The 135883-nt window shown below is 43.2% G+C and overlaps 4 protein-coding genes and 1 long non-coding RNA gene across 7 annotated transcripts in view; 3 read left to right on the top strand and 2 right to left on the bottom strand.

Moving 5' to 3' along the window:
* Positions 1 to 110, top strand: part of LOC134871524 (trichohyalin-like) — a 3671-nt gene extending 3561 nt beyond the window's left edge. The window contains exon 2 of the mRNA XM_063894241.1: positions 104 to 110. Coding sequence (XP_063750311.1) covers positions 104 to 110 — 7 coding nt within the window. The remainder of the gene's footprint in view (positions 1 to 103) is intronic.
* Positions 111 to 13534: 13424 nt separating this feature from the next.
* On the top strand, positions 13535 to 14800 carry LOC134871798 (uncharacterized). Its single transcript, XR_010166737.1, has 2 exons — positions 13535 to 13847; positions 14005 to 14800. It is a non-coding gene; the product is annotated as an uncharacterized LOC134871798 (long non-coding RNA).
* Positions 14801 to 27527: 12727 nt separating this feature from the next.
* alcama (activated leukocyte cell adhesion molecule a) lies at positions 27528 to 65462 on the top strand. The gene is given in 17 exon segments (XM_063895173.1): positions 27528 to 27747; positions 53466 to 53572; positions 54974 to 55193; positions 56266 to 56330; positions 57347 to 57434; positions 57686 to 57856; positions 58910 to 59001; positions 59003 to 59035; positions 59292 to 59424; positions 60107 to 60219; positions 60487 to 60610; positions 60859 to 60980; positions 61161 to 61290; positions 61679 to 61705; positions 62391 to 62505; positions 62712 to 62820; positions 63674 to 65462. Coding segments are annotated over 16 exon segments (1683 nt in total). The 5' UTR covers positions 27528 to 27689; the 3' UTR covers positions 62797 to 62820; positions 63674 to 65462.
* Positions 65463 to 66896: 1434 nt separating this feature from the next.
* cblb (Cbl proto-oncogene B, E3 ubiquitin protein ligase) lies at positions 66897 to 104494 on the bottom strand. Of its 2 annotated transcripts, XM_063895172.1 has the most exons (19): positions 104155 to 104490; positions 103130 to 103307; positions 102240 to 102490; positions 96578 to 96724; positions 92426 to 92582; positions 84839 to 84960; positions 82171 to 82308; positions 80693 to 80780; positions 80283 to 80414; positions 78191 to 78391; positions 77118 to 77309; positions 76280 to 76639; positions 74374 to 74465; positions 72969 to 73103; positions 72823 to 72887; positions 71352 to 71465; positions 70256 to 70432; positions 69967 to 70083; positions 66897 to 69421 (listed from the first exon to the last, which is right to left on the bottom strand). In XM_063895172.1, exons 2-19 carry the CDS (start codon positions 103295 to 103297, stop codon positions 69168 to 69170), a joined length of 2910 nt encoding a protein of 969 aa, XP_063751242.1. In that variant the 5' UTR covers positions 103298 to 103307; positions 104155 to 104490; the 3' UTR covers positions 66897 to 69167. The 2 variants fall into 2 exon arrangements, 1 of the variants encoding a protein (XP_063751242.1); XR_010166779.1 differs by lacking the exons at positions 66897 to 69421; positions 69967 to 70083 and having other exon boundaries at positions 70296 to 70432; positions 71136 to 71465; positions 104155 to 104494.
* Positions 104495 to 113937: 9443 nt separating this feature from the next.
* LOC134872520 (uncharacterized) lies at positions 113938 to 117257 on the bottom strand. Of its 2 annotated transcripts, XM_063895869.1 has the most exons (8): positions 116650 to 117257; positions 116359 to 116473; positions 115865 to 116167; positions 115589 to 115752; positions 115289 to 115432; positions 114956 to 115190; positions 114537 to 114835; positions 113938 to 114415 (listed from the first exon to the last, which is right to left on the bottom strand). In XM_063895869.1, the coding sequence occupies exons 1-8, from the start codon at positions 117220 to 117222 to the stop codon at positions 114059 to 114061; spliced, it is 2190 nt and encodes a 729-aa protein (XP_063751939.1). In that variant the 5' UTR covers positions 117223 to 117257; the 3' UTR covers positions 113938 to 114058. The 2 variants fall into 2 exon arrangements, with proteins under 2 accessions (XP_063751939.1, XP_063751940.1); XM_063895870.1 differs by lacking the exon at positions 114956 to 115190 and having other exon boundaries at positions 115309 to 115432.
* Positions 117258 to 135883: the final 18626 nt, after the last annotated feature.

Here is a 135883-nt window from a genome sequence, read left to right as displayed (position 1 = left end):
TTTGAAGGAATTTGATCCTTTTCTGCAAAAACATAACCCCCCATCAAATGCTCAGTATACCTCAGCAACCTCCCAGAATGAGATGATTGACTGTTGTGCCCAGGAAGTGACAAGTGTCATTGTATCTGAAATGACAAAGTCCAAAATCTATGCCATCATGGCAGATGAAGCAAGAGATGTCAAATCAGAGCAGTTAGCTGTTTGCGTCAGGTATGTGTCAGACGGGGCAGTGAAGGAACGTTTCCTAGCGCTTGCGGAGATTAAGTCATTTGATGCCCAGTCCATTGCAAAGGAGCTGCAGCAGCAGATTAAAAAAAATGGTCTTGCAGAGCTTAAGTGTGTAGCACAAACTTATGATGGTGCAGCTGTCATGAGTGGGACCACTGGAGGTGTACAAGCACATTTTAGAAGGCTCCACCCTGAAGCTATCTACAGTGGTATGCAAAAGTTTGGGCACCCCTTAGGAAAACCACTGCATCAGTTTGTCACTTGCTGAGCTTTTGAAGCAGCAACTTCATTTTAACATATGTTATACCTTATGGTAACAGAAACATCTCAGTAGTGAAATAACTTTTATTGGTCAAACAGAAACATGTTTATGTGCATTCAAACAAAAATAGGCATGTGCATAAATTTGGGCACCCCTAAGAAATAATTCCATTAATATTTAGTATTGCCTCCTTTTGCTGCAATAACGGCCTGTAGACGCCTCCTGTAGCCACAGACAAGTCCCTTAAGCCTGGCAGGTGGTATTTTGGCCCATTCTTCCACACAAAACGTCTCCAGTTCAGTCAGGTTTCTTGGCCTCCGTGCATGGACAGCCTTCTTCAAATAAATCCATACATTTTCAATGATGTTAAGGTCTGGGGACTGGGATGGCCATTCCAGAACATTGTACCTGTGCTTCTGCATGAATTCCTTGGTGGATTTTGATCGGTGCTTAGGATCATTGTCCTGCTGAAAAATCCAACCCCGGCGTAGCTTCAACTTTGTGACTGACTCTAGAACATTCTTGTCAAGAATCTCCTGGTACTGTAAGGAATTCATGTGGCCCTCAACTTTAACAAGTTTTCCAGTACCTGTGCTAGCCACACAGCCCCATAACATGATAGATCCTCCACCAAATTTTACAGTGGGCAACAAGTTCTTTTCATTGAATGCAGTGTGTTTTTTTCGCCATGCATACCTGTTCATGTTATGACCAAATAACTCAATCTTGGTCTCATCTGACCACAGTATTTTGTTCCAAAATGCTTCTGGCTTGTCCAGATGTGCTTTTGCATACCTCATGCGACTCTTCTTGTGATTAACACTCAGGAAAGGCTTTTTGCACATCACCCTTCCAATGAGCTCTTCCTGGTGCAAAGTACGCTGGATTGTGGAACGGTGAACAACTACACCATCAGCAGCCAGATGTTGTTGTAGTTCTCTGGAGGTGGTCTGTGGCTTCTCTGTGACCATTTTCACCATCCTTCGCCTGTGCCTTTCCCCTATTTTTGTCGGCCTACCACATCTTTCCTTCACACGGACTGTTCCTGTGGCCTTCCATTTCACAACTACGTTTCTGACTGTGGAGACAGACAGTTTAAACCTGTCAGATAATTTTTTGTACCCTTCTCCTAATTTATAATGTTGGATTATCTTAGCTTTCAGGTCAGTGGAGAGTTGTTTTGAGGTCCCCATCTTGCCACTCCCTAAGAAAGAACCTAGGCCAGGCACAGCCAGCTATTACCTATGTTAAATAGCCTTTTTCATGATTGGTTCCACCTGTCTTTGTAATTGAAGGTCTAATGAGCTAATCAAAGCAATTTTGTGCAGCAACCTGTCAGCTATAAATCCGTACAGGTGTTGAAATGAATGCTATTTATAAGGGTGCCCAAACTTTTGCACATCCCATTTTTTGCATTTTATTTTATTATAATAAAACTATGTAATGCTACCCTAAGAATTTTGGTCTGGAAAACACTAAAACGTCTACATCTTTGTAGGAAAACAAATGTTGTTGCTGTGATCTTCTATTATAAAGGAAAAGCAAATTGTCATGAAATCTCAGAGGGGTGCCCAAACTTTTGCATACCACTGTATGTGCATTGTTACGCTCACGAACTCAACCTGGTGTTGTGCCATACTTGCAAGGCCATCCCACAGGCTGTGGAGCTTTTCAGCTTGTTGGAGTGTGTTTACTCCTTTTTCAGCACCTCCCTAGTGAATCATCATAAGTTCATGGAGACTCAGACGAGGCTTGGATTGAGAAAAGTTGAGCTTGTCCAACTTTCAAACACTCGCTGGGCTTGTCAGTTGCGGTCAATCAGTGCAGCTCTTGACACGTTGTCTGCCATTTTGGAGTGCCTTTCTGCTATTAGATCCCCCATGGCTGTTGGTCTCAGAGCAAAGCTCTATAAGTTCTCAGCAGTCTATGCACTACTGATGTTTCAGGCCCTTCTGTCTGTAACTGAAGGACTCCACAAGCTCCTTCAGAAAGAGACTTTAGACCTGGCAGAAGCTTTGATCTGCAAACAAGCAGTGTGTGACACACTTAAGGGAAAACGCACAGATGCATTTGCCTCAGAGCTTTATGACAGAACCAAAGCCCTGTGCCACACACTCAGTATCCCTAAAGAAGGTGCCAGCAAGGCAAAAACAGAGGAAAATGGGTGATTTTGTGCTGGAGACAACTGCAGGTGCACGCAATGAATTGAAGAGCTCAGACACATTGAAAAGAGAGTTACTTTTCCCGTGTGTGGATAGGATGGTTGGCGAGCTTGAGCAAAGATTTTGCAGTGTAGATGCAGGGCTACTAAAAGGCATCCAGGCATGCAGTCCGAAATCTGAGAACTTCTTGAGTGAATCACACTTGAATGAACTTGCAAAACACTACAGCATTGACCTGAAAACAAAGGAGGTTCTAGTGGCCAGAAACTTTCTTGCCCGGAAAACAGAGGCTGGATGTTAACCAAAGATATGTTGACTGTGCACAACCTCCTTGATTCAGACATGTTTCCCTCCCTGAAGGCAACCATCCAAGTTGCTTTAACAGTGCCTGTAAGCAGCTGCTCGTGTGAAAGGTCCTTTAGTGTACTGCGCCGGCTGCACTCCTGGCTACGCCAAACAATGGGTCAGAAAAGACTGCACAGTCTTGCAGTCATGTCAATTGAAAAAGACGCACTTCAGCACCTAAATCACAACAGAGTGATAGACGCCTTTGCCACCCTTAAAAACAGACGACATTCTTTGATGCTTCCACCCACCAAGTAACTGCCAATTGTAGCCATGTTATTTTAAAATGTACTTAGTGAGAACACAGTGCTCTTTTTTTTGCATAGTTTTGGATAATACATGTGGGCTGTTAATGAATAAGAAGCATTGGTTAAATAGGGCACTGTAACTATGTGATGGTTCTTTTTTTGTTGTTGTTAATGCTGTGAACATACAGTACTTCCTGTGTTTGTTGTTGTACTGTATTAAAGATGTAATGGTGGCCCGAAACATTTACACAGTAAAGGATCTGTTAAATCTGTCCAAAAAGTGTAAGGCAATTTCTCAGTTTTTGTTAGCTGTTTGTGAAATTAAACGTTCGCTCACATCCTGTGCATCTCCTGGGGGCTTAGCCCCCCCTGTCCTTAAAACCTAGTGACGCCCCTGACATCAACAAAGTTTCAATACAATGCAACAAAGAAAAATTGCAGCAATATTAAATGACCGTGGAGCTGACATCAACATCATCATAACACAACGGTTATGGAGATTACAACGACAGTACATTGAATTAAATTTGAATGAAGTTACAAACGATCCACAACATTAAAGAGCATGGGCTCAGAAACAGATAAAAAATAAATAAAAACGAGGATTAATCTGAAACTTTTCAAGTGCTACAATAAAATTACACACGATCCACAACATAAGTAACAAAGAGCATAGGCTCAGAAACATAAAATAGGCCTAAATTAAAAGAGGATAAAAGAGGATCCATCTGGAACTTTTCAAGCGCAGCGCAAAAGTCGCTCAGCCTGCAGCGAGAGAGAGATGGGGGTGGGAGACGGGGAGGATGATGTGTGAGTAGCTATTCTCAGTAGGCCTATATTTGTAGCAATAATATCAATCCCGACAAATACTTACCCATATTAATGCGACGGGTGGGCTTGCATATTGGCACAAAGCTCTCCGAAGTTTGGCACAATGGAAGACAGTTTAAGCCTCAAATCCTTCTCAACAGCATCCAGTCTTTGCCGATGTTTAGTTTTAACTGGTGCCATAGCAGAGAAACCAGCCTCGCAGAGATAAGTTGTGGCGAAGGGCATCAAAACTCTCAGGCTTGCTTTGCCAGGACTGTGTATGATGTCAGTGACTCGGTCCAAAACTCCACAAGTGACTTTCGTTTGAACTGTAACTGCAGCACTCCATCAGATGACAGCTCGATCAGCTGCTCCTGCTCGTGAAATGTCAGCTTTGGGACGGGCAGGGAAACTTCAAATGGATCGCCAATCCAAGCGTGAGATGTGTCCATAGGTGGTGTTCTGCCCTCACTAAAGAGTTCCCCTTCTTCAATTAGACAGACAGATGACTCCCATCACACACCGGTCAGATTTGGTAGATTTATTCAAACTGACAGCATGTAAAAGGTGTAAAACTAAAATGAAGAAAGAAAGAAAATACACAATCAGCATAAAATATGTAATAACTAAGATATCAGATACACATCCCCAAAGATAAGGCCTACAACAAGCCTAGAAAGTTACTACAGTGACTAGCTGGATATATGAAATCGCATGTCAAACATTAATTGCTCTTACTTCGCTGAAATTACAAAAATATGCAGAAATAAACACATCAAGTAATTACACTAACAATATCCTGCAAAGATACTCACAGACGATGCTCCTATAAAGTGAATTCAAAAGAGGATGGAATAAGATGTAGCTGCTGCTCACACTACCATGCCAAAACTGGTCTGATAAACAAAGCATTCCAGGTGACTTCCTGTAAGTGTCACATGACTATCATGAATTTCAATATGACTGCCCAAATGTTAAACCCAACCCCAAAGCAAAGACACCACCTAGTGGCAGGAGTAGGAAATGCACATTAATTACTTGTAAAATAAACCCAGTCCAGCACACTCCCCGCCTGGTATCTAAAAAGATGCCACCTTTAACAAGGGGAGCTAAGAACGGTAACTCTAATCAGTCTCTGGGGAGAGGAGTAGGACGACCTCTGAGACAGGTCGCAGAAAGGTCTTGCTTGACCCATCCCTCGCAGTCTTGATCTCCACCTTTCTTACCCTCCCGTCGGTGCCGGGGAAGGTCTTGACGATGACGCCCATGGGCCAGTCGTTTCTCTGCAACTGGTCGTTTTTCAGGAGGATGACGTCACCTTCTTTCAGATTGCGTTTCTCTTTTTCCCACTTCCTGCGTTTCTGCAGGGTGGGGAGGTACTCTGTCCTCCATCGATGCCAAAAGGTGTTGGCGAGGCTTTGGACCTGCCTCCACTGCTTGCCGTAGAGGTCCTTCTCGTCAAACTCACCCTTGGGAGGAGGAAGGGCACTGACCTTCTGTGTGAGAAGTGTCGCTGGTGTCAGGATGAATGGGGAGTCAGGGTCTGTGGACACAGGAACCAGTGGACGGGCGTTCAGGATCGCTGAGACCTCTGCCATGAATGTTGTCAGGACCTCATGCGTGAGCTTTGCTGGGCCGGCCTTCAACAGCATCGAGTCCAGGATACGCCTTGCCAGTCCAATTAGCCGCTCCCAACTGCCCCCCATGTGGGAAGAGTGTGGTGGGTTGAAGATCCACTTACACCCATTGTCACTGAGATATCCTTGCACCTCCTTGTCACTAGTCACAGAGTCCATCTGCAACTCCTTACAGGCCCCAACGAAGTTGGTGCCACAATCGCTTCTGATCTGTTTCGCTGGCCCCCTGACTGAGAAGAACCGCCGTAGAGCGTTGATGAAGCTTGAAGAGTCCATTGACTCCAGTACTTCTATATGTATGGCCCTGGTGCTCATACATGTAAAAAGCACAGCCCATCTTTTGCTGCTAGCAAGTCCTCCTCTGGTCCGCCGTGCCGTGACCATCCATGGTCCGAAGACGTCCACACCCACGAATGAGAAGGGAGGATCTGCGCTGAGGCGGTCCGCAGGTAAGTCAGCCATCTTTTGAGTCTCCATCTTCCTGCGTAGTCTTCTGCATGTGACGCAGTGATGAAGGATGCTGCTGATACGCCGTTTCCCACTGATAATCCACAGGCCTGCCGCTCTCACAGCACCCTCGGTGAGGTGCCGCCCTTGGTGCTGGACCTGCTCATGATAATGTCGGATGAGCAAGGTTGTGACGTGGCTCTGCCCAGGTAAGATTACAGGACTAACCTCTTTTCCATCCAGGTTTGCCTTGGACAGGCGTCCTCCAATCCTGAGAATGCCAGCACTGTCAAGGTAAGGACACAGGCTGAGGAGTGGGCTTTGCTTAGGAATGGCTATTCCTCCCCGGATGCAATCCAAAGTCTCCGCGAAGGCATCTTGTTGGACGGCCCGTATTATGATGTTTCTTGCTTCCTCCAAGTCTTCTGTGGGACAGAGCTCTTCATGGATGTGCCAACCCTTGCATCTGCTCCCCTGGTTGAAGGAGTGGGCAACATGCACAAGCCTAGCAACTGCTCGATTGAGTGACCGCCATCTGGAGAACCTCTCAAAACGCATAGGGTCAAGTTTGCCACTGGTAACCCTGTTGAGATGACAAGTGATCTGTGGGCGGACATCAGAGTCAGAGCTGGGGTCAACCAAGTTGAAGGAATTAGGTGCAGGTTCAGCTTCAGCTGATGTCAACAGGAATGGTGGTCCGCACAGCCATGAGGTGTGAGTTAGGCTGCCTGCTGGGACTGATCGTGAGCCGTGGTCTGCAGGGTTTTGGCTGGAGGGCACGTGCTTCCATTGTTTAGGGCTTGTTGACCTCCTGATGCGCTGCACCCTGTTGCTCACGTAGACGTAGAATCGTCTTGACTCATTGTGAATGTAGCCTAGGACCACCTTGCTGTCTGAGTAGAAGGTCACAACGTCAAAGATGGTGTCCATCTCATCCACAATCACGTCTGCAATCTCTACAGCCAGGACCGCAGCGCACAGCTCGAGCCTTGGAATTGTCGTTTCTGGACGTGGAGCAAGCTTTGCCTTGCCAAACATGAAGCCAACCTCAACATTACTGCTTGCATCGGTTGTTCTCACGTAGGCGACAGCAGCTATAGCAATGGTGGAAGCGTCACAGAATACACACAGCTCCTTACTGCATGCTTGACGGAGAGAGATGGAGGTGTATTGGCGCGGAATCTTGAGCTGTTCAAGCTCCTTCAGAGAGTCCCTCCACAGCTTCCATTCTCTGTACTTTTCCTCAGGGAGAGGGGCGTCCCAGTCGCATGACTCTGTGGTGAGCTCCCTCAGTATGGACCTTCCTTGAACGCTTACAGGGGCAGCGAAACCTAGTGGGTCGAACAGACTGTTAACAGTTGACAGGACCCCACGTCTTGTGTAAGGCTTCTCTGCATCAGCAACTTGGAAGGTGAATACGTCTTCCGAAACATCCCAGCTCACCCCTAAACTTCTCTGCATGGGAATGGGGTCTGTGCTGAGATCCAGATCTTTCATCCCCTTAGCCAGATCTTCAGGAGGGAAGGCTCTCATCACAGCCACCCTGTTCGACAAGATCTTGTGAAGCCGGAGGTTGGAGAGGGCCAGCATACCTTGAGTGTTGTGAAGAAGAGTGATGGCTTCCTGTTCTGAAGGGACAGACAGAAGGCCATCGTCAACATAGAAGTTTCTCTCAACGAACAGCCTCGCCTCTACGCCGTACTCCCTCTCTCCCTCTGCAGCAGCTCTTCGGAGCCCGTATGTGGCTACGGACGGTGACGGGCTATTTCCGAAGACATGTACGCACATCCTGTACTCAATGATGTCGTCATCCAGGTCATTATTGCGATGCCAGAGGAAGCGCAGAAAGTTCCGATGGTCCTCACGTACGACAAAGCAATGGAACATCTGCTGGATGTCAGTCGTCACGGCCACTGGCTCCCTTCTGAAGCGCAGCAGTACCCCGAGCAAACTGTTGTTCATGTTTGGGCCTGTGAGGAGGACATCATTGAGGGACACCCCTTGGTGTTGTGCACTGGAGTCGAATACCACCCTCACCTGTCCAGGCTTCTGAGGGTGGTATACCCCAAAGAACGGTAGATACCAGCTCTCCTCATCTGGTGGTAAGGGTGGTGCCACTTCAGCATGTCCATTCTCGAAGAGCTTGCTCATGAACTCAGTGAAATGCTCTCTCCTCTCAGGGTGTTTCCTGAGTGTCTTGGTGACCATAGCGAGACGGGTCCTAGCCTGCTCACGGTTGTTTGGCAGACGCTGGCGTGGGCTTCGGAAGGGGAGTGGAGCCTGCCAGCTGTTGTCTTCACCCTGTTTCAGTTCCTTGTCCATAATCCTCAGGAAGGCAAGATCCTCCATAGAAGGTGCTGTCTTGTCGTCGTCCTTTGTGTGGCAGAAGATGGACTCCCCCATGAGTCGCGTTTTGTCACTTGGTAAGGACTGCCGCTCTGAGGCTGAAGGACTTTGGAACTGACAAGTGTGGTTGAGCTTTTCTTTGATTTCAATTTTGTTGAGGCAGGGACACAGAACGCTGGGACGCCCATTCTCATGAATGTAGGTTCTGTATGTGTTCACAGGTGAGGGTACGTGTGCACCGTTAATACACACATCCCCTACGATCACCCAGCCGAGGGCTAGCCGCTGGGCGAAAGGAGCGTGTGGGGGGCCATTGCGCTGTTCAAGGACCTTGTGGACCTGAATAATGTCTCTCCCTAAAAGAAGTAAGATCTCGGCCCTCGGGTCAAGGGGAGGTATCTTGGAGGTTAGGGATTTCAGGTGTGGATGGTACTTCACAGCAGCTGGCGTAGGAATCTCTGCCCTGTTATCAGGCAGTTGATCACACTCGATGAGTGTAGGCAGAGCTAGACTGGTCTTTTCATCAGCTGACTCCACTATGAACCCCCTTGCCCTGCGGCCTGCAGCCTCTGACACACCCGCACAGGTTTTGAGTGTGTAGGGAGAAGTGTTGTCAGCTATGCTGAACAGCTCAAAGAATGATGACCTGGCTAGTGACCTATTGCTCTGGTCATCTAGGATGGCGTATGCTCTTGTCTTCCTCTCGGGTTGGTTTTTAGGATACACATAGACGAGACAGATTTTGGCACAGGATTTGGTTGCCGCGCTGTCGCCACAGACCTCAGTGCAGATTGAGGTAGTGACTGAAGCCGGAGTAGATTCCTCTCCCTCCCCGCCATGCTCTTCAGAGGGGCCGCTAGCTGGCTTTGTTGTCCATGGTGCAGGGCCGGCATGAAGGGCTGCAATGTGCCTATCGCTGTTGCACTCAGAGCACTGGATGATAGCCTTGCAGTCCTTAGCTTGGTGGGAGGTTGAGGAACAACAACGGAAGCATATGCCATTCTCCTTAAGCAAGGCCTTACGTTCGTCCAGCAGTTTGGCTCGAAAGGCTCTACACTTAGGTAGGGGGTGGGGCTTTTTGTGTATGGGACACTCTTTCTTCGGGTTGTCTGAACCCTTGGTCTCATCACCCTTGGCAGGATTGTCAACCTCTGTTTTATGCACAGCTATAGGGGTTTTAGCTGATTTTGTTGGGAATTTCTCCCACTTAGGTGGCGTGTTGCTGGGCGTGTTGCTGGGCACTGCAGCAGCGAAGCTTGGATCATTTCTCATCTTTGCTTCTGCACGAATGAAGTCGGCGAACACTGAGAAGGGTGGGAAGATGGTGTGGTGTCTTTCTTTATACCTTGTACCTTGCACCATCCACTTCTCCTGCAGGTTGAATGGCAATTTCTCCAGGATCGGATGAATGCCTCGCGCCGTGTCCAGATAAGCCAAACCAGGCAGGAACCCATCCTCCTTGCCTGCCTGTATCTCCAGGAGAAGATCACCTAGTTCACGTAGCCGCTTGGGTTCTTTATTGGAGAACTTGGGGAACCGTTCGAGCTTGTTAAAGAGTGCTGTCTCCATGGCCTCTGGCGATCCATAAACCTCCTCTAGTCTTCTCCAGACCATGCTGAGGGCCTCACCAGGGTAGTTGATTCGAACCGACCTCACTCTCCTTGCATGCTCTGCAGATTCCGGTCCAAGCCACTTAATCAGCAGGTCAAGTTCCTCACTAGGCTTCAGACCCAGATCTTCAGTAGCGTTAGAGAAGGCGGACCTCCAGGCCCAGTAGTTTTCGGGTTTGTCATTGAACTTCGTGAGTCCAGCTGTGAGTAGCTCACGGCGAGCTAAGAACCTTGCTAGCACTGATACATTAGAAGTGGATTCTCCTCCCCGTGGATAGCTGTAATCTGCTGTATCGTGTCTGGGTGTCCATTGGTTCTTTGGTTCAGATGCTGGTTGTGGTGCAATAAATTCACTTTCTCTTTTTGGTGTGAATTGCACTGGCGGCCGTTTTGAATGAGCAGCTGTTGCAGTTGGCATTGTGGCTGTCACAGATAAACGTTGCCTCTCACTTTGCCTAGGTAGCTCATGATGTCTCTGAGAATCATCATTAGAGTTGAGGTTAACAGCTGCTGAGGGAGTAAAATCAACCTTTTTATCCTGCTCTGGATCGTCTGTGCGCTCATTAGATTTCACATAGGCATACTGTTCTTGAACATATTTCTCTGTTCTCTCAACTGAATGATAGGATGAGCCTTGGTATTCATCATGAACAGTGAGCTCCCCTAAAGCTGCCAGATCCACTGCCGATTCCAATACATTAGCTTCAGCAAAAGCGGCGTCGGCATCCTTCTCTTGCTGTATGGCTTCCAATGTGGCATCAAGACGTGTCTCCTCCACTTTCAGCTGAGCCTTTTTTACTTTAACATCAATCTCCCTTTGTGCATGTAACGTTCTCGCCCGTGCACCTTCTGCCTTTGCGCGTGCTTCCAATGCAGCCTGCAAGCTAGCTGAAGATCTCACAGAGCGCTTTGATAATTTTGATGTGCGTGAGCACTCTGACCTTGTTTCATAGTTCTTTTCTTCTCTTAATGACATCTTGATACTGGTAGATGCAGAACAGGCTGGATATCTTACTCACTGCGGTAGAAATCACTGTTGAGTCCGTCTTTTTACTGTTCTGCCCTCACTAAAGAGTTCCCCTTCTTCAATTAGACAGACAGATGACTCCCATCACACACCGGTCAGATTTGGTAGATTTATTCAAACTGACAGCATGTAAAAGGTGTAAAACTAAAATGAAGAAAGAAAGAAAATACACAATCAGCATAAAATATGTAATAACTAAGATATCAGATACACATCCCCAAAGATAAGGCCTACAACAAGCCTAGAAAGTTACTACAGTGACTAGCTGGATATATGAAATCGCATGTCAAACATTAATTGCTCTTACTTCGCTGAAATTACAAAAATATGCAGAAATAAACACATCAAGTAATTACACTAACAATATCCTGCAAAGATACTCACAGACGATGCTCCTATAAAGTGAATTCAAAAGAGGATGGAATAAGATGTAGCTGCTGCTCACACTACCATGCCAAAACTGGTCTGATAAACAAAGCATTCCAGGTGACTTCCTGTAAGTGTCACATGACTATCATGAATTTCAATATGACTGCCCAAATGTTAAACCCAACCCCAAAGCAAAGACACCACCTAGTGGCAGGAGTAGGAAATGCACATTAATTACTTGTAAAATAAACCCAGTCCAGCACAGGTGGGAAGTGTTTCTGTAGCTGCTCGGCGAGTTGGTTGAGGTGTTCAATTATGAGACTTTTCACATGCTCACCCAGGTCCACGTCATTTTTCCCCAAGAACTCGTGAAGCGTAGGGAAACACAGGTGTATGTTCCCACTCACACAACTCGCCCAGAACCGTAGCTTCTTTATCATGGCCTCAATCCTGTCTTGTGTGTTGAACACAGTTACACTGACTCCCTGCAGACTTAGATTTAGTTCATTCAGAGCTGAGAAGATGTCCGCTAGATAGGCGAGCCTCTTTAGAAAATCTTCGTCATGCAGACTGGCGGACAAATGAAACGGATTCTCCTCAAAAAACTGCTGCAGTTCGTGCCGGAGTTCAATGAGCGTTGTCAGCATTTTGCCGCGGGACAGCCAACTCACCTCTGTGTGCAGCAGCAGTGATTTGTGTTCGCTGCCCATCTCATTACATAACACTGTGAATATTCTTGAATTTAGCGGGCGAGCTTTGATGAAGTTCACCAGTTTGACTGCGTCGTTCAGCACTGCAAGTAGATCAGCTGGCATGTTTTTGGCTGAGAGGGCCTCTCTGTAAACACTGCAGTGTAACCAGCTGATGGCTGGACAGACTCTCCTAATATGAGCTGTAAACCCTGTGTGTTTCCCCGTCATTGATTTTGCCCCGTCTGTGTAAATTCCCACACAGCGCTCCCAGTCGATCCCATTGGTCCTCATAAAAACGTCAATTAAATTGAAGATTTCCTTTCCTGTTGTTCTGGTAGCAAGAGGCTGACAGAACAAAAAATCTTCTTGTACCGTTCCTTCAAAAAGGTAACGGACATACACAAGAAGATTGGCCAGATTTGCAACATCTGTAGACTCGTCTACTGAAAGAGAGTAAAACTCACTTTTCTTCACACGGCTGACTAGTGTAGATGTCTTCAGACATGGCATCAATGCGGCTCGCAGAGTGTTATTGGACACAGGAATCAAGTCCACCTTTTTTGCCTCTTTCTCTCCAATCATACACTCCATCTCTTTGGCCACTAGCAAACACACATCTTCGGCAATTGTGTGCGGCAGCCCCTTTCTCCCTACTCTGTAACTGAGCAGATATGAAGCCCGTAATGCGTCTTTCGTAGACCCAACGCATGAATGAAACTGCATTTGTTTTTGGCTTTTCTGCAACCATTACATTTTTTATCTCTCGCACTCCCTGGTGGCAGCTCGCGCACCACTGGGGGTGCGTGTGTAGCAGGTATATAAATATACAGGAATGCATTCCACCAATAATCCCTCACGTTTTATTTTATTGTTCCAATATTATTTATTGTCACTTTTATTTTGGTATGTTTACTACAAAAGACCGTTTTGGGAGCTAATGCTTTTATTTTGAAGTCTTCACTTTCGGCAGTGACGTCATCTACCTGCGTTGCACCCTCTCTCACTCAGTTGTTTGATGGCAGACTGAGGTGAGGAGAGTTTGTCATGTGCTCTTTGTAGATTTCTGTTCTAGGTGATGTTTACAGTGTTTATATAATCTGAAACTGTGAAACAAGGTTATAATATCATTCCATGGTGCTAATGTGTTGCTGTGTAGTTGTTTTGCAGAAGTTTGAGTGTTTTAGCAAACTTTTAGTTAAGTGTACTGTTTGGCGGCACTTGTGAGGACTCACACACAGCACCGGCAGCATGTTTAATGGCGTCTTTTCCCCACCACAGACTGGTGTGTTGCAGACGTCCATCTTTATTAATGCTGCTGCATTATTGTCTTTATTTCATGCAGGTATGTTTGTTGCTCCCATGTTTTTGGTCTATTGTGTTTTGTACTATGTGTTTATTTTATTGTTTTATAAGTACTAGTCTCTCAGTTGTTTGATGGCAGACTGAGACTGGTGTGTTGCAGACGTCCATCTGTATTAATGCTGCTGCATTATTGTGTTTATTTCATGCAGAGGAATAAATACGCCACAGTTTCGATTAAAGACAACAATTGAATCTCCTTGTCCATCAAACACGCACAACACAACGCAGAGTCGTAGCAAGGGTCTGCTGAGAAGTAGGCCCAGACCGGCTACACGTGCACCACACTTTGGGAATCCCTGAAAGTATTAATAATCTTTTTTTAATCTTTATTTCACACCATCCGTTTTATCAACAGTTAAGTCTTGTTTGATCATGATCATATTATTTCCACAATAGAATAAATAACCTCATTTGGTGATCAGTCAAAACAACATTGCATTATAATGTCTTTATGTAAAGGAGGCCATCCTAGTCGGCACACCACATCAGCTCCGCTCTTCCACAATCACCAGTACCACTCTCTCTGGCCAAAACATCTCCCTTTCCACATCTGTCACCAACCTGGGTGTTAAAATGGACCCTCAACTCACCTTTGACACCCACATCAAACACCTCTGTAAGACATCATTCTACCACCTCAGGAACATCGCCAAACTCCGTCCAACACTCACCCTGGCAGATGCAGAGAAGCTCGTCCACGCCTTTGTCTCCTCCAGGCTGGACTCCTGTAATGCACTCCACATTGAGATCTCTGGCTAGAGCATCCAGAGACTAGGCTACATCCAGTGCTGCCAGGATCCTGATGAGGGTGTGCAAACATGATCACATCCCCCCATCCTGAAATCTCTTCTCTGGCTCCCTGTCCCACTCAGAATTGAGTTCAAGGTCTCCCTCCTCACCCACCAGTGCATCCACGGACATGCCCTCCATTACCTGCAGGGACTCCTCACCCCGCCGCCCTCCTCACGTACCCTCCGTTGTACAACCACAAACACCCTCCAAGCCCCCAGAACCAAGCTCCACACCATGGGGGATGGGGCCTTTTCCTGTGCTGCCCCGATGCTGTGGAACGCCCTCCCTGACCACCTGAGGGCCCCACAGACTACCTAAAAACCTAAAAACACATCTTTTTAATAAAAGCATTTTGCTAAATGTCTTTTATAGGTTCTGCCTTTAACAAGTTTTTTTCCTGCTCTGTAGCACTTTGAGATTGCTGAAAGGAAAAGTGAAATACAAATAAAATGTATTAATATTATTATTATGTAATATAATTTATTTGAGGTTAAACTTTAGTGGCACCTACTGTATTACAAATATTTATAACAGCAGTTTAAATTAAGTGCCAATATTTAAATCTTCCGCCCCTTATAAGAAAATCCATGTATTATAACATGGTATTTAGCTAACACTTTTATTCAAAGAAAAGCGCATACACTATACTGTAAACATACCTACGGGAGCAATTTGGAGGTATAAGTATCTTGCCCAATGCAATTGAAGTGCAGAGGGGATCTAACTGCCGACCCCCTGCTTTGCAGATTTGTGCGCACCAGCCCCCTGAGCTACAGTTTACAGGGTCCTGCTATCCTCAGTCAAATCCCCTCTCACTTTCATTTCTTTGATATTCTTAATATCTATCATTTTTTAGGTTATTTACACAAACTTCAAAACACATGATTTATGTATGATATTATTAGTAGTCTCTCCCTATTTATAACCCAATGTCTGTTTCTACCACTCATATATACAAATATACAGTACATTTGTCAAATCTCCTTCATACCAAATCCAAACAGGCCATTAACTTAATAAGATATAATAATACTACCACTACCACTATTACTACTACTACTACTGCTACTAGTACTACTACTATTAACACTAATACTACTACTATTACTACACTGCTACTCATACTAATACAACTACTACTACTTCTATTACTACACTACTACTATAACTATGACTACGACTACTACTACTACTACTACACCTACCACGACTACTACTCATACTAATACTACTACTACTACTATTACTATTAGGCATACTTCACTACCACTAATACTACTTCTTATAATAATACAAAAATAATCATAATCATAATCATATTGATCATAATACATTGTATACAGTATGAACAGGTAAAGGGCTCCTCTAAAGAGTATGAAGGTTTTAGTCTGGCATCAGTGGGTAGAAGGGGGGGGGGGAGGACTGAGCATTCTAGTTCACTGTTGCTTTATGAGGACGCCGGGTCGAAGGTGAAGCGAACAAGGAGGGAATTATGCTGCCTTTGTGTTCCCTCGTTTGCTGGTGATCAACTGTTATACGAGAGGAAACTAAAAAAAACAGTTGATGATTGTTGTCTGCAGTTACCAGTGATCGTTATGTCAACTTTAAAATGTAATATGTTACAGGTTACTACCTGTTTAAATGTTAATGTAGCTATTGTTAGAAATAACCAATATATTGAAACGGAACATTAAAAGACCCGCCCCCAACGACGTCAGCCTATAGAAGAGTCCGGAGAACCCCATGTGACGACAAGCGGCCAGCAGGATCCAGCCCCCCGCTACCAACCAATGAGAGCACGAGACCGGAGCATGTCTTATTCTGAAGTGGTTTATCTTATGGCCGGCATGGGGTGGTTCTATAAAACATGTTTGTATTGTGAAATCGCTCTCTTTTGTTCCGGACCGCCAGACAGTAACTACTGATGAGCTCCACTCATTCAGCGGCCTGTGGACGCGTGTACCGGGCTATTGAGCCACAGCTGTGAAACTTGTAAAACCTACCGCTGCATCCTTTTATTAAACACTCCTTTTAAACTTTCATGAGGAGCTTCACTTCGTTTTCTTTTAAATCGACTCCTGGGCTTCGAAGAAAAGAACATTTCCTACACTATTTTAATAAGGCTTCTTCTCTTCATCAAAACAATGTTACTTTTTAGTTACACTTGAAACCGCATATCTCTCAAAACAATAGCTTAAATAAGTGTACTGTTTACAACCGTAGGCTATTTAACATTGATCAGGCTTATCACTTGTATTTTAAGTTATCCTGCAATAAATATAAAATGCATTTATAGCATCCCTATTCTAATCACAAACAGTTCGATTAGTTACTGAAATAAAATGACCTACTTTTTTTCTCAGTAACTGTAACTTATTACGAACAGCCAGTGGCGTAGGTAGCTAGGCCTATTTTAGGTTGAAAAAAAAAGAAAAAATGGTATTCACGTCTCATGCCCCTTTTTTGAAGAATAAAGTTTTAAAAATGAAAATATTTCATTTAATTGTCATTAGTTATGGTATCCTTTCCGAGAACCAGCACCTTATCGTGGTGGAGAGGTTTGTGTGCCCCGATGAACCTGGGGGCTGTGTTGTCTGGAACCTTGTGTTCCTGGTAGGGTCTCCCATGGCAAATTGGTCTCAGGTAAGGGGCCAGACTAAGATTGGTTCAAAAAGACTTCATGAATGAACATCATTGGAAGCGAGGATACCCGGCCCGGAGGAAGCCCGGGGTCCCCTTCTGGAGCCAGGCCCAGAAGGAGGACTCGTCAGCGAGCGTCTGGTGGCCGGGCTTGCCACGGAGCCCGGCCGGGCACAGCCCGAAAAAGCAACGTGGGCAACACCTCCGCTTCTCCGTCCCGCGGGCCCACCACCTACGAGAAACAACGATGGGGTCGGGTGCGCTGCCAGAAGGGTGGCAGTGAAAGCAGAGGGCCTCGATGAACCAGACTCAGGCGACAGAAGTTGGCTTTGGGGACGTGGAATGTCACCTCTCTGGGGGGGAAGGAGCCGGAGCTTGTGCGGGAGGTGGAGCGTTACCAGTTGGATCTGGTGGGGCTCACTTCTACGCACAGCGTCGGCTCTGGAACCTTACTTCTGGATAAGGGTTGGACTCTATTCTTCTCCGGAGTTGCCCAAGGTGTGAGGCGCCGAGCGGGTGTGGGGATACTCACAAGCCCCCGGTTGAGTGCCGCTTTGTTGGAGTTTACCCCAGTGGACGAGAGGGTCGCCTCCCTACGCCTGCGGGTCATGGGGGGGAAAACTCTGACTGTGGTGTGTGCTTATGCACCAAACAGCAGTTCAGAGTATTCGGCCTTCTTGGAGACCCTGAAAGAAGTCCTGTATGGGGCTCCTGAAGGGGACTCCTTAGTCTTGCTGGGAGACTTCAACGCACACGTGGGCAATGATGGAGACACTTGGAGGGGCGTGATTGGGAGGAACGGCCCCCCTGATCTGAACCGGAGTGGTGGTTTGTTACTGGACTTCTGTGCTAGTCATGGATTGGCCATAACAAACACCATGTTTGAACATAAGGATGCTCATAAGTGTACGTGGTACCAGAGCACCCTAGGCAGAAGGTCCATGATCGATTTTGTAATCGTATCATCGGATCTGAGGCCGCATGTTTTGGACACTCGGGTGAAGAGAGGGGCGGAGTTGTCAACTGATCACCATCTGGTGGTGAGTTGGGTCGAGTGGCGGGGGAAGCCTCTGGACAGACCTGGTAAGCCCAAACGTGTAGTGCGGGTGAACTGGGAACGTCTGGAAGAGTCCCATGTCCAGGAAGCCTTTAACTCACACCTCCGGCAGAGCTTTTCAGGCATCCCTGTGGAGGCTGGGGACATTGAACCAGAGTGGGCGGTGTTCAAAGCTTCTATTGCCGAAGCTGCGGCGGGGAGCTGTGGTCTCAAGGTCTTAGGTGCCTCAAGGGGCGGTAACCCTCGAACCTCGTGGTGGACACCGGTGGTTAGGGAAGCCGTCCGACTGAAGAAGGAGGCCTTCCGGGATATGTTATCCCTGGGTACTCCTGACGCAGTTGCAAGGTATCGACAGGCCCGAAGGGCAGCAGCCTCAGCCGTGGCCGACGCAAAGCAGCGGGTGTGGGAGAAGTTCGGAGAAGCCATGGAGAAGGACTTTCGGTCGGCACCAAAGTTGTTCTGGAAAACCGTCCGGCACCTCAGGAGGGGGAAGCAGGGTACCATCCAAGCTGTGTACAGTAAGGATGGGGCGTTGTTGACCTCAACTGATAGTGTGTTAGGGCGGTGGAAGGAACACTTTGAGGAACTCCTGAATCCGACAACTCCGCACTCTATGTTAGAGGCGGAGCTGGAGTATGAAGGGGGATCAATTCCAATCTCACGGGGGGAAGTCACTGAGGTAGTTAAACAGCTCCACAGTGGCAAAGCCCCGGGGGTGGATGAGATCCGCCCAGAAATGCTGAAGGCTCTGGGTGTTGAGGGACTGTCATGGTTGACACGTCTCGTCAACATTGCGTGGAAGTCGGAAACAGTACCGAAGGAGTGGCAGACCGGGGTGGTGGTTCCTCTCTTTAAAAAGGGGGATCAGAGGGTGTGTGCCAATTACAGAGGCATCACATTATTCAGCCTCCCCGGGAAAGTTTACTCTAAGGTGCTGGAAAGGAGGGTCCGGCCGAACCTCAGATTGAAGAGGAACAATGCGGTTTTCGTCCTGGTCGTGGAACGACGGACCAGCTTTTCACTCTCGCAAGGATCCTGGAGGGGGCCTGGGAGTACGCTCATCCGGTCTACATGTGCTTTGTGGATTTGGAGAAGGCGTATGACCGGGTTCCCAGGGAGATACTGTGGGAGGTGCTGCGGGAGTATGGGGTGAGGGGGTCTTTGCTCAGGGCCATCCAATCTCTGTACTCCCAAAGCGAGAGCTGTGTCCGGGTCCTCGGCAGCACGTCGGACCGTTTTCCGGTGAGGGTTGGCCTCCGCCAGGGCTGCGCTTTGTCACCAATCCTGTTTGTGATATTCATGGACAGGATTTCGAGGCGTAGTCGTGGGGGAGGGGGTTTGCAGTTCGGTGGGCTAAGGATTGCACCACTGCTTTTTGCAGATGATGTGGTCCTAATGGCTTCATCGGTCTGTGACCTTCAGCACTCACTGGATCGGTTCGCGGCCGAGTGTGAAGCGGCTGGGATGAGGATCAGCACCTCCAAATCTGAGGCCATGGTTCTCAGCAGGAAACCGATGGATTGTCCAATCCGGGTAGGGAATGAAGCCTTACCCCAAGTGAAGGAGTTCAAGTATCTCGGGGTCTTGTTCTCGAGTGAGGGAACAATGGAGCGTGAGATGGGCCGGAGAATCGGAGCAGCGGGAGCGGTACTGCAATCACTTTACCGCACCGTTGTGACGAAAAGAGAGCTGAGCCAGAAGGCAAAGCTCTCTGTCTACCGGGCCATCTTCGTTCCAACCCTCACCTATGGTCATGAAGGATGGGTCATGACCGAAAGAACGAGATCGCGGATACAAGCGTCCGAAATGGGATTTCTCCGCAGGGTGGCTGGCATCTCCCTTAGGGATAGGGTGAGAAGTTCAGTCATCCGGGAGGGACTCGGAGTAGAACCGCTGCTCCTTCGCGTTGAAAGGAGCCAGTTGAGGTGGTTCGGGCACCTAGTGAGGATGCCACCTGGGCGCCTCCCTAGGGAGGTGTTCCAGGCACGTCCAGCTGGGAAGAGACCAAGGGGTAGACCTAGGACCAGGTGGAGGGATTATATCTCTTCACTGGCCTGGGAGCGCCTTGGAATCCCCCAGTCAGAGCTGGTTGATGTGGCCAGGGAAAGGAAAGTTTGGGGCTCTCTGCTGGAGCTGTTACCTCCGCGACCCTGACGGAAAAGCGGGAGAAGATGGATGGATAGTTATGGTTTTTTTTATACTTGATTGATTGATATATTTTTCATATTAGTGTTGAGAGTTGTGCCCCTTCCCCTTTACCAAGACCACACAGTTCTATTAGATCTAGCATCTTAATTTCACTCTCAAAATGAACCAGACACATGCAATTATTCACTTTAAAATGTTAAAAAAATTCTGCCCAGGGAGCATGCCCCCGGACCTCCCTAGAGGATATGAAGGCTAGGTAACATGGACCTGGTTAACTTGAAGAATATATTGAGGACCAACCAGCACAATACACTCTGGGTGTGTAGTGGCTTTGCTCAGTGCAAAACTCCCAGACTTACTTATCCACCATCATGCCATCTGAGTTCCTGGTTATTGCACTACCATGCATGTGCCCCCCCCCACACACACCTTAAAAAAAGAGGCCCCAAAAATGTTTTAGTACATCTCACCTCTGGGCTAAGCCCACCCAAATTTGCAAACCTAGCTACGCACCTGCGAACAGCCTTCCTTTATTTTAAAGGCACGTATTATACTGCAGGGGCGTCACTAGGTTTTAAGGACAAGGGGGGCTAAGCCCCCAGGAGATGCACAGGATGTGAGCGAACGTTTAATTTCACAAACAGCTAACAAAAACTGAGAAATTGCCTTACACTTTTTGGACAGATTTAACAGATCCTTTACTGTGTAAATGTTTCGGGCCACCATTACATCTTTAATACAGTACAACAACAAACACAGGAAGTACTGTATGTTCACAGCATTAACAACAACAAAAAAAGAACCATCACATAGTTACAGTGCCCTATTTAACCAATGCTTCTTATTCATTAACAGCCCACATGTATTATCCAAAACTATGCAAAAAAAAGAGCACTGTGTTCTCACTAAGTACATTTTAAAATAACATGGCTACAATTGGCAGTTACTTGGTGGGTGGAAGCATCAAAGAATGTCGTCTGTTTTTAAGGGTGGCAAAGGCGTCTATCACTCTATTGTGATTTAGGTGCTGAAGTGCGTCTTTTTCAATTGACATGACTGCAAGACTGTGAAGTCTTTTCTGACCCATTGTTTGGCGTAGCCAGGAGTGCAGCCGGCGCAGTACACTAAAGGACCTTTCACACGAGCAGCTGCTTACAGGCACTGTTAAAGCAACTTGGATGGTTGCCTTCAGGGAGGGAAACGTCTGAATCAAGGAGGTTGTGCACAGTCAACATATCTTTGGGTGAACATCCAGCCTCTGTTTTCCGGGCAAGAAAGTTTCTGGCCACCAGAACCTCCTCTGTTTTTAGGTCAATGCTGTAGTGTTTTGCAAGTTCATTCAAGTGTGATTCACTCAAGAAGTTCTCAGATTTCGGACTGCATGCCTGGATGCCTTTGAGTAGCCCTGCATCTACACTGCAAAATCTTTGCTCAAACTCGCCAACCATCCTATCCACACACGGGAAAAGTTACTCTCTTTTCAATGTGTCTGAGCTGTTCAATTCATTGCGTGCACCTGCAGTTGTCTCCAGCACAAAATCACCCATTTTCCTCTGTTTTTGCCTTGCTGGCACCTTCTTCAGGGATACTGAGTGTGTGGCACAGGGCTTTGGTTCTGTCATAAAGCTCTGTGGCAAATGCATCTGTGCGTTTTCCCTTAAGTGTGTCACACACTGCTTGTTTGCAGATCAAAGCTTCTGCCAGGTCTAAAGTGTCTTTCTGAAGGAGCTTGTGGAGTCCTTCAGTTACAGACAGAAGGGCCTGAAACATCAGTAGTGCATAGACTGCTGAGAACTTATAGAGCTTTGCTCTGAGACCAACAGCCATGGGGGATCTAATAGCAGAAAGGCACTCCAAAATGGCAGACAACGTGTCAAGAGCTGCACTGATTGACCACAACTGACAAGCCCAGCGAGTGTTTGAAAGTTGGACAAGCTCAACTGTTCTCAATCCAAGCCTTGTCTGAGTCTCCATGAACTTATGATGATTCACTAGGGAGGTGCTGAAAAAGGAGTAAACACACTCCAACAAGCTGAAAAGCTCCACAGCCTCTGAGATGGCCTTGCAAGTATGGCACAACACCAGGTTGAGTTCGTGAGCGTAACAATGCACATAGATAGCTTCAGGGTGGAGCCTTCTAAAATGTGCTTGTACACCTCCAGTGGTCCCACTCATGACAGCTGCACCATCATAAGTTTGTGCTACACACTTAAGCTCTGCAAGACCATTTTTTTGAATCTGCTGCTGCAGCTCCTTTGCAATGGACTGGGCATCAAATGACTTAATCTCAGCAAGCGCTAGGAAACGTTCCTTCACTGCCCCGTCTGACACATCCCTGACGCAAACAGCTAACTGCTCTGATTTGACATCTCTTGCTTCATCTGCCATGATGGCATAGATTTTGGACTTTGTCATTTCAGAAACAATGACACTTGTCACTTCCTGGGCACAACAGTCAATCATCTCATTCTGGGAGGTTGCTGAGGTATACTGAGCATTTGATGGGGGGTTATGTTTTTGCAGAAAAGGATCAAATTCCTTCAAAAGCTCCATGCACGCAAGAAAGTTCCCTCTGTTTGCGCTGTCTTTTCCTTCATCATGGCCACGAAAAGGGAGTCCCTGTCTCCCTAACATAGAAGTGACGGCAACAATTCGCCTGAGATATTCTCTTCTCTCTTCTATCTCACTCACATTTGCTGAAGCTATCATCTGTGCAACATTTCCCTGTTTTCTAGTTGCCTGATAGCTCTTCCATGCAACAACACTGTCTTTATGTGTTTGTGCAATCTCATGTTTGTCAAAGATGACTAAAGCTTTCTTCCAGTTCTTGCAACCACTACTGACCAAACTATCATGTTTGATGTTTTTGCCAAACACTCTACATGGGAAGCAGAAAGCTGTATTGTGGTCGACTGAATATTCAAACCAGTTGTGCTTTTCAAACCAGCTGTGGTGAAATGCTCGCTTCTGCGTACCAAAACTATCTTGTGGGTAGCTCTTCAGCTTTACCTGTCTGGGCCCTGTGTCTTTGTCACCTAAATCAAATCCTGTAGTGGAGTGAGATGCTGCAGCTGCTTCATCAATTTCCCTCTCTTGATCTGTTTGCTCTCTTTCTCTCTCTGTAATATCTTGATCTTCCTCTGGCTCTTGATTCATCTCTGGATCCCCTTGCTCTCCCTGCCTTGGCCTTGCCTGTTGATCTTTTTCTCCCACTGCATCTCCTTCTGCCTGACCCTTCAAGATAAATTAAAACAATTTATCTCCCTCTTCGATGGAATACTCTTTTCTGATTGACTAATGGGGTGTACATTAATTCTGTATAACCTGGACACCTTAAAGTCCCACTAGAAAAGTTAAATCACCGTTCCATATCAATGCTTTTATGAATGGTTACCATTAACAACCAGTATCGATAGTCTAACGGTTGATCAGCGTCTAGCTAATCGTTTTATTATCATGTTTCGTATTGATCGTATATATTTGTTTTTAACAAATTAAAAACGTACGTACAAAAGCAATGCCAAGGGCCGCGAATACAGTGTCACCAGCTACGTGTCTTTGCGGGCCGGTATAAACAAACAAGGTAATCATGACAACTAAATTAACTACGAACTACTTTCTATAACGACAGCACTACGCTACAAACAGTGTTGGGAAGGATACTTTCAAAACGTATTCCGTTACAGAATACAGAATACATGCCCAAAAATTTAATTTGTAACGTATTCCGTTACATTAGTCAATCTGAGTAACGTATTCTGAATACTTGGGTTACTTCCACATTGAATTGCATTTTATACAGGAATATGCCCATCAAATCCTGCTTACTAAACAGCCCTATTCTGGTGTGTTCTTCAAGGTTTCATTTCAAGGTTTCAAGGTTTCAAGGTTTTATTTGTCATATGCACAGCAGATACAGCGTATATGTTGGCAATGAAAATCTTATGTGGCGTGCTCCTCCAACAACTCAACATACATGGTGCAAAAGATAAATAAAATAGTGAAAAAGAGAGAAGAATATTTACAATATCAACAATACAGATTTGAGGATGTGAAATATATACATATGTGGAATACATTGAAAGTATTTAAATACTTTACTCTGTGGAATGAGGAGGTATGGACAGATGCATATATTATGTATAACAGATGTATATGGCAGATATGTATAATATATAGATATGTGTACTATAAACAGATATGTATGGCAGATGTGTATAATATATATATATATATATATGTATGTGTGTACTATAAACAGATGTGAGTAGACATTCACACAGCTCAGGAGTTCAGTAGTCTTATAGCCTGTGGTATAAAACTGTCTCTGAGTCTGGTGGTCTTGGTCCGGATGCTGCGGTACCGTCTGCCAGACGGCAGCAGACAGAACAGATTGTTGCTGGGGTGATGGGGGTCCTTTAATATCCTACCGGCCTTCTTCCTACACCGCTGGGTGTAGAGGTCCTCCATGGATGGCAACTCCGTCCTGGTGATGTGCTGAGCAGTTTTCACCACCCTCTGTAGAGTCCTACGGTTGAGGGCGGTGCAACTGCCATACCAGGCGGTGATGCAGCCAGTCAGGATACTCTCGATGGTGCACCTGTAGAAGTTGCAGAGTATCCTGGAGTCCATGTTGAACTTCCGCAGCCTGCGGAGGAAGAAGAGCCGCTGTCGAGCCGTCTTGGATATGACCCTGGTGTGATGTGTCCATGTCAGGTCCTCACTGATGTTAACCCCGAGGAACCTGAAGCTGCTAACTCTCTCCACAGGAGTCCCGTCGATGGTGATGGGTGTGTGTGCTTCTCTCTGCCTCTTCCTGTAGTCCACAATCAGCTCCTTTGTTTTGCTGACGTTGAGATGGAGGTTGTTGTCCTGGCACCAAGATGTCAGGGCTCTGACCTCCTCTCTGTACGCCGTCTCGTCGCCGTCTGTGATCAGGCCGATGACGGTCGTGTCGTCAGCAAACTTGATGATGGTGTTGGAGCTGTGTGTGGCCACGCAGTCGTGCGTGAACAGGGAGTAGAGGAGAGGGCTGAGCACACAACCCTGAGGGGCTCGGTGTTGAGGGTCAAGTTGGAGGATGTGATGTTCCCCATCCGCATTCTTCTGTTCCAATTGGCTGAATGTAGGTCCAAGTCACCCTGAAAGTGCAATAGGCCTATATTATAATTTTCTGTAGAGGAACAAAGAAATGTCCAGAAAATGTGCCCTGAACAAAGACTAAGGGTATGTTAACACAAAATATGTTTTGCTTGGTTAAAAAAAAAAGAAGAATTGACCAATTTTCCCATTCAGTTTCTTTATTTACTCAGCTGTTAAAAGTGGGAAAATAGAAAAACATAAAATACTCGGTTTCTGTTCAGAATTTGCATTTCTGCTGTTTTCAAGACACTGGAATGCTTCCTCTAAAATAAAGAAAGACATCAAGAGCACAAATAAATAACACTGAAATTGTTTTATGCTGGGAAGAATGAAGAGGATTAATGTAGGCCTATACATGTGTGTAAAACCATGTGGAAGCATTTAAACATATAAAAAGCTTCCACAGTAGCATTACTAACAAGTACCTGAACTAGCAGACAGATTTTTTTGTGTTTGTAGTCCCGAACTGCATACTACAAAAATCTAACCTCTGTCTAAGCTAACACAAGCTAATTTTAGCTAACGTTAGCTAGCATGTCAAACAGGGCTAGTCAGACTCTTTCAATGGCTCCGGGGCTAGTAAATCAGCACATTAAGTACTATATAGAATGAAAAGTTGCACATAACTGATACAACTATTAAATAGCAAGATGACCAGTAAAACTACAGCAGACGACAACCCCCGGATAATTAAAAAAAACGAACTTACTTGAAGATGCTTCTTCAAGTTGGAGGTGGAGTCTTTGGACGCTGAAAGGAGGTTGGTTGCTGGCAAGCAGAGGTTGCACTGCACAGTTATATTTGGTTCTCCCTTCTCTTTCTTTAATGTGAAATGCTGTTTGAATTTCCATGTAAGAAACGCATTCCTGCCCTGGCTCTGTTGTGCCGGCTCCGGCTCAAGCTCTACCTCTAGCTCCTGCTGTTCCTCTTCGGACTTCATGGTGACTAATCACGCAAACAATCGTTCGTTTTCATGTTGGGGTTGGGGCTTCTGGGAAATGCATTAATTTATTTAGAGAGTGAATAAACTCGTGAAACAGAGAAGTATCGTCATGTAATCCATTGATTTCAACAATGTAACTGTATTCTGAATACCATCTATTTAAATTGTAACTGTAACGGAATACAGTTACTCATAATTTATATTCTGAATACGTAACGCCGGTACATGTATTCCGTTAGCCTACTCCCCAACACTGGCTACAAATCAATAAATCATCAGGTTGTTACGCATGGACTTAGCGGAGGCGTCGTGGAGTTCTTTGCCCCGCTGCGTCCATTAACTTTGTGTAGGCTAATGTACACCTCGACGGCCATTATCCCTTACGAATTGAATTAATAACACAATGAATTGAATTAATAACTGATCAACAAAGAGGCTAATGCCATGACTTTTGCTCACAACACAATAATTGTTTACTCCCAAATATTTTGAAGACGCACAGATTACATTTGGGCACATATGTGACTAAAATGTTTGTAATTTCATGTCCTGAATAATATTACTTGATTACTTAACTTACAGTCATATTATGGTAGCCTACTCTTGAAAATATTTGGGCCAGGCTAATTTGGCTTATCTCTCTCTCTTGGCTATCTCCACTTTCCAATCATTACTCTCCTAAATAAAAGCTCAAGTTAAATAAGTCTTATATGGTGCACCTGGACTGAAATGTTTCGTATTTCATATTCATATCGAGTTCCATAAAATTCCAAGACTGTCTGCATCACAAATGACTATCCTGTGAAATCCTTTAGACTAATTTCCAGTAGAGGATTCTCCCCACTCACTCTCTTTGCTCCTCTGCCCTGACTCCTACAGGTCAATAGGGGTGGTGGAGTGATTATTATTACCATCATTTATCATTATTATTACTATTATTATCCACTGAAGCCCCCCTAAAATAGGCCTAATGACGCCACTGTTATACTGTATTTTATAATTATTATATTTCATCATATAATCACGTTATGTAACTGTTACATAGTTAATGGCAGTTATTTGAGGTCATATTCACGAGATATGTGTTAATGGACAGTGGATTTACAGCACTGATGTTTCAGTGTTCATTGAATGTCTCAAAGCTCTGTGCTTCCGCACCTTAACAGATCCTCAACTGTGGCATGGCAGTGTTTGCTGAGCTCCACGTGAATTTAGGAGTGTCCACATTTCCGATAACACCTAAAGGCAACATTCACCCCCCCCCCCCCCCCTCACAGTGTTTTCACCTGCACTCTATCTGGTTAGTTTGGGACTTTCCACGCCTCTTCCTCATAAAAGACACGGAGATATATCTGCGGGCCACACTGAGCTCGCGCTTCATCCCGTCACTACTCGGAGTTCACAAAACCCGCCACTGAGAGAATGGACTCCGCTGCTATACTGCTGCTGCTCACCGTGACCGCCTCAGCTCTGCTCCAAGGTAAGGCTCGCTGCTACTGTAGTAGAAGAAGCTCCAGAATAGTTTGGACACGATATGATTCTGTGGTTTGACACATGTAGCCTATTCAGTTTACTGTACACCTTGTTTTTACTGCACTTGCCGGTGAGCCTGAATGGTAACAGCCTGTCTGAGAAGAGGACACCTGAAGGCACCTCTGTTGTGAGGAATGTTCCAGTGTGCCTGTGTAACGCCTTCAGGCTTGAGACGGGTTGAGCTGGAACTTTGGGAAAGACCTAATTTGTTTCGATGGATTTCCCCTTAAGGGCAAACATAGGAACTTACCGTTTAAAATGAAATAAGAGTAAGTGTAGGCGAACAGAACGGGAAGCAATGAGCTCTGCCGTCGTAAATGCTGAATAAACGTGTAATTAACAGGTGGGTTAACTGAATACAGGTGGCTTTATCCTTCACTCTGCGCCAACTCCCTCTCCAACGAACACTTCCCATCTTCTGCTGAACCCGAGCAGGTTGTAACACTGTGGTGAAATATGGTCACTGCAGTCAGATGTTAGTTGTTGAGGCTGGGGTTTTAAGCCAAGCTCTCTCTGTCTTTGTTCCGATGTGGTAAAACGTACAATAAGTAAAGTCATCTATGTGGAAAGCAACTAAATATTCATATACAGCCCAGAAAGCCCCTGGGGCTAGCAAATACCTATTTGAGGATACAGTGGTCTGACTGTATAACCTCTGATGCTGATAGTGAATGATTTGTTTGGGAGGAAACAGGGGCTGTGGTTTGAGCTCAACACTATCACACTGCTGGCCCTGCTAACAGTGTGGGGTGTCACTCACACAGGATAAATCAGAATAAATAGCTCCCTGCTTATCTGAGAGTGTGTCCATGTCACTGGCCCTCTGCATTGAGCTGCTCATTGTCACAGCGCCTGTCTGACTGCTGGCTGTGTGTGTGTGTGTGTGTGTGTGTGTGTGTGTGTGTGTGTGTGTGTGTGTGTGTGTGTGTGTGTGTGTGTGTGTGTGTGTGTGGTGGGGGGGTGATGGGTGCTTGACACTTGACACGCCAGAGTCACCTTCTCCATCACTTGATGCTATCTGTCCTGTCTCAGGATCAGTGGCTCCACAGGAGGAGGAGGGAACCCAATTTTGTTTTTTTGGGGTTGGGGGGTAGGGTCACATTTCAGTCCATATTACCCTCCACATAATGACAGATACTAACACAAAAGTTAGCAGCTGAAGTCAGTTTGTAGCTTGATCTGCAGCATTCCTCACATCAAAGAGGGAAGCTTTCAAAGAGACGCTGAGGCTCAGAGTCAAGCGGGGGAGGTGTGTGTGTGTGTGGGGGGGGGTGTCCAGGGGTTCGAGGCTGACTGCGGGGTGAGACCTGCCCAGATGTGAGGGGATACAGCAGAGTGGGCTGTGGAACATTTTTTTAGATGAATTGGGTTAGAAAAGTTATGGTCGCTGACATTTTAAGGACGGTTAAAGATATCAGTAGCATTTTCACCTCAGATACAGAGACACTGTGATGTGGAGTCCCGTCTCATGCCACTGGACAGTGTTTTGTATCTTATACGTCTTCATACTTCATTTATTCTAACTAGAATTCCATTTCATGACTCACCGGTACTTGAAGAGCCCCAGACCCCATCATAGAAACCTGGAGACAGACACCTGGAGATCCAAAGTATGGGGAGAGAGTAAAGCTAACCGGAAGTAACCCGGGGGTGAGGCCAGTTTCTGAGGAGCTGTCTCTCATTCTACTGTGTTTGGTTTCACAGACCAAAACTCAATTCTTGCAACAAAGGAGGAGTGCTTTTTAACATAAACGTTTGGATAAAATGTAACTTTGAAGTTTTCCATTATTTGCTGTTGGCCTAGCTGTTGAACATCCGTCCTTTTAAAAAAAATGTTATTTTCTAACTGCTCGGTATTAATTAACTACCAGTTAATAATACACTCTAAAAAAACAAAAATGTTTTACATTGCCACATGAACAATGCCTCCCTGCAATGATCCATCTTGCAGGAAAATGTGAAATGTTCACAGCGTAATTCTCGGGGTTCCTTACTGTAGCAGGGATATTATTCATTCCAGTCAGGCGGTACATGTGATCAAATGTTTTGTAAAAAACGGAGCAACTGCTTAAAGTTGTGGATAATATGCAATAGATCCCCTCAAGCAATGGGTCCTTTTTATAAAAAATAAAAAAGGGGTTTGACTGCTGAGAGCGGGGGAAGCCAGACAGTAATGTGTGTTTGTTATGCTTTAAGTTGCTTTAGCTTGGGGGGCGGGATGGTTTGAAAAGGTGTCTCGGTGTGCCTCAACATGTTAAACGGCACGTCTTTTTCTGGAGGGAAAATACCTTTGAGGGGGTCAGTGGTGGAGGGGGGGGGGGCCTTTACCTTCAACTCCCACCATACAACACTCCCAGAAGCCGATTTTTGAAAGGTCAGCGTGTTTGAGGCTGCTCCTAAATCTTTCTGTCAGATGGTTTCAGTTTGATCTGCTCTTCAGAAGCCCGAACCCCTCCACGGTTCACACTGCACAGAAACATCATAAGTTGCTACTGTCATGTGAAAGGGGTTAAAGGTTTACAAGGTTCCTTTATGGGTAAAGAAAATTCCCATTTCCCATGAGCTCTTGGTGATCTTATTTCAAAGCAGCGAATGAAAGAATGGCATCACTAAATGAAAGGTTTTTTTTATACATCCAGAAAATCTGACATTTGGAAGAAACAAAGTCAAGTAGCAATTACATATTGAAAAGCAGAGACAGCTAATCCTGGTGTAAAGTGTACAGCAGGGTAAATTGTGTTTCCTCCTCAGAGAACCAGATTTCTGAGTGCCGACATCTTTGATAATTAATTATCTAAACACAGTTCCATCAAAAAATGTGACTTCTTAGAAAGCGTTCTCCTTTCCTTTATTTACATCTTCAATGAGCAGCAGCTGCAGGATTTACTTATGGTTTGCTGAAAACTCCCCTGTACCAGGTAATGATACTCCCCTGTATCAGGATAGCTGTGCTATGTCAGGGACTGATAATGCTCCTTTACCCGGAGACCTCTCCTTTATCTGGTGTCAGCGAAGCTCAGAGCCTGGCCAGGACCATGGTGACCTATCAGCGGGGTTAAATGAGTGTCTAATGCGGGGGCCCACAGACAGCTCCCGTGTGTTGGCAGTACACTGTGCTTTCCTCATTGCACTTTTCAATATTTCCCTCAGCAACAAATAATTGTACCTTACTCACCAACATTTCCAAGAACTGAACAGGGGAGCCCCCCCCACCAACACACGAACACACACACACAAGCGACTGTATCGAAACAAGAAGTGTAACGCTGTGTTGGCCTAAAGGTGCAGCTTTGATAAATCTGTGAGAAAAATGTACATTTAATAAAGTCCACCTTGCCAAAAATAACTCCTGGGGGAAATTAGGCAGCAGGAAGTGAAGTCACTAGTGTTACCAAACTTCTCTGCATTGTCATCGACAACATGCAGTGTGTTCAGAATTTAATTCAAGGAGGTTTTTCTTTCTTTATCCCCCTCAAAACTGTGCCATTGATATTGTCCAACGATGGATTCTAGAACAGTGCCTCGGGTCACCCAACCAACAAGCTCAGGACGAGCTGTAAAAAAATATATCACGGGTACTGACGCATTATTGGATTATCATAAGGAATGTCATAGGCAGTAATTGAGAGTGACAGCAAAGCTCAGTGTTCAGGTTGTGTGTGTGTGTGTGTGTGTGTGTGTGTGTGTGTGTGTGTGTGTGTGTGTGTGGGGGGGGAAAGTTTACTTTCCATTTACAGGTGTAACAAAGAACTAAGTAAAAAGCCCCAAGCTGGGTGTGTTGATGGGAGAAGTTGATAGCAAAGCAGTTGCAAAGTTACAATACCGTTACAATACCGCAAGCCTGAAAGCAGTTACAATACCGCAGCCTGAAAGCCTGGAGAATAACCTGGTATGTTTTACTTACACTTAACATGCTCGGACACCATTTCAGCTGAACACAGTGGGGCCGTATATTACACTTGCATTTAATGACATGGAAGCACACTCCCTACTCTAATTTTTTTCATCAATGTTGTTATATTTTTAATTGCAGATCAAAGAATATCCAATGATTGTGCTGAAGACATTTTTTTCCATTTGAGTATTGTTGTGTGTGTGTGTGTGTGTGTGTGTGTGTGTGTGTGTGTGTGTGTGTGTGTGTGTGTGTGTGTGTGTGTGTGTGTGTGTGTGTGTGTGTGTGTGTGTGTGTTTGTGTGTGTGAGAAACACTATTATTTATGCAGAAAAAAAATCTTATTGGTACCCACTGCAGAAATGGCCACTGAGACGCTCCGTGGTAGCTTTAAATAGAAGATAGAATACATGTTTTTGCAGCTCTCTGTGTTTGTAGAAATATTACCCAGCTGTAGAGAACAATAGAACATGATGTATGTACTGTGTATGCTGCTGGGCCATAGGGGACAGACACACACATCAACCTGATGGATTGTGGCTCCTACTCTGATTCTGAGGACTGAAGCGGAGTATCTGCTCAGCGAATCCATAGTGCTGAACTCATGGTCTCTGAATCCAGATAAGATAAGAAAATGCAGATCCCAGGATCAGAACTGATTCTTACTCGCCTCAGGAGTAATCCTGGAAGCATTAGGGATACAAATCATTGCGTACCGCCATGGACCATTTATACTGCTTTCCATCCAATAACATAAGAAATTTCATTAGTTTTATTACGAAATTGATTTCTAACAGCAACAGGTGAACAAGTTAATGCACATGAATAATATCAGATTATCATATATCATATCAACAATGAAATATGTATATTAAGTATTATGTGTAACATAAATACACAGAATACTTTAAATTACAATATATAATACTAACAAAATGCAAACGTCATACTATTTACAGTATACAAGTACAAAGAACTTTTAGTAGTAGAATATTTAGAAACTAATAATATTTGGTTAGTAAACAAAAAATCTATGATAGCCCTACAAAGTGCATGAAGGAGCCCTCTGAAATCCAGAGTGCGCAGTAGCATCTGGACACAGTGGTTCAAAGTGAAGGTACATTCTCTCGGTTATGAAGCAGGTTGCTAAACACACAAGCCTGCATGTTTGGGAACAGAAGTACGCCTGATATCTGAGACCTGTTGTCCGACATGCATTCAGGAGAGGTTCATGTCAGGGGGTGTTTGTTGAGCTAATAATGAACATTTGTGAGTGACGCATTCAATTCTTATTTACACATTCCACTTCCAGTCCACCTGATACAGATACAGTATAATGGCTGCAGATACATCATTTTACATGCCGGTTTACATCAGTTTTTTAAGGGTTACAGACAACTGTGGCATTCAAAAACATCCAATGAGAGCCACTCTTTTCAGTATAACTATACTTTTTATTATCTCAGTGAGTCGTCTGCTCTGTGACTTCCTGCAGCTTTAACTTCACAGATTGATCCTGAGCATCTTAAAGAAAGCTGGACAGAAACATTTTTCAGCATGCCAAAAGATGTTATTGCACAGTGAATGTGAAGGTAGAGTACTAACATGCCTGTGGGGGCTCCCTGCTGTGTTGTGGTGGGTTGATGGTGTGCAGGCAACCACAGCCCGACAACACAGCAGCAGAAACAGAAAGAGGGTCATGTTGACATTGTCTGCGACTTTTAATTTGTGCGTCCTGGTGGCTTCACAAAGCAAGCATTCATGCCCGGAAGGCTCCTGATGTTTGATGGAGGCACTACAGTTGTTGTTCTCCCTGTTTGTGTAACACCATTCTGAGCTAAAGTCTTCCCACCTACAGCTCTATGATTCTTGTAAGCTTTAAAATCACGACAACAGCCAGAATAATCAGCAGAGTGACTGGAATGAGTCTGCAAGGGTTTGACTGAAGCTGACAGCATGTTCTCTGGATCAGGAAATGATACTGATGACATGATGAATCATTTCTTGGGAATTGGAAATGAATGGGAAAGCTAAACTCAGGATCTGATCCTTGGTTTTGAGAGTGTATGGTGTGTGCCAGTGGCTGTAAAGGTTTGTGTGAATGCAAATTGAAGACACAAATGATAACACACCTTGATGCACAAGGTAGATAAATAGGCAGAACAAATGTATTATTTCTAAACATGTAGAGGCCAAAAGGTTGGTAACAACCTAAAAAAGGTAAAAATCATACTTTCTATGTTTTGAAATATTTAACCCCAACAGGATTTTTAAACCAAACTAAATAAAAAATAATGATACTTTACTTCTCACTTTTAAAATGACATAATACATGATTGGAATTATTTTAAATGTAAGAGATGTTTTCAACCCCTTACCCCACACCGCACAGTTCCTCTGCCCCCTCCCCTGTCTACAAGGCCCCATTCTGTTCCAGACCCTAGTACTGCGCTGTGGATAGATCCTGTCTTTCTTGCATCATGGTTAAACCACACACCCAATGGGCTGCTTCTCCGCCTCTGCCAGTGGGACCTCGATACTCCTCAACAAAAACACCATCTCCAGCTCCCCATGGATATGAACACATCATAAAGTATACACATCTTCTGTCACCCGGTCACTGAAAAACAAACGGAGCACTTACAATGGTTTATTGAGAGCTGACGTACCTGCAGATTTCTTGCTTTTGAGTTTGTTTCTTCATGGTTTTCTCATCTAAAGCGGCTTTGGATAAAAGCGTCAGCCAAATGAAAGGGGATGTAAGATGCTTGTGGTGTATATACAAAACCCTCCTTTACTGTCCCTTCAACTCTTGGGGGTGTAGTAGTTGCTTCTGTTAACCCTACACCTTACAGCCTGAAGCCTGGGCTCTTGGTTTTAAAGCTGCCCCCCCCTCTGTGCTTGAGAAGCTGTTGCTGGTACAACAGGACGCTTCACAATGACATTAGCTGTGTATCATAGCACTGTCAAGCTTCTCTGGTTTAAGTCCTATGAAGTCCCAGCCTCGTCATCGAATTCTTACAGCCTGCTGGACTTTACATGGATACATCTGTAAGGGTCAGATTTGAAGTATGCCACTACTAGAAGAACCCTTTCATGCGAATGCAGCTGTAGTGCTGAGCGATGCCTCTGAGGACATGTACTAGAAATGATCAGCTATGACCAGACATTGAGTGTGCTCACCAGCTCATGTGCAGTAATGTGAGAATAGCATGAAGGCACAGCTTGTCGATTTTTGGTTTCACTACTGCCACTGAACGCAACTCTCAGGAGACAATGCATGGCTAGATATTAAAGCAGAACTGTTGAACTTGTATGAGTGTCACACACATTTGGATTGAAACACACATACTGGATTGGACACTGGTATTGCTCTCAATAAAGTACAGCACTAGGAACTCCAGGTGCTGTGCCAAAGCCTGGAGTCCAGTCACACAACACAAATCAATACACTACTGGACAATATGAGACAATGTGGTTTTCCTGGACAAAGCCTACATTTCACTCCAACTGGCACACCGTCAGGGACTTTAGAACTCCAGCTATGCAACACGGCTGAAGCAGTGGAATTTGAGCAACACAAACAAAAGTAACTAGTTCAACGGCAAGGGACACTCTCTCCCAGACACACACACACACACACACACACACACACACACACACACACACACACACACACACACACACACACACACACACACACACACACACACACACACACACACACAGACACATGCTCTCTGTATCTGCTCTCTCTCTTTCTCTCTTCTCCTTATCACATTCCATTAAAAACACATGTCAATTATCATGCCCACCTAGGAGTAGGTTTCTCCTTATGGCTCTAACTATCTGCTACCAACCCCTAAGGAAGTGGTAAGGAACACCATACAGGTACATATTGAAAAAACTCTACACTACTTCACAATACTCACTACACACTACACACTACACACTACTCACTACTCACTACACACTACAACAGCAGCCCGCCCCTCTGCCCCTGACCCGCTGTACCCTGCTGTTCTGAGCTCTGAGGCCAGGGGTATTAAGGTCTAATTTTAACTGTGGGACTCGATGAGAAGCACTGGAAGCTTGGCCTCTTTTGGCCTTATTGAGGAAATACCAGGGAGATCTCCTACGGACCGGTCAGAGATAACAAGTGCAGAGCGCCTTCCAGTCAGCACTCAGGTATTTTACCCGGGAGCAGCATGTCTCTGAGACAACACTCACCACTCAATTTCAGCAGCTTGTGAGTCAGCCCCTCTCACTACATATCTTTACCTCTATTGCTGAACACTGCCACAAGTTTTTCTCCATCTGCAGGACAGTATTTATGTACAAGGCATACTTTTGGGAGGATCTATCTCTCTTCACCCCCGGTAGAGCGAGACAAAGGACACACAGTCACACAGTTGCCTGGCAGATAACAGATATGCTTCATGCGGCCATGTCTACCCAAGTAAAACATAAGGCTGTAAGAGCACGCTCTCCTCTCCTTATTTATAAGGCATCCTGCGTCTGCTCCTGTGTCTCCAGCTGACTAATAAAGCTAACCTGAAGCCGCTGAGGAACTGGCTCTTCTCCAGCTCCAACTTTCTCAACTTGGCCTTGCTACAGCACCCCCTCCCTGTATTTAGGGCTTGGAGACAGGTTCATGGAAAAAGAAAAAGTCAACATTTTATGCCACATTGAAGTGGTGTGTTCTCTTGCCTAAATAAGAAATAGCATACATGGAAATATGAGGAGGCATGTTCTATTAGGTCTTAAAGGATGTTGCTTTGTGTGGCAATCTGAAGGAATGATGACATGTGAGCTACTTATATCGAGTAGAACAGTCTGTCCTTTTTTTTTTTTAAGATTCTTTTTATATATTTTTGGATCAAGTCAAGACCTGCAGAGCTCTTATGGAGCAGACCATAGAAAGAAAACCGGTTGAGTGCTCGAGGGCCAAATTCCAGCTTGTTATTTGAAGAAGAAGAATGAGACCTTTAGGGAGACGACCCCACCTCCATTTGCTCACTTCGTTTACTCTAAACAATTAGAATCAGTCTTTTCTGTAAACAGTAACTAGCTAATACAAGTAAGGATTTTCTCTTAGCCATGCACATATTCCATTTCTGTCAATATATGGGATGTACAGTATGTTTAATGGTCTTTCATGATTCAGTGTGTTCTTCAAAAGTAGATTTGAAGGGTTTGTTTTGTACATGGAGATTAAAAAGCTGTACAATGGTTCAACAAGACAACATTTGGAGAGGGCAGAAAGATACAAAGAAACCATAGACTATAAATAACAGTTTATTAAGAATATAGGTCATTTCCAATCACTGATAAATAAAAGTACCCATCATGAAATACTGAGGGGTTTGTCATTGTAGCAGAAACTCAGTAGTCAACCAATACCAGGGAAATTCCAAGACTACCAGTCTTGAGTCCACTGACGGCCCTCAGTGGGATGATTGCTCACCTATGTATCCCCTGTGGGCTGTAGGAGAGGCTAGCGTGTTAGCGAGGTATGTTCAGCCCTAAAACCAGTGTTACTGAGTTTTAGAAAAAAATGCCTTTTTATATTAAATTGGTCAAATTAACATGTCATGTGAATGTGCAGAATAAAAAGGTTTCTGCCAGCTGCATTCCTCTCTTAGTTGTGAAAGGATTTTTTTTTAATAAACATTTTCTTTTTCATTTAATACCCTTAAAAATAGGTAATCATCATTTCTTAAGTTTCAATCATATAACTAATATCTATATATGTTCAATAATATGGAACATTTGCCTCAGAGTGAGCTCATCATATACAGAGTCAGAATCACTAGACGTTCATTAAAAATGTATTATTGTTAGTTATGATTAGTAAGGTAATAAGCACGCTTTCTCTGCCTGACTCTCTAAATGTCAACCAATCAAAATCAAAGCAAAAAAGAAAACTAAAGGAAGGGGAAATTGAATAAATAAAGGATGGATCGTTATTGTTGAATGTGTGTTTGGACACGAGTCAGATGTTAGCTTTCTTTCACTTCTTCAGTATTTCCAGTCTGTTGGCACAAACTGTGCCTTTAGCAACGAACACTACAAGTCCTTAAATCATCTGCTGCCTGTCAGAGAGCAGAGGGACTGAATCATTTCCCTTGAATCTGTTGTGGGCATTATATGCATGAGTGTTGTTACCTTGAGGATACACAGATATGAGCACAGCTGCCAGCCATGCTATTGATTCCCTGTGTCACAAACCGGAAAAACACGGGCAGCTACATTCCAGGCATTGTGACTAGTCACTGTGTCACATGTCATGTGACTCAAATGTGTTTCCCCGTTGCTGCTGAAAGCACCATTGTTTGGTCTTTGGCCTGGGTCAGACCTGTTTACTTAGGTTAGAGTGTGTGCTTGAAAAATTAACATTTTAACATTACAAATATAAACTCAATCCAACTAACATTTAACTCTGTTTGTGCTCTTAAAGTGTGTTTTGATATTGTGTTCAGCTTTTTCTTACAATTTGAAATATTATTGTTTCAATTAAGCAAAGCATTCTTATATAAAGGGCCACTAATTATGTAAAGCCACAAAGTCAAATACTCCCTTTTACTGATGTCACAAAATGTACTATCCAATTATATGAATCCCATGTACTTCAACACACACTGCATGACCCTTTGCAGACTTTTGTTTGTGACTAAGTTAAAAAAGTTTATTATTCCCTCTTGCTCAAAAACCTCTTGTTCAAACAAATGCTTTTATTCTTCGCAAGTTCCTCATCCCGAACAACATTTTACCAGACGAAATATAAACTAATAATTATGACTTTGACCTTTACCCAATACCACATTTTTGAAAAACACAAGATAAGGCTTGTGGCTGCGGCCTTGTTTGAAGAAGAGCAGGAAGAGCAAGGCAAAGGAAGGGGCCTCTGAGGGGCCCTCTGCACATTTCACTGTTTAATTCTGCAGAACTCATCAACCTGAGCCGTCCCAGCCAGGACCCTCAGATCAGCTGATCCAACACTGAGCTCCATAGCGGCCTAAACACCACGCAACAAAGTCTTTATTTGCATTATCAACTCATATCCTCTCTCTGATGTTAATTACAGGCATTTTATTTGAACCTAAGGATTAAATCATACTTTATAAATCCCTGAGCGGAAATAACATTTTCACTCTGGTGTTGTTTACATTACAAACATGTTTAAATGCTGTTTTTACAGTATAATAATTTGATTTTTTAAACGTGATTTAACGGCAGCACACATTTAAAAATATACTTTATTTTGTATGTGTCCTAAATAAATAAAACAATTATTCATCTGTTATGACAACATTTTAATTTCATGTCAAAGTCTTGACATAAAAGCAAAAAACTGATACATTATATAAAAAAAAGAAAGGTGAACTATGTCTCTGAAACGATAGAAAACACAGACAAGTTAATATGCAATTGACTGGTTTTATGAAATATCTTCCACTTGACACTTGATAGACCTTTAGAGCAGTGGTTCTCAACTGGTGGGTCGCGACCCAAAAGTGGGTCGTGGACCCATTTTTAGTGGGTCACAGATATGCAAGTGAAAACTAAAAGTTGAGAAAAAAAAAATCACGGAAAAAACTCAAACATTTTGAAGGCCAAAATTTCTAATGCTGCGTGATCAGTAGCCATTTGACTGGAAATGTCAGAGACCAGAAACGGTTAAGAAAACTGTTGTCATGTAGTGATCCACGATTGGCTCCAAGTCTGTCTTTTTATTTAATACACAAAATATGTGCTATATATATATGCAGTGGTTCAACACTTTGGGTCGTGATTTATTGACGAAGGAAAAAGTGGGTCCGGAGGTTTGACCAGTTGCGGACCACTCCTTTGAGATCTGCTGAGCCTGCCCTGTGGCCTGATGGGATTTCTTCTGTGGATCTGACTTTTTCTAGATAACCATTGACAGGCGTCATGATAACGTTCCCATTCCCAGCTCTACTCAGTGTCTCTCCTCCTCAGCCAAGCATCTGGAGACTAATGCATGTTGCTTTTTAACATCTGAGGAAGAGCAGCCCTTACTCCTGATAACCACCTGCAGAGCGAAGGCTGGGGGTTCCTGTTAGTTTGTGGAGAAGATTGTGTTTTGTGTAGGTGCCTGATTAAATGTAACAGTGTATTAGGGCTGTGAACATCCTGAAAGTATCTGATGGCCCTTCCATAAGCTGTGGCAGCAATTCCAATCCACTGCTAAATTTAACAAGGTTTGACCATGCAGGAATTGATATACATTTTCAAAAGTCTTTCCAAAATAACACATTAAGATATGTTAAAATAAGATACATTCTTCATTTTTTATCAGATTTTGTTTCTAAAGCTTTTGAGATTAGGATGTTTTTGCAATAAAAGCATTTTTCGTTAAGCAGTTCTGTTCTGGGAACTGCGCCAAATGTACAACAAAGCTATAAAAGCTAACATCCGCTGAAATTCCTTGGTCTTTAATGTGTGATTTTTCACTTTAATAAGGCTGTTGATGTGTTTTAGCTCATTAAATAAAGCAAGGTCAAATAAAAAAAAAATAATAAAAAACCCCCGGTGATATCAGAGGAAACGGTGAATGACTCACTGTGTTCTTCATTCTCCAGAAACTTCCCTCACTACTTTGATGGCAGGAACATGATTCATTTTATGACATTCTATATTGTTTCAAGAAAGATATTGTTTTGGTATTAACTTTGTTTTTGTTAAATATATTATTTATTAGATAATATTACTGCTCTAGAAATAACATGTAGTCCATAAATAATACAAATATTGAATTAGAATTGTGCTAAATTGAATGGCAACCAGGCTGACTTGACATGCAGCTAATGAGCACACGTCAACATGTTTGTGTTGATCACATCTTGATCACAATAAGGATCAGTGTTTGGCCCAATGCAGAGGCTCCTCATGAGGCAGGCTGCTGGTGTGTGACCTTTGCTGAGTGGGCAATTGTGTAGTTCACCTAATTCGAACAGTGCGCGCACACACACACACACACACACACACACACACACACACACACACACACACACACACACACACACACACACACACACACACACACACACACTGCGTAAGTGAAGGGCATCTGCTGACGTTGTTAATTGCTGTATTTATCTCTAAGACTGTCTCCTGAGTGGAAAACAAATGCTTGCAGTGCCCCTTGTTTTTTTTGGGCTAATAAGGTGGTTAGTAGGAAATGACAGGCACTAAAGTTAATTTCTTAAACAAAAGAGCTTATGTTTGTCATGTTTGTGTCCCCCTCTGCTGAGGACATGTTGTTGCTCTCAGACGTGCTGGGGCCTCTGCATCAGAGAGCTAGAGCCATAGAAAATGAATTCTCCCTCCTCCTACAGGGAAGCCCATACAGTGGCAAGCAGAGGCCATGCTGCAGCTGATCACCAAGTTGTTTATGAAGTGTGTTTCACTTTGGGAGTAGACCAGCAACAACATATGGTCCCCTGAGAGAGAAAACGTAGCAGCTGAGGTTCTTAACACTACATCCACATCAGATGCATTTATTTTCCTTGTTCAGATGCATAGGAAGTTCTCCTGGGTCACCCTGAAGGACCCGTGTCGTAAACATTTTATGTGATTAGAGAATAGTTGATTCTAAGAATGATAAACCACAAGCACCTCCGAATAACTTCCTAAAAAACAGTCGTCTGTGCTGAGCAGTTGCTAGATAAGCAAATAAGGAGGAGCACGCGACATAAGATTTTCATTGCCAACATATACGTTGTATCTGCTGTGCATATGACAAATAAAACCTTGAAACCTTGAAACCTTGAAACCTAATAGTCTTTAAAAGAAAGATCCCAGGTAATATAGAATATGATGAAAATTCAGATGGAGCAGCAATAACCGCTCAGATGTAAATAAAACGTTTATATAATTGTAATTATATTTCAAATGTCTTTTTTATAAACAATTATGTGTATGCTTAACTGGCACAAACACCTTTTTTTATGTTTAATTTGTCCTGAGGTTGGAACTGAGAAGTAATCTTCAGAGTTCAGTTCCAGAAATCCACTTCAAGCAGCTGCAGGACAGCCAGTCTGATACATGTGTTTCTAAATCCTCACAGTCTTTCTCTTTCATAACGCTTGAATCCAAGAGCACCTGAACCTCGTCCACAGCCCTGCTGAAGGAGGAGGTTAGGATATCTATTGCCTCTGTTATTCTAACTTCTGGAAGGAGTCTCATTTCATTCATCCTACCATGGTGTTCAATGCTTTATTTAAACTGTCCCTTAATCAATCTCTCTTTCCCTCTGACATGGTTGTGATATTGATAGCCGATCCCTCAGACCTCAGGGTGCCCCTTCCGCCCAAAATAGGACACTTCAGAGGCAGTGGGAAGCATTAGTTTGACCCTGTGAAATATTTCTACTTATTTCACTCATGGCCAGAGGGAGAGGAATGCTTCCAGTACAGGAGTTGTTTTGCTCCCAGCCACCTGTTCAACTTCTTATCCAGCGAGGTGTGTGTGTGTGTGTGTGTGTGTGTGTGTGTGTGTGTGTGTGTGTGTGTGTGTGTGTGTGTGTGTGTGTGTGTGTGTGTGTGTGTGTGTGTGTGTGTGTGTGTGTGTGTGTGTGTGTGTGCGTGCGTGTGTCTGTGTGTGTGTCTGTGTGTGTGTGTGTGGTTGTGTGTGTCCTTTTGATTGTGTACACAAAGTCAATATTTGCATAGCCAGCTGCTGCACAACTCTTCCCAGCTCAGGCCGGATGGCAGAATGCTTTTCCTCAGACAGAGAACCCCACTCTGACAGACTGTGCTCAGAGCCATCCGTTAAAATCATCACACATAAGAATAAGGTTGTACAAATATGCAATGACAAAACCAAACATTCCTCATTAGAACTTCTCCAGCAAACACGTTCCACAAACGATCAGATCACCAAGCCTCCATCCATCCATCTTCTCTCGCTTTTCCGTCAGGGTTGCGGAGGTAACAGCTCCAGCAAAGAGCCCCAAACTTCTCTTTCCCTGGCCACATCAACCAGCTCTGACTGGGGGATTCAAAGGCACTCCCAGGCCAGCAAAGAGATATAATCCCTCCACCTGGTCCTAGGTCTACCCCTCGGTCTCTTCCCAGCTGGACGTGCCTGGAGCACCTCCCTAGGGAGGCGCCCAGGTGGCATCCTCACTAGGTGCCCGAACCACCTCAACTGGCTCCTTTCAACGCGACGGAGCAGCGGTTCTACTCCCAGTCCCTCCCGGATGACTGAACTTCTCACCTTATCCCTAAGGGAGATGCCAGCCACCCTGTGGAGAAATCCCATTTCGGCCGCTTGTATCCGCGATCTCGTTCTTTCGGTCATGACCCATTCTTCATGACCATAGGTGAGGGTAGGAATGAAAATGGCCCGGTAAACAGAGAGCTTTGCCTTCTTGCTCAGCTCTCTTTTCGTCACAACGGTGCGGTAAAGCGACTGCAGTACCGCTCCCGCTTCTCTGATTCTCCGACCCATCTCATGCTCCATTGTTCCCTCACTCGAGGGCCCAGAGATACTTGAACTCCTTCACTTGGGGTAAGGCTTCATTCCCTCCCTGGAGTGGACAGTCCATCGGTTTCCTGCTGAGAACCATGGCCTCAGATTTGGAGGTGCTGATCCTCATCCCAGCCGCTTCACACTCGGCCGCGAACCGATCCAGTGAGTGCTGAAGGTCACAGACCGATGAAGCCATTAGGACCACATCATCTGCAAAAAGCAGTGGTGCAATCCTTAGCCCACCGAACTGCAGACCCCCTCCGCCACGACTATGCCTCGAAATCCTGTCCATGAATATCTACAAACAGGATTGGTGTCAAAGCGCAGGTTCGAGGGTTACTGCCCCTTGAGGCACCTAAGACCTTGAGACCACAGCTCCCCGCCGCAGCTTCAGCAATAGAGGCTTTGAACACCGCCCACTCTGGTTCAATGTCCCCAGCCTCCACAGGGATGCCTGAAAAGCTCCGCCGGAGATGTGAGTTGAAGACCTCGTGGACATGGGATTCCTCCAGACGTTCCCAGTTCAACCGCACTACACGTTTGGGCTTACCAGGTCTGTCCAGAGGCTTCCCCTGCCACTCGACCCAACTCACCACCAGATGGTGATCAGTTGACAACTCTGCCCCTCTCTTCACCCGAGTGTCCAAAACATGCGGCCTCAGGTCCGATGATACGATAACAAAATTGATCATGGACCTAGGGTGCTCTGGTACCACGTACACTTATGAGCATCCTTATGTTCGAACATGGTGTTTGTTATGGCCAATCTATGACTAGCACAGAAGTCCAGTAGGAAACCACCACTCCGGTTCAGATCAGGGGGGCCGTTCCTCCCAATCACGCCCCTCCAAGTGTCTCCATCATTGCCCACGTGTGCGTTGAAGTCTCCAAGCAAGACTAAGGAGTCCCCTTCAGAAGCCCCATACAGGACTTCTTTCAGGGTCTCCAAGAAGGCAGAATACTCTGAACTGCTGTTTGGTGCATAAGCACACACAACAGTCAGAGTTTTCCCCCCGTAGGGAGGCGACCCTCCTTCTGGGCCTGGCTCCAGAAGGGGACCCCGGGCTTCCTCCGTGCCGGGTATCCTCGCTTTCAAGTGTGTTTTTCATGAGGTCTTTTGAGCCTTAAGAACAAAATAAAAGGAAGCTAAACTCTGGCTTTTTATGAAGGAGTCAGTCTGCAATGAGCTTTGTTTACAATTTAAGTGTGACAGAATGCCATAATGCATACTTTAGGATCAGGATAAAATTGTGAACGTAGTCCAAGGTAACCCTCATCTTATTTACTTTGGGAAGGCCAGGAGTGTTTGGCATCAGCAGCTGTTTGTAGTAACAAGAGGAATGTGATCTCAAACAATAGTAGCTGCTGCAGGAATGGAAACACTTGAAGTATGCGTGGACCTCCAGGCCTGTGTCCCCTATAGACACGCCTGGTATGCTTGGTCGTGATGATTTGTAGCAGACGAGTGCCGTTTTGTTTTTATTTTTTTCGCTGTGCCTGAATGTAGCATCAAGTGAAGGCCGTGTCCTCGCTGGCATGCCTGCTTGTCCACAGCCTGACGAGGAACTGAAGAGCTGTGTTATATTTAGGCTTTAAAAAAAGAACAGTTCTGAGATATTTTCCCTAATATGAGACGAGGCCTCTGTTTGTATAAGGAGACCTCCCGCATACCCTTACACACACCTACAACAGAAACAGAACAACAACTGAAGTGTGTGTGCCTGTGTTCATGCCCTGATCTGTGTCTCAAAACAGTGTTATCTTTTTAGGCCTGGGAGAGTGCTAACTCAGCACCGTGTGTGTCGGTGCAGCGAGGTAGGTCTACCTTTCAGTGCCAAGGGAAGAAGCAAACAAAGAGCTGCCTTATCTACCCCCCCCCCCCCCAAACAAGGGGAGTGAAGACAGGGTGGGGACTGAAATGTGTGCAGGAGATTATGAGCTGTCAATCAGTTTGCATCAAACGGTAAGGTTGTGCTGCAGCAGGGCTGTGGACTTATTCAGGCTCTAAACCTGGTTTGAAACAGATAATGATGGACCTGTGCTGTAACACCTGCAGAGGTCCAGAATCCATCACTGCTCTGAAAGCAGCACTTGTCCAGCCAGAGTCCAGATGATAACAAACCAGAATCAGGAATCCTTTAATGGTCACAGAGTGGGGAAACCTGTAAAACAGGTACGGAGCACAACAATGTAAAAGTAAAGGGAGTAGACTTACAGAGTAAATAAAGAGGCAAACACACGGTACCATCACATCCTATCACTCGCTCCTCACTCTGCATGCATGTGAAGCTGCTGCTTGTCTTTGTTAACTGTCGGAACTCCAGGGGGGTACTGTGTAGCTCTCTCACAGCATTTCATATGCATGCCATGGATTTACCCATAGTTAATCATTTAAAGCCTGCCTCAGCCAGAGGAACAACATCAGCCCAGCAGGCCTCTTCTGACCTCCCCACCACACGTCACGGACTCTGCCTTCTCCAGAGCCAGCTGGCAGTGAGATGCGTCAGTAGTGGCAGAGCAAACTGTGAGGGAGTGGGCCAATAGGCAGCTGCCCCGCCCTGCTTCTTTAAAAACATGATTTTGTTAGATATTTCAGATCAAATGTTGCACGCCCCACCCCCTCCATCCTTTCTTGCTGCTGAAGGACTGTTGTTCCATGCAGAGAGTGTGCTGATAATGCCATGTGGGACATGTTTTCCTGCTTAACTGATCTTGGACCTGCAGGACAACTTTCAACCTTCTCTTTGAACATGAATTGCTGTAGAGCTTATAATGGTTTTATGGCTTTCAGAAACATCTAAGGATCCCTCAATTGTTTTTAACTTCCTGCATGCACCGTAACAAAGCTGTGATTATCCAGACTGAGGCTGAAGCTCTGTGTGTGGCGACTGAGACGCTGGTTTTACTGCTACCACTCAGAAACAGCTCATTAGAATTCCCCCCAAAAAGTTGTTGCTCTGTAATTAGCATAGACTTTTCTTTTCCAACCCTCCATTATGTGACAGTAGAATAAATGCAAAGGTTGTGCTCTGTGATGTTCCTTTGTCGCTGAGTGATAAGCAATGCTGTGTTTATGTGAGACAGTTGAGTATAAAATACACACATATAAAATAACTGAGGCACTGTTTGTGTATGCAGGCGGATTATAGCATTGGCTTTAAAACATATGTACAGGTTTCTACGGTTACTTGAGCTATACAGCTTTGCAGAAAATACAAAATCCAGACTCTGCATGTGAACTTTGACAAACTTGCCCACAGTGGAAAAAGTGTCCTTTCTGTCAGCCGATTAAAATGGACCATGTGCAGGGTTGGACTGGCATCTGAAAAGGGCCCGGGCACTTTTGATCACCCAAGGGCCAAGCGCCATTTTTTTGCCATTATGCCATTACAGAAGGAAAATATTACAAAAATACATTTTGTATAAAATCACAGTTGCACAAGACACGACAAGCAGTAGAGTAGAAATAAGATATTTGTTGGATTTGAGAAAGTGAAAGGGGGGATGCCATAACTAACACGCACTAGCAATTACAAGACACAGCACATGTCGTCCTTGTGACAGCTGACAGCTCAAGACAAATGGAAGATTTCTATAAGCTGTCAAAACAATACAAGAAAGGTGTACGAAAATAAATCGGTACATATTTGTGACTGATTTGAGAGAGTGGGGGCGACACATTTAGTCTTAGTTTCAGGCAATAAATGGGAAAAACGCCGAAGCAGTGAATAGCTAATCTGCCTAGCTAGCTAGGGTATTTCTAGACGGGACGGCACTAGCATAATTTAAAACACATCACATGACCTTGTAACAGCTCGACAAATGGAAGATTTATATATGCTGGCGCAACATTACAAGAGAAGTGCATGAAAATATATCAAATGGGTACATGTTTGTGACTGATTTGATAAAGTCAGGATGACAACTTGGTCTTGGTTTCAGGCAATAAATGGGAAACGAAACGCCGAAGCGGTGAATAGCTACACTGCATTGGCTAGCTAGCGGGTGTGTTGAGCTGAATTCTAACCTCAATCTCTCCCTGCTGGGTCACGTCTCGTGACTCTCGTCTCTCCGTCTCCTCCTCCTCTGGTTCCCCGGCTCGAACCACCATCTCCTCCGCCTCCTCCTCCTCTACATTCTCCACCACCTGTGCGCTCGTTGTCGTTGTACCGGCGGCCCCACCGCCCGAACCCGAGGTTGAGCTGCCTGGTTCCCCATCATCTCCCACGGCCCCAGCATCAGCCCCACTACCCGAACCTGAAGTCGAGCTTGTGCTTTTGAATAAGTCGGTGATTTTTGCACATTTTGCTGCGTCGTCTTTAAGTTTTTGCTTTCTCTTTTCCATTCGCTTCTCATGGCCACTCTTTTTTTGTTTTGTTTCTCCATCTCGCGACCTCTCTATCCTCCACCATTAGCTTACAAAATTTGAGGTGATGACTTGGGTCAAGTGAGGGCCTCTAGGGAGGGGCGGGCCTTCGAGAACCAAGGAATTTCATTGGACTAGCCAAATGTGCCTCAAGAGAAGCATCCAATGGGCCAGGATGTGCCATGTTTTTACCGTCGCAATCAATAAAAAATATAATATATATAATGTATGTTTTGTTTCTGGGAAGGCCCAAAACGTTGGAGGGCCTGGCGGGATTTGCCCGGTACGCCAGATAGCCAGTCCAGCCCTGACCATGTGTGTGTTATATAAGGTGTTATAACAAATGGTGGTTGGTAATGTGAGAATTTCTCAGAGGAATACAAACACTTAAGTCCCCACCAGCAGAGGAGTGTGTTTCCTGTAGCTTCAGACAGATGGAGCTGCTGGCAGATATTGACAGAATCGTTGATGTACATATGGCTTCCTGAATGCTGCTTATACTGGCGACAAATTATTTGTTGAGTGCCAGCAACCCAATCCATTGCTCACATTGACCCTAACAGATTGCCTGCATAATCAGTCAGCCTGTAGAGGTGTAGTTTTACTCGTGCAGATGGTACAGGGCTAACCTCTTTAAGTGCTGACATGTATCCCTCACTCTGAGTGTTAGCCCAAATCCCTCACTTTGTAACCCAACATCCCCCAGGATGACACCTGCCAGCATGTAGAGGGAAAAGACATTCCAGAATTAAAAATCAAAGTCATCTCTCCTTCAGAAACATCTGATCTGTGTTCCACACTGTGTCAGGAGTGGGGCTCCATTCAAATGATCAAGGTGCATTGGATGAGTAGAAGGAGTCAGCCTCACATCTGCAAGGACAGCTCAAGTTACATGTAACCTGCAGTACAGCCTCCCCACCTGAAGCAGTGCTGACCAGTCTTCCTCTGGTCTTGAGATGGTGCTGCAGCTCATCACCCTCGGCTCATTGACCGGCTCCGGAACACTGACTTGTTTATAATCACGTCTCACAAACTAACATTACAGTTTCCATTTCAGATTTCTGGCACAGGGGCTGCATCCTCAATTTTATTATTGCGTTATGTTTTATGGTGTATTTACTCACAATGTAAATCAGGTTTTATTCACCATTATTAAAAAACTTTGGGATCTTTAATTCAGAAATCTGTTTCATGGTGTACATTTAACATTTTATAGGCCATTTCCAGTCTGGCTTTATTGTGGTTGGAAAAATGAAAATACATTTCCAGATTTTGTCCAAAATTTTGGGTAGCTTTGATTAAATTAACTAGCCATTTCATTTTGCCTAGGTTGCTCTCTTTCTCTCTCTTTCTCTCTCTCTCTCTCTCTCTCTCTCTCTCTCTCTCTCTCTCTCTCTCTCTCTCTCTCTCACATACACTCCGTATGAGCAGTCATTTATTTAGTCGTTAAGCTCCCTTAGTGTTCCTGAGATATCAGCAGGTCCATATCCGTGTGACCAGATGGAGATGCAGATGGATTCAGTTTCTTGTAGCGGTGAACAGGGAATCAGATAAAACCTCTCGAGATCTCTGCTTTTCACCAATATTATACATATATGACTCTGCTGGTTCTTAGAGAGTGTTAGATCAACCTTCCTCCAAAGCTCCTGAAACATCTGTTTCAAATCTCACACATGCCGCTTACCTTTAATTCCTGCCACAGACGAAAACATCTTTAGGTATTATTTATGACAAGTTTCAAGATTCAAGATTCAAGATTCAAGAAGCTTTATTTATCCCGAGGGAAATTGAGGTGCAACAGTTCAATACAAAGAAGGAAGGAGAAATATGCACTCAATATAACTAAACTACTAAATACACTAAATATACATCAAATATTACTAAATATAAACTAAAATAACTAAGTATAAACTAAATATAAACTAAATGTATCAACAATAAGAACAGCTTTGCAAATATGAAATAGTGAAATAGTTACAGTAACTACGTAGGTATATACAATATACAACAATATGTATAGTGCAAATGGCAGTACAGTAATAAGATAACTAATAAAACTAAGCTGAATACTAAATACTAAATACTAAATAAAGTGACATGTGAATAAAGTGACATGTGAAAGTGAAAGTAAAGTGAAATGACAACATTGCGATGAAATAAAGTGTCACTGAGTCTCCAATGTTCCTCTAACGAGGAAGGAAGAAAGGACTTCCTGTGGCGTTCTGTGGTACACCGGGGTGGAATGAGTCTATTGCTGAAGGTGCTTCTGTATGAGGTCAGCACCTGGTGGAGAGGGTGAGCGTTGTTGTCCATGATACTACGCAGCTTGCGCAGCATCCCCCTCTCAGACACCACCAGCAAAGAGTCCAGCTGGACCCCCAGGACGGAGCCAGCCTTCCTGCTGATCTTGTTGGCGTCTGCTGACCTCAACCTGCTTCCCCAGCACGCAACACCAAAGAAGATGGCACTGGCTACCACCGACTGGTAGAACATCTTCAGCATGGTGTTACAGACGTTGAAGGACCGCAGCCTCCTCAGGAAGTAGAGTCGGCTCTGGCCCTTCTTATACACAGCCTCAGTGTTCTTGGCCCAGTCCAGTTTATTGTCCAGGTAAACACCCAGGTATTTGTAGTCCTGAACAATGTCGGCAGTCACCCCCTTGATGGAAATTGGTGTGGGGGTAGATTTCCTCCTGCGGAAATCCACCACCAACTCCTTTGTCTTGGCGGTGTTGAGCTGCAGGTGGTTGAGCTCACACCACTCAACGAAGGAGTCCACGACGCCCCTGTACTCCTCATCATTTCCCTCGCTGACACAACCAACAACTGCAGAATCGTCTGAAAACTTCTGCAGATGGCAGGACTCCGAGTGGAACTGAAAGTCTGAGGTGTACAGGGTGAACAGGAAGGGAGACAGAACGGTTCCCTGTGGAGCCCCTGTGCTGCTGACCACAGTGTCAGACACACAGTCCTGCAGTCTGACAAACTGTGGTCGACCCGTCAAATAGTCCGTGATCCAGGAAACCAGGGAGGAGTCCACCTGCATCGCCGTCAGCTTACTCCCCAGCAGGTCAGGCCGAATGGTGTTGAACGCACTGGAGAAGTCTACTATCTGTCTGTAAACTATCAAAACACTGGGTGGGTCTCCAACAGCTGTAACAAAAAGATGTTTTTAGTTGCATTGTGGGTAGTGTAGGATAGAGTGGTTTGGCTCATGGTCAGTTCTCCGTGCCGTGACCTAACAAAGGGAAATACTTAATCAGGGGAATAACCCTTTAGAGATACTGTGATTTTATGTGTTATTATAATTCTATACAACACCAGTTGTGGGGGGCCATGTGTACCATGTGTACCATGTGTCCAGAGGGAGGGCCCACCCCCTCTGGACACATGGTATGAAAAGCCAGATCATGGTATGATCTGGCTTTTACTTCTAAGCCTTGATAAAGAGTCATCTCTGCCAGAGACACCTGGGATATTCTCCCAGTGTTCCCACATTGTAAATATGTTGTTATATTGACAGCTGCAAATGAAGTGGCATGTTACACCTGAGTGCTCAGACCCAGCATTCAGATCAATGAATGAACTGCCTGAGTGTAAGGTACATGTGAAGGCAGGCCTAAATGTACAAATATTTAAATACAAAGACACACACTGCTTCGTATCCAGGATCTGGTGGCTCCTTCAGGTCACGTCTTTTTACATCTTGCAACAGCAAAGTGTTAACTCTGAGACACACACATGCACACTTGATAAATGATAGAGAGGCTTTGACCCAAAGCTGCGGCAGTGTGCACTTCGGACCTGAGTCCTGACTTGTTACGTTTGCTCGTGCCGTTAAAGGTGATGACGTGAATCCGGCAGTTTATCGTCACTCAGCGTTAAAGCCACCATACTGGTCTCTGTCCGGGAGAGAGGTGCTATTGTAAACCTGTTCACGTACACCCATCTTTAGAACCGTTGGACTTGCCAGACGCTGCTGACTGGGACAAACTATTGCATGTGGAAGTCTTGGTATTCAATAATATACATGGTCTCCCCCTGTATGTATTGCAGGCATTTTGTGGCAAAATCCACCCATAACTAGGACTAGTTCTAACCAAATGATGACCAAACTGCAGGCTGGAGCTGGAGGTTCAGTTCATATCATGTGAACATGATGTGTTATATTTAGAACGTCTCAGGACTAGCTCTAATTAGGCTCCACAGAGCAGACTTCTGCATATATGCTGAAAAACATGAAATCAGTCAAAACTCTGTGAGGCAAAAGCATGTTTGTGATATAAGAGCAGACAGTGTTGCAGCTTAGTGAAACCTGATGGTTCAGTTCTGTCTGCTGCGCTTCTTAGTTTAATGTCACTGTTTGAGAACCATGCATACTTGAGACCTGGGAGGGAAACACGATTATTTTCTGTACTACCGTAGTTCCTTGCAGCTTTAGGCAAACACATTCTCATGATAGGCCAGCTATAGTTCACTGAAACAGTGTGTGTTTGTCTCCCCTCTGGAACTGTTGTTATGTGTTCAAAGAGGCTTCATTTAGCTGACTCTTTGACCTGAATCCCCATGTGACTTCATCCATTGTCATGTCGTATTCATGAAATCATAACTGGTATTGCACTTTGTGTACGCGCTTTCTTTCATTTGAAAGTGTTTGCACATGACTTCTGGGAATAGAACAACATCACACACACACAGCTTTGTGTTGATGTAATTCTTTAGACTTTCAAACATGCTGGATGTCTCTGCTTCTGATGTGACTCAATATATCACCGGGAAGAATAATATTTGGAACAAATCTTGCAGGATTGCCATGCTCACATTCACCCAATGGCTGACAGATTTGAAATAGCATCATTGACAAATCAGAAATGTACTGATGACTTTACAGCTGACTACAACAAACTGTTTTATGAGGGAAATAGTTTTGTGTCCTGTAGGTGTCAAATCCAATCTTAAAACAATATACTAGTACTTCTTAATGCATCTGAATGTATTGTATTATGTTATCTGTTTGTTTGAATATTGTTGCTTGAATCCCTTGACGGTATCAACTGTAATAGAAAGTCAGCCAGGATGAGGGGGGGCTGGGTGAGGGTTTCAGAAGCAGCATGTGTGCATTGTGTGGCCTCATCCATTTGGAATGAGCAGCATCGGAACTCTTCCTGTTCTGCCTGTTGAGCTAAAGGCTCAAAGAGAAAGAGTTGGAGCGTGAAGACCTTGGTGTCACTCCACTCTGACCTCCGGACCATCCATTTTCTCTCCTCCCTCCTCCCGCGCTGTACATGACTGGGCTGTGCTGCCACAGCAACTGCTCCACCTCAGCCCAGCTCCTCTCAGAGACACTGAAGAAGCTCTACTCATCGTGCCGTATGTGAGGCATGCTTAAAATATGGCACCCTGACATGAGGAGTGACGTTGGCCGTAGGTTAGCTTTGTTCTCTTAATTCACCCCCATCCTTTGACAGACATGTGTCCTTCGGAGGTGCTGCCCAGTGTCACTTCCAGAGACTCCAGGATCATAAAGATATGTTGATACATGTGGCCAATATTTGTTTTGTTTAATATATTTGATATGCCCTCACTACTGACCAAAGTCTCTAGATCAGGTGACATCAAATTCTCCTTATCAGATAAAAGAGTAAGTCCTTGAGCTCTTTCATTCCTTTCCGTAATGTACTTACCTTCTTTTGATCTCAACATGCCCTGAACATATTTGCCTGGGTCATATTTGAAAAGCATGTCTAATCAGGATCAGTGCCATTTAAAGCAATGTTCAGATGATGTACCTCTGACTGTAACACAGTGGGGGCTGAGGCCCCGGAGGCCCCGGACTGGTGCTCTGCTCACTGGATCTGCTGACAGTGTCTCTTTGATAATAGTAAGAGTGTTTTGCCTTGTGTGTCGCAGTGCTGGGGACAGAGGGTGTGGCTGCCCTGTACGGAGAGACGATTGTTGTCCCCTGCAACGATGGAACTCCAGCTCCGGAGAAGCTGATATTCGTCAAGTGGAAATACGTGAGTAGAAGCTGACCCTCCCTGCTGCCTGTGAAGGCTGTGAGTTTCCCTGGCTTATCTACCTTTAAAACAAATGTCCAATCATATTTCTTTACCTCACAAACCTAACAATCCAATAATTATACTTATTCTTAAACATACCCTACATTTGATAATATCCCATCAATTTTTACACATTTTCAAACTGCAGATTAGAAATATTTTAAGCTTGTGGTTTTGTTGTGTAAAAAATACTCAAAAGAACAAAATGTAAGTTAAATACAACCGTGTCTTTTAGACAGAATCACTGTATATGTGAAAGATGAAGTAAATAAAACAAAAGACAGATATCACAGTAACAAAATAAATCATTAAAAAAACTGCAAACATCTCATGGGAATACATGACAAACAAATAAAAGCACAATATCCGCAGCTCCTACGCCAGATCCATCATCAACGGACAGAACCGAGAGATACAACAAAAACACACTTTGAAAGGTCCTCTCTTCTGTGTGGGCGGATCAAGGTGTTGTTCATTGTGACAAAAAGTTGTTCTCTTTCCTCATTGTGCTCTTCACTGAGCTGTGGAGGTAATGAAGTAAGCTCAGCCTGATCCCCAGATGTGTTTTTAGTAAGGTAGAGTTTTCTGAGTTTGTGTTATCACACTGTTGGAACAGTATGTGCCTTCAAGCCGCTCCATAAACTCAGATCACATCTTTACTGGAGTCTGTGTTGGATCTCACTGAAGCACCATGCAGCAGTTCAGAGTGCTTATGTTTCACTGAGACACACCACAGAGTGTTCCTTAAAGGTCCCTGAATATACGAACACATAACATTCAAATTAGTTTAAGGAAAGCCAGCTCAGAGGAGATTGGAACCCGTTGAACATGTAAAACTCTGCAGCATCCTCTTCACAAAGGCTGGAGACTCAGAAGCTAAATGTCTGTCACTCTGCTGACTCCTGCTGCTGCTACAGTGAGCCACCCCAGTCACATGAAAGTGTGTCTGCCCCCTGAACCTCTCACTGGTGAGGTGCTGCCAGAGGTGCTTCTGTAACTCTTGAGAGAAACTGACTTGAGAGATGACTTGAGCAGAGGTTTGAAAGAGTGTGTCTTGCATAAAACCTCCAAAAAAACTGCATATAGTTATCCAAGTCATATAATCACAATGTCAAATGTTGGGTCATTTGCAAGAAAGATTTCAGACTCAATCTGACAATAAGTATTATCATATCTTAATTATGGCTCTCAGAATGTGCAGTTAAGCTAGGGGATACATTCAGATCCATCATGCTGACTTCACCTATATTTCAAGAGAATCTGAATCAGCAGTTCTGAAAGTATAACACAGTTAGATATGCTTTAGAAATATATAGATCTACAAATGACTAAAGCATAGTGTCATGTGTTTGGATTTAGGAAAAAGATGATGGCACTGCTGGAGATCTGCTGATCAAACAGGCAAGCAGCAGCGAGGCCACGCTCCAGGCCACAGACCAGTACGCCGAGCGGGTCAGCATCGACGACAAGTGGAGCCTGCGCATCACACAGGCCTCGCTCAGAGACCAGAAGACCTTCACCTGCATGGTGGTGTCAGGTGAAAACGTCAAGGAGTACCCCGTCACTGTCAGCGTGAACAGTAAGATCCGCACCGACTCACTACATGTTGTTTCTCCATTAATCATCCAGTCAGTGCTCAACATCAATACTTTGTGACTGTATATGTTGTTTAAAGAACCTTGCCTGAAAAAACATTTTTCTACAAAGAGAAGAGATGATTTCGTCCCATCTCAGCTGACACCATCTCTATCCCTAACAATCAGATAAGATGTATTCTTGGGATCGCAAATAGGGAAACATTTGCGTTGCATTGCACTTCATTTGAAAAATTAAAAGAGGAGAAAATAAACAAACATAAAATATAAATATATACAAGCTGACCGTGAAAGAAGAGAAGAGAAATCTGTCTGACAAATAAACACAATGAAGGGCAATTATACAAAATCATTGATCAACATATAAATACCAGCACATGTATCAGTACTATTATAACATAAATATTTATTTTAAAATCTTCTACTATGTAACAGTGCGTTTTCATGTGGAAATTATATTTTTAAACCTTATCTTCTCCTAAAAAAACTGCTGCAAAAACTCAAATACATGTCAGCGTTCACCATAGAAGTTCTAGCAATACATGTTTGTCCTTCTCTTTGACTTCAATATTCAGCGGCACATTTTAGATGGCAGTGATGGCACAGTGAGGACATTTATATTCCAGCACTGAATGAGTGTGTCCAGATGTGAAGACTGTGGAGATGTGATGTCTCCCGAGTTCAAAATAAAGCAGTTTAATATACATAAAACATTTTTATTTATTTAATATGGTCCCAAAAGAGGTTCCCATTTTCAATCTTTAAATTATACCAACTGCGGAATAACATTTAAAATACAACATATTTTAACATCAATGAAATGCTAATCTTGTCGTTTAACGTTTGTGATGCCTGAACCTTAAAACATATCTAGAAAAGACTGATTTGTTTTTATATTTTGATGAATATAGTCATGTTATGAGGTATTTTGGTGTCATTTCCAGAAAGCCACTCAGGTAAACAGACATTAGCGCTGACTAGTTAACCTAGGAAATTAAGGAAATGTAGCCACAGCTTTGTGATTGTGAAACCTGATGGTCTGCCTTTGTCTTTCAGAAAAGCCGTCTCCGGTTCAGATCATGGACCGCTCTGCTGCTCTGCAGAAGGACAAAGCGACTACAGTAAGACTCTACAGCAGGATTCTCCAACCTTTTTCCCTCTGAGAGCTACCTCTAGAGAATACAAATGATGGAGAGCTACTTGTGTTTTATATCATGTGTAACATTTATTCACACGTATCTAAATCACCTGAAAAGGGTTTCGTTTGGCACAAGCATTTACGAAACATACATCCAACACTCACTATTTGTGTAAGAACATTACAACTCAAACTAAACTCATCAATGTGTATGCATGTCAATGCATTTATTTCTCTTTTCAACATTTTTGCATGAACATTTTCAAAATATTGGCAGCCAGTCACACTCTGTCAAAATATAGAAATGTAATTAACTATGCATCAGTAGGCATGTTTATGCATTTCTTTATCTTTTCAGCTATCACTTTGTAAAAATATAAAGGTTGAACTTATCTGTTTGTGCATGCATTTCTTCACATTTTCAACTCACACCTTTCACAAATCACATACGCTACTATTGATGACAAACAATCATAACTACTTTCCTTTGTCCACATCACACTTTCAGTCATTTATTCACCAGCCCACATATTCAGTCAAGCACCTTTAGTTAGTGAGATACCTGGCACTGCATGGAGTCAACAAGACAGCTGTATGCTGGAATATACCCACTTAGGTTCACTCTTATGGAGTCTTTCAAATGTTCATCTGTCAGTCTTGGTCTGAACTTAGATTTGATGACATTCATGTCAGAAAAGGAAGATTCACAGAGATATGTAGAGATATCATTACACAGATGTAGGACTCACTGAAATGGCTGTTAGATTGAAGTTACTAATAGTGGGTACTTTTACCCTTTTCTGACACAATTATTCTTTACACGCCGAAGGTAATATTTAGTCATTCTAACAATAAGAAAACACTCTATGTTGTTTCACATGTTCAGTTAATATATATCACACTTGCTGTCAAGTCCTCGAGCCTCCAATCCATTGAAATATACTTGTGATTATGAGTGTGTATACTAACTTTTCCTTTCTATCTTATTGTTTTGTTCAGGTGGGCACATGTGTCGCAGCAGATGCAAACCCTGCAGCTACGATTACATGGAGGAAGAACGGAAAGCCCTTGGTAGCCGATGGGAAAAGTAAGTCACGGGGGGTGCGCGGCGGGCAGTGCGTCAGTATGACAGCAGGTTTGCTGTCCACATGTTGAAGATCATCGGCATGGATACCTAAGACTAAAGTCAGGTGTGTGTGTGTGTGTGTGTGTGTGTGTGTGTGTGTGTGTGTGTGTGTGTGTGTGTGTGTGTGTGTGTGTGTGTGTGTGTGTGTGTGTGTGTGTGTGTGTGTGTGTGTGTGTGTGTGTGTGTGTGCGTGCGTGCGTGTGTGTTTTTAGCCATTCTGGTCACTCCCAGCATGAAGCTGGATCCAGCCACAGGCCTCTCCACCACCTCCTCCACCCTCCAGTATGCTGCTTCCAAAGAGGACAATGTGTCCGTCTTCTCTTGCATGTCCACACACATGCTGGCCAATCAGGAGGCTGAGCTGGAACCCTTTCCCATTCACTGTAAGTGGAATACAGCACCGTATGTACCACATTTGAGAATTCTAGCTTTGTGTGAAATGACTTCCAAAATACAGCGAGTGAAATCTGCTGAGGACTGTGCTCTGGTAGAGCCTGTCCAGCACTCATTTTAGAAGGATAAGGCTAGTGTGAGATATTAAGTGCAGTTACAGTTTGCAACTGCCTGGAACAGAAGGGCATTTTGGTATACTTGTGATATTTATTTTACTTTTGACCAAATATATGTATAATGGAAGGCAAATGAAAGCTCTGAAAGTCTCAGATGTAGCCACAGAATCATCCAGAGTAACAGTAAAATAATATAAAACAGTAAAACTCCTTTTTGTCTTCACCAACAAAACATATAGAGGACGCTTTGCTTGATTATCTTATATTATGAGCAGAACAGGACCTCAGATGTTACAGGCTGCAGAGAGATGTGCAGGGTTGAACAACTTGTTGTGTAAGGCAGTTGATCACCAAACTGTAAAACTGCACACGGTGAACAACGTGCTCACTGAGCTGGGATAAAGGATCTTAAAGGATTTGATGGTTTGGGGGAAATTCCAAATTCCAGTCAGTTCACTTCCTGATCTCATCTCTGACTGTGCAGAGCACGTGAAGCCGTGGTCTGGTTCAGTACATCTTAGCAGGGATCCAGAAAGGCCTTGGCAGGAGCAAGTTGGTTGGCTGAGAGGAGGGGTAGTCAGAGGCATCTTCATTTAGTGGCCCGGCAGAGCTACACTTAGTTTTTTCTAAATTGATTTTAGGTAAATAAAGCCTTTATTGAGCAGAAACGTGACTCTGTGTTTGACCAGCAGTCCTGTTACAGTGGGTAAGCTAATAAGGTGCCTGACTTCTGTTTGGGGGTTCTACACACTCTCCTGATGAAGGCTGATGCATGCACCCTTAGAAATGTGTTGTAATTTGTTTGTTGCATGTATCTGGATTGTTGAGTTGACCCCGTCGGTGGGAGATGTTCTCTGTTAGGTCATGCATCGTCATTTACTTTCTCTACTTTCCTTTCTTCCCTTCCTCCCCCTCTGGACCTCTTAGATCCATCAGAGAAGGTGAGCCTCCAAGTTCTGTCCAAGGGGCCGATCGTAGAAGGAGATAACGTGACGTTGAAGTGTCACGCTGATGGAACCCCCCCCCCCCAGCTCCTTCTTCTTCTACATGAAGGTCAGTCATGCAGACCTGCCCCCTGGACTCTCTGGATTTACAGCCCCTCATCACCACTGAACATTCCGCACATTTGAATTGCACTCCTTTGAAATGAAGAATATATTACTGGAAATGGAAGTTTGATACAACTGTTCACTTTCATACTTCTGAGTTATTGTTTTGGTTTTAAAAGCCCCCCTCCTTCCTGTCTTCTTTCTGATATTGGATCACTACAGTTGTCATTTACCTCCTCCTGCTCTTCTCTCTCCTCCAGGGCCAGAAAGTGCTGGTGGAAAACTCGGACACCTACACGCTGGCGTCGATCGGCAGAGAGGCGGGGGGGGAATACAAATGCTCCCTGGCTGACAATGAGAAAATGGAGTCCTCCCAAAGCCTTGTGGTTAGCTGTGAGTATGACAGCAGAGCTTCAGCCAGCTGCACCACAAAGAATCCCTGCTGTAACACGAGACCTCCAACCCCCCCACCCACCCCAGCTCCTTCCACCTTGAATGAACTTTCTTAACTTCCTATATATCAGGAAATGTTATTCACTTTAAATAAAGTCATGGGAGCAAAATAATTATAATTTAATTTAAACCTTGAGAGTTTAGCTTGGCAGGGAGGCAGATGGGTGAGGGCCCGGCTGGGAGCAGGAGAACTCATTAGAACTTTCTGACTGAGTGAGTAAAGTGTGAGGAGCTCTGTGTATTCCCCTGTGCAAAGAAGTGTTTTATAGCCCCAACTTTTCAGATGACTTTGTGTCAGGGAGACAAACAGTTTCTAATTATTTCAGATACTTGTACAGATACACACCTATCCTAACAATACCCATGCTGTGTATTCTGTAGGATAAGTTCAGTTTCAGTTACATTCACAGATAAAGCACACCCGATAAGCTACGAATTATTGCAGTGCATGTTTTTATTTTTATTCCATGATTATAGTTAAACACACACAAAAATCCACATTTGAGCTCTTTAGAAGGTTGACATAGAGATGAAATGTCAAGTAAAATGGTGTCTGTGAGTGGACCTGGTTTAGAGGCAGCACAACTCAACAGACCCGTCCTGCTTCTGTCCTGTTCCTCAGACCTGGACCTGAGTGTGACCCCCACTGGGAGAGTGGTGAAGGCGATAGGGGATAGCTTTTCAGTGAAGGTGGAGAAGAGCGCCTCGGGTGATGCTACAGTGTCCTGGGCTAAGGTAAAGCTGCTGGGGTTTGTTTGATGTATGGTGTCAACTTAATAGACTATAAAATAATGTCACACATACTGTACATTGTGGTTACTTTATTTCTATTTTATAAACAACTTCTTGAATAAAGGAAATAGACGGATAAATCCTGCGTTTATTCATCCACATACTGGGTCAGAGAGCATGAGTTGAAGACACTGGCCTTCATATCAGAGAAACATCTGGGGACACGTTGCTTTGGAAGACACCTATTGACACAGAGACTCTGGTTTTCAGAACGGAATGGAAGTGACGCAGCCGGAGTTCAGCAGGCTGACGTATGCTGATGCAGGAGTGTATGTGTGTGAGCTCTCCATGCCCGGCCTCACGCGACATAGCAGCTTTGAGTTGATGGTAGAAGGTGAGTTTGGAGTTTGAAAACTCCTGGCGGAAAAGAGTGGCAAATACATTTACATTTATATACTTTCACGTTCAGTCACAAAATACATTTCTTAAGAGAAAGAAATGTGCCAGTTATTACTCGCATACTGTATGCCTGCTCTGTAGTGCATAGTCCTCAGGAGTGAAGTGCTTCCATCCATTTTCTGTAAACATTATTCCAACATGTGTAAAGCCCATTACCCATCTTAACGTTGTTGTTTACAACAGGAAAGCCAGCCATCACCGGCCTGAGCAAACACCGCCCTGATAGTGCCAAATTCAAAGTTCTGACCTGCGAGGCGACGGGAGTTCCAGAACCCAGCTTCCACTGGAGCGTCAACAGCACAAACGTAATTGTGTGTGTGTGTGTGTGTGTGTGTGTGTGTGTGTGTGTGTGTGTGTGTGTGTGTGTGTGTGTGTGTGTGTGTGTGAATGAAGTTGTTGTGGACCTAAAGAGGCTGTGTGAGATTTTTTTCTCAGAATATGTTTGAAGTCTCAGATTTTTGTACTTGTTTTTGCTGTGCCTCCAGGAAGAGAGTTCTTACGTCAACGGCAAGGCCACCCATAAAATCCGTGTGATCCCCAGGCTGAATCTGACCGTCACCTGCAGTGTCAGCAACCGGCTGGGAGACGACACCCGGACCATCAACGTTTCCTCTGGTCAGTGAATGCATCTGGATCGCTAGGCTCCGGCAGCATCAGTGTGGAACAGTGAGAGAGCATTAGTCAAACGGAATGTCAGCTCTGCTGAATGTTAGCCAAATTTGTAAAAACAAAGCATTTATACACAAAGATGGAATTAGCACATTTTTTCTGAGACCACTGTTCCAGTTGTTACATTTTCAATAACACCGTTTCTGTTGCTGAATCTGACAGAATGTGTTTATGTGGAACCTTTAAACGTTTGCATTGCCAGCGCACCGATAACTGAAACACTACGCCACGTCATTATGCCATGCACAATTCTGTTTGGCTTTCTTTTTTTTTTAGACATTTGCTTTGCTTGTCTTATTCTTATGAGTTCTAATTTATTTATGTTTGATTTCAGTTTTTAAGGAGGAGAAGGACAACATGGGTAAGCTTTTGTTTGCTTTGCCTTTATATTTTACTTCTTTTTTTTTTTTTTTAAGAGGTTTTCCAAATATATGAAGCCAGACCCACGACCAAAAACCCACTAAACTGTATACACTTCTTTGGATGGGTCTCACCACAGACCCACAGTCCCCTGTAGTCAGCACAACGCCTCCTCTCAGCTGTCCATCCTCATGTTCATGAAACTGGAAAACAGTGATGTGAAGTGATGAAAACACAGTCATCTGAGCTGGTCATGTGACACAAAAGGATCTGAGTGAAGCTGGATTCATTGTAAACAGTGTTATAATACCCTGTCAGCAGAATAGTGCACACTGTTCAGCATCTGGAGCACAGCTGCATCTCACCTGCTTAGAAAGGAAGAGTGATAGTGAGTCAGAGAACCTTCAGGAGACATTAGGGTTTGCTTCAGAGTTAAATACATCCAGTGAAGTTGTAGAGGCTAAATGTTTGGAAGCTTATGTGAATTTTGCTACAGAGCAATTCATGTTTAAGTCATTCTACTGCTTGTATGCTTTGTTTGTTTGTTTGTTTGTGTGTGTGTGTGTGTGTGTGTGTGTGTGTGTGTGTGTGTGTGTGTGTGTGTGTGTGTGTGTGTGTGTGTGTGTGTGTGTGTGTGTGTGTGTGTGTGTGTGTGTGTTTGTGCTCACACTGCTTTATGTTGTCAGGCTCGCAGGAAGAATCGGAGGACCAGTCCAAGCTCATAGTGGGGGTGGTGGCAGGGCTCCTCATAGCTACTGCTGTGGTGGGACTCATCTACTGGCTCTACATGAAGAACTCCAGGTAGAGAAACACACACACACACACACACACACACACACACACACACACACACACACACACACACACACACACACACACACACTCAGTATTCACAAAACATGTTCTCAATGTGTGAATGAGGTATATCATGCGGGGGGGGGGGGGGGGTTGAGCATGGTGAGAAGTTTCTTCTGCTTCACACTTGTGTTATTCTGTGCTCAACACAGACAAGGAAGCTGGAAAACTGGAGAGAAGGAGGTGGGAACATCAGAGGAGAGCAAGAAGCTGGAGGAGAACCACCATAGTGTTTAAAGGCTCTGCTACAGGGGCTGACAGGTGAGAGTGTGACAGCATTACTTATTATTCACTCTTCAGTATCTCTTTATTTAGGTTTGGCCATTATTCATTTCAGTACGCAGATACACCCTACACCGTCACATGATCAGAAATAAAACAGTTTGATTAAACTTACTTGGAATAGAAAACAAAACTTTATGATAAAGTAATTTCCTCTTGTCAATATCTAAGGCGCACTTCTTATCCAAAGGGTCAGAAGCAGAAAACTTAGTGGACGCACGAAAACAGATGAATGAAGCTGTGCTGTCGCCTTGCTCTGTATTATATATTACATCCCAATTATTGTTGAAGTGAGCTTTCAAACCTACTTCTCTTTCATTTTTTAAAAATGAATTACTATCTTACCATTACCATATACCAATCCCTCAGTTTAATCTCCTCTAAGATTAAGATACTTTAAAATCAAATGTCCCAGTTGGTCTGAGGTCCACATTAGCTGCAGCTGTTTGTGTCTCGTATGTTAACATTCTGCTCAGTGTTAACGAACAAACTAAGTTAGTGTCCATGCTAGCTGCATGGTTGTGTAGTCGTTGGTAATATGGTAGCATGCTAGCAGCTAGCAGCTAGTTTGTTGGAGGTGATATTTTGGTGCATCGTTCCTACATGCTGCTGGGACTGTTTGACGTGTAGGGATGTTCTGTTTTTCGATCCAGATATTACTTTAGTGAGCACAAGGTTCCTTACTATGTAAAACTGATAATAACTAATAATTATCCTTTAAAATGTGAATGTGTGTAAAGTGTGTTTTCTGGACATCATATGTTAAACTGTAGGCTACATGATTGAAAGGATAATGATGCCTTCATTCCTCTGTCTGTGTTGTGGGAAGAAGCAGTTGAAGCAGCTGCAGTAAAAGGACCAGACTCGCTCCGTCAGCATCCCCCCCCCCCTGTTCCTGTGTGCACTGAAGCTCTGCTCAGTTACTGTTCTTTGGTGTTCCTGGTGAATGTTCCATGTTCTGTGATGTTTTTACGCTCAGTTTGTTTGCTCGTTCTTGAAAGAATGTCAATGCCTGTTCAACAAACTTTGATTTTAAATATGCCCTGTCTGAGCACGCTAATGTTTTTCCCTAGTTTTTGCTTGTGTGCGCTGTGTGGAAACTCACTTTACCGTCCCCAGACTTTAGGAAGAGCTCCACATGCCTCACAAACTGTCCTTTATTAATCTGAACGTGCTGTGTGTGCTTTTATACATTCAGATGATTGCAATGTGACCACAAAAAGAAAAGCATCACTTTGTGAAGATGTAAATTGGACATAACATTGTTTTGCATTATGGCACACTCATAATTACATACATAACCCCGCCCCCCCCCTCCATATTTTGAATTATTTTCTATTGCAAATACTTTGAAAAGGCATAAGTCCTCACACTACATATTGCTTTTGCCTTCTATTTTGAAACTCATGCTAAAGGACTTGCCCCCGAGAAGTCATTGTCTCTGTGTCTCTGCAGCTCCTTCCCTACTGTCTCTTCTCTTCGCTTGGTGCCAGGTCTGAATCTGTTTTAATGTTTATATGTATTTATATTCTGTGTGCAACCATTCCTGGTTACTGCATCTTCAAAGAAAAACATATTCAGCCTGCGTGTAAAGCATCATGTGGACCGGTACCTGTGGACCTGGTTAGTCAGTGTCTGTGCTCATTCTCTGCTGTATCATTGTTATTGTTGATAATATTGCTGTGTCATATTTATCTCTCTGGTGTGAGAGACAACTGAAGACTGTGGTGGAGATAGTCAGACTAGATGAGGTAGTTCTCTGAGTTTGCATCATTTTGATATGGTACATCCCACAATGCAACAGCCCAGTGTCCTTGATAACAGAAACAGAAATCAAAGTTGACCCCTATAGTTCAGTTCTTAGTTGTTCAGGTCATGAATACATAAACATATGTATGATTGAAGACAAAAGAAGCCTTACCTTCTCACTTCCTGTGTTCATATTTCTGGTGTCGTGGGTAATGATCAATTTCCAATGGTCCAATTAATGATATGTTTGACCCACCGTATTGAACAGTGTTTTTAGACTGCATGACCTTTAGCACCTGGCAAGAAACAACTGGTATTTCAAAGGACCAGGGTCCAATTTTCCGTTCAGGGCTACTGTAGAAGCGTGCGCTAGAACATGTTGGATCTGAGGAAGAGGACCCGATAAGGGCGGCTCATTCTAACACTAGGTGACTGTACACCAATGAAAGCCCAGGTATGAAAATGATATTCTATGGTTTCTGAAGAACTGATTGGCTGATCATTAAACACTGGATGTTGGAAGGAAACCTGCTCTGTCGATTTGATCTAAATGTCTCTCAGATGCCAGTTTTCCAATCTGAAGCAAAGAGATGACGTGCCATTCTCTTTTCAACAGTATGTAGAAACTTTGCATCACCTTCAGAATGACCAGTGTGCTGATGTGGTGGGATGGTTGCCCAGCCAAATGAAAGCAGTAGATAAACATTTTTAGCACCTGGTCCTTTATTTTCTCATGCTTTTTATGCTTTTCAAATAATCAGGTCAGCAGTGAAACCAAAGATGGACCTATCAGGAGGCCATAGTAGAGTTGTAAATACAGACTTTTGTTTTTGTACTGATGTTGACAATAAAGTGTACATTTTCAAACAAAATGCATGTCCTGTCAGGTGTGTGTGTTCATTCCCCCCCTAAACAAATATACTATTGGAGACATTTAGAAACGGACTCATCCAGTATTATACATTACTGGGTCCATCATGACGCTGAGAAGAAACCTTTTGACTTCCCTTCACACAGAGGGCTCGTCTCCCCCAGCTGACTGACGCCCCTGAACAGGGTGTGTGGTTTCCCTTCTGTTGAGGGCCCCAAACCAGAGACCACTCAAATCCTACATCTGATGCTCTGAACAAACAAAACAAGTCAAGGTGCCTACCATCTCAAATCCATTTTTAGCAGTTGTAGTATGTAAGTGTTAGACTACATTAAACTATGGACCAATAATAGACTATTGACCAACGAAGAAGTGTAATTCTGCTAGTAATTGCCATTTTTTATAAATGTAAGTGATCTGATTATGTCTTTTATATATTCATTGTAAGGGAATACACCTTTTTTTGTATCCTGATGATATAATGCTGTGACATGTTAATCATTCGTCCCCAGGCCTGGATGTTAAGATCAGCTCAGAGTGTCCTGTTGGAGGAGTCTGGAGCTGTTATGTGTCTGTGTTTTTGACAAAGATCCATCAAAGTTTAAAATAAATAAAAACAAAGTCTGAATCCTTAGCCAGCGAATCCTAAGGTCCATAAGGCTCTCATGGCCAGGGCGGAGCTGGCAGCTCATAAAATAAGTGCAGCAAACACTGTGATTTCCTTCATCACACACACACACACACACACACACACACACACACACACACACACACACACACACACACACACACACACACACACACACACACACACACACACACACACACACACACACACACACACACACACACACACACACACACACACACACACACACACACACACACACACACACACACACACACACACACACACACACACACAATAATAATGTATAAATTAATTACTGTATGCTTTACACATCATAACCATATCACTTTTTTTTGTCAACAGAGCACATTGATATAAAAGTGGTAAGGCCACTAACCCTTCACAAGGGGGTCCCATTGACAATAATACCTCATTCAAGTTTGAGAACAACTAAGTCAAAAACACAGTGCAAGAATGAACCCCACCCCACCCCCGGACTCAGGTTGGTTTCACATTCTCACATTATGACCAATGTGATGTCAAGCAGTCAGTGAGCTGTCTCACTGAAACTGGGCCTTTCATTTCCATGTTGTGGCAGCCAGATCTTGGGTAGATCTCACTTCTCTTAACTTGTATCCCCTGCCTCCCTCACTTGCGTCTTTTCCTTGATACGTTAGTTCACATTTGTATCATTTGTTGTAGACCCAAATACATTTAATGAAATAAGAACTCATTTTTAAAGAAAGATAAAAGTCACTCACAAAATGTGAAACGGAAAAGCTGTTCCTGCTGACACATAATAAATCCGTCTCTTTTAATTTTATTGTGTTCATAATAAAAATGAAATGGAGATCATGAAAAATGTTTCCAATAAATGAATAAACTGATTTGTTCATTGTTGTTCAGATACATTAATTGAAGCAAAACACAGTATAAAATGAAGAGTGATTCCCTTGAGTTTAATGTCTTCACTCCGCTGTTAAACTGCTCTCAGGTTAAGAAGCATCAGATCAGCGTCCAATCGGTGACGAATACACAGTAAGGGGGCGGGGCGAGTGGCTGAGGATTTCAACCGAGGATGGTCTGGTGGTTCCTCGTTTATCGCTCCTCGATCCTCGGGCACAAATAAGCGCCATGGGACGCTCCTTAAGATGACGCACACATATCAACTTCCAGTGAGACCGAGGAACGAGGAAATTATAAATAAAAGAAGTGAGACCTACTCCTTGAAATCTTTGAGCAGAGACACTGCGCCTCAACCCCAGGAGACTGAGATCAGTTGGCACTTTGAGAAATAACAAAACAGAATCTCAAGTTCATTTGATAACCAACAGATAGCTGAAGAAGAACGAGGGCTGAAAACGAATACATAGGAATCATCCCTGTGTTCATTGGGCCTCCTCCCTAGGACACAGCCCAGCCTGATGCATCATGCCTGTCAGTGGGAGAGTTTCTACATTCTGATCCACACTGGTCAGGATGACTGTTGTCAGTATGTCTTCCTCCTCTGGTGAGTAAGCTGTCTATTTCTGTTGGCCCCATGTTTCCCTGACAACACATTGGGTTGTTAGAATAGCTTTACTGTAAACTATCTGTGCAGAGAGGGAGTCAGCACTGTTGACTGCTCTTGTGTAAGCAAATACTACCAATAGATCATCGGTCATTGTATTTTAAATATGCAAGTCGCAATTTTAACATCATACCCTGCAAAGTGCAGAGATCTGGAAACCATCTAAAAAACATCACACTAGAAAACAGGAGCATTGATATGACACTCCTCATGAACATACATGTAACAATATCAATGTGTTCCTCATTCCAGAAGTCAACAATTCATTTTGTGAGTAGAATGTTAGCATAACCAATGGTCAAAACAATAACACAAAGTTCCAAATGATAAACAGAGTATTCTGTTCTTGGTCTGAAATTAATAGCTGGGTAAACAGAGCAGCTCTACTTTTTTTGCAGGTGAAGAAATCCAACAGATCATCAGTGAGGCGTACTGCAGTCATCAGGGAGGAGAGAGGGAAGCTGCATACCGTCTGAATGTGCTGCAGGATTCTCTTCGTCTACACTGTGTTCACACTTCAACACCACATCAGAAGCTATCGAGGGACTTCATCAGACTCCTGGAGCATGCAGGGAACGTTTGCCCTGTTCAGGTTTCGATGTGTGACTAATGCCTCTCTGAGCTGATCCTCATCAGGTCCTCTCATTTAAATGCTTCAGCTGCAATCTAGGTCCAGTAGTCTTGCTTTTGTCACAGAGAAATTAAAATAAAATGACAAGCGTTAAACATTTCCTACCCTCTAATCACTGGCACTGGGCCTGAGAGGAGCTCACTGACAGCAGATACATTCAGAGGCTGCGGTCAGTAAGGTCCGCTGGTCCCAGAACAGGATTAAAGAGCACAGCCTTCAACCTTCTCCTCCTGCTTCTGGTCCAAATAACTAACACAAGAGCTCAACATTTTGTTGTACAGTTTGCTCTAGATCTACTTTATGTGGAACCAGTAAGGCTGCTTTTAGAACTACAGGTCAGCCAGACCAAGAGAAAATAGGGGTGAACACAAGACATGAAGAGAGGAGCGTAACAAGAGAGAGAGAGAGAGAAACTGTGGACTCTGGCTCCCCCACTGGTTGTAAATAAAATAGTCTGTGCTAAACAGAGCGGCGGTGTTCTTTTGAAAGGCCCCACAAACTAAAAGGAGAGGGTGGATGGTGTCAGAGGAAATGTAGCAGCAGGACCAGGATCAGGGCTTTAAACAGGCACACAGTCCAGCCTGGAGACCAACAGGAGCAAATGAACCAGAGCCAGCCTGGCATCAGCCTGCTTCCTTTTCTTCCCCAGGTTAAAGCCTTCACAGACGGTCTAATTTCCCTTTTTGATTCTCAGTGTTCTACTAGTATTTGGTTTAAGCCACTTGGTTTTGAATCGTCCTCTCCGTGTGGCCACAACAGGCCTGTCTCTCATCAGTCTGTGTCTGTGGAGAGTTGTAGTTCCAACAGTGTCAGGCCGAGCAGAATGAAAAAAGCCCATTTCTGTCTGTCCGTTCACAGGCACAGCTGTTGGGGGCTAGAGGTTCGGTCTTGGGGGCACTAAGGCGAACTCTCTCAGGATGTTCCGGGCCACGTCCACTTTGTACTGAGCGATCGTCAGAGCGCGCTTCACGTCCTCAAAGGAGTAACCCTCTCCCATCAGCTTGGCAATTTTGCCGTCGACGCTCTCTGACTCTAAGCTGGGGGGTTTGCCTGGGTGAATATCTGGAGGGATCTTCCTGGGCAGGGGCTTGGGGGGCCTGGCAGGAGCCTGCAAACAGTCCAGTAGTACTTGGAGAGAGAGAGAGAGAGCAGTGAGAAATCAGGAAGAGACGTGAGAGTTCAAAGTGGTAAAGGTCAGTTTATAGTATGAGAGTTTGTTCATAGAGGAGGGTACACTTATGAGTCTGGACCTCTGATATTAAGTCATCAATGTGCTGCATGGCTAGACAGCAGATATGGAGCTTTTCACTGCACACACACATGTTTGATGTCTGCTTCCCAACAGTAATGGGACACAGGAAAATAAAAGTACTGAAACCCAATGAACTGATTCTGAAGTAACAGTTTGGACCATCTTTCCTCGACTAAACAAATCAGTTTCCTTCAGGTATCGATGAGACTATAAGAGGGCTAACTGTGTCCCAAAAAGTTTTTCAATTTCACTCATTCTTCCAGAACTTAAATCCTAGATATCTAAGGTTTGATCTGTTTTTAGAATATTGAAATGAATATGTTCCATTTTGATTTTGTGAGAGTGAACTCATCGTGGGCATGTTTTTTAGAGGCCATGTGTGTCCATTTCCTCATGAGGTCATGTGCTGAGAAGTCACTACCTTGAGAGCCGGGCAGATGGTCGTACTCCAGGCAGCCTCTGGAGCCCGTCACATGATCTGTGTGTCGTCTGAGGGGGGGCAGAGGAGCAGCACTGCTCAGCATGTCCAACACTGTGTCTACAACACACACAACACAGACACATTCAGGCAATATATCTGGAATTTATGCTGTGTGCATTAATAAACAATAAGCACTTAATATGAGAGACAAATTGTAGGAATAGCGTAACACTGACGTTACTTTACACATCTTATATCAGAATTAACTGTCGTGAGTTTTCCAGCTCACCGGGGGTTAACAGCAGGTGATCATGTCCAGAGGATGGACGGGGGGGCTGTGCGACTGCAGAGGTGGAGGAGTTGTAGAATGAGGATGTAGAGGATGGGAGGTCGGCGATGCTATGTCGGGCTGGTGGAGGAGGGGGGGGCTGGGATGGAGGGCGGCTGTTGAAGGGGTCTTCTAATGCTGAAACACAACGGCAAGCACAGAGAGGAATAAAGTCTCTCAGCTAACAGTTTGTTTTCAAAACCGTTATCTGTATATCATTTTTATATTTATATTTTGTATATATATTTCATATCTTTGTGTGAATCTGTTCAGTTTTTTTCTTATCTCTATCTGTTGCTGCATAAACGCTTGAATTTCCCCACGGGGATTAATAAAGGTACATATTATCTTATCTCAGAGAGGAGACCCAGAGCGGAGGCTGACAAACATACAATTCTATGTCAATGAGTAAACAGCTGTTGTATAAACTTCATGTTCGATTTGGTTACAGCGGTGGCAATGTACTCTCCATTCCAACTCAAATAGGGCCATATTGCAGCTGAAGTGATGATCTGCCAGGAGAACAAAGGGACAGGTCGATGGTTCCTGCTCCAATAACTGCATATATGGTCTCAGCTCTAAGTACTTATTGTAAGTTGCTTTGGTTGAAAGCTTTAGATAAATGAGATGTAGTGCACAGCCTAGGGGTTGAATCCCCTGAAACCAGGGAAGTTGCAGTTTACCTCAATGTCTGTCAAAAATGCCGTCACTTCAAAATGTTACCTTATTAGATATTTGTGTGAAATTGCATGATAAGAAAGTGATATTTTCTTGGAAGTCACAATGACCTTTGACCCCCCAAAATCTAATCAGTTCAACTGTGTGTCCGGGTGGACCTTACTGCGAGTAATTCCTTCCAGGCATTCCTGAGATATGACGCCCACCCCTCAGAATCATTGGAGGAGGTCAAGAGGTCATGTGTGACATTTTACAGTAGGACAGGTGTAACAAAACACAGGGAAGACTGTTCAGACAGCAGTAGGACTGAGAAAGGGCACAGTTGCTGGGGGAGGGCAGTGAGGGAGGGAGCAGGTGAGCTCCCGTTGGGGTTGGCTACCCTGTGGGGGCAGCAGGATGTCATAGTCGGAGGGTATCTTGTTGGTGATGAAGGGACAGAGGGCACTATGGGCCACCCGTGAGACTCCCCCTCTGACCAACTCAGAGGGTCCGCCTGAGGAGGAGAAGCAGAGAAGATGCTTTCATTTTGACATGGTGGGTCTGCACTGACACACACACACACACACACACACACACACACACACACACACACACACACACACACACACACACACACACACACACACACACACACACACACACACACACACAATAATAATGTATAAATTAATTACTGTATGCTTTACACATCATAACCATATCACTTTTTTTGTCAACAGAGCACATTGATATAAAAGTGGTAAGGCCACTAACCCTTCACAAGGAGGTCCCATTGACAATAATACCTCATTCAAGTTTGAGAACAACTAAGTCAAAAACACAGTGCAAGAATGAACCCCACCCCCCCCCCGGACTCAGGTTGGTTTCACATTCTCACATTATGACCAATGTGATGTCAAGCAGTCAGTGAGCTGTCTCACTGGAACTGGGCCTTTCATTTCCATGTTGTGGCAGCCAGATCTTGGGTAGATCTCACTTCTCTTAACTTGTATCCCCTGCCTCCCTCACTTGCGTCTTTTCCTTGATACGTTAGTTCACATTTGTATCATTTGTTGTAGACCCAAATACATTTAATGAAATAAGAACTCATTTTTAAAGAAAGATAAAAGTCACTCACAAAATGTGAAACGGAAAAGCTGTTCCTGCTGACACATAATAAATCCGTCTCTTTTAATTTTATTGTGTTCATAATAAAAATGAAATGGAGATCATGAAAAATGTTTCCAATAAATGAATAAACTGATTTGTTCATTGTTGTTCAGATACATTAATTGAAGCAAAACACAGTATAAAATGTGTATAAGATGTGTTTCTGGAGGCCGAAGTGAGCATCACAAGGCTCTCTCGACTAAACGCCATGGTATTTTTCTATGTGATTTTGGAATATTGCAAAAGAAACTAATCTCTGTGTCAAACATGTTTATGACACTCATGCATTTTTTTCAGAAGGATAACCTCCACATACTAACGCCACTTTATGGTTGTTGATGTATAAAAGCAATTGCTAGATGTAAAGTGCTACAAGGCTTTAAACAAACAACATCACAGTCTGATGACTGCACGCCACCACTGCTATGATGTCACCAAGTCTCTTTTCGTCACTTGTTTGCAACCACTGTTTTTAAGACACATCAAGGATACAGACATTCCCAGTGGATAGAAGTCTCTCCAGCTGGTGTTTACTCTAACCACAAACTAGTTCAAAAAACGTTTGACTTCCACATAAGAGGACCGGAATTGCTAAAATGCGCACTTCTTTCCTTGTTTTAGGACTCTTTCCTGCTCCGCTCTTTAGGGCTTCAGATAACAGATGTATGAAGTTTTACATTCTCAGGGTGTGCAGGACTCACCAGGATCCGGGGGCTGGAGCTTTTTCTCGTTGATACTGGGCTCTGGAGAGCTGTTCTCAAAGGGCCTGAAGAGAGGGCAAAATGTTTTGGGTTACAGCATCCCAGTTCAACTCAATACAACCGTTATAGCCTTATCACCATGGTACCTGCTGGGGACAGAGATGCAGATGGGGATCTGGCTCAGACAGAGGTTGGATGAAGGGATTTGATAGTTGTCCTCCGCTTTCTCCACCCCCCCTTGCTGCCGCTCCGCCACAAGGCTGCTGAAGGCATTGGAGGGTCTGCACAGATAAGACAGGCGATCCAATACTGTCCCTCTTAGAGTTATTTCATTCAAATGGCAATCACTGAAGTCATCCCAGAGGGGAGGGAGGAGTAAGATGGGGGGGTTTCACGCATTATTATAACATGGTTTCTAAAACATAGACAGTTCACTGACATGCTTCTGACAGGTCGTCTATGGTGCACATGGATGGGTGTTGTGTTGTGTGTGTTGTTGTGTAAGGTGGTTCAGAATTTGACTAAAGGGTTTATATTATAATCTCATTAGAGTCACTAGGGACATGAGAGTGAAAAGCAGCAAACCTCTCGGACTGCTTGAATAAATTAAGCCATGAAGTAGTTGTTGCCAACACTGATCATGGCTTCAGTGGAATTTAGGGGCATGTGAAACCTGCAGCACCACGTATCAGCTGCCCCCCTCCTGCTGCAGGAGCCGAGTGAGAGGAACAGAGCACACTCTCTTCTGTGGGGCTCTCAGGAATGATGCAGGAACTTCTGTGCCTGATGTCCCTCCATAACCTCTGATACATTAGAAACATGAGGTACAGAGGATAAGGACAAAACCCTCAGCTTCAGCTTCAGGGGAGGGCTTTTGGGAATAAAAGCTGTTTTATACACATGTATATACACATGTATATACACATGTATAAAGTGTTGGAGTGATCCTGTCAATATAACTTGCAAAAATGATTTAGTTGTATATGAGGCGTGTGTTAGACCCATACACCATCCTCACAATATTTAACAATACTAAGTTGTTTTTAGCAGAACCAGAGCTTCCCTTCCAGCTGGAGCTTCATCAGAGGAGACAGCTCCATCCCTTGCATCCACTTAAGGCAGATACAGAGAAATAGCTAATCTAATTCTGGCTGCAATTTAAAGGCTATTAGAGGCTCAGCCATCATTTTTCAAAGCTGTTTGTAACCAGGACTTCCCCCCCGGGCTGCAGACCTCACAGGCTCTGAAACCACAGGGATGGGAAAGGAAGAGTTTTCGGAGGTGGAGAGTTAAATTGACAGGAAAGGCTAAACACAAATGGTTACCGCACCATAATATCTTTTAAGACTGCATTAGCTACTTCACTGCGGTCTACAGAGCTCAGCTGAGAGAGGACATTCCGGTTCTAGATATAGCTTTGTGTACGTGTATGTACTTTAAAAACTTCTACTGGGAAGTAACTCCTTGAAAGAGATATGATTTGAATATTGCCCAAACTCTTTCAGGATATTTGAACTGTGTGTGTGTGTGTGTGTGTGTAGTAGTACTCACTTGTGGCTGCTGGCCAGCTTGGTGTGAGTTGGTGATTGCCGTGAGGGCAGGATGTCATAGTCATCGCTGAGCTGCACACCATTAGATAAGGGCTGCACACAGGGAGGGGGGGGGGGACATTTACAATACAAACAACATCCACTGAATTTCTGGGGAACTAAAAGGAAGTTACACAGTATTTATTGCTACAGATATCTTCCTCTGTGATTCTGAAGTAGGAGAGAGGGAGTGAAGATGATTCTGCAACTCTGCAGTAAAACCCCTACAAAAAATAGCTTCCCACTAAAGAGGAAGTGTAGGTTAAATATGTATTTATGTGCACACTGGGTGTTGTTTTTTTTCAATCAGCAGTCTATATTTTGCTGTTATCATCCAGATAAAAAGAAAGCAAAACTACTAAATAAACTACTAGTTTATATACAATGTCAGATAATGCTTCTGTGACTAAGATTAGTATTAATACCTTGCTCAAAGTATCTGCATTCACATCAAAGGCCTGAGTTTTGACTCTTTTTCACGTGCTGCCGTTACCAGGTAGCATGCAGCGCTACAGGAAGAGGATTCAGGAATAGTACAACCATTACTGTCTGTACCACTCAGTGCAGTGGAGGGTAAAATGGCTTACACACATATTGATTCTGACTACCTTAACAACAGCACATAGTAACGCTGCATAATCAATCAAAATTAATCACGATAAAAACTAGTGAAAAGACAAAACAGGTGTTAAATATCATTATGAATTAAATAGCTGCAGAGGTATACCAACATACTAATCATATTCTACAGCACATCGTTACTGCTGGGCATCTACTGGGGGAGTGCAAACTGCCATCTGCTGCAGAGGTGTGGGACCAAGTCCTTGTTTTGCAACTTACAAGTCTCAAGTCTTTGCACTCAAGTCCTGAGTCACGATGGGCAAGTCCAAGTCCTAAACTTGGAAAACTGAGTCTTAAACAACCATTATGTGCTTTTCACCAAATGTAATGACATCCAACAACAGAATAATAATTTATTACATTTAAACAAATCATGAATGCTTTTTTAAAATTGTATTTAAGAGTTAAACAGGTTGCTCCTGAACTGAAACATTGAAGAGTACCATAAAACTCATTTAAATCAGTAAATGCATAGTTGATCCTTCTCGGATTGCAGCTCAAACTGCTCTTTATTAGTCATATTAATCATTTCCTAATTAATTTGTTCTCCCTGCTGGTAAAGTATCGTGTATTTTCTAAACAGTAAGCTTAGGCCACTGTAACGGTTCATTCAGGAGATTAATAATAAGATCCCTGAGGTTGTACAAAGAATCTTTATTTCCCCTGTGTACAACATGAGACCCCACAATCTATCTTTATTTGTATTTAATGTTGGTTCTAATCATTTCTAATGTCATTCACATCTACGTGTTATATTGTGTTGTAAGCAGCAGTATTGATGTGGTTGTTGTTGTTTCTATTTTCGCCACAAGGTTGCGCCTATGAGTAGACAAAAGAAAAAGCAGTAGAAGAAGAACGCGTTTTCTTCGGTGGTGGTAAATAAGTACAGAGTTTATGGTAGTAAGTTAGATGAACCGGCAGAGCAGTGAAGGCAAGAGAATCAGTGTAGGTTCAAAAGTGACTCGTTGTAGAACAACAAAATAAATAAAGAGAAGCGGTGTCCGCTGCAACACTGCTGCCATCCATCAGTGAAGATACAGAGTTACACACCTTTCTGCTCCTTTTGTGGATATTAAGGCTATAACTCTAGACAAAGTGATGACTACCTGCTATACCGTTTCCAGCGAACCGAGTCTGACTCGAGTCCACACCTTTGGCAATAACACACCAACTATGGATACCACCATAAGTACCATAAGTAACACCCAAACTACCCTTTAAGGATATAAGAGATCTTTAAGCCCTACCTTTGATCCCTCTGAGGTTCCAGCCCCCTCCATTCGGAAATGGAACCTCCCAAATCCAGCAGAGGGAAAACTGAGTGGTCTTCCATTCAGGTGAGAGGGGCCGGTGTGCCGGAGCTGGGGCGGGGGCTTTGATCCTGCCCTGTGACTGTCTATGGGACCCCCTGTCTCAGGAGGGGGCTGGGAGTCTGACAGCATGCCGGTAGAAGATGATGAGGGAGAAGAACTTGGAACCCAGGAGTGGCGCGACTCTGGGGGGATGGGTGGAGGACGCTCAGGTGGAGGGGGTGGAGGTGGGTCCCTCTGGGGAGGAGGTGGTGCTGGGAGGGGCTTGTCCTGCTTCCTGGACATGCCTGGTGAAGACTGTAGAGTTGAGGAGATGTGGTGGGTTTTAATTTAATGATAGAAGACAATCCAGGACAGAGCCTCATCTGTAGATCACACACCTCTCTGTGTTTCATTGTGTAGTGTGTGTGTTGCAGGAAGACTGGTGAGCACACTGTGGAAGCGCCACTGAAGGAGATCTAGATAAAACACACTAATGCAAAGATAGCCCAGTGAATGCCATCCAGTGTGGCCCCAAGTCTTCAAGGCAGTTTAGAGCTGTCAACCCAAAGTGATCTTTGCCTGAACCGTGCTGGTGAAGCTTCACAGCAGGCTGCTCTCCTCATGTGTGTACTGTTCTGTGCTTCATCTAACCAACGGCTTCCTCTGTTTACATCTTATATAGTATTTTAAGCTATACCTTAAAATAACCTTTGCTTTTATATTAAATACGTTTCAAATTACTATGACATATATTAAGTTTAGATTTTTGAATCTAGGGAATAAAATGAGTGACCTTGGGGGAGCCGGTGGGGCTGGCCGATGGAGAGCGGATGGCGCCCTTCTGGATGAGGTCGAGTCTTGGAGGGACAGGGGGGAGGCCGAGATGCTGCACGCTGTGGGGGTCTCCCCCGTGGACCTTCCTGTGTTGGCTGAGAGGGGAAGAGCTGGGAGACACCATGGGCGAGTTCTGCCGCTCTGCACAGTGCTGACAGGAGAGAACAGAACCTCAGCTGTGTAGCTTTCCCTTCACACACTGTGATCAGAGACTAAACCAATACACTACGGATCAAATACTTTCAAAGTCCCCTAGATGCAAGAGATCTTCGGATGGGTGAAAGCAGGTGGCAATAAAAATAATAATAATAAAAGTTTAATTGTCTGATAACAAAAAAGAAACCTTTTAAAACATGTTCTGGACTGACTGTACAACATATGATTGACATATTCGCTGAAGAAAGTGAAATGTAGTTTTAGCTGACTATTGCATTTGATTTGTAAAGGATATCTCATTTATTGCATATATCAGCGTTGCAAATAAAACAAATAAAAGGATGGCACTGATTTGGTTTGCTATTAGTTTTCATGTGCACTTGTTACTGTAATTCTAAATTCTCCTTATTACGTTTTTTCTCTGATAAAGTTCCTTTCTGTTCTAGATTAGCTTCTTTTACATTTTAATTTTAGGAATTGACCTTAATGAATCAATTTTATTATATATGCTATGTGTGTTTAGCTCACATTTAATTGCTATTAAAGTTATAAAAGACTTCACACTAATAAAATATAAGCCTCACAATCAATTTTTTCTAGAATAACATATGAAATTGTAAATAAAAGCATGGTTATCCCGCCTAAATTTGGCTCTTTGAGTGTGTGTGTTCAGTGATCATGTGATCACTGAGCGTTCCTTTTTAAAGGTTACCCTGCCACTGCTCAGGAGAGCATTCCTTCTCAGAGTTTGATAAATATTGCCCTGGACTTTTCCATGTATTACAAACAACTAAAAGAAAAAGCAACTGTGATTTCTTCTGGCCGCCCACCGGATTACCAGCTGATCCACCAGCAGCGGAGATCCCCCGTCTTTACCTTTCGGATGTTGGCCAGTCCATTCATGACCAGGCAGTCCTCTCGATCCTCATCATCATCCAGCTCCAGCATGGGGCAGCTGAGCTGGTCCAGGAAGAAGCACTTGTTGCCCTCATTTCGGGGGTCAAAGGGATCAACAATGATGGGCTCAGTGCCTTTGATCTCACAGCGGCAGAACGGACAGCCCTGACCATCGGATTCCTGGAACAGATAAGGGAAAGAGTTTCAGTTTCCTGTAATGGTCTGACGAGCATGGCTTTCTTTCTGTTGGATTGAGAACATGAAAAATCAGCCACCAATAGGAAGGCTGTTCCAACACACAGCTGGGCCACACATGGGAAAGGCTATGTGCTGCGATGTGATCGCCCTATATCTTACTCTCATGTCCCACCGACTCATGAAAGGACTCTGTTGACACGACACATGTTTCTGTTTATATTCTTCAGGGAAAACTGTTCTGTGACTTTACAGCATTCACTGGCTACATGTACATATTCCACATGGCAGCCTCTGTCATATACAGCAGGGTTCATAAATAAGAGGATAAAAGGGCCTACAATCAAAGGCACTTTATCAGAGAACATAGCTGAAGTTGGGTGGCCATCAGAATCAGAGTCAGAATACCATTCGTCCCACAGAGGGGACATTTTCATTTGTACAGCAGAAAGAGCCAAAGACAGCTTAATATTATCACACCCAAGATACAAAAAATATACAAGAAGCACACAATTTACAAAATACACATATGGTCGGGACCTTGGCGGGAGCACACTACATTGATATGTAGAAATATTTGCTACATTAACATATCCAGCAGACACATTAACCATTATTTGGATTCATTCAAACTGTATTTTTAGCTCTGGATTGGTCTATACCACCACTGCTCAAAGCTCCAAAAACCTGCTGCTGAACATATGCTACAACTACTGTTAACAGTCTTACGGTGGCAGAAAAATAGACTATAGATTGTGCACTTCTTTCATTTGCATTCAGTCATCCTATCCATTTCTAAATAAAGGTTCTGATTGGAGCAGCTTCTAACATCATCCACATCACCCTGGTGCCTTACTGTTTCTTTCTAAGGCACTTGACACAATCATTAGTTGGATACACAAACCTTATCCTCTAATGAAACATACAGTCATGTAAATAAAAGACTTAAAACTAAGATCTAAAACTAGGACACAGTCTTATGTACCTTATGCTCTGAGAGATCAAAAACTAACAGGATGTGGATTACATGGAGCATGAGCCAGCTGTGACAGAGGAGTAAGCGTCAGAGCCGGCCCAGCTGACTCATACAGAGAGAGGAAAGATATGGAACCGCAACCGAGACAAGACCTTAACGGGTTCCCTCTCTCTCTGACTCACAGTTTCACTAATGTGGAGGAAAATACCTCACTGCTGAAGCACACGTATATTCACACACACTGGCATACATCACCCAGTCACTGACTGAGGTTGTGGAAGAAGGCAGGGTCATGTCGAGTTGTCATAACAGGAAGTATGACAAACACACACTGTTACTGTGGGTGCTGCCCAGACTCTGGAAACACTGCGCTCTAAACTTACAGCTGTGTGCAAAGTAAAGCCACCCAAAGCTGTCCAATACTGTAGCTGAAATATTTCAGAGACATGTTCAGATGATGCCTCTGAAAACCATAACTGAAGTTTAGAATTTCTATAATGCTGTTGTAGTATATAAGCTGGTCAAAATCCATGTCGCTATGAGAGTTAGGCAAACTTAAACTTTGGTCACAGTTGATAATCTGATGTGCATAGACCTTTAATACCCATACAGTTAACATTTGAATGGGTCTTTTGTTATTCCATTCATTGTTCTTTAACTCATTCCTCAGTCATTTTCCATTGAGAGAATCATACGGCTTAATTAAGAGTACATTTATCGTAAGAATACCAAACGATTGCTGGGAACAAGACTGCTCAAGTTAAAATGAAGCACAAATGTCTGCCATATCCTGCTGATGCTACCTGGGGGATGTGGACATGAAGAATACTCTGGCCCTTGTACATGTGTTCAGAGATTTGACTTTGAAAGGAGTTTATGCAGTCAGGTTGATCACGATACCTGCCAAGCTGTTAGACAGGAAGTACACATGAGGTGACCGCAGGGCTCGATCTTCACGTCTTTGTCGTTCTCAGCGCAGATCTTACACAGCTGGAAGGTGGAGCCCATCTCACAGTACAGCTCGTATTGCTCCTGTTTAGACAGAGCAAGCTGCTGTTCTTCATCTAATGATTCATGTATCAAACCAAAGAAGAGTACAGACAGAAATACAGTATACATCCACTACATGCGTCCATAAACATGTTTTCACACACACACACACACACACACACACACACACACACACACACACACACACACACACACACACACACACACACACACACACACACACACACACACACACACACACACACACACACACACACACACACACACACACACACACACACACACACACACACACCCACTTGTGTCACTTTGATGTGATCATGAGGCGTTGGCTCACATAAACCAGTAAGGTCAGGATTGTAACTGCGACCATCAGGGAACAAGTAGCTGCGAATGACAAGAAAAGTTTACAAGGTAAGGTTACAAACGAACAGATATTGGCTCCAAACATTTGGATCAAAGCCATGTTTTGGGAAATTACAGAAAGTAAGGTAGCTAAAACCAGAGCACAACAGAGCAAGCTAAAAGCCAATATCACGTCTAGGTTTAATGTAGGAATAATGTAGAACAGTAGCCCAAAGTGTGACTGAGCAGTGCACACCATGGAGCAGAGTGAGGAGGCGGTCAACAAATGCCATCAATACGTAAGGAAAGTCAAATGACATACATTTCATATTGATTTGTGGGCAAATTAACAACACTGTGTTGGTTTAGTGGGGGCCTACCTATGATCAGCAGATTTAAAAGAATAATTCCAAAAATATGTTTAAAATATATATTCAAACATATTTTAAGATCATGTTTAGTCCTCTCTTCATTGCTGCTTCGGACCAGTTCTTCTGATTAGTGTCCACAGTGAGCCTATTGAGCTGAGATTTTTTTATTCAGTGTGTGCAGTAAAAAAATAATCACAAGCGGCAAAGCGCTCGCAGCATCACTAAAATGTCATCTCATAAGTCAGAGCTGATTGGCTGTAAGTGTGTGTGCTGCGAAAAGTGTAGTCATGAAGGGCAGCGGTAAATAATACAAACAGAAAATCAAGGAAGTTGACCCTCTACTGGAGCTTTGGTGAGCGAAAGTATAGTTTATGATGATCGTCTGTGTTTAACCTTTAGGCTATTGATCTGCTGGATCGATTGCAATTGTAACGACGGTGACGAGTGTTTCCTTATATATACAGTCTGGTGTTTTCATGCTGAGGCATGACGGTTGTTGTTATTGTTAAGTTTTGCTTTGTGATTGCGCTCTTTACTCCATGTATAAAGGTACATACATTAACTCTTCACCACGCTTTGTTCGTACATGTATGCGCTGACAGTGTTGCTCTGTGTTGTTAGTTCACATATACATACAGCTCTGGAAAAAATGAAGAGACCACTCCACAATGTTGTTAAATCTCAATCTCTACTTCTTTGGCAGCCATTCCAGTGTCTGTTGAAGTCCAACACAGAGCCATGTTTTCAGGAGTTTATAAAATAGCATACGAAAAATAAAAATAAATCATTTAAATCAAAGACATACCTATAAATAATAAAACAAGAGAAAATGATAATGCTGAAGTGGTCTCTTAATTTTGTACTGTGTATATATACAAACAGTATATATATATATATATATATATACTGTATATATATAAATATATATATAGCACCTTCAAGAGGAACTATGAGAGAGGAACATTTAAGAAATTAGATGAGACTGAGTGAGACAGGTGATCATTGCTCATACACAGTGAGAGCTAAAGAGGGAGAGAGTGTGTGTGTGATAGGTTGCATACAAGCCCTCCCTGTAGCCATCGATGAGAGCCTGGAACAGCGGCTTGTTGTGGGGGATGGTCTGCAGTATGTTGCCATCATTGGTCACGTAGCCGATGGCCCACTGACCCAGCCGAGTGCAGCTCAGTCTGAAGATGTAACTGTTAGAAAGGACCAAAGGTTTGTCAAAAACACGCTGGAAAACCAAACAACAAAATACAACAGATATAAGAATATCAAGTTCCCTCTGGACTCAATCTGTCTCAAGAACTCCTTCAAAGTCTGTCAGTGTTGAAATGAACTTACAATAATAACAAGCTGTGTTTTTAAAGAGAAGTAAAACTATAACATCCAAAAAACTTTGACTAGTCCTAATCTAACTAAACTACTCGCTTTTTATTGACTATTTTAGATTGATTTTTAACAAAGTCTCATGATTATATTCGATATTGGATAAGAAAAGATCAGACAAGATACGTTTAAGATACAGCCTTATTTTGTCTTGTTTTCTCAAAATCTAATATTCAGTGTGTGTGTGTGTGTGTGTGTGTGTGTGTGTGTGTGTGTGTGTGTGTGTGTGTGTGTGTGTGTGTGTGTGTGTGTGTGTGTGTCAGCCCTCCCCCACACATTTCTTGTCCTGTCATTACTTGCTCGGCTCTACACGCTGCCACACTAAACACAAGGCATGCAAAGCTCAGCTCCTGGCTATAGAAGCAGAAAAAGCAATGTCTTATTAAGAACTGTTTTATAAAAATATACAGTATATTTTCAAGCTATTCTGTTCACCACACCAGTAATTAGCCACGTGGGGGGAAAAAAAGTGACAACAGCAAAACAAGGGGATGATATGTTTTTGAAATCATAAAGCAGTAATAAGTAGCTTTGGGAAGGTGTGCTCAGGGGTGTGACAACCAAGCATGACCTGTTTATGACAAGTATAATCCCATATGCAAATTGGATAGATTCATACAAATAAAATGAATATTTATTTCTCGCTGATATCCTCTGCGTTTGAGTTTTATAGTTATTCACATCAGCAACCAATACTGTCAAATTATAATGAGCACATACAGAGACTATCAATGAAAACTGGATCCTGACCTGAAGCTGCAGGGGCTCAGGTAAATCAAGGAGAAAACAAAGGCAGACTGCTTGGGTCCTTGAAGAGGCAGCAGGAGGGGACGTTAGTCAAAGGCTTTGAAAAACCTTTTTCTAAATCAGCCAATTGTTTTGTTTTTTTCCATGGACAAAGTGTTTTATTATTTGACAAAGAGAGATAATTTTTTGTAGATTAAACATTTCTGTCATGAAATTATAGGAAACAATTTATGTCCCACATTTTCAGAATTTAATTCCAAATGAATCAATCCTTATCAAATCTGATCAAACCACACACAAAAAACTAACTTGTTTTAAAAAAAGGATGGCCCGGAAATTCACTCAATGTTTTTTTCTACAAATATAACTGCATAGAGCTAAGACACTTAAGAAGATAAATAATTTTGTCAGTTTTCACAATGTCACAAAGCAAAAACAGTCTATTTAGATATTATTCCATGTTTACAGTATGTATGTTCACTTTTGTAAGTGATAAGGGGTAAGAAGAGGCAGGGAGGTTTAGAATGTAACATATTTCTATTGCAGAGGCATGGACCCTCAGACCTGGAAATTGGTTCAACTCGGGCACCAACTGTTTCCCAGTGGATATATGTTGGTAGCTTACATCAGAGGCTTGGGCGGGATTTACGTAACGAACAGCAGTTCATGATGAGTACAATGATGACGGGAGAGTTTTTCCAGGAGAGTAGAAAGTTGTTGAAAAAGTCGTGCTTGCAATTTTATCTGGCTGTCTAAGTAACTAGCACGATATGAGCGCAACTCTGACACAGTCAGCCATAGTTCTTACGAAGGCTATCCGCGCTGCCTGAGAAAAACAGCACGGTACGCAGTGACGTCACACGGGGCTCTACTTGGGCTCTAGTCAGTGGAAAAGCAAACAGGTTCTAAGGAGGTCAAACAAGTTAAACCAACTCTGAACCAACACGAGCCTCAGTGCTGACCTTGACCGGAGCTCATTTTAGTTGTAATGGGGTATATTTGAAGTTCAGTTTGAATGATTTGGACATTTGCGTTCCCACATAAATTCCCTCTGGATCATGTCATGGTTATTAAGGGTTACATTGCATGTGCAAAAAGGGGTTGTATCTATCCATAGGACCATTTGTTATTCGCCAGTGAAATAAAACAAACTAAAGTTCCAGTGACTTCAGGACTAAGATGGCATAACACATCAGTTGTATTAATACTCTATCAGGTTTAAGCATACATAGAGTTTGCGTTGTTTTATCACCGTCATACCAACATATAGATATGAAAAAGCACTATTCTAAATCAAGTTATTATACCATTATTCAAATAATGAATATGGCTGATTTTGCTCATAGTTTTTTCAGAGCACCAGCGTTTTTTCTTTTAATTTCTTTTGAATTCCTAATGAGGACAGAGCATGCAGCCTAGAGAGAAGCGTCATTTTCAGAGCGCTCAGACCACTCAGCATGCAGCCACTCAGAAGGCTTCTAGTTTAATATCTCTGAACTTTTCGGCAATGGCTTTTTTGATGAAGCGACGTGCTTGCGCTTTTCTGCCAGAATATTAAAAAAAACATTTAAAATACACACATAGTCGCTATACCTGCCAGGCTTGTTGATGTACTTGTGCAGTCTGGCTTTGACTTCATCATAGGTAAGGAAAGCCATGTAGCCCGGATGCGTCACTGCCAGGAAGTTCCAGTTCCTCAGAATTGATCCCCATGGCTGAAAAAGACCAACCAAATGTTGTTTTACCTAAACTTAATAATATCAAACATGCATTTATGATCTATTCTTAAAGCACAATTCATTTTCAGTCATGGAATTGGGCCCGTATAAGAGACATACATATTAATGTCACAGTATGTTGACACTGAAACTGAATTCTCTGGCTGCCATCAAATGATTAAAAAAATATATAAACTGAATAAGAGAGGATTCTGAGTCTGAGCATCCTGATATATAGCAAGATAAACATTTAGGGAGCAGCTTGTGCACTATAGCCAGTAGTTTTTGGATCTATTAAACTAGTTAAGATTTTCTGCGGAACAAATTAAACAAAGGTCAAAAAGAGGACTACATAACATGCTTAGCAGTCAAGTAAGTAAGTGCTTTATGTGAAACTTTACTACTTTGCACAGCCAAGCAAAAACAACCAGATTCAAGTTCAATTCAAAATTCAAAGATATATTGTGAGGTCATTTACACAACTACGGTAAACTACAAAAAACTTATCACAGGTTCCTCAACAGTGCAGTTACAAGACATACTATGTTAAGAGAATTAAATAACATAAAATAGTGCAGAAAATAACAATATATAAAAATTGTGCAAGCTCAGGTGTTTAGCAGTCTTATGGCCTGTGAAATGAAACTGTCCCTGAGTCTGATGGTTTTTGTCCTGATGCTACGGTACCGCCTGCCAGACGGCAGCAGACAGGACAGTTTGTTGCTGGGGTGATGGGGGTCTTTGATAATCCTGTGGTCTTTCCTACTGAGCCGCTAGGAGTAGAGGTCTTCCATGGATGGCAGCTCTGTCCTGGTGATGTGCTGTGCTGTTTTCACCACCCTCTTTAAGGCCTTACGGCTGAGAGCGGTGCAGCTGCCGTACCAGGCTGTGATGCAGTCGGTCAGGTTTTGCTGACGTTGAGATTGAGGTTGTTATCCTGGCACCAAGATGTCAGGGTTTTCGACCTTCCCTCCGTTCGCCGTCTCACCGGTGATCAGGCCGATGACGGTCGTGTCGTCAGCAAACTTCATGATGGTGTTGAAGCTCTGTGTGGCCACACAGTCGTGTGTGAACAGAGAGTACAGGAGAGGGGTGACTACGCAGCCTTGAGGGGCTCCGGTATTGAGGATCAGGGTGGAGGATGCACTGCCTGGGGTCTACCCGTCAGGACAGAATCCAATCACAGGATCCAATCACAGAGGGCGCTGTTAAGCCTGAGGTCCCCCAGCTTGATGTTGAGCTTGGAGGGCACAATGGTGTTGAAAGCTGAACTGTAGTCAATAAAAAGCATTCTCACATGTGGTGTGAGAGGGCAGTGTGGAGGTTGAGGGGGAGGTCTATGGTGTCGTCTGTGGACCCAATTGCTCTGTAGGCAAACTTCAGGGAGTCAGGGAGGGAGGAGGTGATGAATGTTTTGACTAACCACTCAAAGCACTTCATGATGATGGAAGTGAGTGCCACTGGGCGGTAGTCATTGATGCTGCTGGTTTTAGTCTTTTTGGGGACAGGAACGATGGTGGAGTGTTTGAAACATGTGGGGACTACAGACTGCAGGAGTGGCCTGTTGAAGATGCCTGAGTTTGACTCCGCACTCCAGTGCTGTATAGTCAGTGTCACTGGTCTGCTCCGTTTGAGCTTCCTGTAAGCAGGCAGCAGCAGCAGTGATATGTGGTCTGATTTGCTGAAGGCGAGGAAGACCTTTATATCCATGTCAAAAAGGGGAATAAACATGGTCCAACATGTATTCAACGTGTGTTCAGCTGATGTGCTGAAAGTACATCGGCAGGACCTTCTTTATATTGGTGGAAAAGTGTCTGCACTTCCTCACCTGCCAGCTCAATTAATTTTTTTCTGAATGATGACTGGTCCTGTTGTATGCTAATGTTAAAGAGGCATACAGCTCCCCATTCAACCCCACTCTTGGGTGACACTTCCAGCAGCTTCACACCTCCGATAATCACGGACAGGTCAGCAATCCGCTCTCGAAAATCACCATGAGAAAGGCCAGGGGGCCAGACAACGCCAACCCCCGGGTGCTCAAGGTGTGGGCCGGACAGTTAGCAGGAGCTTTTCAGCACCTCTTTAGTCTCTCTTTGAAGCTGATGAAGGTACCTGAGATCTGGAACACTTCCTGCATTTTCCCGTGCCCAGAAAAACACGCCCCAGCCCTCCAGGAGACTACAGGCCAGTAGATCTGACTTCTCATGTCATGAAGATCTTTGAGAGACTTATCCTGCAGTATCTCAAACCAACATCGGAGTAGAGGATGCACTCATCTACATGCTGCATAGAGCCAACTCACACCTGGAGAAGCCGCAAAGCTCACGAATCCTCTTCAAGAATCCTGTTCTTCAAATTCTCCAGCGCCTTCAACGGAATCTAGCCACACCTGCTCGCTGACAAGCTGTCCCTGATGCAGGTGGATCACAGCTTGGTGGCCTGGATCACTGACTACCTTACCAGCAGACCTCAGTATGTCAGACTGCAGGGCAGTGTGTATGATGTGCTGGTGAGCAACACTGGAGCCCCCCAACGAACTGTGCTGTCACCATTCCTGTTCACCTTCTACACCTCTGACTTCCACTTCAACTCCGGCTCAGGCCACCTACAGAAGTTCTCCGATGACGCCTCCATCGCCAGCTGCATCACAGATGACAACGAAGACGAGTATAGGGCCCTGGTGAAGAACTTGGTAGGCTGGTGTGACAACAACCACCTCCAGCTCAACATCAGCAAGACTAAGGAGCTGGTGGTGTACTTCAGGCGGAGCACAAAGAGGTCTCTAACCCCCATCACCATCAGGGGGGAGGAGGTGGAGGTGGTGAACAGCTACAAGCTCCTGGGAGTGCACTTGAACAATAAACTGGACTGGAGTGACAACACTGATGCTCTCTTCAGGAAGGGACAGAGCAAGTTGTTCTTCCTGAGGAGACTCAGGTCCTTCAACGTGTGCACGAGGCTGCTGCAGACGTTCTACCAGTCTGTGGTGGCCAGTGTGCTCTTCTTTGCTGTGGTGTGCTGGGGGGGAAACACCAACAAAAGGGATGCTGACAGGCTGAACAAGCTTGTGAGGAAGGCTAGCTCTGTTGTTGGATTAAACTGGACAATCTAGAGGAGGTGGCTGAGGGGAGGACGAGGAGGAAACTGGACATTATCCTGGATAACCCCTCCCACCCCCTCCATGCAGAGCTAGTGAAGATCAGGAGTACGTTCAGCCACAGACTCATCCCACCTCGGCACAGCACTAAGCACCTGGGAAACCCCTTTGTGCCTGTAGCCATCAGGCTGCACAACAAGGGGTTAACCATGTGACTCACTGACAATAAACGGACTGCACATAAAGCTGCACTCTTGCACTTTTGCACAATAACTTTGACCTGCACTCTCTTTCTGCACACATACAGTGGGGCAAAAAAGTATTTAGTCAGCCACCTATTGTGCAAGTTCTCCCATTTAAAAAGATGAGCGAGGCCTGTCATTTTTATCATAGGTATACCTCAACTATGAGAGACAGAATGAGAAAAAAAATCCAGAAAATCACATTGTCTGATTTTTAAAGAATTTATTTTCTAATTGTTGTGGAAAATAAGTATTTGGTCAATAACAAAAGTTCATCTCAATACTTTGTTGTATACCCTTTGTTGGCAATGACAGAGGTCAAACGTTTTCTGTAAGTCTTCACAAGGTTTCCACACACTGTTGCTGGTATTTTGGCCCATTCCTCCATGCAGATCTCCTCTAAAGCAGTGATGTTTTGGGGCTGTCGCTGGGCAACACGGACTTTCAACTCCCTCCCAAGATTTTCTATGGGGTTGAGATCTGGAGACTGGCTAGGCCACTCCAGGACCTTGAAATGCTTCTTACGAAGCCACTCCTTCGTTGCCCTGGCGGTGTGTTTGGGATCATTGTCATGCTGAAAGACCCAGCCACGCTTCATCTTCAGTGCCCTTGCTGATGGAAGGAGGTTTTCACTCAAAATCTCACGATACATGGCCCCATTCATTCTTTCCTTTACACGGATCAGTCGTCCTGGTCCCTTTGCAGAAAAACAGCCCCAAAGCATGACGAGCTGAGTTTTTACCAAAAACACGACGAGCTGAGTTTTTACCAAAAAGTTCTATTTTGGTTTCATCTGACCATATGACATTCTCCCAATCCTCTTCTGGATCATCCAAATGCCCTCTAGCAAACTTCAGACGGGCCTGGACATGTACTGGCTTAAGCAGGGGGACACGTCTGGAACTGCAGGATTTAAGTCCCTGGCGGCGTAGTGTGTTACTGATGGTAGCCTCTGTTACTTTGGTCCCAGCTCTCTGCAGGTCATTCACTAGGTCCCCCCGTGTGGTTCTGGGAGTTTTGCTCACCGTTCTTGTGATCATTTTGACCCCACGGGGTGAGATCTTGCGTGGAGCCCCAGATCGAGGGAGATTAGCAGTGGTCTTGTTTGTCTTCCATTTTCTAATAATTGCTCCCACAGTTGATTTCTTCACACCAAGCTGCTTACCTATTGCAGATTCAGTTTTCCCAGCCTGGTGCAGGTCTACAATTTTGTCTCTGGTCTCCTTTGACAGCTCTTTGGTCTTGGCCATAGTGGAGTTTGGAGTATGACTGTTTGAGGTTGTGGACAGGTGTCTTTTATACTGATAACGAGTTCAAAAAGGTGCCATTAATACAGGTAACGAGTGGAGGGCAGAGGAGCCTCTTAAAGAAGAAGTTACAGGTCTGTGAGAGCCAGAAATCTTGCTTGTTTGTAGGTGACCATATACTTATTTTACAGAGGAATTTACCAATAAATTCATTAAAAATCAGACAATGTGATTTCCTGGATTTTTTTTTCTCATTCTGTCTCTCATAGTTGAAGTGTACCTATGACAAAAATTACAGGCCTTTCTCATCTTTTTAAATGGGAGAACTTGCACAATTGGTGGCTGACTAAATACTTTTTTGCCCCACTGTACATTTGTATGTTTTTAACAATACTTTGTTACTTATCTGTATATATAATTTTTGGGAATTTAACATTTTTAATTTTTAATTTAAATTTGTGTTTCATATCCCTGTGTGAACCTGTACTGTTTTTCCTCTTCTCTGTTGCTGCATAAACACTTGAATTTCCCCACGGGGATTAATAAAGGTACACCTTATCCTACCTTATCTTATCTTATCTCATTATTAAGATGTCTAAATCCAGAGATTCTGCATTAATATGTAGATATTCTCAAACAAATATTGCCATTGACAGATAAGCTGTTCACATCAGATGCCTTAATTAAGAGCATAAAGCTGTGGGTTATTGTTTTGGGAGGGCTTCAGCGGAGAGTGGGCCAGTTGGCTCCAAGGTAAATGAACACATTCTCCACCATCCTGCCTGTTAGCTGAAACTCCCCAGGGACAAGGATTGGCTTGCTCCTCACTTAGTAGCTGGTTTGGCAGAGGAAATAAAACCTAATGGGGACTGGAACTGTCTCTGGGCCCTGATCACTCTGTTGTTGATTTGAGCTGTAAACTGGATAATGGCCCAAAGAGGCAGGAAGTCACACACATATTTGTGTTACATGGATTTAATAATAAATACTCATGAAAGCAGCAGCAGTTTAATGCAGACCAACCTAAAGTTAACAAATTATGCACTCACCAGCAGTGTTGGGTGTAACACGTTACAAAAGAATAACATATTACTTTTTGCTGTGACGCAGTAATATAACGCATTACTGATTTAATGTGGGTAATATAATACCCGTTACAATTCTCAGTAATGCAGTTACAACACATTTTAACCCGAAATGATGTGGTGTTATCACAAGACATTACGACCCCAGAGAAACGATTGTGCAGGTAGAATAGTAACTCAGTAAGTCTGTTTACTATTGGCTAAGAAAGCTGCAGAAACGGATTCCACATTTGCATGAGGGAGAGGTGCATGCTCAGAGAAAAAACACACAAGTGCGCGCAGGCCAAAGCAACAGAAAGTAACTTTCTCTCTGTCTGCTGCTTGAACCCAGAGAAGTTCAGAGACTCGTGGATATGCAGCCTCTGTCAGCTGTGGAATCGCCAGCTTTTAGAAAGCTTGTCAGCAAAATCCCCGTTAACACACCAATGACAAGGTGAGCTAACGTTGCCATAGAGACTCGTTCATATACAGTAGGTTACTGGGCCGTGCAGAGAGAGGCTCCACTAACATATTATTAATAACAAACAGCGACGTAATGTTACCAGTATCCAATATTATTTATCCCACTTAAACGGATCATGAGTTTAATTTCTAGCTATTTTTCCTAATTTTCAGCATGTACTGCCAGATAGACATTTGCCAAAGAGTCGGATAAAGCTGTCGTGGCTTTTGTGATTCTGACAATGATTGATACATATTGGATTGGTCATAAGCCTTCACTGTGCCTATTACAAGTTGATAGGAGCCTTAAGGGCTGACACAGTTGTTATGCTAAACCACATCGCCCTTCACTGGAGGTATAATCAGCTGCAATAACCTACATTTTAGCATTTAAAGCCAGATTATTTTGGTGAAAGTAACTCAAAAGTAGTGTATCGCATTACAGTTCAGAGACAGTAATAATGTAATATAAGTTATAACTTTAAAAAGACAGTAATAAGGAATATATAATGTATTATATCTTGGAAGAAACTTGCCCTACACTGCTCACCAATGAAAAAGCACAGCCGAAGATGTGTCCTGAGAGGATTGCAGTATATAATCATGATGAACTGTTACAAAGTTTCCTACTTTCTTCACCCAGTCATTTTCTCCTTCATGCTGGCCCTCTGGTCCCAGACCTGACTCCCATCAGGACTCCTTACCAGCAAATCATAAGGCTGACATCCATATGGATTCCGATTGGATAAAAGACTACACTTGAGTAAACTAACCACAACTATCCACTGTCAGATATTCTGCTGTCTTCAAACTCCAGCAGTATTTGGAGTAGCTCCTACAAAGTTTCCATTTAAGTGAATCGTTAGCTATAATCGAAATCTGCTGAGCCATCATAAGCACATCACACAAAGGACTCAAATGAGCATGTGTTGACTCTTGTCAAAGTCTGAAAAATGTGCCTCTCCTACTTTGAGCAAAAATATGTAGGAAAACTTAGATTCTTGTGTTTAGAAGCTAGACCAAGCGCACATTTGCTGAAACACGGTCGCCATGCTGCAGTCCCTGCATCACGAGTGCAAATGCTCCCATAAACATGTTAAGGCTTTTATGAAGGCGAAGCCACATTAAATATGTTTGCCCTAGGTTTCAATAATGGTTTTAGAAAAGGTGAAATTCAAACTAGCTGGCAAACATAGAGACATCTTCATCTTTTTTACCTTTCCGAGCAGCTGTAGGTAAGGAACGTGCAACTTCATTGCAAACGGATACAAACACACTCATTTTTATCACCGGCTATTTTGTGAAAGAAAACATACAGAGTGTCCCATATGTTAGTTTATTATGACCAACCTGGAAGAGACGTGTGAAAATGTCAAACTCAAAGACAGAGATGTAGTCGTTGCAGGTGAGGTCGATGGTGGATTTGAGGGCCATGGCCTCCAGGCCCGAGCTGATGGGATGTACTTCATGAAGGCACTGACGGAAGACCTTCCAAGGCACTATTGTCCTACAAGAAAGTCCCAAATGATCATCATAAAAGCCAACATTCACATCCTTGCAAGACAAAAAGGTATCTTATCGAACAATACTTCTACATTTATACAAATGTACATGACCATAGCAATGGAAGAGTTTCCGTCAATAGAACCATGTGTGACCTGATCTGTTGGGTTTACAGCTGAAATGAATACGAGCAGATAAGGTGGTACTTTTATACTCATTTAAATCTATGAGAAGGTGTGTCACCCTCAACTGATTCTTCACAGAAGTGTCCAGTGTGGTCGTGTCATTTTTGGGCCATTCTTAGCATTCGGTGCCATTTGAACCAAGTTAATAAAAAAAAAATGTTTTAATGATTTATATATTTAATCTTGATGATGGCTTGTATTAGAAAAACATTTTGCTCCAGCTTATGACATTATGGTCAAAATGTGTGAAAACAGTAACTGGGTGGACTTTTTATGCTAAATTTGGGTATCACTACTATTTGATTAATATCTTAACCACATTTTTTAATTACAAAAAAATCAGTTTACAGTAAAAATAAGCATAACAGACAGGACATGTTAAATGGTACTTATACAGTGCTTTATCAGGTCTCTACAACCCCTCAAAGTGCTTCACATACTACAAGTAATTTACATCTACTTCATACAGAGCAGTACACCTTGCTCTAGGGAAGCTAACACTCACACACACTCAAAGATCGTTGGCCATCGGGAGCAACTCAGGGTTCAGTATCTTGGCCAAAGATACATTGACATGTTGACTACACTGGCTGGGATCGAACCCACAACCTTCTGGTTGAAATACAACCACATTGCCTCACAGCCCACACAGTTGCCCTGTTATGTCACATGCTATGTCGTATGCTTACAACTTTGAATGAATGTTTCTTGTAGATCGTTTTCCTGCACAAAATAAATTCTTCTTCTTGAGTCATAAAAATATAAAAATAGTAAGTGGCCTGGGAAATTTAAATCAGACTAACGGGGGACAATCAAATGTGGGACACACACTTTAAAAATGTTTTAATCAATACAAATGAATTAATCACAAAAATAAAAAAAAATAACAAAAGCGTTTTACAAATGTGACAACACTATAGAATACTATGGGGTCAGATCAGTCTCAAAATACACAAATGCACACAGAAGGATTCACACTTGTATTTCAGGATCCACACAAATGTTTTTCAATGCACACACAAAAGTGTTCCGTTTCATACACATTGTATAAAATCCAAATACAGAAAAAACGTTTACATATGTATTTTTTGATCCACACATATTTGTTTTCTATCTATAGCCAATCAGATGTCTCCTCCATTCTAAGCCAATCACATGAGCGTGCCCCCACGAGGGTATGATTTTTTTGCCTTCATGACGTAGCGCTTCTTATGCATTTTGCGCTGTCCGGAGCTGACAGGTCAACTTAAACATGGCGCCTAGCAAAAGTGAAAGTGATAAGTGTCTCTGTGTGAAAGATTAAATATTTTTAGGTATGAATTCTTGTTACGTTAGTGATGTGTTAGTTAGCATGGAAGTAATATGGGTGGCAAGTATGCTATATAATGCTATAGCATTATGCTTTAATTAATGCTATAGCATTATATAGCATAGCATTAGCATAATGCTAATAGACTAGCTAGGATTATTACCTTAAATAGCTAACATTAGCTATAAATGTTTTTAACTTCTTTCATTCAAGAATGAATCCAAAGTTTCCTGCTCAAATTATTATTCAAAAATCTATTCCATTGTGTTAAATGATGGAGTGGAATTGAACATTTAGAGCTGACGGTTAAACAGGATTAACCGGTTAAGGTCCTATTAGCATTATATAGCTAACCTGCCACCCATATTACTTCCATGCTAACAGTTACACATCACTAACGTCACAAGAATTCATAACTAAAACATATTGAATCATTCACGCAGAGACACTTACCACATACACTTGTGCTAGACGCCATGTTGAAGTTGACCTGTCAGCTCCGGACAGCGCAAAATGCGTATGAAGCGCTACGTCATGAATGCAAAAAATCATACCCTCCTGAGGGCGCGCTCATGTGATTGGCTTAGAATGGAGGAAACATCTGATTGGCTATGGATAGAAACATTACAAGTAGGAATCGGGTGAGCGTCAGGGGACTCTCAAAAAACCCACACACGAATGCACAGCGATCCATTCACAGAGAGCGGTTTGTGTATGCAGGTTCAGCGGTTTGACACGGAAAACAAATACGTGTGGATCAAAAATACACATGTAAAACTTTTTTCTGTATTTGGATTTTATTTACATGTATGTGAAACGGAACACATTTGTGTGTGCATTGAAAATACAAGTGTGAATCCTTCTGTGTGCATTTATGTATTATGAGACTGATCTGACCCCATAGAATATGTGTTTAATTAGTTTGAGTTATGGAAGTTGAGCAAACATGATTTGGGACATGGCAGCTTGGCCTGCTTGTGCTAGAATCACGAAGTGTTTTGAATATCCTGGGTCATTGTTTTATGGTAGACAGGGTTAGGGGGTTAAACATGTAAAGCCAAGCTTTAACAACAAGCATTAGCCATATAAAATGCAAAATATATGAAATAAAGTCTTGGGGACCTAAAAAGCACTGAATGCTTGGAATGACTGCCAGTGGGAGACCGGGGAGGAAAGGAGAGGCAATGGTTAGGACTAGAACTAAAACTCTAGGGCCATGAAGAAAGCTTTATCACATAGGATATGCATTCACCTACAGCACATCACTACACCCCGTTAACAGTCAGGGGCACTAGCAGCTAATAAAGATCACTCAATTATTTTAAGCACACTAAGGCATCTACATGCACACTTATGCACTTATGTTTGTGTGTGTGCGTGTGTGTACGGGTCATTATCTTAAGAAACAGCATACATGAGTTGAAGTCTCAGTGGTAGGCAGAGTTGGGTGTAACGCGTTACAAAAGTAATGGAGTTACAGTAATGTATTACTTTTTGCTGTAACGCAGTAATATAACGCATTACTTCTGAAATGTGGGTAATATAATACCCGTTACAATTCTCAGTAACGCAGTTACGACACGTTTTAACCCGAAATGATGTGGTGTTTTTTTTCTAAGAATTCACAAACATCGCGAGACATTCTGACACCAGAGAAACAATTGTGCAGGTAGAATAGTCACTCAGTAAGCCTGCTTACTATTGGTTAAGAGGGCTGCAGAAACAGATTCACAATGCAGAGCTGCAGGCTCACAATGGAGAGCTCCAGGCTCAGAGAAAAGAAAAACACACGAGTGCTCGCAGGGCAAACCAACAGAAGGTAACATTCTCTCGGTCTGCTGCTTGAACCCCGAGAAGTTAAGAGACTCAGTGTTGAAGATATGCAACCTCTGTCCTCTCTGGAATCGCCAGCTTTTAGAAAGCTTGTCAGCCAAATCCCAGTTAACACACCAATGACAAGGTGAGCTAACATTGAACAGAGACTCGTTCATATACAGCAGGTCACAGGGCCGTGCAGAGGCTCCACTAACATGTTAATAATAACACACAGAGACGTCATGTTACCGGTATCACATATTATTCAGCCCACTTAAACAGAGCATGAGTTTAATTTCAGCATACTGCCATAGATAGCTTTAATTAATGAGCTGCAATAAACTACATTTTAGCATTTAAAGCCATACTTTAGAGGTTATTTTGGTGAAAGTAACTCAAAGTAATGCAAAAGTAGTGTAACGCATTACAGTTCAGAGACAGTAATAATGTAATGTAACTTATTACTTTAAAAAGACAGTAATAAGTCATATGTACTGTATTACATTTTGGAAGTAACTTGCCCATCACTGGTGGTAGGGAAGTAGTAATATCCTGGTTATATAGAAGAGAAATGTCTCCCCACACAGAGATCATGAAGATCCTCACACAGCTTCTCCTTGTCCTTCTAAATGAAATATTGCTTCACCAATAAAGGCTGCAAAGGAGAAGTCTCGATGAGTTGAAGCTTACCTTTCCCCAAAGAAATTCCTCCAGAAGTCAGCAGCATCAGCTTTGGTGATCCTAAACGTATCGCCCTGGAACTGTCCTCCGGGGAAGATGGCTTTTATTTCCGCCAGCATGTGGCTGAAGATCAGAGACAGCTTTGTCAGGTTCCTCCTGCAGAAGAGCAGGCCACGAAAGAGAAATGGTTATATCTAATACATTGCACATTTAGTTAGGTGCAGATTTACCTAAAGTGGTAAATTCTCTGACACTATCTGAGCCCAATATACAATACATCAACTGAAAGAAAGGATTTACGAAAGCAAATCTAAATAAACGGTACAAATATTAAAACATGTCTCTAAGCCAGGGAAACAAGTAACACAAAAAGGCCTTTGTAAAGTGTTGTTTATCACATCAGTCACATGTAACATGGAACATGACAACATGGAAAACTGTCTTGTGTTAACGGTGTTGTATCCCTCAAAATGTGTGGTAAAACACACATGATCTCATACCATTATCACTACTCCACTACTACGGTTATGTCTCTTGGTTATATCTGCTGCTGCAATGTGTGGATGTTGCTTGATGTTGCAAAATGACCGTGATTATAGGATGAAGGTCTATTATAATTTATTTCAAATGGTTATTTTTTATTGTGGCAAAAAAACAGTGCAACCACAACAAAAATGTTGTAGGAGAAATATTATTATTATTCTCCACAAAAACCTGGTCTAAATGCTACATTTAAAAGTGAACAGGCATCATTTATTCATGGTTGCAAAGTGCTCTTCTACTGATAGCCGGCTATGGCCAGGTTCAATGTCGTTTGCGTCAAGTTATTTATGACATAGCACTTCCTTTCTGTTTACTTTCCGTCTCTTACCACACACACAAGCTTTTGCATATGGTGTAACAAAATAAGTGACAGAGACATGTTGCAAATGAGGACAGTGAGTAACTATAAGAAGAAGAAACTACTCAGTAATGTTATTATCCAAAAGTCCTTCTAAAGCAAACAGCATACTCTTCTTTCTGGATTTGTAAACATGTCAAGTAATTCAGAGTTAGTAACCATAATAAAGTAAATTGGGGCGCAAACCCTCCTGGTTGTATGTGTGAATGGTGATATAAAGTACATAATGTAACGCAACAATAAGAAGTTTCAATAGTTTAAAACTCATAGTGTTTCATTTATGCACAGAATTTTCGAATCGAGGGACGATTGTTGTCTTCCTGTGTGTGTGTGTGTGTGTGTGTGTGTGTGTGTGTGTGTGTGTGTGTGTGTGTGTGTGTGTGTGTGTGTGTGTGTGTGGCGTGTTTGAGAAGCCCTGCTCTGTTAAAGCTGCTGACTGACACTCCTGAATTAGTAAAACGTGGTAAAGATATAATGAAATAAAAGCTGTGTCAATGCTCGGTAAAGCAAGTTAAAAACATTAGCATTAAATGATGAACAGTTAGCTGACTGTTGCAAAGCACAACTGAAGATGCTGACAGCTTCACTTAAGAGAGAAAACTTTGCATATAGAGGGGATAATTGCTCAGTGTTTTATTTGGCTGAAGCAAAATAAGTTTTGTTTTATATCACGTGATAGTGAATCTGATTTTTAAGAAAAGATCCACCTGCTCTGCACCGCGTTTTACTGACCTCAACTTTTCTTTCCTATTTTTTTACCTTTTATGCTATTACATTTTTTTTTTGAAAGCTCCCTAGTTTTTAATGTATTTTATTGAATATGTTTCTTAGATAACTTTTCCCTCACAGAATTGAGAAGCATTGTGAAGTGTGCTATAAAAATAAAATGTATCATTATTATTATTATTATTATTTCCTGATGAGTGAGTTTTAGTTGTGTTATCATTGTCCAAAGTTAATCATAATCAAGCACAATGAATATTAGTTAAACAGCATACATTTGCATAATTTAGCTTAACATTCAGCAGAGCGGACAGGGCCTCAGTCATTGCCTCTTGCAATGGTCATTCCAGTGTAAGTACATCACAAATGAGTGATTTGCTAGATAAAGATGATACTTTAAAGTCATGAAACATTCCATTAATTTTTATTCTTCATTTATTCTTAATGTCTAAAATACAGCTAATAGGAGAACCAAAGTGACCTCCCACTGAGGAGGCTTCTCCACATGTCTCTGCACCATGACTCAGGGGTTATTCACAGTCAGATAGGGGCAGGTGAGTAGATGGATTGAGAAGGGAGGAAATATTTTCTTGTAACACTCTGCTTCCTGGCAAAATTTAGTGCACTTTTAATTCTGCTGATTTAGAGACAACCACTGTGAGGAAGCAAACACTCCCTCACTAACATTTGTTTCTTTGTTAAAAAACCTGCACCTCACATTGCAACAATCACTTTAAGAAGCTGCAAGGGCCATGCGTGTCACGCCGCCTGTAGAACGCTCTGCTCTCCAAATCTCTGCAGATATGTTCTTATCAGCAGGGCATGGAAGAGACATGCACCTTTACTGAAAAAGCCATAGGATCTTCCAGGAAAATGACAAATTGAGCCAACCTTTACTACAGTAAGTTAGATGTATGAAGCAGATGGATATTTCATCTCAATGTTGAGCAGCTTGACCTCAGCATATGATCTATGCACTGTAAATGGATCCTTTGCTGCAGTGAGTTATGAAAGCCACAGCTCTGTCATTTTCTGCTGGGGATGCATGTCCCTCTGCTGAGAAAAGTTTTCATCTGAGATTACTCTGGCTGAATAAAGAAGGCATATGTTAGTGGCACTCGTAACAATGTTGTCTGCACCCGGCACACATTAGATCTGGTTTTGGATGTGTAGTTATTTATCTGGAGTGGAACTAAGACACACATGTCAAATAGTTCTCATGCATTTCAACCAGGTTCACATGTGGAAGTAATTTGCGGAAGCGAAAAATGATGTTGTTAAAACAATAAGATCTTCCTTTTTCACAAACTAAAGAATCAGTTGGCCATCCAGAGAACAGATGTTGAAGGGACAGAGCAGACCTGCTGAGGAGACTCAGGTCTTTTGGGGTGCAGGGGGCCCTCCTGCAGACATTCTATGACTCTGTGGCATCAGCCATCTTTAATAGAGTTGTCGGCTTGGGCTGCAAAATCTCATTTCTTCTGATGAATGCAAGTCTAGTCTTTTTACTTTTGCCTTTTGTCTGTCCTGTGCCTTTGCTGCTGTAACATCATACATGTCTCCACTGCAGGACGAATAAAGGATTTCGGATTTCGGAATAGCTGCTTTGTGACTTTTCACACCCGGGGGTAAATAGAAACTCCGAAAAAAGAACAAATCAGTTGTTTGGGCCATTTACTGTATGCCACCGTGCATTGTTGACCATAATGTCCTTCCTCACGTTGGTGAGGGACACAGTCTCTGCACTGAAACCTTTTTACTAATGCAGAAAGTCAAATTCCAGTCATTGCCAAGGTGTTAGTGAGCCCAAGGTTTGTTTTAGAAAATATTAAGTTAAGGAAACCAATGTGTTTGATTAAAAGGCTTCAGACTAACATGAAGGACTCGTAGGCATTTGAATTCAAAAGCGGCAATGCAAGCAAATAGTTTCAGGCTTAAGTGGAAAATATAATTTCAGGGTCAGGGGTGAAGTAAGACCATCAGACGGATTAAAGAAGGGTGAAGCCCTGAAGATAAGTTTTGGTAATCAAGTGTATGAAACAGACTTGTGCTGATAGGATGACACAAAGACACAGCAGGCCACAGATGGGTCCCTGTGTCCCTGGAGACAGATGTCTTACCAGATGTGAGATCACTATGCTGTATCTTCCCAAAAAAAGTTCCCTTTTATTTCAAAGGATATTGTGTGTAGTGTAAATCATGATTTATACACTAAGACTGTCCCTGATCAAGCACTGCTGAGGTTCAAATAACAAAGAATTAACAGCGCAATGGGATTAAAATCATATACTTTTGCAATCTTTTATTATATTGATGTGGTCTATTTAACTGAAAGATTTCAGTTTCTATTTTCACATTTCCTCCTGCTTACACAACCAATGTGTCTTTAAAAATGTAGGGTCACTCTACATGATCATGTTAACAAGGAGTAGAGACTGTTTTGAGTTAATAGTAAGTAAGTAATAAACAATGGACAGTACGTTTAATTAAATAAGGGAATTGCCATAATGTTGGTATGTGTGTGTATTTAAAATTAAGAAAATATCTAATCTCTTAAAAAACATGACTACATTTTAGGTCACTGAAAGACGGGCTTCCTGTTGACCAGGAGACAAGCCCCAACACAGCCTTGAAAACAGCAGGGCCTTAGACATCATGCCTCCTTAAAAATTCGGAGGCAGGAGGGTTGTTTTGAGTAGATGAAAATAGTTGCAGTTTAAATCTCGAAATGGCTTGTGACCTCAAACTGCTAAATTGCAACGTAAACGTAAGTGATCAAGTGATTCACCTTCGATATCCAGAATAGAAAACCTTTAATTCGCAACATTTATGTTTTTCACTGTAAGTTCAGCACCAATATGTAGTGTTTACTGTAAACACCATGAACACACAGATAGATCGAAAATTGACTGGGGCAGTCTTTCAACCAGAGAAGAAATGTATGAACAGGATGTAATGCGCGCAGGGATTTTCCCTGATCTCTGCACATGGCAGCAGAGAGCTCCTAAATCTATGCAGCCTCACACCCTAAATCCTCTGTAGCTCTGCACAACAGTTTACTTTACCACAACTTTAATTAATGAGAGCTTTAAAGAACAGAAGTCACATATTCTTTCTCATTACTATTAAACACTTCAACATGTCTCATATAACTCACTGCTCAAGTCAATACATGTGTTCACAAAACATTTCCAATATGCATTCAGAACCAGGTTAAAGAAAAAGGATGCAAGCACAAAGAAAATGTTGTGATAATCTAAACAAGTGGTGAGGGAAAGGGAAGTTATATTTTGACTTAAAATTGGCATCAATGTCTGAAAATGGACTATCCCAGTGATACAGTTCCATGCCATTATTGAAATGCATGCTATGATTAAGTGCTGCAGCAGAGGCTGCTTTACACAGATAACCAAAATTGAATGCAACATTTACTGTCCGCTAAATATGCCCCTGCTCTCTATTCTCCCTCTGACTCTCCTCTTCTTCTTTTCCATCTCCACCTCCCACTCTCTTTAATGTGAGTCACTCAGGGTCATGTCTAACACATCTCCATCACAGTGGGAGGATTGAACAAAAGAACACATGCCAGATGGTTACAGGCCACAAACCCAAATCTGTGTATTTCCTTCATGTAACCCTGGGGTACTCACTTAGGATCGTCATCATCATCATCATCACCATCACCATCAGAATCAACAGATCTATAGCCTTATATTTCAAACTACTTTCAGACCATCTATTTAACTCCCTTTTAACTCTTTTGCCAGGAAGGCGTCACAGGTTAATCATCTCTGAAAACTCCTTTACTGAGAGGGGCCCCCAGCTACCGCTCTATAAAGTCAAGTCTGTTGGCCTTCGCGGCTCCACCAGGATTGAACCAGCTCCATCAGTACTGTTCAGACTACTCCTTGGTCTATTGAAGGAGATTAAGAATTTGTGTAAAGTGGTTTTCAATTGTGAGGTCAAAGTTGGTCAAATCAGTGACCGTCTGAACGTGAAAAAGGGAAGAATAAAAAGTAACCGAGATAAAAAAAAGCATTCTCTTACCTCTCCTGTGATTGATCATCATACATCCTCTCCTTTCCCTCTTTAAAAAGTCGGATGGCCCGTTTAGATTTCCTCATAAGGCTATCAATGTAGATTTTGAAGAACTCATTCTCACTGAGCTGTGTGAGTCTCTGGTTCTCTTCATATTTTCCCAGTGTGAGCCGCAGGTGCTGGTAGGCATCAGGTAATATATCCAGGATGTACGGTGGACTGTTTTTCAGCTGGAGTCTGGGATTCTGGCAGAGACGGACCTGTGGCAAAAGAAATTCCATTCATTACTGCTTGCTTGATGTTCTTACACTTAGTTTTGTTTAGCACATAAAACATTTGGGAAGGCACTACAACCAAGCTGCATCACATTGATTGACTCTCATTAGCTGATTGAAATTTAAACTCTTTAAACTCTGCTCAATGGCAAACTCTAAAATGTCACTATGGTAAACAATGTAAAGAGTCAGCTATTATGGAAATGACTTATAATCTTTACGACATGTGTCAAATTATTTTATTTCGTACCATGTAGAATGTTTGATTTTTTTATTTTTAGAACTGCAGGACAGATTCCGGAACAGATTTCATTACAGGGACAATAAAGTATACCATATCGTATCATATTACTTTAATATCTTTATTTAGTATCTGATGGAATAAAGTTGAACAAATCAGTGTTCTTGGTCACATCAACAAAGAGTTATCATAGTGTTATACACAATTATGTACCATCCTTGATTTAGAACACCAGAGGATATGAAACATATATTTGCATGTATTGAATACACACAGAACACGTACTGTAACTCTCCATTAGCATTTATTCCACCTTCCACGTTGCGTCTATTACAAAGAGCCTCCCACCATGCAGCAGACAAGCTTCATCACTACCAACTTACCACTTTATCCATGAGTTTCCATGTTTTCTCCACAGTCCGCCGGTCAGCAGCTGCTTGTTTCGGGGGCCCCACTGCATCCTGGATAGCATCAATGATTCCTAAAATCCGGCCCTTGCTTCGGTTCGGTCCTCTCCCCCCAGGGTTTCGGCCACTGAGAGCAGTTGCCATGTCCTATACACTGTGCCAGACAATGAATGATAAGAGACATTTTTCAACGTGTACCAGATACAGTTATCCTGTGGATTGCTTCCTATCCAGTCACTCTTTGCCTATTAGTTTTCTGGCTGAGTATAGTTGTCAATTGTGTTTTAGACAGAATTTCTCTCCTTTTACAGGAAACTCGTTGTGCCTTAACAAGAGTAACTTCAAGTCAGCTTTATCAGCAGTAGCCTGTTTCTGTGCTCGGCCTGTTAGGTAGGGGTCTTTTTCTACAGATGTTCATGTTTATAGAATGTCCTGGTATGACTATTCAGAAACATACTTTCACCTACAGTCCAGCAGCGACTAAACCTATACGAAACAAGAACTTTTGTTAAATGTTAAAACGATGTATACTCCTTGCATGTGTGTTTCTGGTCTTTGACAAGACAGTGTCCCCTTCCTAAAGGCTTTCTATTGTCTTCCCTCGGGAGCGCTTTTGTCCACTGATGATCATGTCATTATCAAACCAATATGTCACATTAAAACTGTCAGCAGATTTTAAAAAAAACCCCTACTTATTATGTTGGTGCTTTTTTAAGTTAAAAGAAAGAAATTAATCTACGGGTTCCAAAACCTGGATCTTGTTTCCTGTGTGGGCTTGGTCTGCTGGTCTTGTTTTGTTGATTTGGTGTAAAAGAGTGCTGCTCTTTTACACCAAATCAGTGGTGTCCCCCCTACCCCCTTTTACTGTGACTGGGCTAACATTAATGATACATCTCACACAAGCGCGAGACGCCCAGCACCAGCGGTCCTTACAGTGGGTGTTTTAAACAGGAACTAACAGAATAGATCAATAGCGTGGAAAAACACAAGTCCTAACTTACTAAACCACCAGGGGATGTCTGCTGGGATCCCGGCTCCACTTGGTCCACATGCAGCGCACGCAATAAAGGAGTGTCCGCAGGTCCAGAGGTGGTGAGAGGCAGAAAGTATCCAGTGCGTAATTCCTTACTTAGAACAACCCTCCATGTTCTTTGACGTCTTTAAAGCAGTTCAGATACTGTCGCTCTCCAGTCTACAGTGTGTTTCCTACAGCCCCTCAGTGTGAAGCTAGCTATCATAAACACACATCCAGCTGCACATTTCAAAATAAAGCCTCCACACAGCTACGAACACAATATAAGCTACACTGAATCAACATTTTGCTCTACATACACATATCTTATTGAAATGTGCTGTTAAATTAATTGTGTCAGTTTAATTGTGTTGTTATCTCCCCATTAAAGACCATTCCGCTCAACGATGATACATGTTCTTCCTTTAATGTGAAGGCATGGCGGGAGCTTCCGGTTCTGTTAGTGGGAGGCAGGTCAGTGGGAGTATGAAGCAATATTTTCCAGGAACCGAGCAACGCATTGACACCCCCACACACTGAGGGCAGCTCTGACACACGGAGTGAACAGCTTTATATACAGTCTATGGATCACCACCAGGGACAAAGTGACGGCTGACGCCATAATAATAATTAACAACGTGGTCCTGAGTGTTTCCCTCTGGAGCGTTTTAATTCTTGTCAAACATTTCAATAAGCACGTTATTATTTGTCCTGTGCACAACAATTACAGACAAGCAGCTGTTGGTAATGACGATCTTAGATCACAGCTCTCTCCGACAAAACTCATATGTAGGTTATAAAAAGAACATAAAGGCCCACATACAGTATATAACATCAAATAAAATAATAGATCATTTGTGATAGACGTGTTGGCCCACATTATTTGCGAAGTTATTGTTATTATTATTATTATTATTATTATTATTATTATTATTATTATTATTATTAATAATAATAATAATAATAATAATAATAATAATAATAATAATAATAATAGATTTCTAATGCCCTTTTCATCAAAGTTCTCAAAGTGCTACAGGGGGCAGCAGCACAGAAGGTCCTATCTCCCATGGTCCTGAGTCTGGTTCTGGGTATGTGGAGGAGGTTTGGGTGAGTGGAGCGGAGGGAGCGTGTTGTGTTTTGTGGTTTGAGAAGTTCTTTGAGGTAGGGGGGAGCATGTCCATGGTTACATTGGTGTGTGAGGAGGAAAACCTTGTCCTGGTGGAGACGGGAAGCCAGTGGAGTGAGTGGAGAATGGGGGTAATGTGCTTATGTTTCCACACTCTCATCAGGAACCTAACTACAGAGTTTTGGATGTATTGAAGCCTCTGCATGCTCTTGCTAGGAATCCCAATGAGAAGTGCGTTACAGTAATCCAGTCTGGAGGAAATAAAGGCATGAACCAGCTTTTCGGCATCTGAGAGGGAGAGAATGGGGCAGAGTTTGGAAATGTTATGGAGGCGGTAGAAGGAGGTCTTGCAGAGGTGATTGATATGGGCTTCAAAGGTGAGTTGGGAGTCCATTTTTACACCTAGATTTGTGACTGTTGATGAGAGGGGGATGTTGAAGCCAGAAAAGGTGATGCTGGTTATGGATGATGATTTGGTCTGGTGAGGGGTGCCAACCAGGATGGCTTCAGTTTTGGAGCTGTTGAGTTGGAGAAAGTTGTGGTCCATCCATACCTTCATCTCCTCCAGACAGGTGGTGAGTTTTGACGGGGATGACTGTGATGATGAGGGTGGGGTTGCAGCTGTGGCCTTTACATAGAGCTGTGTGTCATCGGCATAGCAGTGGAATGAAATTCCGTGACGGCTGATGACTTGGCCAAGGGGGGATGAGGTAGAGGATGAAGAGGATGGGGCCAAGGACTGACCACTGGGGGGGGACCACAAGTGACTGTGTGTGGATTTGATTTGGAGTGACCCAGGGAGATGTATTCTGTCCGGTTTGTGAGGTATGATTTGAACCAACTGAGGGCAGTGTCATTGAGTCCAGTGGTGAGGTGGAGCCGGTTTAATAGAATGCCATGGTTGACAGTATCAAATGCAGCAGCAAGGTCCAGGAGGATGAGGAGGGATGGAGAGCCAGCATCGGATGATATGAGGAGGTTGTTAGTGACTCTTACGAGGGCAGTTTCTGTGCTGTGGGCGGTGCTGTGAATTTATTGCACTGCCCTTCTGTAGTGCCAGTAAGTGGGGGGGGATTGTGGTTTGAGAATGTGGTTGACAGTGGAGAAAAGCTGCTTGGAATTTCCTGGACTGTTTCTGATGGCATCGAAGAAAAAATGTGACCTTGCTTCTTTGAGGGACTGTGCTTATTTTTGTTGGTGCTCCTGGTAAATTTGTTTGTGGACAGTGAGGCCAGAGGCTTTGAAGCACTGCTCAAGGACCCGCCCTGCTGCCTCATTTTATGAAGCCCATCTGTGAACCAGGGAGCTGAGCGGGTGAAGGTGACTTTTCAGGTTTTAACAGGGGCGTGGAGGTCCAGGAGGCTGCTCAGATGGCTGTTGTAGTAGTCCACTGCTTCGTCAGCTGATGAAAAGTGTGTGGAAAGATGCTGAAGGTCTGCTGCCAAGAGATCTGGGTTTATGCTTTTTAGGTTTCTGAAACGGATATTCCGTTTAGGCTTAGAGAGGCTGGATGGGTATGACAACTCCATCGAAATGGACATGTGATCAGACACACCTAGGTCATACACCTGCAGGTTGGTGAGAGGGGCAGAGTTTGTAATGACCAGGTCCAAGGTGTGCCCCCTAGTGTGTGTGGGGACATCAACAAGTTGCTTTAAATTAAAGCAGTCCAGTAGTTGAAGAAATTCAGCTGCAAAGTGGCAGGAGGGGGTGTCAACGTGGATGTTCATATCACCTAAAATTATAACATCGGCAGAGGATGTGCAGAAAGTTGTGAGAAGATTTGACATCTCAGTGATAAATGGTGAGTTTGGTTTTGGTGGTCGGTAAATGAGGAGGAAACTCCTTTATTGACGCTAGCCATAGCTCCAAGTGCAAAACCAACAAGCAGTGGCTCAGTCAGTAGGGGCTTGGACTGGGAATCGTAGGGTCCCCGAACAGACTTGGAATATGGAAAGTGGACTGCTACTTGGAGAGGTCCCAGTTCACCTCCTAGGCCCTGCCGTGGTGCCCTTGAGCAAGGCACCGGACACCTCCAACCCTCCCTCCCCATTGCTCCTCGGGCGCTGCACAATAGCTGCCCACTGCTCCTAGTACTAGGATGGGTTAAATGCAGAGGACCAATTTCACTGTGTCTGCTCTGCTGTGTGCATGTATGTGACTAATAAAGAGGGTTTCATCCTCCGATTCTATCTATCTATCTATCTATCTATCTAACTTCCTGTTTATTTCACATTTCAAGAGCCCCTACTTCCTCCTACTATGTCAACTCATATAGAGGCATTTATATGTAGTTACATGAACATAATTAGAACTGTATTTAAATATAAGCATGGTAACAAACTCCCTCTTCTTAAAAACAAAAAAAGCACCTTTTCCAGTACTGAGTTCAAACATTGAGACTTGAGACTCACAGAACAGAAAACAGAAAACATTGAACACCAATACAACAAAACAATAACATTGCATGTTTTAACTGGCCTGTATTATTGAGTCCATCTTTTTTTTTTTTATTTAAAAAATGTAACACAAATGCATATATTTGGTTTTAAGCAAGTTTCCATTGTCCTTCACCAAGTGCCTTGAGTAACTGGAGAGCTGATGCCCCCTTTTGAGCAAGGCAGTCCGCAAGTTGTTCTTTTGTGTTGGACCACAGGACTCGCTCCACCTTTTTTGTTTGAATAAGTTCTTTGATGCTGCTTACTTCCAGACGAAGTCTTTTCTCAGTTACTGACTTTGTGGACTTGAGTGCATCAAACAGTGAATGGTTGTCTGTAACACAGGTTATTGGTGTAGTATGTTCAGCATCACCAGTTGTTAGCTCAGAGAAGAGTGTAGCCAGAAAGATAGCATTATCCATTCCGTCAGACATTGCCAATGTTTCCCCAGCAAGTGTGCTCCGTACGATTCTCTTGACTCTCTTTGACTGCCAAGAAAGGGGGGAGAACTTTCCATTTTCTCCCATGAGAACAATTAGGTGTCCTCCCTGAGTACCTCCATCTGAAAGATTTCTAAAGGAATCATCGCTGAATAGAGTCAACCTCAGAGCACTGTCTCTGCCCAAGAGACTACTTTCTTCTCATGCTCCAAGCATTTTTTCCTTGACTCTGTTGTACCAGTAGAGTGAAGCATCTGCCAGACCATAGACACACTTTTTGAGCTTCCATATTGTTCCTTCCTTCCTTCCTTCCTTCCTTCCTTCCTTCCTTCCTTCCTACCTTCCTTCCTTCCTTCCTTCCTGTCACGTGATAGTTCCATTCCCTGTAGAAATACCAATTTTATGTCCATAAAATGAAGTGTCCACTGTCTCTGACAAATCACTGCCAAAAGTAGCCGAAGTGACTCTGAAGCTCCTGTGGGTGAATCCTTTTGCAGCTCTGAAACTTTGAACTCCTCAAAACCTCTAGCCACAAGCCGTGCTTTTGGCATTAATCCAACGAGTGCATCTTTGAGTGTACACACCCATCTGGTAGAAATGCACTTTTGTCCCTCATCCCTAACTTCTTCATAAACGTTGTTATCACTCCAGTTCTTTATCTCCTCTTGTTTTGCTGAGTCAAATGACACATCCTTTGTTACAAATACATGCTCACACACATTAGTGCCATAAGTCTCAGTAACAGTAGTTTCTATCTGAAGATTATCAACGTTTGACATGTTAGTTGACTCAGTGGTGGGCTCAATGTGAAGTAGATTGTACCAGTTTTTGTATTTACCTGTAGCTTTGCCTGCCCGGTCTAAGACATTAGCTGTGTGCAAAATACCTGTGTCCCTTTTTCTGTATTTCACAACTTGTCCTGTTTTTAGACTGACACAAGTTTCCTGCCCTGTACCACTGTGTGTCTCTGTATTGTCATTTGTGTGTTGCTCTGCTTCATTTTCAGTTTCTTCTGTGTTCTTTATGTTATTGTCAGCGATCTCCTGTCCTTGCTCAATGTCTGTGTCATTTCCTGTATCATCCTTCGGGAAATCTCTATCCTCGTTTTCTGTATTCACTTTTCTCAGTCTGAGATGATGCACCCTAATGCAGGTCCCTCCATGTCTGACAAACACCACTGCACCATCCTGACCGATGACAACTCCTGGTCCTTTCCACTCTGGACAATCCACTCGCTTATAGTACACTCTGTCGCCCGTTTCATATTTCTCATCTGTGGGACGTAGTTGTTTCCTTAGTGCTCTCCGTATCCTTTCTGAACATTCTGCTTCTGTAAATGCCTTCCTTAATGCATGTAAAGCAGAGATGTGTTTTGCCACCCATTCGCTTTTTGTTGTGCCCTCTAAAGCTGGGGGTTTATCGGTTAGCACAGAGGGCAGTTTAGGATTCTGTCCAAACACCAACTGATGTGGGCTGTAGCCATGGACATTTTGCATGGTGTTCTTTGCCATGAGAGCTCAATCCAATGCAGTGTTCCAGCCACAACCGTTACTTGTCTTCACTTTCATTAGGATCTCAGTAAGTGTTTGGTTGTGTCTCTCCAGAAGCCCATTGCTCCACGGGCTATATGAAGCTGTTGTCTTTATTTCTAACCATGATGAACCATGTACACTTGTCCAGTCATGGACAAAGTGCTTCACTATTACTGATGATTTCTTTGTGTTCAGAATGCTGCCTGCACTAAACCGTGTGAACTGGTCAATAATATGAAGATACCACACACCTGGTTCTAGTTCATGAGGATCTACAGCGACGGTCTCATTGCACCGAGATGCCAGTGGTAGGCCAACAGCAGGCTTTGGTTTAGTCTTACTGTATCTCTGACATATATCACATTCATTAACAATCTTCTGTAGGATGACGTTACCTTCAGTATCTTTGTTACCTGAGCTGTTTAGCAGCCTCAGCAGTCTGTCAGCAGAAGCATGACCAAATTGTTTATGAAGCTTCATCAGGACTTTGTGTTTTTCTGCTGAATTAATTTCTTCTGAGATTGTCAATTTTTCATCTTTACACTCGCTTTCCTCATGCCCCTTTTTTTTTTTTTTTTTTTGAGTGACATCCTCAGCAGTTGCCAAGACCTGGTCATAACACTGAAAGTTGTTTTTTTTCATTGTCCAAAATGTTCACACAGTAATGTCCTGAGCTTGTGAAGTCAAGTTGTACAGGTTTGTTAAACATCACTGCTTTGTCATTTTCCATATTCAGCACGGTCCCTGCTCTTTTCATGGAGGCTTTGCTCAAAAGCAGTGGAATGCTAGCTGGTACTACTTCAGTTTCAATATGACACTTAGTCTGTCCAATTTTTGCAGGTATTTTCAGTTTCCTGGTGGAGTAGACCACTTTTCCATCTCCAAACTTAAAGGGTCTATGACTGAGTGTTTCTGTCTTCCTCAAATCCTTTATCTCTTTCTGGTTTAGTTCAGTGATGTAGCTATTAAGCCACTCCTCACCACACACAGTACGTGTGCATGCAGTGTCTATTATAGCTGAGCCAAAACACTCCGTCATGAAGATTTCTGCTTCAGTGGGTGACTCTTTTGCATAGAGTGATGTTACACTCCTCTACATCGTTTATTTTTCTGTCTTCAGTCAGTTTCACTTGCTCACCTCTGTGTGGACAGTCCTTAGCCCAGTGGAATATGCTTTGACACACTCTAAAAACAAATGCTTTGGCTCAACAAAAAAAATTTACGCAACATTTTGCATCAATCCTTTTTGAGTTACGACAACTTCTAATGATATTATGTTCAACCAACACACTACATTGAGTTAGGAGAATTAGCATTTCCGCTACAATTAAAGGTATTTTTAATGAATGCTTATTCAATAATTGGTAGCATAAACATAAGTTATTAGATTGATTACTCATAAAAATTAGGTTGCTCCAACTAGTTTTTCCTCATTATTTAAAATATATTTTTTAGACACAACACTGTTCTTTTGACTCTTTTGCCTAATGCTGGGACATACAGACCCTCTTCTTCCAAACTCACAAAATACTTGAGCAGTGGCTCCAGTACAGTACTGTAACCAAAAATGTTCACATCCTCAGCCCTGCAGAGAATTGCTAAGAAGATGGAGGTCAGCGAAGATCTGAGCAGTGCAGGAACATCAGCTAACGCCCAGTAAACAGCTGTGACTTTGTGTTTTTTCCTTGATGTGCCCAGAGGATTGCATATCTCAAAGTCATCAACATAGAGAATGATAGCAATGGTAGAATCTTCTCCAGAACTCATTTGTTTTATAATAAATGCCATCAGAAAATGCCCTGTACTGACTTTCACCATTACTTTGAGCTTCTCCGTCATGCAAGATCAAATCCTGGATCTCTTTTAGGCTCAAAACCTGAAGCAATGACTTCAGAATAGGGACATACTGGGAGCTTCTATCTTCCTCCCTACTGAGTACATACTCTACTGGTTCCACCACAGCAAACTGCTCCTTAAAATAAGCCCTTCTCTTGTAGGCAGAAGAAAGTGGACCGCCACTACTCAGGGTGGAGGTAAAGGGGTTGGCTTCACAGAGCTCTGTCACCATGTCTGACACAACAGATTCATCAATTTCACAATTGTGCTTCCTCACACAGGACTGTAAAATATCTTCGATGATGGGACCTGATGCTGAATGAGAAATAAAATATAACTCTTCAACAACCTCATCAATACAACTGTTAGATACATTGAAGTGCTCTCCAGTTTAAGAAACAACAAAGCCAATTTTTTTTCAATGAGGTTTGGTAGATCTCTCACATCATTATCATCTCGACCATCATCAGTAATAGACAGTTTACTATCCTGAACATCGACATCACTGTAATCATCTGTATTTGAAGAACTTGCATACCTCTTTAGCAGGTCTTCTTTAAAGTCTTGCAGATTCTGTGGGAGGCAAATGTTCAATAAAGGTTACTGCTGAAATTGCAGTTCTTAAAAACACAGATGACAGTCTTGTGTTTTTTCAAATGTTGTCCAAGGTGTTCAAAAAGCTCTCTCTCTGTGGATATTAAGCTGGCATTGCAACACTGGCAAGTGAAAGAGAACATTTCTGCAGATCTGACTCTTTCCTGAGTTTCCTGAGAGTGATTTGTTGATAGATGTGATCTAAGGCTACCCCATGTTTTGAAGGAACAAAAACAATCTTGGGAAAGACATCGCAGAGGTTGCCCACCATGACTATGGCGTAACCTGTTGTTTTAGCAACCCTGTTTTTGTAGACGTTAGACCAGAGTCGGTCATCAACAGTGCTGTTGTGAAAAAACACTGTCAGTCCAGGTCAAAGGTCATTTGGTCTCAGTCTTCTGGTCACGTCGTGCTCTGCAGAGTCTTTAATTATTCCGTCATATTCTTCCTTTACAAAAAGACTCGTACGTTTCCTTTCAATTACTACTATTTTTAAAATATGTCTTATCATTCTATTAGGACAGTGTTGTGGTTATGTAGAGAGACGTCCCGGACGTATGCACATTCCAATCTACTTATATTAACCTGTCCAATGAATATATTCCAGATGTGTAGGTCACTGCCTTTTGACCTTCTAAGGCGTCAGCTTCATTCCCACAATATATAATGTCAAAACTGTTGAGATATTGCACACATCTGGTGTCGCACCTTGTGTGAAACCTTCTAAAGAATCTCAGTCCCTGCTTACTTCAATATACTTTGCTTAGATTACATTAACAAAAACTGCTTCCCTCATGTTAAATTAAGTAATTACTAAGTCATCACTTCCTTTTTAATCTACTGGATCTTTATAACCTAATTCATACAAAAATAGCTAATAGATCTTATTTCCAATACTCTTCACATACTCACTATCTTAAATCAAAACATATTAGGATCTGTATGACTCTGCTCTTAATATCCTCCATTATTAATTATCAATTCTACTCTTCTTGAAAAATATTTCAAGTCTTCAATCGGGAAAATAATGTGTGAAACTATGAGAGCTTTAACATGTTATAATTACAACTTTAATCAATAAGAATTTTTAAAATGGGAGTGACTTTAATAATGGTTTCAATTCACGTGGTTAATTATATTTGACATGGTCTGTAATCTAATGTTGGAGTTATCACTATGACAAGTTTGTTTCATTTAAATATCATATCTGAGATCAAGTTTGTACTGAATCTATCCCTCCTTCTGTAGATCAAAACTCCCACAATTTAACTTTACCAAAGTCACACCCCAATAAAGGCTCCGAAATAATAATAGATTAACATGATTAAAATGTTCCTACCCTGTTCTCCTGACTCCTGAAAAGTTTCTACCAAAAGTGTAGTGGATCTTGCTTATCTCTATAATTTCCCCCTTTTTCCAATAATGTGTTTCAGATTTATTTACTCATTCACTTTAAAAACTTCCCTTTTCCAATTATCATTTACCAATCTATAAAATCTTATGTACAGGGTTCCTACAGGTTTCTTCAAGTCAAATTCAAGTCTTTTTCAGACCTTTTTAAGACCATTCATGTCAAAACTTAATACCTATTTCACGGCCTATTTCACAGACATACCGGCAAAGAAAAACTTTTTTTTTTTAAAATGTCTTTATTATGATTAATAACGTTATTATTTCTCAAACAAATGTGAAAATGTGGACTGTAAAGCCTTATGGAAGAATTATGTAACTTGCAGCACAGTAGTGAATAGTGAGTACAACACCACAGCATCACAGCACAAACAACAGACAACAAGTCAAACAGAGGTGTGACAAATCTATTTATTAGCTAGCTTATTCCATGCTGGGAATATGGGGAGTAGAGAGACTCCAGAACAACAAACAAAGAAAATCAACTCAACAATAAATAAAATAAAGATCAAAGTCAACTCCTAAGCTCTTCACTTTTAGCAGCGATCTCTTTATCAAGGAGAGCCAGTTCTGCCAACTTCTCCTTATGGCCTCTCCGCAGGAGGTTGGACCTGGAGATCAGGTCAGCCATTTTGCTCCCTGCCTTTGCTTCAGCCTGCTCAGCCAGCCTGTCCGCATCCCTAGCCAGACCCTCAGATACCTCCTTTACGCGTATCCTCTTCACCTTCAGCTCCTGCAGACAGTCCTCTGCCTCCTTCCTCTTGAGAGCCTGGTCTTTTGCCTCCCTCTTCTTTCTTTCGTTCTCAAGGTGGATACGATACCTTGTCCTTGCTCTTGCTACACTTGTCAGTAGTGGTTTACTGAGTGGAACCTGGGTATCGGGTTGGGAAAAGAGAACCAGAGTCAGTGACAAACTCTAGAGACCAACTATGTTGATTCTATCAACTTTTAAGTCAACAGCATATTACTAGTGCAGGCAGGATTCATCTTACCTTGGTAACACCTCCATGTTGTATAATGTAGTCACACACCAGCCTCCGTGTGACCACAGTGTCCTCATGCAAATTATCTGACTCCACCTCTTTATTGATGGAGAATCCACGTTCAACAGTAGCTTGGCCGTGGGAGAGGATGAGCAGCTTCTTGCAGAAGGCCCACAGCTCTGGATAAGGCTCCATGGCACTGCTCAGGAAGATGTCCAGCCTCTTCTGCATGGGAGCAAAGTAGAGGAAGTCCTCACTCCGGCTCTCCAAGGACAGGAGACTGTCAAACTGCTGCAGTATGACATCCCCTATGACAAAACAGATGAGAAAAATTTGAGAAAAACATAGATAAATCATTGGGCATTGCCAGAAAATCAGATTGAAAATAAATTCATGTGTAGCCTATAATTTGCCTCTCTTATTCCTACCCGCAGAAGTATTAGTTAGCTGTTTGTCCTGGAGAAACCTCTGAACCAGCCCTTTCATGTGATTCCTGCATCTTTCTGGTTCTCTATACATTACTGACGGATCCAGGCACACCATCTGCCTAACAGTCAGATACTTGAGGGGGCTTTTGTCCTGCACTTTCCTGATGATGTTACACAGTCCCTGCATGCACTCTCTCTTGAACTCTAGCACCCTGAGCTCTGCACCTTTAATGCTCTAGAGAGAAAGAAATTAGCCATGAATATAGAACATGCCTTCACTGACCTGGTTTCGCCTAACCATTTGTAAAATGATCTTTGAAAACATCCCACTACCTTAAGAACTGACTCTGCACCTAGACCAATGCTGATGTTTTGTGGGCTGAGCCAGATGGTCTTGTCTGTGACATCCAGTTTGGTCAGCTGCAGGGCAGTGATATCGTTGAGAACTTCTCTCTTTATGAAGCGTCTGAGTAGACTCTGTCAACAGACAAACACAAAAATGTCTGGTGCGGCTTTATCTCCTAATCACCAACTTCAATCATTTTTTACACCTCTAAACCAAAAGCCCCATATTGTCAAAATGTATCAATTGAGCCCAATCATTGGTTATTATAACGTGAAGTAAATTATTACTATCATCAATTCGGTCAGGTCCTTGGAGAGGAATGGGAGCACCGGCTCGTCTGTTTGATATTTTGTTAGGAAGGGCGTGAAGGTCCTGGCAAGTGCTGCGTAGAAGTGAAATTTGGCCAGAATGAGTGGATCCTTTATGGCTGCTGCAACTGTGTCATAAGATCCTGTGAAAGGGACAGAGGCAGGACATTTCAACAAAAACTATGAAAAGGCCACACCACCACCAGGGTAAAGACACAGTCACAGACCTATTCACAGCATTTTAGTAGGGCCCACCTGTTCCAGGGTTAGGGAGTTTTTTTGTTTTCACAGCTTCCATGTACAGAAGAAGTGATGGCCAGACTACCAGGGCTCTCTCCACAACCGGAAGGTTTTCTACCCAACGATGGGCACAGAAAGAAAGGGGGAACACACTGGACTTGGTTACGGTGACGTAATCCTCTCTCCTGGCAGGCACATTGTTAAACAATGTGTGCATTGCTCTCAGCAACTTGTCCAGCAGCCATGCAGTGAACCCACACTTGAAAGCATTGTGTAGCGTGTGTAGGCCACAGCTCCCCACACAAATGAGCTGAAGACCTGAGGGTTTCATTGCAAACTTGATATTAGAAACCAAATTCTCCATAGCAGTTCTCTGTATCACTTTGAACTTGTTTATTCAATGTAAACTGCACTACAAATACTTACTATTTTACTTTAATATTACTAATGGATCACATACACTCTCACCCACACACACAGAAATAACATTAGGCCTATAAACTCCTCACCTCCGCACTGCTCAGCTTGATCTTTCTGGAAAAGTTCGAACAGTTTCCAGTTAACACTGGGCCCATCCATTGAAATGGACACCAAGTCCTTGAGGTTCAGTTTGTCCATACATTCCTGAAAAAAGTGCTGCATTTGATTACCCAAGATAAGATGAATAGATGAGCAGCACATATTGTTAAGGGAAGTGCCTAATTGGTCATTGTGACATTGCCTTTACAGGACTGTGTATACCCCAAAAATGATATCAATATAAACTGAGAAATATTCAGAGTAAAAAAGGTTATGCTTACTTTGAGATGTGACAGCAGGTCTTGTGCAGTGGAATGTCCCATAAACCGGGAGCCCAAATATCTGGACTGAACCTGTCCCTCGTCCCAGAAGCGGACATGCACATCCAGCTGTTTATTTTTTGTAGTCTCGTTGAGGCTCTCATCGAACATCAGAACGAACGGCGATTTGTTGACTTTGGACACCAGTTCCTCTTTGATGAACACCGCTAAACCGAATTTGGCTATGTACGCCGTTTTGTCGGGACCACACGTGAAAGTGGTAGCTATGTCTGAATCCGGGAACATAAATTTGAAAAGATCGGAAACGTTCTCATTTGAATTGTAGGACTGATGTTTGGCGACTGTGTTGAGAGTCCACAACACCTCTGCTTTCATTGTTGGTGTGGACCCAAAGGCTGTGCGCAGATCCACACTAACGGGCGTTGCGCTAGTAGCTGGAAGGGCTGTAGCAGTAACGTTAGCAGCTGGCTGGTTCACGTTACCTGCTACTTCAGACACATTATCAGCTAGCTGGCTAACATTAGCAGGCTGAAACACCCCGGCGACGGAGGGAGTTTGATCCTTCACCTTCATGGAACTGATGTGCTTGGCTGATTTAGCATGAGACTCTAGAGCCAGGGGCGTGGCCACGTGGTGGCCAGGGGGGGCCACGGCCACCATTGGTCAGAGTATGGCCACCCTGCCGGCCCCCCCAACCTCACGGCACGAAAAAAAAAAAAAAAATACAACAAACCCTCATGAACAGAAATGGTATAAAGCTGAAATAAATGCATTAGTATTTTTTTTTTATCAAGTCGTTTTATATTGTCATTCGTCACTTCTGCTACAAGCCCCATATTCGCAACATGTTGGGCCACGCCCCCTCCAACGTGCCTGCATTCTGACAGCGCTTCAGTGGAGAGACTAGCACTGGAGACGAACGCGCTGGATATACCACTGTAACTAACAGGTGAGTAAGTTGGTGATACTTGAAAGGATCATTGAAATGATAAGATCATTTAGTTATCTTCACACTCAATTAAATGTGTAATGATGTCTCGACATTAAGGATTTGTGGCAGAGTGAGTTGAGTAAGGCTGCTGTTGTTATTTTTGCAAACTTGTAAAATGATCTATGGCTAGCGAGCTATCGCTAGCTAGTTAGCTTTAGTCCATTCCCAGGTGTCACTAAGTCATAGATAACGCACTGTCGCTAGTTTACACTTGAAATGGAATAAAAGCAATCTAAAGTTAATGTTGTGTAAAACTTTTCTTTAAAAAGGACACAATGAAAAGGATAAGTGCCTCAGGGGGAGACAGAAAAATCAGCGCTTTTTTTGCCAGCACCAGAGACCAGCAAGCTAGCACGACAGAGAATGTTGCAGACAGAGAAAGGGAAACAGAAGGAGCTAGTTGCGAAAGCATGACAAGTACAGAAAGGGAAGCAAGTGGCAGTGAATATTCAGCAGACAAGTTGACAGAGACAGAGCAGGAGGAGGAGACTGATACTAGGAGAAGAGAATTTAATTACAAAGTCTGCCCTCCAGGTGAGTGGTTATCAGTAGCTGAATAATGGGACATGTTCGGTCGGGTTATGGCAAACAACAATAATTTAAAGGCTGGCCATATAATAAACATGTATTTATTAAATCTGTAAAATGTTAATGATTGCATGTTTAGTCTTAAAAAACAACTAAAGAACAACATGTAATTGGAAGTGGATAGCATTTATGTTAAAAGCTGATATTAATGGGATTCTTTGGTGTTTTACAGACATTTCCAAGTCCAGGGGTGAAGCTCCAGCTCAACCTAAAGTTAATTTCCCCAAGACACTCCAGGGAGACAGAAGCAGGAGCTTCAAGGGTGAGTGGTATGAAGTTCACCCCTGGTTGGAGTACTCAATATGTGAAGACTCCACCTTTTGCTTTGCCTGCAGGCATTTCAGCTTACCTGGCCATGAGTCTACGTTTAATTCAGGTTCCGGTTTCAAAAACTGGAAGAAAGCTACCTATACAGACGGAGGGTATGCTGCACATAGTAGATCTGAGCATCACAAGAATGCCATGCTAGCATGGAAAGAATACCAAATTGCAGAAAAAAATCAGGGATCTCTAATGGGGCAATTAAATAAAGAGTACAACAAAACTGTTGAAGAGAACAGGGGGTACATCAAAACTCTTGCTGAAGTGGTTCTTCATTGTGCAACCGAGAACATTGCTCTGCGAGGGCATCGTGAATCTGAGGCCTCAAGCAGGAAAGGGAACTTTTTGGGTATGTTGAATATCATAGCAAACCATGACGACAAGATTTTGAAAAAGATGGATGGTCCCAGGAATGCTAAATATACAAGTCCTGACATACAAAATGAGATTTTGTCATGCTTAGCAGAGATGGTGCGCACATCAATAATCAAAGAAGTCAAGGAAAGTGGTGCTTTTAGCATACTTGTGGATGAGACTAAAGACAAAAAAAAAATGGAACAAATGTCTTTTGTTTCGAGATACTATTACAATGGTGAAATCCTTGAAAGTTTTCTGGAATTCGAGGTAGCAGAGAAGCTAGATGCGGAGAGCTTGACAATAAAAATAATTCACCTCTTGTCCAAATATGGTCTAGAATATAAGACTAACCTTGTTGGGCAGTCTTATGACGGGGCTGCAGTCATGAGTGGCAAGCACAGTGGTGTGCAGGCCCGAATTAAGGAAGTAGCGAAGCTGGCTTTCTACGTTCACTGTAATGCGCATTGCCTTAATCTGGTGCTGGTGGACACTGTGAGAGGGATCCCAGAGGCTGATTGCTTCTTTTCCTTATTAAAACAGCTGTACGTCTACATGTCTGGATCGGCAGTGCATCCCAAATGGTTACAGGTGCAACAGGAGATGTATGCAGGTGCACCCAGAGAGTTGCAAATGTTGAGTGACACACGGTGGGCCTCCAGATATTATGCTTGCCGTAATTTGTGGGATAGGTTGCCAGCAGTTGTGAAAGTTCTTGAGGAACTGGGTGATGAGAACAGTGGCGAGAGGTCAGTAGGTGCCAGAGGCCTTTTGCCTCAGATTGATTTCCAGTTCATTGTGTTTCTTGCCATATTTAAGAAACTTCTGGGAGATGCAAAATTACTGTCAGACATGCTCCAGTCTTCCTCTCTTGATTTGGCCAAAGCAGTGGATCTTGTGGAGGCACTTATTAGTACTTTTGAATCTTACAGGAGTGAGCAGCAGGTGTTTGGTGATTTGTGGGACACTGTTTTGGAGCTTGCAAAGCAATGTGATGTCTCTGTAGACACTGCTCCAAAACGTAAGAGAACACTAAGTTCAAAGCTACAGGGATACCATGTTCTGTCTACTGTGGGCAGACAAGAAACAGGCGATGGCAAAGATTATTACAGGACAGGAATCTTTAATCTGGTATTGGACCGGATGCTCATTGAGCTCAGGAACAGATTCTCCAATCAGAATTGTGACATAATGCGTGGAATACAAGCTTTAAATCCAAGTAGCAGAAGCTTCTGTGACAAAGATAGCCTTTTTGCATTTGCCAAATTGTATGGGTGTGACCTTGTGGACCTTGAGCATGAGCTCTACCAAATTAAAAGAGTTTTAGATCGTAAGATAAAGCAAGGGATGCAGAGACCACCTACAATTGTAGAGCTGGCAGCTTTTATTGAACCATACCAGGATGTCTTTGATGTTTTCTCCAGGCTTTGTAAAATTGCATTGGCAATACCTGTCAGCACAGCTGCTTGTGAACGCAGTTTTTCCTGCTTGAAGCTTGTCAAAACACACCTGAGAACTACAATGGGAGAGGATAGGCTGAGTGATCTAGGGGTGTTGAGCATAGAACACAGGAGGGCAGCGTCTTTAAATTTAGATGAGTTTGTTGATCGATTTGCTAGAAATCATCACAACCGAAGAATACAGCTGCTGTAAACTAACAGCTAAGTAACCAGCATCTGTCTGTTATACCTGCCAATTCTGCATCATTAACAGCCCCAACATTCTTTTGTTTTTCCTAAAGTGTATTATGTGACATGGGTATTGCAATGTTAGTACATGTCTGTTCTATTTAGACTTATCTGGTCAGCTTCCCAGACAGACACTCTCAGATATGTTCTCAAGAATTACAAAAAAGACAATTGTCAAATTATTTACATGGATCTACCTACACTCACTCACTCACTCACTCACTCACTCACTCACTCACTCACTCACTCACTCACTCACTCACTCACTCACTCACTCACTCACTCACTCACTCACTCACACACACACACACACACACACACACACACACACACACACACACACACACACACACACACACACACACTGTTTGTAGTGAAACAGTTCAATGTACATGTTCTCACACACACACACACACACACACACACACACACACACACACACACACACACACACACACACACACTGTTTGTAGTGAAACAGTTCAATGTACATGTTCTCACACACACACACACACACACACACACACACACACACACACACACACACACACACACACACACACACACACACACACACAATTCAATGTACATTTTACACATTGTTGATATTTGTTTTTCTTTATGTTTTATGGGACATGTGTGTGTGTGACGTTTATTTTTTACTCTTTATATATACATATGTTTATTATCGCAAATAAAATGAATATTGCACTTAAAAGGCTACAGTTTACTTTAATAAATGATCGCCTAAAATGACAATTCATATCGTGTCTTTCTGTCATTTGCACTAAAAGCTTCCCCTTCTCATGTTAAAGTCCTGAACCCCCTCACATAATCATGACACATCGCACTCGCACATTATCTAAGCACCCATTCCAATAACATGGGATTATCAGTAACAGTAAGACATCATTAGTGTCCATAAGAAGGTTCAATCCATTGTTTATGGCTAGATGAGCTGTTAGAAAAACTGCTGCTCTGAGTGATGCAGTGCGTGAGTTTTAAAATAGTAGTTTTTGACAATCAAGTGCCACCCCAAATAAAAGACTGGCCAGAGCTGGCCCCCCCAGAAATAATGTCCTGGCTACGCCCCTGTCTAGAGCCTTCACGCCCATGGTACCAAGCTGGATTTTTTTTTTGCATACTGTGCAAAAAGCTTCGAATACGTTGTTTTCCACAGGTTTTACCCAGTGAAATGCTCGTTTGTCTCGCCACGCTTCATTAAATTTGCATTTCCCCATAACCACAGAATGTATCTTGGTCTGTCTATCTCTGGTCTGTGCTGCTATGATGCTGTAGCAAAGTGACGTCTTCCGACCCGGGGCAGCGTTCGTTCTCAATTATTGGTTCCGCCACTCTTTATTTAGGCTGTTATTTAATCAAAGTAATAGTGGTTGACAAATTAAACTTTTTAAAAGAATGCGATATACGGAGAAGTTACATACTGCACAAATGTAAGACCCAGGTATCAAAATTCAAGACTTTTTCAAGTCTTTTTAAGGTATTATTTCCAAATTCATAAATTCAATGCTTTTAAGACTTTTTAAGGACCCGCGGGAACCCTGTATGTAATAACACATCCGATATTTGATCTTAAATTTAAAAAGCCAATTTAAATTTTTTAAATGTGTTCCACTTATGTGTGTGTGTGAGTGAATGTGTTTGCACAAACTCACCCATTCAGCTCCCATTCCTGCCACCTCTGCCCTCTGGCTTGATGACCCCGACCTCCACAGATTCTGCCTATTGACCTTTTCGCCCCTTCCTCTGCGTCTGGTTAGTAACAGTCTTTGAAGTCTCTCCTTGTACTGCTTTTCATTTCAGCATTGGTCTGCTCGATCACCGTCTCGGGATGTCTTTCATGGGGGGCGGAACCCCGTTTTCATGTGTCTCATTGTCCATCAGAATCTGTGCTCTGAATCAAGCCTTGTTGCTCTGGACCTCTGTGCTCTTATCAGAGGGACTGGTGATGAGTGGATCTCTGTCAGTCAGCATGATGCATGTTTGTAGCTGACCCAGGTGGAGATGCAGACGGATGCAGTTCTGGGAACAGCCTTGCTGTTGCCTTTCTTCTCTGTTATGTCTTCTGTGTTGCTTATTAAATGCCATCTACTGTAATCAACTAAATTAATGTCTTCTAATAACATATTTCTCAAATGCATTCAAATTAACTCCTTTAGGGAACTATTTTCTCCCACAATTTAAATATTCACGTCCAATAACCATTTTCCCACACATTATTTTTTTACGAGCTCTGTTTTCTGGCATTCTCTTTTCTTCTACAATAAAAACATTCCAATGTTTTTTCAAAAAGTTAAAATGCCTGTAACTTAACCTGTACAACCCAGCAGAGCATATTAACAGATCACTAAGATGTAAATGATTCAAGTGTAGTCATATGATTCACTCCTGTATTTATTTTCATAATTACTAGTGTTAACACTTTTATATTAATAATCGCTAAACTTCTTTTAAACAGCACTTTCTTATAAGTAATTCCCGTTCTTTACACTGTTTCTCTTCTCTTCTTTAATGCTTACAGACAGATGACTCCTGAGTCTTTTTTCTGTGTGTGAAATAAATCAAAGTTAATTTACATGATAACACCATTTGGGCTCACAAGATGTCTCCCCATTCACAAAACTCACACATGAACAATTGGGTGTCACCAGCACCCCCTTTTATTGTCTTAACCCCCTATCTTACTTAAACAGGCTTTATCTTTATGGTTATTACTCAACACAGCGTCACCCTCTGTTCTGTTCTCTGTCTTATCAGAGAGCTGCCTCTCTTCTCTGTTATCTTAGTACCTTTCATCCTTTAACCTCTGGCAACCCCCCACCATCTGCTTCTTGTTTGTAGGGAATTCACTCGTTCAAAACATAATTGTCTTCTTGCTATTTGTGTTTTCTCAATTTTTCTCATTCTTAATTTCAATGTATCTGTCCTAAACTGTAACTCCCATATGGGAAGATTGGTGTTGGATTGAAGATCAACATCAGACTTAGCGCTATTGTTATTCGTTCCCATTATCTCTCTGGTTCTTTCGTCTCTTGTGAGATTAACCAATAGGTCCAATAGGCATACCGGATCCACCAAACAATGTAAAATCACTACAATAATAACAAAGACACGCCTATCTGCAAAACTCTGCGACAGCTCCCAGTGTCCCATCTGCTTTGTTATTTTTCTCATTTTCTTCCTTTCATTTGGCTCTGTTATAGCATCTGATCTTATATTTCTCCTTTCCTTTACATCCGCCATTGAGCCTGGCTCTGGGATTGCCGTAATCTTGGGATTTGTCATCCCCCAACTAATATTTCTATAGGAAATATTACCTTCGTTTTTAAGATGACAATTTAATAAAAACATTAATAAAAACTAAAAAAGTGTAGTGGTATTTGTAATATACTCATGAAAAATGTTTGTGTAAATTTAAATGTTTATAGTCTAATTATAATATTTTTAAAACTTCGAAGTATGTGTCATGTGCAATATCTATCATTAAACACTAGTGTAGGTATTGATCTAACCAATATGTCTTATGTGTATTGCATTTTAACACTATACGATATGCCCACTAGAGTGTGCTATTGTAATTCTCATTTGTAATAATCCAGTATATCAACCAGAGGGTGCTATTTCGTTCCTAGGATGCTCGATGTATATTATTCAATACCTCCAACAGAGGGTTCTATTTTATTTCTAAAACGATGCTGGAGACACGTATTAATTTGTCCAGCAGGGGCACTGTTTTATCTCTGACCCCGTCTTTATAGGCTACTTCCTGACTGGTTTAGCCTCTCTGACCATTACTTCGGGTATAATTTCTTTAAGTTGACCTCATCTGCTCCTCTTCTAAGGTTTTCTACGTTATACTTCCTATTAAAAAATAGAGTGTTTTAGTCTAAATTAAATGTTCATTGTAACACTCATCACTGTGTATTCTATCAGTTGTTACAGGATGTGTCTTGAAACTATTTATTTAAAAAACTTTACTTCCTCTGAATTCTTTCTGTTTAATGAGTAATGCTAACTAGCTATGCTAACTTGATTAGCCTATTGTGTAGAACCCCACGTGTAAAGATTTAAAGACAAAGGAAAATGGGGGAGGGAAACACACACCACGATTTCAGATCGATTAAAATAGAACAGAACAGTTCAAAAAAGCCCAACACTGCTTGTTTTAAAATCTCCCTGCTTACGATTACACATAACAATTATCCCTACACTAACAATTTAGGTATTCGTAATTCTCCATGCCCTAACAATTTAGATATTCATGAAAACAATGCGGAAAAAGTAGCCTCTTACTATCTTACTTCCCGATGACTTTGATGAAGTTGACCACGTCAGATTTAATCCAATCTTATCTAAGTCTATGAACTATGCTTTGTTAAGTTCCAGAATCAGTGCAGGAGACGGGACTTCAACCCCTCTCTCTCACTGATTTCCTCCCTTCAACAAACAGTAGTCTCAGGGACTTCAACCCCGAGTACCACGCCTCTTTTGGCCGAGTGGTCTTCCTTTTAATATTAACCCTATTACCAACTATGATTGCAACACGCTAATCAGAGACTATTGGAATGTCGTCACAACTCTCAACGTAATTCTGTCGCAAAGATTACGTTTACTGACGAATTTACTGATCACTCTATGGATCAGGCCTTAACACACAATAGGACTTTTTTTAATCTTACTTTCTCATCAAAATTATAATATCAATGTCGCTACGCTGCCAAGCTTCAATCAGCATTTACGTATTAATTTACCTAAAGCACTTTACTAATTCCGGTATAAAAAGGACAAACAATTCACCAGCTTTCGCTGGTAAAAACACTAAACAAACAAAACAAACAAACACACAAACCTTTGCAAAATCCAGTTAATTTTAAGATATTCACTTCTTAACTTTAAATAGACAGTTTTATCACGATTAACGACTCACCGCCAGACACTCACATATAAAAATGCTATATAAGCCATGCAGATTTTGAAATTAACTGGCTCTGCTTACCTTTTTAAATGGGATCCAATCTGAGTGTCTGGGGGTTATGCCGAAACTCCGCGAAATCCCCGGCAGATAAAATCATGTCGGGGTCACCAAATTGTAAGAAATGTTCTTTTATTCGAAGCACAGGAGTCGATTTAAAAGAAACTGTTAGAAATAATCAATATATTGAAACGGAACATTAAAAGATAATTCACTGTTTCTGGACGGATTATATTTGTCCAATTTTTTAGAGTGCACACTGCACACTTTGATCTGCTTCCCATTGTTGGAGATATTAAGTCTTTACCTCCAAAAATCCTCTTCAGCGCTGACTTCATCGACGCAAAAGTCAGATCGTTACATGCTGTCAGAGCTAATTGGCGGTCTTTTATATCCAAGCATGTAGCTTCCAGCAGTTTAAAGGCTAATACTGCATCAGGGAGTTCCATCTGATACTTGCGCATCCGAAAGTATCGTTGCTCAAAATCAATGACATAGTCCGCCATGGATACTTTACGGTCTCTCACAATCCGGTTGCCCCAGACTTGCTGGTTATAGCTTTGTTAATCCCACCCACCCACAATACCCACATACTGCCGTAAAAAGAATAAAATAAATAATAATAAAAAATACATACTCATAATGAACATACATCAGAATAATAACATTAATAGAGAAATAAAATGATAATAATAATAATAAATATAAATACATTTTTTAAAAATTTTAAAAATAAAAACAATGGAGGAGGAGGAGGGGGGAATTCCGCACTCTATTACATGCCTTTAGTTATGCTTGGTCAAAACAAAACACATCAGGGCCCAACTGTCCTACGGGAGGGTGTTGAGCCTGTCAAAATACAAAATCAATGGGTCCCATATTTTGTGAAATTTTCGTATTGATCCTTTGGTGAAGTACTTAATTTTCTCTAATTTCAGGAAAAACATTAGGTCTGAGCCAGACAGACACTATAGGAGGATCAGGAGATTTCCACTGTAAGACTATTCTTCTAAGGGCTAGAAAGGAGGCAAAAGCGAAAGCATTCTTCTTATCAGTGGTCAGCAAGCTCTCATCAATAAATACTCCAAAGATGGCCATTTCTGCAGAGGGTTTCACTTTGGTATTAAATGCATCGTTCAAAGTTTTGCAAATAGATGACCAAAAGTCTCTTAATTTAGGACAGGTCCAAAACATGTGAGCCATAGTTGTTGGTGCTGATTTACAGCGCTCACAGCTATCTTGGATGTCAGGATACATTTTTGATAGTTTGGACTTGGTGTAATAGATTCTGTGAAAAACCTTGAACTGTATCAGGCTGAGACGGGCACAGGATGATGTTCCATTAACTCTAGCCTGAGCGCAGTCCCAGACTGCTTCAGATATGTCCATCCCAAGTTCTTCAGCCCATTTAGTTCTTAGCCAGTCTAGTGACGTTTCTTGAAGGGAAGTAATTATATTTGAGATGTTTGAGATCTGTCTCTTGTGCTGAATGGGGGCCCGCAAAATCATCTCAAGTCCTGAATCCGTTGGTAAAGCAGGAAATGTTGCACTCTGGCTTTGAATAAAGTGACAGACCTGAAAGTATCTAAATAAGCTTGACCGCTGTAAGTGACATTTTTCAGAAAGATCAGTAAAAGTGCCAAAACGACCATCTATGTAAAAGTTGTAGCATATAGCTAGACCATTTCTATGCCACAATGTGAAGGTGTTGTCGATTCTGGCTGCAGGGAAGAGGCGGTTGTCGCAAATTGGGCTATACACAGAGAAATCTTTAAGCTTGAATTTTTGTCTGAATTGTGCCCATATTTTAAGAGTGGAAGTTACCACTGGGCTTGATGAGAACTTGGATAGTGAGAATGGTAATTTTCGCTGTAATTAAAACAGAGAGTGAGGTAGAAATGCAAGAGTTTGCCTCAATTTTGCACCAATCCAGTTCTGGAGCCTGATACCAGTATATTACTTTTTGTATATTGGACACCCAGTAATATTTTTTCATATTGGGAAGTGCTAAGCCACCCTCTAGGTCTTTCCAAAAGTTCTCTACGGATTCTAGGATTTTTGCCAGCCCATAAGAATGAAGAAATTAACTTATCCAAAGACTGGAAGAAAGAATTAGACAAAAAGACATTGAAATAGATATAAAAATCTAGGTAAGACGTTCATCTTTATACAATTAACTCTACATGTCAGAGATAAGAAAAGGACAGACCATCTCTTTAAATCTGCTTCCAATTTGAGTAAGAGGGGTTTGAAATTCTTTTCATAAAGATCAGAGAAAACACTGGTGACTTGTATCCCTAAGTATTTAAAGCCAGTCTTTGACATACGGAAAGGGAGTTTATTGTCTAATATCTGAAGGGCTAGATTATTGGAAAAGCATTCACTTTTGAAAAGGTTCAATTTGTAACCTGAGAAAAGTCCAAAGTCATTTAGGATATTAATAATGTTAGGAACGCATGACGCTGGATCTGAAATATAAAACAGCAGATCATCTGCATATAAAGAGACTCGGTGTTCAGTTTCCATCCTATGGATTCCAAGAATGTCGGGGGCTGTTCTGACCTTAATTGATAGCGGTTCAATCGCTAGTGCGAATAGCAAAGGGCTGAGGGGACATCCCTGACGTGTGCCCCTTGACAGAGGGAATAGTTGGTAAGATAATTTATTAGTAATTACTGATGCTTTAAGAGCGGTGTATAATAAGCGGATCCAAGAAATGAAATCAGAGCCAAAACCAAATCTCTCCAAGACAGTAAATAAATAACACCACTCAACTCTATCAAATGCTTTTTCAGCATCCAGGGAGACAACAACTTCGGGTATCTCCCTGGACTCTGGAGAATGTATAACATTTAGTTTGCGTATATTTGTGAAGGAGTGACGGCCTCTCATGAATCCAGTTTGTTCTATTGAGATGATTTGTGATATTACATTATCTAATCTTGAGGCAAGAAGTTTAGCTAAAATCTTGACATCCAAGTTTAGCAAGGATATACAGTGGGGCAAAAAAGTATTTAGTCAGCCACCAATTGTGCAAGTTCTCCCATTTAAAAAGATGAGAGAGGCCTGTAATTTTTATCATAGGTATACCTCAACTAACAAAATGAGAAAATAAAATCCAGAAATTATTGTGGAAAATAAGTATTAGGTCGATAACAAAAGTTCATCTCAATACTTTGTTATATACCCTTTGTTGGCAATGACAGAGGTCAAACGTTTTCTGTAAGTCTTCACAAGGTTTTCACACACTGTTGCTGGTATTTTGGCCCATTCCTCCATGCAGATCTCCTCTAAAGCAGTGATGTTTTGGGGCTGTCGCTGGGCAACACGGACTTTCAACTCCCTCCAAAGATTTTCTATGGGGTTGAGATCTGGAGACTGGCTAGGCCACTCCAGGACCTTGAAATGCTTCTTACGAAGCCACTCCTTCGTTGCCCTGGCGGTGTGTTTGGGATCATTGTCATGCTGAAAGACCCAGCCACGCTTCATCTTCAGTGCCCTTGCTGATGGAAGGAGGTTTTCACTCAAAATCTCACGATATATGGCCCCATTCATTCTTTCCTTTACACGGATCAGTCGTCCTGGTCCCTTTGCAGAAAAACAGCCCCAAAGCATGATGTTTCCACCCCCATGCTTCACAGTAGGTATGGTGTTCTTTGGATGCAACTCTGCATTCTTTCTCCTCCAAACACGACGAGTTGAGTTTTTAGCAAAAAGTTCTATTTTGGTTTCATCTGACCATATGACATTCTCCCAATCCTCTTCTGGATCATCCAAATGCCCTCTAGCAAAGTGAAATGGATGCCTCAGTCAGAGTCTGTGGTAAATGATTCTGATTAAAAGAATGATTAAACATTTCAAGTAGGATGGGTTCAAGTTGAGAAGAGAATTTTTTGAAAAATTCCACAGGGTAGCCGTCAGGCCTTGGTGATTTGCCACTTTGCATTTTCTGAATGGAATCAACAATCTCCGGCAGATATATGGGTTTATCAAGATTATCTTTAGCAGCCGCATCTATATTTGGCATATCTATACTATCCAAGAAAGTTGTCATGTTTGAGTTATGTTGTGGGGACGTAGATGTATATAGTTCAGAGTAAAATTCTTTAAAAGTATTATTAATTTCAACTGGGTCTATGGTCAATGACTGTGGAGTATTGCGTATCTGTGGGATTAAACGAGATGCGGCTCTACATTTCAGCTGATAGGCCAAGAGACGGCCTGCTTTCTCCCCATGCTCGTAATAATGACTGTGATCAGGATCGCTCAGGTTGAAGGCAAGAGACGGAAGGGTTCGGGGTTGGGCAAAAATAATAGCGTTTATTTCGTTACAAACGTGCACACAAAAGACAGCTCTCCGGCACTTCCAGGACGGCAAGGCCAGGACGGGGTGTGTCGGCTTCCCAGGACCCAGCCTACTGCAAGACAGACCAGAACCAGGTTACCAACATGCTTTATATTAACTGACTGATTACCTGATTCCGATCAGCTGTCTGGTCTCCGGCCGAGCCACTCCCCTCACCCCAGCAGCCGGCACTCTAACCACACCCGGCTGCCACATACCCCCACCGCCCGACTCAGGCCGGGATCCCGCCGGCCGACAGCTGACTCCCTTCCCCCCCCTCCGCCGAGCGGGAGAGGAAATCAGCCACGATCATCCGGTTACCCGGCCTGTGGATCACCTTGAAGTTAAACGGCTGTAACGCCAGATACCAACGAGTGATCCGGGCGTTGGCATCCTTCATGTGGTGGAGCCACTGGAGCGGGGCATGGTCCGAGTAGAGGGTGAAAGGGCGCCCCAGGAGGTAGTGACGCAGGGCGCCGACCGCCCACCGTATGGCGAGGCACTCCTTTTCCACCGTACTGTAGTTCACCTCCCTCTGAGCCAGCTTACGGCTAATGTACAGTACGGGGCGGTCGACCCCCTCTACCTGCTGGGACAAAACGGCCCCCACCCCACTGTTCGAGGCGTCAGTCTGCAAAACAAAAGGTAGAGAGAAGTTAGGGGTGAACAGAAGCGGCTTTCCACAGAGGGCTTTCTTAACCCTCTCAAACGCCAGCTGACATTGCTCCGTCCACTGGACCGGATCTGAAGCACCCTTTCGGGTCAGGTCGGTCAGAGGGCTGGTCAGCTCCGAAAAGGCGGGGATGAACCGCCTGTAGTAACCGGCCAGCCCCACGAACCTCCTGACCTCTTTTTTCGTCTTGGGCACCAGACAGGCAGAAATGGCGGCAGTTTTCTCTATCTGTGGCCGCACCTGCCTGCCGCCCAAGTGGTACCCCAGATACCGTACCTCCCTCCGCCCAACCGCACACTTCTTTGGGTTGGCCGTGAGCCCCGCCTGCCTCAGGGACTCGAGCACTGCCCCCACCTGCTGCATATGCTGCTCCCATGTCTCACTGTGGATGATGACATCATCCAAGTAAGCAGCAGCATATGCAGAGTGGGGACGCAGCACTCTGTCCATGAGCCGTTGGAAGGTGGCTGGAGCCCCGAACAACCCGAAAGGAAGTGTGACAAATTGGTACAAACCGTACGGAGTGGAGAAGGCCGTTTTTTCCTTCGACTCTGGAGAAAGGGGAATCTGCCTGTAGCCCTTGGTTAAATCCAGTGTCGTATAAAAACGAGCAGTGCCTAGCCGATCCAGGAGTTCGTCGACCCGGGGCATGTATGAACTGTTGGGCGTCCGCTCGATCAGGACTAGCGTTTACCATCCACAGACCGATGGCCTGGTGGAGCGGTTTAACAAAACGCTAAAGAACATGGTTCGTAATTTCGTTCACGAGGATAGCCGTAATTGGGATAAATGGCTAGACCCTCTGTTGTTTGCAGTGCGGGAGGTGCCTCAGTCCTCCACGGGATTTTCTCCCTTTGAACTGCTGTTTGGCAGGAAGCCTCTGGGTGTTTTGGACCTATTTAAAGAAAACTGGGAGACGGGTTCGAGCACAAGTAAAAACGATATTCAGTACGTTATGGACCTGCAAGCAAAACTCCATTCACTGGGGCAGTTATCGGGAGAATTTGCTGCAGGCTCAGGAACGTCAGCAGCGCCTGTACAACAGAGGGTCGAAACTGAGACAATTTTCACCAGGAGATAAAGTACTTGTATTACTCCCGACCTCTAGCTCCAAATTACTCGCCAAGTGGCAAGGGCCCTTCGTGGTCACACGACGAGTGGGGGACGTAGATTATGAGCTGGTTAGTTCTGACAGGGGGGGAGCAACACAGATCTACCACGTAAACCTCCTTAAAACATGGAGGGAAGTGGCGTCTGCTTCTCTGGCCACCACGGTGATAGAGAGAGATGAGTTGGGACCGGAGGTCATTATTAACACCAAATTAGCCCCGGTCTGTTGCGGCGACCATCTCTCACCCGGTCAGAGGGCAGACGTTGCCGCGTTGCAAGGGCGGTTTGCCGAGGTGTTCTCCCCGCTGCCAGGGCGCACCTCTCTCATAAACCACCGCATAGAAACGCCCCCGGGCATGGCCATTCGTTCACGGCACTATCGGCTGCCTGAACACAAGAGGAAAATTGTTCAGGCGGAGCTTCAGGCTATGCTAGAGATGGGAGTAATAGAAGAGTCCACCAGTGACTGGTGTTGCCCTGTCGTGCTGGTACATAAGCCTGACGGGTCAATCCGGTTCTGTGTGGACTACCACAGGGTTAACGAGGTGGCCAAATTCGATGCTTATCCAATGCCCCGGGTCGACGAACTCCTGGATCGGCTAGGCACTGCTCGTTTTTATACGACACTGGATTTAACCAAGGGCTATTGGCAGATTCCCCTTTCTCCAGAGTCTAAGGAAAAAACGGACTTCTCCACTCCGTACGGTTTGTACCAATTTGTCACACTTCCTTTCGGATTGTTCGGGGCTCCAGCCACCTTCCAACGGCTCATGGACAGAGTGCTGCGTCCCCACTCTGCATATGCTGCTGCGTACTTGGATGATGTCATCATCCACAGTGAGACAACATGGGAGCAGCATATGCAGCAGGTGGGGGCAGTGCTCGAGTCCCTGAGGCAGGCGGGGCTCACGGCCAACCCGAAGAAGTGTGCGGTTGGGTGGAGGGAGGTACGGTATCTGGGGTACCACTTGGGCGGCAGGCAGGTGCGGCCACAGATAGAGAAAACTGCCGCCATTTCTGCCTGTCAGGTGCCCAAGACGAAAAAAGAGGTCAGGAGGTTCGTAGGGTTACTACAGGCGGTTCATCCCCGCCTTTTCGGAGCTGACCAGCCCTCTCACCGACCTGACCCGAAAGGGTGCTTCAGATCCGGTCCAGTGTCAGCTGGTGTTTGAGAGGGTTAAGAATGCTCTCTGTGGAAAGCCGCTTCTGTTCACCCCTAACTTCTCTCTACCTTTTGTTTTGCAGACCGACGCCTCGAACAATGGGGTGGGGGCCGTTTTGTCCCAGCAGGTAGAGGGGGTCGACAGCCCGTACTGTACATTAGCCTCGCCATACGGTGGGCGGTCGGCGCCCTGCGTTACTGCCTCCTGGGGCGCCCTTTCACCCTCTATTCGGACCATGCCCCGCTCCAGTGGCTCCACCGCATGAAGGATGCCAACGCCCGGATCACTCGTTGGTATCTGGCGTTACAGCCGTTTAACTTCAAGGTGATCCACAGGCCGGGTAACCGGATGGTCGTGGCTGATTTCCTCTCCCACTCGGCGGAGGGGGGTGAGTCACCTTTCGGCCGGCGCGATCCCGGCCTGAGTCGGGCAGTGGGGGTATGTGGCAGCCGGATGTGGTTAGAGCGCCGGCTGCTGGGGTGAGGGGAGTGGCTCGGCCGGAGACCAGACAGCTGATCAGAATCAGGTAATCAGTCATTTAATATAAAGCATGTTGGTAACCTGGTTTTGGTCTGTCTTGCAGTAGGCTGGGTCCTGGGAGGTTATCACAGCCGACACACACCGTCCTGGCCTTGCCCGTCCTGGAAGTGCCGGGGAGCAGTCTTTTGTTTGCATTTGTCTTATGGAATAAACGCTATTATTTTTGCCCAACCCCGAACCCTTCTGTCTTTTATATTCAACCTGAGCGATCCTGCTCACAGCGCGTAAGGAAGAAAAGAGAGAGGGTTATATTTTCTGACACTGTTACTGCTTTTCCACCGACCTAGAGCCGGAGCCTGAGCTGGAGCCGACAAAGATCTGGGGCCGGATTCACAAAGCGTTCTTAAGAATAAAATGCTTCTGGATGGGTTACCTCCCGAGTTTTATGTAGCATTTTGGGATAAACTGGGTCCACTACTTTTGGACATGATAGTGTACCCCTAAATGAGCCAGTTAAAATGCTTCAATTTCCAGCCGGTGTTCCAGTTGTCCAGCACTTTAAGTATCTTGGGATAGACATTTTCCCATCTTTAAATCGCATTGTAACATTCAATTACTCAGAAACATGGAACAGAATTAAAATGGATTTGCAAAGATGGATTAGTCTTCCGAACTCTCTTCGGGCTCGTATCTCTATAGTCAAAATGAACATTTTACCCAGGATTAATTTTGTCAGCTCGATGGTACCCCTCTCACCCCTGTTGACTACTGGAACAAAATTCACTGTAATATTTCGCGCCTTATCTGGAATACAAAGCGTCCGCGACTGAAATGATCCAATATACAGATGGGGAGGGAAGGTGGTGGTCTGGCAGTGCCTAATTTTAAGTTGTATTTTTGGTCATTTGTGCTTCGACCGTTACTGGTGTGGCGTGACCCTACTGCATCCGTTTCCTGGCGTAATTTAGAAGAAAATATCATACGGCCGTGGAACCTGCAAGGTATCCTTTTTGCCAATTTAAAAAATAAGCAATGTCAACTACGCTTTGGCCCTATAGTTTCACATCTTGTCCAGATCTGGCGCACAGCTGAATCACAATGTAAGATTTCCCGCAAGTGGCACACGCCAGGGTGGGAATTTCATGACGGCCATGATGCCCCTCTGTCTGATCGTGATGCCCCGAAAATAATTGTACGTCCTACGGCCGTCATGGCCTTTGTGGCCCTGATACTGTTAAAATCTCAAAGTTGCTTTCAAAGCGTTAGGGCAGTGGTCTGGTCTCTGAACTGCATTAGTCATTGTAGCTTGGATTGGTTGCGTGCACATCGCACGTCATACGTTGCATCATTCAAATCCATCTGCATCAGACGACATTGAACTTGAAAATGGGAGCGCAACTGAGAACAACCGCGAAGAACCGACAACGAATATTCAGGTAAGCAAGCTAGAAAGCTAGCTAGATATCGATAGATATATAGCTGACTTATTTAGTGCTTAACTGAATCAAACATCTCTGTTTTTAGTACCACTTAAGGTTAACGTAAGACAGGAAGGTGACTAACGTTAGCTGACTAGCTTGGTAGTTAGAAACGTATTAGCTAACGTTACACTTTGTGCTTTAGTATTGCCTAAGCTAATTAGCTATCGCATAGCTAGCTAGCTAGCTAGCCATCTGGCTTTCTAACACTGCACCATCGCCTTTTCAGAACCATGCCACGACTGAAGAGGTTGCAGCAACTGAACGAAAAATGTTTACGAGATGCGGCAGCAAAGTGCATGCGACTGGATGACTTCTTCAAACTGTGAGTTTTTAAAGTTGCCGTTTCCATGGTTCAGCTACGGTTAGCTTAGCTAAATTCCCTCTCAGAATGGGATTGAGTGAGTGAGTGTGACAGCGAGAAGGTGAGTTGTATATTGCGTTGTACTGACACGTATTTCTATAATATTTCAATAAGTAAGGCTAGGCTAAATAAAATAAACACATTTGTGTATATATCTTAATGCTTTGCAGTAAGGCCAGTGTAGCTGCCCCTGACGCTCTTCTTCTGGTCAGAATTAAACCACGCATCGACTGATGCTTAATGAGAGTGATGTTTATTTTTTCCAAGGATATTTAATGTCTTCAGACACAAAGTACACCAAACACCAACACCAAACACCGTGAAAAACTGAAATGAAATAAATATAACAGTCTTAACATCGTCATCTTCCAAACAAATGAATATCTTAGGCCAATATCTTTTACAGTCCGTGAATATCCATGTGGCCTTCATGAAACTTAAATATGAAATCTTACAGACTATTTAAACATAAAATGTACAGAAAAAAAACAGTTTTCATACCGTGTGCGCCTTCTGAATCCGTGTATCATTCGTTCAATTGTTTTTCCGATTTAGTTGAGGATTGAAAAAATGAAAATAGCATTTGATTTCTCGTTTTTCCCATTTCAAAACCAAAACCAGAAATCGGATTACGGTTCGTTTTCTCGTTTTTTCGATTATGCACCCCCAAACGGAAAATGGAAAAT

This window comes from Eleginops maclovinus, chromosome 11 (genome assembly GCF_036324505.1).
Source record: "Eleginops maclovinus isolate JMC-PN-2008 ecotype Puerto Natales chromosome 11, JC_Emac_rtc_rv5, whole genome shotgun sequence".
NCBI classification, from domain to species: domain Eukaryota; kingdom Metazoa; phylum Chordata; class Actinopteri; order Perciformes; family Eleginopidae; genus Eleginops; species Eleginops maclovinus.
Note: the sequence above shows the minus strand (reverse complement) of the source record. Positions and strands in the feature narration are given on the sequence as shown.

Excerpts from the sequence above, each read along its gene's own strand:
- LOC134872520 (XM_063895869.1), bottom strand. The coding sequence starts at position 117,222 with ATGAAGGTGAAGGATCAAACTCCCTCCGTCGCCGGGGTGTTTCAGCCT. Across the intron at positions 116,474-116,649 it reads ACCTGCTGTCACATCTCAAA|GAATGTATGGACAAACTGAA; the intron begins GTAAGCATAACC and ends CACTTTTTTCAG. Across the intron at positions 114,836-114,955 it reads GCTAACTAATACTTCTGCGG|GGGATGTCATACTGCAGCAG; the intron begins GTAGGAATAAGA and ends GTTTTGTCATAG.
- cblb (XM_063895172.1), bottom strand. The coding sequence starts at position 103,297 with ATGGCAACTGCTCTCAGTGGCCGAAACCCTGGGGGGAGAGGACCGAAC. Across the intron at positions 80,781-82,170 it reads GATGGCTACAGGGAGGGCTT|CTACTTGTTCCCTGATGGTC; the intron begins GTATGCAACCTA and ends TGTCATTCGCAG. Across the intron at positions 70,433-71,351 it reads CATCCTGCTGCCCCCACAGG|CATTAGAAGACCCCTTCAAC; the intron begins GTAGCCAACCCC and ends GTTGTGTTTCAG.